This window comes from Hoplias malabaricus, chromosome 5 (assembly GCF_029633855.1).
Source record: "Hoplias malabaricus isolate fHopMal1 chromosome 5, fHopMal1.hap1, whole genome shotgun sequence".
NCBI lineage: Eukaryota > Metazoa > Chordata > Actinopteri > Characiformes > Erythrinidae > Hoplias > Hoplias malabaricus.
Window position 1 is genome coordinate 48,366,478 of NC_089804.1, and position 144,179 is coordinate 48,510,656.

At 38.8% G+C, this 144,179-nt stretch overlaps 1 protein-coding gene across 12 annotated transcripts; it reads left to right on the forward strand.

Moving 5' to 3' along the window:
- The first annotated feature begins 2,874 nt into the window (after nt 1-2,874).
- Nucleotides 2,875-106,682, forward strand: rap1gapa (RAP1 GTPase activating protein a). Of its 12 annotated transcripts, XM_066671581.1 has the most exons (27): nt 2,875-2,951; nt 26,026-26,061; nt 56,927-57,017; nt 71,756-71,791; nt 74,879-74,926; nt 75,432-75,470; nt 76,314-76,499; nt 77,443-77,546; nt 78,075-78,153; nt 78,397-78,450; nt 78,854-78,937; nt 80,742-80,842; nt 81,175-81,304; nt 83,457-83,612; nt 84,817-84,888; nt 85,036-85,122; nt 85,762-85,902; nt 87,926-88,075; nt 91,228-91,305; nt 93,689-93,798; nt 99,907-100,002; nt 101,083-101,202; nt 101,307-101,442; nt 101,940-102,045; nt 102,187-102,290; nt 103,329-103,376; nt 103,794-106,682. In XM_066671581.1, the coding sequence occupies exons 1-26, from the start codon at nt 2,908-2,910 to the stop codon at nt 103,335-103,337; spliced, it is 2,397 nt and encodes a 798-aa protein (XP_066527678.1). In that variant the 5' UTR covers nt 2,875-2,907; the 3' UTR covers nt 103,338-103,376; nt 103,794-106,682. The 12 variants fall into 12 exon arrangements, with proteins under 12 accessions (XP_066527678.1, XP_066527668.1, XP_066527674.1 ...); XM_066671571.1 differs by lacking the exon at nt 99,907-100,002 and having other exon boundaries at nt 101,325-101,442; XM_066671569.1 differs by lacking the exon at nt 99,907-100,002 and having other exon boundaries at nt 2,876-2,951.
- Nucleotides 106,683-144,179: the final 37,497 nt, after the last annotated feature.

The following is a 144,179-nucleotide window of genomic DNA, read 5'->3' on the forward strand; positions in this document are numbered from 1 at the left end:
TATATATATATGAATAATATTAAAGGCTACTTTCATTACCATGTTTTATTGTACATCTGATATTTTGTAACCAAACCACCTCCATAACCCACTCCACTTTTTTGGAGAAAATACGTCCACCTCACAGCCACTTTCCACCATACTTCACTGTGGCTAAATTACTCATGTAAAGAACGTATGCCGTATTACGCGTAACTGCATGATGTCATCACGTAAACAAGTCTGAATATCACTCATATCACGATATAGATTTTTTAAATTGTTTTAAAAAATTATGAAGATATTATTACAAACGATATGATATGGCACAGCCCTAAAATATATATTTAGTGTGCCCTTTCATTCTGGGGAACTACTTTTCTTACAGCAAAATAAAACTACCCCTCCCATTTGTGTTCATTCAGAATCCCCACATCTTTTAAGGTGGAACTTTGTGTTTGAGTAAGAAGCCAACTGTAGCTTGTTGATGTTTATTAAAGTTAAAGGTCCTGAATTTAGAGTCAGTTTCTCCTTATTTAATGCATCTGTGGCAGCAACAATAAGATAATGTTACCTACTTATGGAGAAGGAATAGAGCAAAATCTGCATCTTTTTTTGTTTAGGCTTTTCAACTTTCAGAATTCTCTCCACCTGAGAAGGCAGCACAGAGATAGAGATCCTGACAAACATTTTTTGTTTGCTGTTTAAAGAGCCAGGGCTGCGTACAAACACCAGACCTCATCAGGCGCATAAAGAACAAATGGCGAAGAAACATTCACTGAATTTTATAAAAAAGTGTGTTGGATTAAAATCATGAACATTGGCATTAAAATATTTTCATTTTTTTCAGCAGACTTTGTTTCAGTTTCAAAGGAAATTGCAGTATATTCTTGCCAAAGTTCTGTCTTGGAAAATGGTTGCGTTTCTGCATTTCATAATCCAAATGATCCCCAACTCATTTAATGACGCTGAGTTCCCCTGAAGCTTTTCTCGTTTCTGAATATTTTTCTCAGACACAGCTTTTTGACAGTTCCATATCCTTTCAGTGCATTGCATAGAGATGTTTTCCTCACTGTTTTTCAGGTCTGAGGCAAGAGTGAAGCTTAATTTTCTTGGATTGTTTGTTTGAAGACAAAGGTACCTTTCAGAATTCAGAAATTATTTTGCCAAATATATTCCGTAACATTTTTCCTTCTTTATTAATGACCTCCATTAATGGTGATTTTGCAAATTGGTTCATGAAAATTGCACAGGGTATTACATATTGCTTTGTATTAATATTGCATTGTGTATATCTTTACCTTATTACTCAACATTAAGGAGTAGTGTTGGGCTCGAACTTTGGCACAAAAACAGATCAGAATCACAGAGATGAGAATCAGGCATTTCATGCTGTGAAAACCTGAATGTCGTGTCAGGCAGAAGCGTAGTTTAAGCTGTCAGTATTCCACTCCAGTCAGAGAATGTTTACAGCTGGACACTAACACCATTCACCATCCCATCTGTACACTACACTCCACATGTTTTTGTCTTTCTTTCTGAAGCTAAAATAAGATCCCTTACAACCAAGTGCACAGAGTCACTTCCACTTTCCCGTGTCCCTGGCTGATTTATCATAAGTGTCCGGCAGTGAAGGAGAGTAACCTCTAGTGGTCACCTCACTGTCCTCTGTGATTTGTGAAGTTTGGTTTGTTGAGTAGTGAGTGTATAAAATGAGACAGTACATTTTCCTCACTATAATTGTCCCTCCCTTTGGTTTGGCCGGCTGCTTTAACGTGCAGGCTTCATGCAGATAACGCCTTTTGAGCCATTCTATCACCTTAACCTTTCTTTTCTATTAAATTGCAATTTTACTGCTTAAATATCATTCCTCTCAGGAGAATTAGCATCAGACAAAAAGGAGATGTGAGATACTTCAGTTCCAGATAAAATGATAAGAGTTATTTACAGAATCAAAACTGAAAATGTTCTTAGTGTTTGGTCAGAAATGGTTGAGTTCCTGTATTAAGTTCAGTCGCAGATAAAGATGAGTTTTATTATCAGCAAAGGCAGAGATCCCTGGGCTCTTGTTCTGAGGAGAAAGAGACCGGAGCCCCTGAAGTCTGAATGTTTCCATGTCATTGTATTTTTGCCTAGGAGAAATGACAGGGATATTAAGGAGATCTTTGGTTTTTCATGAACGTGGGCTGTATCTCTCTGTCCCATGTCAGGTTCTCCCAAGAAAGCCACTCTGGATTTTCGGTGTGTTCTGCTGGCAGCTCTCTTGCCTCCTGGCACTGACCTTGTTATCGCATGAATCACCTCCATAGTGCATTTCTCATTTGCCCAATTTTACTAGAGCTTTCAAGGGACACTGGGTGCTGTTCCTTTTTGGCTTGTTTACAGAATGCCTGAAAGAAAGGAAGTGTGTTAAGTGGGCACCTATTGGTTACCGGGGCGACTGGAAGTGGTCAGCACCAACCTCCCAGCCCACCCCATTAGTTGGCAGTGGAGAGAGGGTATAGAGAGAGAGGGTATAGAGAGAGAGAGAGAGAGAGAGAGAGAGAGAGAGAGAGAATAGGAGAAAGGGACAGTCAGAAAAACAGACAGCGAGTGGTGAGAGAGAGAGAGAGAGAGAGAGAGAGAGAGAGAGAGAGAGAGAGAAAGAGAGAGAGAGAGATAGGCAGACAGGGAGGGAGGGAGAGAGTCAGGGGAGTGGAAGAGAAAAGACACACACACACACACAAACACTCTCTCTCTCTCTCTCTCACAGGCTTGGCCACTCTCTGTCAACCCAGTGAGACGTAGGAAGTGCCTCTCCCTCTCTCTCTCTCTCTCTCTCTCTCTCTCTCTCTCACACACACACACACACACACACACACACATTTCTCTCCCTTTCTCTCTCTCTCTGTCAGTCTCTAATGCTGAGCTCTCCACTCACTTCACAAGATGCCACAGAGAAAAAGGAGTTTCACTTTTGGAGCGTATGGAGGGTAAGGGAAAAAGAACCTTTTGCCAAATATTTGATTTCTCATTCACTCGTGCTCTTGTCTCCTCACGCTTTGTGTGCTGTGAAGTCTGATTATAGCTGTCACCTTACTGTCACTCTATAGTGGTTATGGGCTTAGCTAAAGGAATAGTGTGTTGACAGCAGAGACAGCTAATGCACTGTTGAGAGTAAGAGACTAATGCCGGTCTTATGACGTCACCAATGTCAAACAAGTATGACTTGATACAGAGCACTTCTAACACTGCGCTGTGTTAACACTTGACTGTGTTGATGGGTCCATTCTGAAACAAAGAACCTTATTAAAACCCATCAGCACCGAGAGGATCATTGAGTTTGTATTAAATTAGTGCATGCAGCTGTCTGCAGCAGACTCTCACATCCAGACAGAGAGCCTGTGTCTGCTGATCAGTCAGAGAACATAACACAATCACAAGCTGCTTACCTTATCAATCAGTCCATCTGGATTTGATTAGGTCCACCTTAAGTTACTTATCATTGTGCCAGAAAAAAAAGGTGCAGTCTGTTGGGATTGTGATTAAGTGGACTCCTGGAGTATCCAGAGGGGTGCAACTAAGTGCAGGTCCTGGATGTCCGGGATGGTTCCCTCATAAACCAGCTATATGCCTCCCAATGTGGTTAATGCCAGACAGTTTTGTTTACACACTGACTGATTGAGTGTAAGGCTGGACAGTTATTACATATGAATATATATTGCAATATATAATGTTTCAATAACAATGGTATGATTTTTAAACCCACTTTCAATATTTCAATATACATCATTTACACTTTCACTGACTTACAATCACTGCCCTCAATTTTGAAGTATTATTATTGTCAAAGCCAAGGGGTTTATGTTTGTTGATGTCATATTTCTTGTTTATTCTGGGCAGATTTTATGTGGGTTTTAAATTGTTTATATTGATATCGGAATTATATCGTATTGATTAAAATTTTAAAATATATCGTGATATAAATTTTGGCCATATCGTCCAGCCCTAATTGAGTGACTGAAACGCACATGCAGGAGAACTAGTGAAGCTCAGGTTGGCCTAAGACATGTCATTTTATGTATTGTTACTTGAAATATTCTTGTTAAGGGAAGTAATGTGAAGATATAAAATGGTGTGAATAATTTTGTCATGCTCAACTCTTTTGGTGCAAAACCCCCTTTTTTTTTGAGTGTATTTAAGATATGGTACTGTTAACTTGGTGCTAATTTAAAAACCCCAGCTTTAGTCCATGGGTCGGCAAACTCTTATAAATACACACATTACTTGGGTCCTAACGAAGTTGAAATAAGGCTCACGACCACAATCCAACAGCCCCAGTATTGAAAATTTTTGTGGAAAAGAGGATTTAGCTGGGACATGCTAATTTTTTTTCTTTAGGATCTTGCTAGCAGGACGTAGCTGTGCCACCTTAAATGGTCAAAACAAAACTAAAGCTAAAACGTTTAGCCAAAGATATGCCTTGTCACTCTTTGTCAGTCTCAGCTGTCTTATTTTTAAGTAGATTGTTACACTGAATAAATTAATAATTGTGATTTCTCTGTCTTCAAAACACCTAGAATTATTTTTTACATTAAATGAACAAAGACAAAACTTGGGTCTCTGTCATGAATATGTTTCAATCCTGCTGAATTCTTAAAAAACGAATTGCCTTACTAATATTACAAACTATTTAACTATAAATCACACAAAACCTTTTATAACTGTGTGATTCTACAGTTACTAGCCCTGTGTTTGTGTTCTTTTCCAAGTGTGCTGAGCTGGCAGCTTGAAAACAAGCAGTGCCTGGTTTAATATGTTTTGAATGCAGGATGTGCTGGTCTTCATCCTTCCAGTTCGGTAGCCTTGTGTGAAAGTGCAGTCCTAGCTCAGAGGTGGACTTAGAGGAATTATGACATGAAAATTGGGTAAAAATAGAAAAAAAAAAACAGCCTACAGCTGGGTGGAATTTCAGCTCCACACGTTCACAGACAGTAGTGTTGCCAGAGGCTCCAGAAGTCCCTGAGGGGTGAAATTCTTCCGTCTGTTGGTCTGTGGAGGAGGACCCTCTCGAGTCAACAGGTGCAAGGCTGCACACTCTGAATGCCAACTTGTCAAGGACAAGTGTTGCTCCTTTTGCCTGTGACTGCTTAGTCAGCCCCTAAATGATCACAGAAGTGCTGAAGAAAAAAAATGTAAAAGCTGCTCCTGTGGAATACCGCAGAGATACAATCTGTAAAAGGCCAAGTGTGGTTTTCCCTGATCAGGCATTTGCGTGTGAGAGGGAAAATCAGCGTATCGATTCGTTTGTTGACTTTTCTCAGTTAAGTGTCTGTCTGTCGGTCCTCTGACATTTCCTCTTGTGTTTGTGATTACAAATCTCAGTGGATGACATCTAAATGTCATCTCTGAAAATTGCTGCTGTAGATAAAGGGGAAAACACTTCCACTGTTGTGCAACTGCCATTGACCTTTTGCAGTACACAATATCTCAGTTTCTAAAGAGTCACTGCACTTCGCTTGATAAAACGTAGTCGAGTCATGTTTGGTCCACAGAGGCTCAGTGAGGTGGATTAGGGCCGACACTATGGTGTTAAGGCGCCTCAACAGCAGAAGTAAAGCCATTCTCTCAGAGTGGCAGAGCTCAGCACGGCCAGTCAACTCTCATCCCTGTCTGGATCTGTACATGCCACAGTAGACAAGTTTCAGACCTTTATCTTATTGTCCTTTTGTAGTTCATAGTGGTGTTACTATATATAGTTGTGTACAAAAGTATGAATCACATTTTCAAACACTACACGTTATCTGCCAGGAACAAACTTATAAAAGTGTCATAACCCAAAAAGTTTCAGAACCCAAAATGCTAACGAGCAAAAAAAAATGCTATGCAGCAGTGTGTTCTCTGTAGGGTTTATGTGTTTTCTTTGAGTTCAAGTAAACTGTAATTTGTCCCGGAGTGCCTTACTTTTGCATGCTATACAGGTTTATACTTATTTTCACGTCTAGGTTTGATTTCCAATGTTTTTATGTGCTGACCATGTCCTGATTCTATAGAGCTGTAAATATATAATATACACATTGATTTGGTGGGTTCAATGTACTTGAAAACCTCTAATAGAATTTTTTCACATCTCACCCCAGCGCTCTAGCAAAATATTTATAAGCAAATTTTTATATTTAATGTAAGATACTTTATATATATTATTTATACTTTATTGACATTGGTAGGGTCTCAGAGCAGAGGTTTGTCCGAATGACTGAATATTATATGGGAAGCTTGTCATTTTCTAAATTAAGCTTAGTTTTGCTTTGTAAATCAATCCTCTGTGCAAATTGTACCAGGTCTCATTAATTCTTAAAGGCGTCATGAAATAAACAGTTCATTTATGCTTTGCCCCAGATCTCTCTCTCTCTCTCTCTCTCTCTCTCTCTCTCTCTCTCGCTCTACATATATACACACACTACATTTTTTGTTAGGCCTTAGCAGTCCATATATTCTGGTCACGCAGTTGGTGACAGCATGCAAGTGTCAGTCCAGTTTAAATGATATACTGTGTGCTATGAGCATCCTGACAAATCTGAGTTGCAGATGACAGTTGTTGAAGTTATTTTGGTCTTCCCATTAAAATGAATCAGCCTTTATGAAAATAATGCAAGGCATATGATAATTGCAAATGGAAATATATTTGACATGGCTAACTTTGGTAACATTCTGTAATTTTGGAACATCTCATTTGCTCCAATTATCATTAAATGTAAACACAATGGAATTGACACCTGTTCTTCTCAAACAATGTAGAGATCTTATGTTGTAATTTGTTGTTGTGAATACAGACTGTATTTGCAATGCTAGTACATTGTCTTTGTACTTTGTTGCATGGCACCTAGGCTGGGCACAGACAGCCTGGGGCGCAAATGGACTGATTGCCTCATACCGAGTCTTTGTCTGCTCTCATTGCCACTCTGCCAGCTGTAAAAATCCTGGCTCTGTGTTGAGCTTGTTCAGAAACAGCCATGTGGAAAAAGACCTGTGTTGTTTTGAATTGAGAGCAGCCAGTCAGTTATTCTTAGAAGTCAGCAGATTCTTTATTTATTTGCTCATTTCAAATGTGTCTGATTCAGCACTATGACATACACACAACACTATTGAGGAAGAGAGAAGTAGTGGTATCAAATCCTCACTTGACTGTTGAATTTCCTTAATCCATCTTCTTTCCTTACAGAAATGTGGTTTATGACAGAAATCCAATATTTGATTAATATTAGAATATGTGGATTTCTCTTATCTCCAACTTATATAACCACTTTATATTTATCACATATATGCCGACTTATTTGAAACCAGCCATCTTTAAATAAGGGACATATACTTTAGCGATATAATCCACATATACAAATATATGAGTTTAACATTTATATTCAACCTAATTTTTATGTTTTTTCTTAATTATCAAATTCAGTAAAGCTACAATTTAATTGATTACGCAGTATACACAAGTGTGGACAATCTTGCAAAGCCAGTTGATCTCAAATTACCCAGAACACACCAAACCCCTCACTGAGAGTGACCTGAGGCAAGGATTGAACCCAGGACCCCAAGGCCCTGAAGGTTTGTGTCAGCATTACTTGTTCACTCAGATTCCAAAATATTTAGAAATATCCCAAAATGCTCTTAGACAAAGCGTGCGACTGATCTCTTTTGCACATCAGTCTATTTGCTCATTACTCTATTACACAAATGTGTATTTGCACGTTACTTTAGCACATGCAAAAATCTTATAGCTCTTTACAGCTCTGCACTGGAGAGAAAACACACAGCAGCATGATCCCACACTAGTTAAAACCGTGTTTTCAAAAAGCTGTTCATGTATTTCTTCTCATTGGATAGCAGTGTCTTTAAGTAGGTTCTTTGGGATTCTGAAATTCGTGAGGTATATTTTCTCATTCTGTTGTATCAGTGTTGGTATTAGCCAGTATTCAGGGTTGGAATTGTAAAAGTAGTGTCCTGTCATTCCTAAGCATAACCACAACAGTCACATTTTAGTACTTCTGATCTGCAATGTATGTCTTGTTGTCATGCAGAAGAGTGTAGACTATTTCTGATGCACAGCTGTAAAAACACAACTCAGGTTTCTTTTAAGAACATAACTCAACAATGACGAGTATATTTCAGCTATTCTAAAAATGATATCAGACTCATCACTCAGTGTTTAATGTTATCTGGACAGTGGCAGTAGAGACGCATGGTATCCTGGCCTTGTGTGTGACACGACAGGTGGCTGAGTGTCTCAGAGTCACACTCATCATTGCACAACTGGAGGCTACGAGGTGCGAGGGCTCAGTGATGGGGTCAAACACGAGGGCAGGCATTTGGGCCTGTATGGCAGTGAAACACAAACTCTGGTGTCATTTGGATACTTGGTTGATGTTAATGTATGTGTGTGTGGGTGTTAGTACAGTGCTGCATAACTGTGTCCACTGTACTTTATCACTAAGTGCATTCAACGTCCTCCCTCGTATTCACTGACCACATTCAGAGCGTGCTGACAATGTGAACTCTGTGGTCACGCTGCACATTATGACTCAAACATGAAATGGAAGGTTGTCTGCTTGACAGAGTCACACTCGTGCTAAATATTTGGTGGCAGTGCTCAAATAACACATTTGGTTGAATTTTGAAAGTCAGACAGTACGTTCTCTACAGGGGACAAACTGCATCATGGCATTTTACTGCAAACTGTTCACAGAACAGGTTCCCCACATGCGCATAACCATGTCTTAAACTCTCATAAACTCATAATATTAACAGTAATCATTCATTAAAATAAATATGTATGTTCATGTAGATTCATTTTCTAATAAAGAATATCAAACATACTTTACATCACTGAACCCAGAGCACCCAAACTTTTGAATAGAACTGTGCATGAAGTTCATTACTCCATATTGTGCATATCTGGACATGCACAAACCTTTAAACAGTTTTATTACAGTGTTTACTGCTTTCGCACAGCATGGAAATTTGATCAGTTTACCATTATTTTCTCTCTGTAAATTAGCCACTATTTTATGAAGAACCACTGGCCTGTGCTGTGATACTGATTAATTTAGATATGGGATAAACAACATTCATTATTAACTAAAGAAATGAAACTCATCAGAGAGGAACACAAAGAGTAAGAGAAGCTCCTTTTATTTTCTTACACAATCTTGTGTCAGTCTTTCCTGGTGTTTGTGTCTGAATTATGAAAAATTGATGGGGCATTTTGATGTATTCACATTATGACACACTGTGTACCTAGAGTAAACATGCAGTCTATTCTCTAGACAGATCAATTTCTGTAGAACGCACACATGAGCCCAGAGTTATCTTGTGTCCTTTCCTCATTATGAGCCATATATTTGTTTTTAGTTTGATTCTGAGCAGTGAATATTTATCCACGGCACATACAGCACACACTTTCATTTGCAAAGAATAATAATAAAAAAAAACAGTTTGTTGGATAGAAATGTGAAGAATGTGTCATATATGTACAGCACTGACTGATCTCTCATATTGTGTCTTATCTAGCGTAAGACACATGATGAAACACCTCACATTCTCAGAGATTCAAATGATCTGGATTAACTAAGGCCATGTACATTAGGTAGTGCACATAGGCCAACACTTGTTACAGGATGTCAACAAGCAAGAATGCTGTTTCAGTTTCATGTGTCATGACCACAGATGTGAATAAATTCCATGCACAGACTTATTTTGTTGGATTTAAATAGGCAATTTTGTTATAATCGTTATTAAAATATTGAGCTATATTTCTTATACTTTATATTAGACCATTCATTCATTATCTGTAACTGCTTATCCAGTTCAGGGTCACAGTGGGTCCAGAACCTACCTGGAATCATTAGGCGAGCAAGGCGGGAATACACCCTGGAGGGGGCGCCAGTCCTTCACAGGGCAACACAGACACACACACACCTACGGAAAATTTTGAGTCGCCAATCCACCTACCAACGTGTGTTTTTGGACTGTGGGAGGAAACTGGAGCAAACCCACACGGACACAGAGAGAACACACAAACTCCTCACAAACAGTCACCCGGAGCGGGAGTCGAACCCACAACCTCCAGGTTCCTGGAGCTGTGTGACACTACCTGCTGCGCCACCGTGCCGCCAATATTAGACCACTAAAGATTTAAAAAACAAAAAAACAAAGACAGGATCTAACCAGAAAACCTAATTATTTTTTCTCATATATTACCTTGATTAAATCGCATGAAATCCTCACTGAAATGTCCAATGCTTTTCAAACCTGTTATTGCAATATACGCCTAATAATACACCATCATTTCAGGAGAAATGTTGGTTGAGCAATTGTCCAAAACATTTTTGGTTATATAATGTATACTATTTTGGTGGATTATCATGAAATATTATTTTCCATATCGTGTCAAATGAATATATTTCAACAAAGGAGTTAGTTCTGTTAATGGCATAACAATAGTCTGCTTCTCTTGTTATTCTGAATAGCAGTAATAGCTCTGACTAAATTTCCCACCTGTTTACAGCATGCGTGACATGTAGCATAATCTCTTCATCTTTAAATCCCAAGTGAAAAACATTCAGATCTCTCTTAAATTTGTTCCCCTGAGAGGCAATGAAGCTCACTACTTAATTCATTTAATTAATGTCAGTGCAGAAGCCCAAGTAGGGCACTGCTTTCCTAATGAATCCATTATGTAGGCACAAAGAGCCCAGTCTGCTGGCCTGCAGAAACCAGGCTAAGGGCTTTCTGAAGGCTATACATCTCTGCGTTGTTCCTCTTCTTGACCAAGGCCAGTTCTGGGCACTAATGGCCATTTAATCTGTAGTCTCCACTGATAACGGAGTGTAGGTTGTAGGTCAGGGTAGCTTTTGTGGCTTTAAATAATGAAAGCTGAAGGGAAAGACATCATTTAAAAACAACATTTGGAAGCATTTTTTTGAAGTGGAATGGAAGGCTCTGGAGCAGTTGCACATGAGCATAAGACCATTGGCTAGCAGGGTGTAAACTACTCAGAAGGATGGAGCTAAATTTAACTGGCTTTTGTGATCTAGAACTAAATTTCCAACATCAGTACCTGGTCGCACCTACGTACATGTGCCTGAATTGCATCAAACCTTCATGGAAATAATCTGACATCTAATGTAAAGTTCTCCCCAGAAGAGTAGAAGCTGTCTTTGCAGCAAGGATTGGAGAAAACCCCTATATTATGCTGCATTTTCAGAAGTTTCATATGTTACATTCTGTTGGCCATATAGTGAATCCTGCCCAGTTTCCTCTCTCTCTCTCTCTCTCTCTCTCTCTCTCTCTCTCTCTCTCTCTCTCTCTCTCTCTCTCTCTCTCTGAAAAGGCTATTCTTAACACAGTTATGGGAAAGCCATAACATGCTCGTGAGAGGGAGTCTCTAAATTATTGATGGACTGACTCTCATATGCACAGAGGCTACAGTACTCAGAGCTGAGTGATGCTGCTGAAGTGTGACAAACATGGTCTGGGCTTGTTTTTGATTGTGCACATCTTCACTAGAGACACTGTAATTGTAAATGGAGGTGTTGAAGCAACATCTCAGTGCCCAGATGCATGATGCCATTCGTGAAACCTTTCAAATAACTTGTCACAATATCAAATACTGACATCTCTGACTCTACAAAAAAGCCGTATATTGATAATAATAAAAATACGTAATTTATATTATTTTTATTATTAAAGTTAATAAATATAAAAGAGTCAGTGAGAGCTGAGGAGAAAAGGTAGAGAGAGAAAGAGACTGACTCTGTAGATATAATACTGAGACAGTTTATGTTTTAAATGGAGTATTCTTAGCCACAAACCAACATTAAGCAGAATTTAAAGCTAACGAGTACAAATTAAAATATAGATTTTAACCATGTTTTAATCATCCAAGAGCCTCTTTTCATTTATGATAATAAGAAAGAGCAGCACATACTGTAGAGGCATAATAGAGGCATATAGAGGCATGATTCCAATGTTTAATATTTTACATATTTCATATATTTTATACACTTTTTATGTACACTATTGGCCTTTTAAGAAAAGCCAGAGGCTGAAAGTCAGAGGCACATCTACATTCAACATTTGTAATTGTACAAAATGTACCAAGTGTACAGAGTGTCTTCCCTCTGGGGAGTTTTCACATGGTCTCTTCCATCTGGGGTTGATTTGGTCCAGAGCCTTATAGAGAGAGAGTTGCGTCAACTCCGTTGACCGCAATGGACCAGTTTTTTTACAGCAATGGCAGATCATGGAGGCTCCCAATAGACACCAGCAGCACCATGGAATTACAGACACGAGTATAATGCGCATTTAAAGTTTAAGACGTTTAAAGAATGATATTTTATATTATCGCCATATATATATATATATATATATATATATATATATATATATATATATATATATATATCCAAATAACAAGTGTGCTAAAGCATGCTAGCGAATGTTAGCAGTTAATTAGATTATAGGACTTTGAGTAAAGTATAACAACATACAGCCTGAAAATGACCTTCTCATAATAAAATTTTATGATTTATTTCAAATATTAAAGAAAAATTGCTCTAGCATGATGTTTGTCTGGGGCAGTATTTGTTAAATGTAACTGGGCGAGTGATTGTAGAGTTGGGAGTGGAGAATAATGTGAAATGAGGATTTATTTTGCAATAGAATCTAAGCTAAAATTACACAACAGTAAGGAACTGAATTATTTTTGTGATTAGATAGAATATGATGTAATGTGTATCTGAGACTTTTAAACAAAGAAAGAGCACCTTCATCCTGCACTTCATAACTTTTTAATAAAGAAAATAATCTTCCCAACGGTGTGTTCTTTGTGTGAAGTGTGTAGGTGTTTGAACATTACTTAACATTTTATTTGTTGTTGTAATCTTTAGTAATGTAACAGAGCTTCACTATACTGAATTGAAACAGACATATAAATTCTGTTAGTGGTTTTTCCTTTATTTCTTTTACTCTTTAGAGATTTATCAATTGTGGGAATAAGTGCATGGTAAAAAAAAACTTTTGTGTTCAAACAAATGTGATTTAATGTTCCGGCTAGATGTGATATTTTAATGTACCATTTTTAGAATTATACACAAAGGTTCCACCTTCTGTTCAATCTAATATCATAGTTTTATTTTATATATTTAATATTAATATTTACTAATATTTAATTTTATATTAGTCTTTAAGATTAGGTCCATATAGGATTACTGAAACCACCATGATGTGTTAGAAAACTAATCTTAACTGATTTAAGAACATCTCTTCACCTTACTCTAATCAGAAACCACAGGGTAGATTTCAACCATACAAGTTTAAAAAGCACTAATTGTTATTGAATTTTTTTTTTAATGCAATCAACAGCATGATTATACATATGTACATATGAGGCAAGTATCGCCAGATTTTTGCACGAATCCTGAAATAATGGCACATTTGTTTCTTTTTCTATTTTAAACATATATGTAACAACATACACAGGGCGATGTGCTGTAGAAATATTGCAAATCAATGCCTATATTGAAGACTAATGGCCAAAAGTACAGTTTCTCTCCCTGACTCCCTTGATCCCCTGATGCATTTCAAGTGGCCCCCTAGAGCTTCCCGGAACTATTTGGAGCCTGCATGAGTCATGTGTCCACCAAGCATTTTGGAGTTCTGTTGGTGCAACTCTCCCTCTATAGGGCTCTGGTTTGGCCCTGCTCTGACTCCACCCATTTATAATCACAGCTGCATTTGATTTGGGCCTCATCAGCACTTATACACCTTTGTGGTTTTGAAGTTTCTGTTTGGAAGAGTTCTAAGCTGCGGGCTGTTGGACCTGTTTTTTTTTTGTTTTGTTTTTTTAAATTAAGGGGGTAGATTTAACTAAGAATTGGATGTTCATGGCATTGAATATTGGACTCTCTTGAAAAGCTGCACTTGTGTCCTGGGAAACATGGAAAACTGAGAATCGCACTTGGGACGCAAGTACAAGTACACTGCAGAAGGCACGTGCAGCACTTTATAAAATTACACAGAAAACACATGTATGTACATTGATGCACTGCAGACTTACTGGCATTAACTCACTTTTAAACTGTAAGGGACAGAGCAAATATATATTAAAAAACAGACATTTTTAACTTATCCATTATGGAGATGAAAAGTTTTTTGGACCGTCATGATCTACTGGCCTCATTCAGAGACCCTGACCCACTGCTCTAAAGCTTGAACTAATATGTTTGCAGACTGAATGCACTGTGGGTGCAGTGTGTAGAGTAGTAAATCCAGCTGGTCTTATGTAAGGGGAGTGTCCAGGAGACTGACCCCTCCCAAGTTAAATCACTCACCCTCATGAGTCAGCTAATGAACACTGCGGCCTTTGTCCACCACAGTGTAAACACACACACTCCAGAAGTAAAGCAGGCATTCAAAAGTTGCTTGTTGATGGCACAGTTTAATGGAGGTTTAATGCTGATTCTTTTAAACTACCTGAGGAGCAATAGCATCTGAGTAAAGGGAAATGTGAGATACTTTGTGTCCAGATAAAAATGATTACAGTTGTTTAAAGAATCAAAACTGAAAAACATCTTAGTGTTGGATGAGAAATTGTTGTGTTCGGTTTTTAGTTCAGTTGCAGGTAAATGGAGTATTATTGTTTCACCAATTCTGAGCCCAGGGTGTGACTTTACTGAGATATGCCCAAACACTCATGAGGCAATAAAGGAGTTATTTGGACTCCTTCTCAAGAGAAATACCTTAGCAGAATGAGACTTCAGCTAAAGACCGCTTTGTGTTTATTTATTTGTTTTACTTTTAACTATTATGTAGAAGAATATACTGAAATGTTATTTATTTTATGGGCTGATTCAGGAATCTCACAAGAAATTCATATAATTTCAAGGATATAAATGGGTTATTCATGGACAGGGCCCGCTGGAGTTTAATTTACTCTGTCGTTTTATCATGATGTGGATATAATTGGAGTCTGTGAAGCTAATTAACCTGCATAAAACAAATTAACTGCACGTATAAAGGTTCAGACCTTTTTCTTCATCTGTTTTAATGTTAGCTCTCAAGAGAGCCAGCATTTTGGACAAATGAGGACCTTTTACACATGCAAATATTTAATGAAGTCTATATTAGAATGGTTAATCACACATCATAGTGCGGTGTAGTTTATTCTTTGATGATTTCTTGCTAATATTTTTTTTTCTTTGGAATGGCCTGACCTAGGATAGTAGCTAACTCATGATTTGGAACTGTAAATTCCTGTTGGAGTTATGGTGCAAGTCTTGTTTACATGTCTCACCACACCTAAGATCAGTCTCACTAGATGTTTATGGTAATGTGAGGAAGGACAGTAGTCAGATTGTAAAAATGTGGAAGTAATGTTTGTAATGTCTGTGGTCTGCTACCATTTATAAAATATTGCAGTAGGTTGTTTTAATGGGCAAAAGTAGCAAACAATATGCAAGTATTATTATATATATATATATATATATATATATATACACATACATACTCTTGGGCATCTTGAATACAGTCAAGTCTCTAGGTGTCTGTATAACAGCCTGTCCCTAATGTGAAGAAGAATCATTGGGGAATCAATGATTGTTCCATTTTGTCATGAACATGAACAGTATTTAATCAAACAAATGGGCAACAGGGTGATATGCTATCAGTGTCGTCATAAATAAAGCCACAGTGGACCAATACTTTACAACACTGAACAGCTGTAATAAAGACTTAGAGTGATTATACAGAGCCTGTAAAAATAGCAACCAGGTGCTAGTAGCATAGAAACAAGTAGCTAATTGGATGGTTGTGTTTACTTCATGCGGTTACTTCAGAAGGGGATTATTTTATTTTATTTTTTTTGCAAGTATCAAATTGTAAATAATTCCAATAAATATCAATATTGCTTTTAAAGGGACATAAAAGTTAATGCTTACTGAAATGTCTGTAAATTGCTAAGAATAAAAGGATACAACACAGCAATGTTTTCCCCGTTTAGAGAGCCCAGGTGTGAGAAGCGAGGAGCATAAACCCTGGTTGCGGTTACAGATGAATGAATGAATGAATGAATGATAAATCCCCCAGCATAATTTGGCACTGAAAGTAAACCTAAGAAGAAGAATGGTTTTCAAGCAAATTTCCTTCCTTGAAATGTATGTCTTTTATACATAATGACTTGCTCCATCTTCTACATTATGTCTTGTAATGATATGTATTTTAAAATGTAATGTGACTTTCTGTTCTGGCAAAAAATAAGATATGATTTTAGACAATCATATCTATAAACTCTATAAACTGTCCTCTTAAATTCATAACTTTAGAAGAAGCCATTTGAGCATAAGCAACATGTATAGCATAAACCCCACCATATACACACACACTTTACTGTGATAGAGTGGACCCAGATTTCTTGTTGTGACAAGAACAGCTGACACCTAATAGAACACTATCATTGTGTTGCTGCTTAATACAGCTGAAAGGAAAAGAATGTTACTTAAATGCGACTTTGACAGTTCTGGAGATTTACTGTTATCACAGCAAACCAAATTCCCCCTAGTGTTTGTTCTTATTCCAAAAATGCATCTTTTAAGGTGGAACAGTATATTGGAATAAGAAGCTGAGTATAGCTTTTTCATGTTTGAGGTTTAACTTACTTTAAGTTCAGAAGCTCATTTGTAATTCGAGCTGTAAATTCTGTAGCCCTTTTTGAATGTATTTACTTTCTTGGGAAGTCTTTGAATCAGTTCCACTTTAAGTAATACATCAGAAACAGCAAAAATAGTCCTCATCACAGTTCGTGCTTTTTGACATTCAGAGGCCTCTCCACTGTCCAGAAGCCTCCAGATATGGTTTTTCGGCCATGGCTTAGCCAGCAATACACAGAGAATGCCTGAGCCAGTTTGGCCCAAGACATGTTGTTCCTTTCTCTTTTATGAAGTCATTACAGTTTACAGACACGGGAACTTTTTTGCAGTGTACAAACAAACTGGAGAGCTAGTAAACGGTGCCAAAACATTCTCTGAATTTTATTAAAAAAAGTTAATTGCGTGATAAATGTGAACATAAAGTCCTTTTTATATCTTTTCCACTAGTTTAGACACTAGTTTTATTTATATAGATTAACACTCTTAATAAAACCGCATGAATCAAGCACATCATGTTTTTACCCTGTCTAAACGGCCCTGTTTAAAACCACTGGTTTCAGCCACTGTTTAGAATAAGCCTCTGTTTACTTTCAAGTGCGAGAGCCTCGGAGTGTGGTGTGAGGAGCAGTAACACTGGATTTTACTCACTTTACCTTTGTTCTAGTTCTTTACATCTCAAATACATCTGGTGTAAATCAGAATGACTGGTTATATCCCATGTCCTCAAATCACAATCAGGTCACAAATAAACTGACTGGGGTGTTTTATTTCACTATTTGTCTTAGTAGGAGCTACAGATCCCAAATTAATGTGCTAATGCACATTAAATTGTCTCCTTTTGTAATCTTGAATGCCACTGAAACATTCCTAAGATATTGTATTTATATATTGTAACTGTATTTAAGTTATACCCTGAAGGGTCAATGCATTGGCCCTGCTTTCTAATGTATCTTAGGTTTTTTTTTTTCTTTAAAAGCAGAGACCTGCTGCAATATTGTAGAAACGCTGAAAACTCTGTTTACAGACCACCCTCAAGGTGGTCCGGACCAAAGTGGCTTTTTCAATTTGATTCTGACTGACTGAGTTACTGAAATGCACTGAGGGAATTTGGCCAGTGTGGGTTGAGGCATTCAAACCAGGATTAGGTCACAAAATTGTTTAAATTGTCTCAGGGAGCTTTCAGAGTGGGCCTGTGTATTTTTATCCCTCTGTGATTCATAAATGTATTTTATTTATTTACTTTTTTTTTGTAAAACTGATGCTTTGCCATGAGTGAATGTGTCGCCCTGTGAAGGACTGGCGCCCCCTCCACGGCGTGATCCTGCCTTGTGCCCAGTGATTCTGTGTAGGCTCTGGACCCACTGCAACCCACCTGTTTATTAGGTTTACATGAAATGTTTTATGAAATATAATAGATACATTATACATAGTAGGTTTTATGCCATATTTGAAACACAGGACATTACCCACGGGTCTAAATTACTCTCAGGGGAAGAAGTTTTAATCTGATAAGGAGTATATATATTTCAGACTGGCAGGTATCACTGTCTCTCCATTACTGAAATACCTGTTACGCTTGTGTAACAAATGCAATGCAGCCAATGGTGCTCTGGAAAACTAGGCTTGTCTGGTTGTGTTTGTAGCTGAACTACTTGGTTGTATAAAGAAAAATAAAAGGCAAACTTAACTGTAAGTGACAGAGCAGCGAATGAAATCAGAACCTGCATTATCCTTTGAAAGCCTCGCTCCATAGTGAAGGATCACTTTGGAGACACTTGTCACTCACTTTGTTTCTTGACCATTCTGTCTTGTGACTAGCTGTATTGTTTGGCAGAAATAGCAAGGCCTTAAGGTTAATGGACAACACATTAACAGCTCTTTATGTTCTAGAGCCTCAGTGTTTCCAAATGCTATATACACTGAATACATTTTGTATTTACAGTAGCAGCCTTTTGTTCCCATTTTGCTCTGGCCCCATAAGGCTGTCTAATGTTTTATTTATTTTATTTTTAATAGCTAATGGAATGAGTAGACTAGAATACAGAAAGTGTTATTAATACCCAGATGAATAGCAGTATAGTCTTGTAATTATAGGCTTTGGTTCAGGTTGAGATGAGTGCTTATTTACTTGAGCTTAAGTGGCACTGAAGTCTTTAGTGTAGCTGAGAACATGTTGCCTTCAGCTGAGGATCCACACCTGTGTCCTCTGCACTGGACCCTAGCAAACTGAGCTTGCTTGATTATATTCACCGGAAACAAATAGACGTTTAAGAATGGATACATTTTATCATTTAACTTATTTTTCGACTATAAATTTAATACTATATTCTCATTTTTATATCTTCAAAATGGAGTCTTTTCAAGAGCAGAGGAAAAAAAAGATGATAATCAAGTCCCTAAGTAATTCTATTTTATTCTTATTATTTATTTGTTTATTTCAGAAAATATCAACTACAAAAAAATAATGTCAAAATGGCACTTAAACATAATATATAATACTTTATACATATTCTGTTTGCTCCAGTGTATAGTAGTGATATGATGGTGTGTAAGGTTTTGAACTTTACAGTTCAGACGTTATGAACAATTCACTGTGATTTAATGGTAAAGCCATAAAATATTCAGGAATATTCAGCTAAAGACCCTACATGGTTTTTGGTTTTTAATCAAGGTAAATGTCTTCACCAAAATATTAGACCATCGTACAACAGTTCTGTGTCTCTGAAAGTTAAGGCAAAGAATGTGTATCTAAAAAAACTCAATTACTTTGGTCACAGCCCAGGATCACCAGACAAACTGTTTACTGCTTTGCATATATTTTTTACTTGATTCTTAGATATTTGTTTGCAGATTTTATAGTTTTGTTTAAAACACAAAATAAACTGTACTTTCACCTAAAAAAAAAGTTATTTAATCATGTAACGACATTGATCGGGATTGATTAAACTCAAATACTGTGCATCAGATAATATTTGAGTAGAATAAACCCACTTCATTTTTACTACATAAAATAATCATTTGAGGTTGTACAGGTGAACAGTAGTTTACAGTACACATGATTTTGTTTACTGCATTTATATCTAAAATCTGTTTTATATTTCAGTTGTGTGGGTCTTTTTTGTGATGTTCTACACAACAGAAAATAATATTAATTTTAGATTCCCACCAGTTTTAGATTTTTATTGAACCAAAAGGCAACTCACATTTTCAGCACTGATTAAGAATGATAAAACCTCCCAGCACTGGGCTGTGCAATGGTGGAACTGCATTATCTGGAGTGACTGAACACTATTCAGTACATTTAGGATGTGATGTAATGGTGTTTCCAATCCAAAACTAAATATCCAAAAGTAATAGCTGATCTCACTAATGGTCTAATAGTTTAATGCGATCAGATCCTTCCTGAAATGTTTTAAAGGGACACTATGTAACATTTTTATCTCCAAATTACAGAAACATTGTGATGCTCCACTGACCACTAATAGGGAGAACAGGACCTCTATCGTTGCTATTCTGGGCTCAGCGCTGCAGAAACTACACTGTGTATGTTTTGGAAGAGGATATGAAACCACGCCCTCCCCTTTGCTTTCATGCTATACATACGAAATACACTAGGGGGGCCCCAGGAGCAAAAACCCCAAATGTTACCTATTGTTCCTTCAACTTCTGGTCTACAGCTTTCCCAGCAGAAGCAGTTACTATAGCAAGAGATACACAGTTCCTACTGATTACCTTGATTTAAGAAGGTATGCTGGATGGGCAGGTGGTCAGGAAACCTGGGCAGTAGTGTAAATGAGCACTGTCTCTGTAAGAACACATGCAGAGTAAGCAAAAAACGTCAGACAACCTCCACAGCCTTAATTATACAGCAATGGTTTAATATTCGTGACACATTAAAACCCCCTCTCTATTTCCAGCTCGGAAATAAGGATTCCAGAGCTGTTGTCAGATGGTGGGTGAATCCAGAGAATATGCAGCTTAATCCAGGACAGACGTGTTCCTGGAAACATGAGAAAGGAGACAGGATTCCTAAAGCAGCATACTCACCAGAGGACAGGGGACTGTGTGTTTAAAGCTAAATACACAAGACATGAGAGGGGAATTAAAAACTAAAAAGTGCTCAGCAGTGAAGAACTGCAGAGAAGCTGTATCCCTCTGTCCAGAAGCCTTCGGAATTGTCATACCTTCTATATCAAAGTTTCAAGTATTCAAATACGGATTAAAAAAGAGTGCCAGCATGAGATTTCTCACAATGTCTGTGTCTTTACTAAATACAGCATAATTGTAATGCTGTTTTAACCTGCATTTTCCAACTAAGGCTGAGTGACAGGGAAACAAGGACACAGTGTCATTGATGTAAAGCACAGCAGCACCCTGTTGTGGGGCTGTTCCTAAATATTGTTTAATATGTGAGAAATATTGGCCCTTGTGGTTTAGTTAGGAACAGTATGTATGTGACTGAGTGAGTTACAAAGAGAATTCCAAGAGGTTATTCCCATCTTTAAAAACAATAAAATAAAATTAGAAATGTACAATATCTTTGATGATTAGCCTATCAGTGTTTACATTTTGCAAACAAGTAATGGACAAAATGTAACCATCGAAATAGTGTAGAGCTTCACATTTTCTATTGTCCTTTTAAAACATCTACAAATTCTTCAGTGATTTTTATTCATATTATAAACATTATACTGACACCTAATTATCTGAAGGGGTCAGAGAGAATCAGAGATTCTCCTTTTTTAAACATGACTGCTTCCATGTGGGAGACCCATTCTGTGGATTAAAAGTTGGTTTATTTTGGAATAAAATAGCAGTTTTCATTCATTGTCTGAAACCACTTATCCAGTTCAGGGTGGCAGTGGGTCCGGAGCCCTCCAGGAACCACTGGGCGCAAGTGGGAACACATCCCAGAGGGGGCGCAAACCTCCCGCAGGGTGGCACACACTCACGCCTATGGGCGCTTTTGAGTCGCCAATCCACCTACCAATGTGTGTTTTTGGACCGTGGGAGGAAACCGGAGCAGCAGGAGGAAACCCACACGGACACAGGGAGAACACACCAAACTCCTCACAGACAGTCACCCGGAGGGGGACTCAAATCCATAACCTCCAGGTCCCTGCCAGGTACACTACCTGCTGCTCCACCGTGCCGCCTTGATTGACTAATCAGAGTTTAGCAATTACAAAATGTACGTTTAATAAATAATCACTTCCATCACTGTTTGCTGCTCCTTTAACTGTAAATCTTAGATACTTCTTGAGAAGAAGATTATTAGTACGCAGTTAGTTTGTACTCTTTTGGCAGATTATATATGATAACCCTACCTGTATCTGCAGAGTGAGAAGGAAAGACATTTTTTGGTACTAATCAAATGCATCTTGATTTCAATCTTGACCATGTGACATAAACCTGTGTTTCCCAACTCCATACCTGGAGCTCCACCCTACACTGCATAGTTTTTTGTTTTCTCTGCTCTAACACACCTCATCCAGATCAAGATAGAGTTGATAATTAAGAGATATGACTCAGGTGACTTGTTGGTAAAACAAAAACTGTGCTGGGCATGACTGGAGTCGTGGAGCTAGCACTATCCACCTCTTAAAGTGAAAACTTTTAATTAGTTTCTTACTGTTTGTTATGTTTAAGAGATCAACAAGCATCTTTTGCAGAGATATCTCTCTGTCTCTCCATCTACACAGATTTTAGACCCTAGGTGCTTAAATGTATAAAATATTAGAACTGGGACTGAATCTACAAACCCCATTTCCTTCCAAAAATGAAATAAATAAATAAAAAATGGGGAGCTGTGCAAAATGTAAATAAAAACATAATAATAAAATGATGTCTGGGATGCCAGCAAGAAGTGAGCTGCTCTGATCCAGTGGTGATGAATGAAAGTATGAACCACATGAAAGCACGAATCCCTTGGTGGGCATGGGCCGAATACGAGTGGCGTTATGGATGTAGAATAAATGATTTTAAGTAGAGCACTAATGTGTATTTGAAGTGAAAGTAGAAGTTAAAAACATGCCAATTTTACAAAGAGTTTCTGAAGATTTAACAGTGGTATCACCAAGGTTGAGAGTGATGTATGGAATAATAGAGACTATGGAATGTGGGCTGTAGAAATTCACCTTTTAATGCTTGTGTTTGAAGAGGGGTATTAATAAGGAGTTTGTCTTAGCAACCCCCACACAAGTGTTACTGAGACCCGGTGTTGGTGTTGGTTGTGTATCCATGTTTGATAAAGATGCTTTCTCAGACTTACTTTGTGCCTGTGAATACTTCTGTGTTCCTCATTGCTGTTTGAACAATGACCCATCATGAAATACAAATGGGAAATGTATTCAAATCTGACAGTAGTTGACTGATGTTTGTGTTCACAATGTACGTTCTATTGCGATTGCACATTTATGAGTGTTGTATCACAGCTCCATCTACTGGCCTGATTAGAGGATTATGGGAGAGGACAAGCAGCTTCCTCTACAAATAATGCTTGGCAGGCAGGGTCCCAGCATATGGTGGGAAGGGATCTATTCAGATCCCTGTACTCTGTACATTTGCAGCCTTGTGTGATGTGTTTATGTTACTGAGATGTTTATGTAACTAATGCATTCAAGTAGGATTTGCCCGGCTTAAGAAAGGGGATGTTATAAATCCATTCTGAATATACAGTCATAAATATCAATGCGTACATATGTCGTTCCGGGACATGAAAAATGTAAAGTGGAAACACTGATGTTTCTTCATGAACTGATGATGTTTATGGGATATTCTCACTGTGTCGATTTGTAAGATCTGTGCATATTTTCTGAATGTTCTTTTAATTTCTATTGTGTAATCTGCTCACTGTGCAGGTCTCGTCGCTCTTTTCTATTTGAATGGCAATATTAAGGTTTTTTTTTTCTTTCTTTCTTTCTGTCTTCTTTCATCTAATATCCACTTCATGCATTTTTGCATAACCATCTCTCTGGATTTGATTCATTATTAAATTATATGTATTTATTTGTTTCTGTGTATTTAACACAGATGTATTTAAAATGAAGCCATGCTAAAAAGGCCTCTCTGTATGTATTTAACTTCTAGACAAAACTTATTTTTCAAGAAATATTTTCTGAGATTGTATTCCTTGTGTAAGGTAATCCTCTTCCATGATATAATAATGCCAAAGGAAACCACTCTTGCTAAGATCTGGAACGTTTGTATGTGGACAAGTCTATCAGACCATGGATACCAGTAAAAATTGCTGTGCACATGTGTCAGGGGACACTATGTGGATTCTTAGTTCTTTTTTGCCCCTTTTAAATGGGCACCATGGCAACCTGCCTCCCCTGCTCGGTGGCCGGGGGGAGCAAAAAGTTAATGAATGGCGGTCAGGGCTGGTGAGCTGAACCCCACTGGGTGGACACAACACATTTATACACATTACTCACTTTATGGGCCTCACAGAACACTGGGGACTCTGGCACTAAGCCATTTATCCTGGTCTTCAGCTGACAAACGTTCCTGACCATGCATTTGCTGTTAAAGTGCGTCAGCTGTAGAAAAGTTTTTGCATTAGGTGCAGAATTTAGCAAAAGAGAATTCTACTCGGTCTCGTTGAAGCTTACAGCTGGAGTTTTTCTTTTTAATAGAGAGAAATATAGATCTTTTACCAAAATAAAATCAAAAGCAAACCAACAAATTATTAAACTAAATAAATAAAAGCTGGTAAAATACACTATATTGCCAAAAGTATCACCCTTCCAAATCATTGAATTCAGATGTTCCAATCACCGCAGGGGTATAAAACCAAGCACCTAGGCATGCAGACTGCTTCTACAAACATTTGTGAAATAATGGGTTGCTCTCAGGAGCTCAGTGAATTTCAACACGGTATCGTGATAAGATTACAAAATGGAAGAGATTGGGAACGACAGCAACTCGGCCACATGGTAGTCCAGTAAAATGGCAGAGCAGGGCCAGCGGATGCTGAGGAGCATTGTGAGCAGAGGTGACCAACTCAAGAACAGTGTGTTGAGAGCTTCATGGAATGGGTCTCTATGGCCAAGCAGCTGAATCCAGGCCTTAAATCATCAAATGTCGTTCAAAGCATCTGATTCAGTGGTGTAAAACATGCGGCCACTGGACTCTAGAGTAGTGGATGCATGTTTTCTGGAGTGACAAATCATGCTTCTTCCTCTGGCAATCCAATGGATGAATCTGGGTTTGGAGGTTGCCAGGAGAATGGTACTTGCTTCAGCATACCAAGATACAGTACTGGTCAGAGGTTTGGACACATCTTCATTAGTCCTTGGTTGAATAGGGCTATACACTGTATAGAACTGTGTACCAGCCCTACCACTGCACAACCCAAGTTATGGTCTCAACGCATTAAGGCGAGCAGTTCTACAAATTAACTCTTGATGAGGCCATAGCTATTCACTGAAAACCATTCCAGGTGATGACCTTATGAAGCTGATTTAAGTAAACTTTTTTTGTTTACTGAATAATTCCATATGTTCATATATAATTTTAACGTCTTCAGTAATAATTTATAATGTAGAAAATAATAAACAAAGAAAAACCATTGAATGAGAAGATGTCCAAACCTTTGATTGGTACTGTACATTAACAATATATGGAAAATGGCCTAAAATAAAGAATTGCCTGAGTGGGCGTGTCCAAACATTTGACTGGACAATTTCATGCTCCTAACTTTGAGGGAACATGACTGTGCACCAGTGCACAAAGCAAGGTCAATAAACACATGGATAAGTGAGTTAGATGTGGAAGAACTTGACTTCTCTGTATAACCCAGGAATGAACACATTCCTAAACCTTGTGGAAAGCCTTCCCAGACGAGCTGAAGCTGCTATAGATGCAAAGGGTGGGCGACACTACATTAAACTTTACGGATTAAGAATGGGATGCCACTAAAGTTCATATGTGTGTAAAGACAGACTACTTTTGGCAATATAGTGTATCTAGACTACAGTGTGTGCTTCAAGATCAAATCTCTACTGCTACAGAGAATATTTGGTCATTTAGAGCAATAAAAGCTTTTAATTATTAATTAAATTTTACATTTTGGCATTGTGATTGATTGTTTTTATGTGAAACACCTCACGGATCTCACTCAAACTACTCCAACAGAGATAGTATTGTATATGACATTTTCCGGTTACTGTATCCTGTTTAATGCATAACGGTTTGGGTCATAAATTCATCCCATATTTATATGATTTAAACATATATTTGCAAAAAAGTAATGGTCTGAAATGTTTTGAATAGATTAAGATAAGTACATTTTGTTTGATGATGTGGAAAGAGCAGTAAATGTCAGAAGGGCTGACTTAAATTTCTCCTTGTGTTTCAGAGTTGACAAGACCTTCTCCAAAGCTAGAAGCTTATGGTGAGTCTTCATTCAATAAAAGCTCTTTGCTGTTTATTTTCTTTCACCCATTTGGTACTAATACACATCTATGGATTAATCAAAGCTTTGTTGCAAGGATTTTATTTGAACTATCCAGTGTGACCCATACGCTCCGTGAGACTAAACATTTTTAATGATTGTACAGTTTAGAGCTCTTCTTTCGAGATGGTGTAGAGATCGTCAGAGTGAAAAATTAGTTATCATCTTTCCTGTTAGAAACGGGTCCATCTAAATAAATGTTAAGGTGCCAGTTGTTTTCACATTGCTTGGCTCATTGTGCCTGAAGCTGCTCTGATAGCAAATCTGTTTATGAATTTCCACTGCATTGTGCAATTTCTGATGGCAAGGTCTTGAACTGTCCACTGTTTTCCATGTTATTCTCGCCTCTCATTCTTTACTCTGTTTGCATAAAGGGGTCCAGCCTTATGGCACTGGTATTTGTTCAATAAAAGTCTATAAAATAATTATCCATTTTGCTTTAAAGGTTTCTATTACAAAGCAGGCATAGAGGTTAGATGCAAAGTGCAAGATGGTTTTAATGGTTTTAATTAGTACACAGACACAAAGAATTGGACCAAAAATACCAAAGAAATCGAATAATGAAAAAAAAGAAATACATGGCAAAGACAAAGGGGCAGTCACACAGACTAGGAATGCCTTTGAGAGATAATGAGAAGTTGGGGATACAGAGTGGACACATGGATGTGATAAATGGGCTGGAATCGGTGAGAGATAAGAAGCAAACAATAACAAAAGAACATGTACTAGGGGGAAAAAGCAAATCAGGATGTTGGAGTTCCTGCTGTGTATAAGGAGCAGCTGCTTGCTCCCACCACCATGCACTGTTCTTATCAGCAATTATATGACTGTTGTCTTTAGATTGGTGTATTCATTCTGTGGGCACTTTTTGTTATTGGAACTGTCAAACTCTGTAGCTTTTACATAGTTGTTTTTTTTTTTTTAATTATCCATCTACAATTAACAGTGAGTTTATTAGCAAGAAGAAAAAGGTCATTTGCATGTAGTAGATACTGTCTCTTTCAATCATCTGGTCAGGTTAAAAAAAGTGGTCTTATCTTCCTGATATGCCTTAAATCAATGAAACAACAGTACACTTGAATGTGATTAATGTTTTTTGTTCCTTTCCCTCAAATGGACGTATAATATATTTTTATCCTATGGGCATTTGTTACATTTGATAGCATTTTTTTTTTGCTCTCCCACACTTCATGAATAATGATCACGACTAGTAGAACTCTGTCAAAATACACCTTTCCAACCATTTATCTTTTAGCCCATAATTCTGATCACGACTATTGGAAATGGGAGTAAATCCCTTGTCCCTCCCGCAATGTGATCACCACCAACCATGTCTGAAAGCAGAGGCAGTGGTGCTTGTTTACTGAGTAAGTTGGCATGGGGGTGTGCGTGTGTGTGCATGCTCACACAGTAGTCTGGCAGTAGCTTAGGGAGGTGAAGGTAGACAGGAAGTCAGAGAGTGGTCCCAGGCCGGGAGGACAGTGTCCGGTTGCCACGGTAACCATCGGCAGCTCTGCAGCGTTGGCAGGGCAGTGAGGCTGAGGTGCAGATGAGACACTCCCTCCTCCACGCCACATTCTAACACAGTGTGTGTGGGAGTGTGTGGCTGTGATGGCAGCAAGTATGTGAAGGCCTTGCTCCAGAGCCCAGAAGCAGATGGACAGCAGGTTCGTCCAGCCCTTGAAGGTCAGCGTGTTGGAGCCTCTCTCTCTTTCTCTCTCTCTCTCTATCTCTCTCTCTCTATCTCTCTATCTCTCTCAGGTTTCCCCTGATCTAACTGCTGGCATCCTGCTGCTACTGCAGCACTTTGTGCCCGGCGTCCAGGGAGAGGAGAGTCTACTGACTGTGTGTTCTGCAGAGGACCAGGATCTATGACTATGTCACCTAACATAGTTATTCCATAGCTGTAGTAGGCGATGGTTGTTAGTTTTAGCTTTAAGAGCTTGCAGCGTTTGGTATAGGCATGCTTGCAGCGTAATGGTAGTAGAACAGAGGGAACTGAATGTCGTAGAAAATGTCATAATTAAAATGTATCTCCTTTTTGCAAAGAAAGAACAGATCTCTGGCTTTTCAGTGGTGAGTTTAAGGACACATTGTGAGAGTATCTACACTAGAACAGAGGATATTTCGTTGGACAGCTAAGGACAAGCAAAGTGGCATGTCATTTATCAGTATTTTGCAGTTGGAGCTTGCAGACTTGTTTTACAACTATGCAGGCAGGGTAATGCTGGAAGAACAGTAGCACAGTCTGTATGGGAAAGTGTAGTTTTCTTTTTAAATTAAGGATGTGGAAGTATTTTAAGTATCTACTTTAGAACTGAAGGCATTTCTTGGTATAATTAACTCTGACTCTGGTCATATATACAAAACTTTTATATGTTTAGTTTTTGTCGTATATTGATATTTTGCTTTTAGGACGTGCAGAGGTTCTACAGCTGAACAGACAGAACAGTGTTGGCATTTTTATAATATACAAGGCCTTTTTTGTCCAAAAAAACAGATGTATAAAATAAATATGAATTTTCTGTGATATTATCTGAAATGATCTGTAATAGATCTGGGCACGAACAAAGTCTTTTCCAAGGTTTTATTCTGATTAATGCTAATATCTGACAAGATCCATGTAGAACCATTTTATGACTGGCATTTATCAGTATTGTGCTAGTAGCACCTTTAGACATTTTCACAGATAGTTAGTTAGTAAGGTGTTGATTGAACAGTTGCATGATTAAAATGTGTCTTATTTTTACCAAAAAAAGAAAGTGGTTAAAGCTGGTCTGGAACTGTCTACTTTAGAACCAGTGCAGCTATTTTGAACTATAAGTTTTCATTCTGAAGGACATTGTTTGCTCCTGAGACTCAGAGCCTATGAAACAAGAAGCATTAGCAAACTGCCATTAGCCTGTCAATAAGAAACAGCATCCCACAGCAACAGACAAGAGACAAACCACAATCTGCACCTTAAGGCTGTCTTCCGTTTCCCTGACTTCTGAAGAACTTTGCTGACATTTCGAACTGTGGACAGCTGAAAAATCTTGAGTTAACACTACAAAACTCAGACTTCACCTTAAAGGACCCAACATGCCTTGCTCGCCGTTCCGAATTGGGAAGCCCAGGAAGTTCTGGTGAGTCTTGAATGTTGCAGTGCTGTGTAAATGTTGTTAGATTTGAAATTCAAAAGAAGGCAATTTATTCCTGAATGCAGGGCATCTTTCTGTGTTTGACTGCTGGTTATAATGTGTGAACTCTGCTTACAGAGAGAGCATGCATCAACTTGATGTGAAATCGATTCAGCTGGGGTTCCTTAATGAAGGCACAGTGTTTAATATCACAAAGCAGTAGGAGTGCAGAACAAAAATGATTTTTACTCTTATATAATGGTGGAACACAAACAGAACTTGGTGTAGAATAGAAATCTGTATATATGGAGGTGCAGAGTACTGTGGAAAATTCAGAGACCAATTTATTCAATTTATTGAATTTCCTGTCAAAAAAAAACAAAAACATTATGTTCTTTCTTCATTTCTCATTGTCAGGGCAAGCCATGAACTTACTTAATTACTCAACATATAAATAAAATATAATATAACAGGAGCAAAGAGAAACTAGGCAAGCCTAGTTTTGCTGGACTGCCATTAGCCATATAGCCATTGTCACAGAGGTGTTTCTGTCATTTCAAAAACAGGAAAGCCCAAAATACATGCCCTTGTCATTAGAAGGTCTGGAGAAGCTTTACATGTGGTTTTTATTATGTGATTATGTTGAACAGAGCAGGAAGAGCAGGATTTATAAATGCAGAAATGAAAAAAGGAGAACAACGTTTTGATTAAAGGAGAACACCGGCATCAGTGTTTTTCTTGTTCATTTTTTTTTTTTAAATAAATGCTTGATGATCTACCACTAAAGAACAAAGAAGACCAAGAACATTTTGTTGATTTTAAGAATTACAATTACTTATTTATTCAGTGTAACAGGTTAAAGCATTTGAAGTTTAAGGAGGGTGTGTGCAGCTATATGGAGTTTTATAAACACATTGACGACACAAAATGTCTCTCCACCACTTCCCTTTACAATATTTCAGTCAAAGGCACACACTCGCATGAAATAAGACAAATTCAGCTGTCTTCCTCTCTCTGTGAGATATAATACCTGTGTAAATGTTGCAGAGTTCTGAGCCGTCCTGCTGAGCTTGTGAACTAACCAACGCTGAGCCGAGGCTCTGGCTAACATGCATGGTGTCCCGCTAAACACAGCCCCAGAAACACACACAAACTGAGCACTTTCCTGTGTTATATCCTATTATTCAGCCATGGTTTGCTCTGAAGAAACTACTATACTTTGGTTCCAGCTGGGAACAATTTTTTTCTGGTTCTCGAACCAGTTTATGTTGGAGGAAATGCGAACGGTTCCAAATTTAGTTCAAGAACTGAAATGTGAAATATGGCTGAACTAACAACAGTAGCACCATCGTAAGTTGTCTCTGCGAAATATGGCTGAACTAACAGTTCCTACTTGTGCATGCGCGTTTCAACATTAGGAGTCAGTCAGCCAGTCATTCGGTCAATAAGCAAAAATGCCTCTTCTAGGCCGGCCTGGTAGGCAGTCCAGCCAAAATAAATATACTCATTCTCAGTGTTCAAACAAAACAAAAAACAAAAACAAACAAATTTAAACTTTAGTTTTTTGTATCATCTGCTTTTTACAGTTCAGAGTAATCCCATGTAAATTCACTTATGTTGTGGTTTGGGCTCTGGGGCGAACAGTTCATTGTTCTGAGACCAGGAGCTTCTTGTTGACTTATTTTTACAAAAATTGTACAGCTCCACATCCTCTCAGAAAGAGTTTTGCTTTTCTACCAGGTAATATGTGGTTAAGTGTCCCATTTTTCTCTCTTTTAATAATGCTTAAGCACATCTTAAAAAGTCTTGTTTTTTTCTCACTTCTTACTTGACTATCCCCACCCAGTATTCCCTCAGATATCAGTATGACCACATCACAATGACTGCTTTGACCCATGCCCCACTACATCAATATGAGCATCCTTCATATGAAGCACTGCACAGAGGATGGACTTCAGTATGGATTTTCATGTTCTAGACCCATTAAAATTAGTAACAGAATTCAAATACGAGCTATTTCCATCCCGCAGGTGTTAGGAATTACTTTAAAGCCAATTGGACTTGAATAATGATCACTTAATCCATACCCTTGAAACCGCTGCCCAGATTTAGAACTTGTTTTGACACTAGAACAATATTTGTTTCAGCTCGAAGCCGCTTTTGTGCCTTCCTAGATTGTCTCTCATTGTCCAGTTTGAATCTAAAAACAGATCAGTGACAATAGTGAGGATGATTTAGTGGGGGAAGTAATTACACTTCGCAATGTTTTAACTAGACAGGATAATAAATGCAGTTGTTCAGACAAAGAGGAACAAATGCAGCTTTTTTTTATTGTACAAGTAACTACACCATATTGTGAATTTATTTTGTTGTTTAATCATTAATCTACATGTCACTTACATAAGCCTTTTAGAACAACTGACATGATCTATGATTATTTATAAATGCTCATAACAAGCAGTTTCTATAAAACATATGGGAATTTTTGTGACAGCTGCCACTGTTTGGATTAACACTTTATAGATGTTTAAATAGGTTTGTGTTACTTATACGGTTTATGTAAATGTCATGTAACCATACGGATGATGAAATTAAGTTTTTTTTTTATTTTTTTTATTTATTTTTTTTTTATATTAAATATTTATTGGAGGATTGGGGAAATAATTGCATTGGGTTTTCTGCCCAGTCTCTTTATCTTTTCTTGTCTAAGTTGAAGGATCTCTATATTAAGCCTAGTCTGTGTGGTTTCAGACAGAAAGTGAGAGTGAGCATATAATTAATGTCCCTTGGCACTGTTGGACAGTCATTAGCTTTGAGCCATGCCATTCTGTAGGCTGAGGCTCGACAGCGGTAATCCTTCACCTCTTAAAGCATTTGTACATATGCTGTAGCTGTGTCTTGCCAAAAAGAAATAAAACCAAAGAGTGTAAACCAGTCACTGGGTGAAACAGGAGTTACTAATAACATAGTGTCTGTTTGGAGAGGGATGTCTTGCCCATCACTAAAAACAACCAGCTTGTGCTGTCCCGCTGTGGAGCTATTGTATCTATATGTAATATTCTGAATAAGCTGAAAACCTTTAATTATTACATTTGTTTTTAAAAGACATGAAGCCTGGAGGCTGGCCCATTTCGCTGGGAGCTATGGGATCACAGTTGGTTCTCCCATGGTGAAAAGATCTGGAGTGAAGACCCAGGCAAACATAGTCTAAGAAGCACCCTTATGAACACAAAAAAAGAGAAAAATGCATACCCTGCCTGAGAAAGGGTTACTGACAAGCACCTGGTGACTGGGCAACTCTCATTCCACAGCTCCACCCACCACCTGCAAGATTCAGAATAAGTGTATGGTGCAGTGCCCATCAGGCACAGGGCAGGGGTGATGGGGTCCCTGCTAGAATGGAACTTGGCAGCGTAAACTGGTTCTTGGCATGTGGCCTCCTCACTGTAGGGAAGGAGCTGGAAGGAGCAAGAGCATAGTGAGCTCTGGAACCAGATTCCTTGATGGGGAATGGTTTTGCTCCTACTCAGTGTGAGAGGCTCATGGGGATACTTACCAGTCCCAGTCTGGTGGCTGTTACTGTTGGAGAGTGTCTCAGTAAATGAGATCCATTGTTTTGCCGAAATTAAATGCTTGTGTTGGCAATGACTAAGCAACCTTGAGAGGAGTAATTGCAAGGAAGGGTCTGCCTGATCTGTAATGGGGTGGTGGGATGTTATTTGACACCTATGGTTTGTCCAATACGAACGCCATGTTTGAAAACAAGGTTGCTTCAAAGCGTACAAGATCAGTTTGGGCCAAAAGTCCATTATCGACTTTACAGTTGTGTCTTCTGATCTGAGAGCACATATTTTGAACACTTGAGTAAAGAGAGGTGCTGAGCTGTCACCTGATCACCATCTGGTGATGGGTTGGTTCAGATGGTGGGGACAAAAGCCAGAGAATCCTAGTAGACCCAAATGTATAATTAGAGTTTGCTGAGAAAATATGGCAGAGATCTCTTTCCAGACTGATTTCAACTTTCACTGCCAAGATAATTTTTCACACATTCCGTAGGAGGCAAGGGAATTGGATTCTGAATTCACCTTGAATAAAACCTCCATTGTGGATTTTGTGCATATTGCTGTGGTCAAATTTTGTTGGTGCGTGTTACAGCGACAGCCTTATAACACAGTGGTGGATGCCAGTTTTGAGGGAAGCTGTCCTTTGGAAGAATGAGGCTTTTCCAATTTGGCTGCAGGGAACTCCTGATTCAGCAGATGGATACCAGCAGACAAAAAAGACTGTGGCTTTGGCAGTTTCAGAAGCAAACACTGGAGTGTGGGATTAGTTTGTAGAGGCCATGGCATCCGGGTGGCCTTAAAGAGGCTCTGAAAAACACTCCGACAACGTAAGTGGGGAAGTGGGGACGCTGTCTAGCTGTGCTCAGCAAGGATGGAGAACTCGACTGAGGTTATTGTCAGGCATTGGAAAGAGCCCTTTGAGAAACTCATTCACCTGAGACACATGCCTGCTATTCAGACAGAAGGGCCATAGGTGTCTGGGGTGTCAGATTCCATTTGCTTAGCCAAAGTCACTGAGGTAGTTTGAAAGCTCTGCAGTGGCAAGGTCCATGAAGTGGATTCACCTGGAATTGCTGAAGGGCCTAGATGTTCAGTGGCTGACATGGACATTGGGAACGCCACAGGATGCACAAGCTAGAGCCAAGACTACTGGAGGGACTATCTCCTGACTGGCAGATAACACCTGAAAATCTCCCAAGATGTGCTGGTGGAAGTTAAGGACAGAGATGTCTTGGCTTCTATGCTTGCCCTATTCCATGTTTGTGACCCTGAAATGTTACAAAGTTCTTATGTGGTATTTCTCAGATTTTAAATCATTGCCCCTCATATTTTTTTGAGTTGATTGAACTTGTATCTCTGTGATTGGGAAGACTTCTGTCTTGTACATGTGGAAATAACTAAGCAAGGGGGTTACAGAGTTGGACTTAGCGTGGACAGATAATTCTACAAGGACTTTGGTAACGCCCATAGTATGTCCCACTAATGTCATAGCTCACACTAAGTACAGAAGCACTCAGCCAACAACATAGAGCAGAGATTAAAGACTGCTGGTCTTGGACTCTATCTTCTCTGATCTTTCTTGAGAAGCAGGTGATGACAGCCTTAGAAGCGAGAGATACTACATCCTGACCCTTTTTTTCCCCCTGCACCTTTTCCATTAACTCTGCGGTCTTCAGCAGCGGGGACTCTCATTTTTGAACCAGACTCTGACTATGAAAAAGCAACCATGACATTCGGAAGTGATATTTGCAAGCAATCAAGTGTCTCTCCTGTTGCTTTATTGCTTCCCCAACATCAAAGAGACATACTCTGCTTTGATACAGCGGCTGTGAACGCCACCAAAATACACCCGGCTAGGGCTGTGAGGGGTGATACTGGTTGTTCATTACCACTTTAAAAGAAATAGGCTCATGACAAAATGCAGGTGATACTTTGATGTGAACATTGTTTCTTTTATTTATATATTGGGCCTTTCTTCCTGTCAGTGAATCAACAGGGACTGATTTATGCCTCAAAAGAAAACAAACAAGAATTTAATTACACATAATGCAGACCAATTGGTATATAACGGAAGAGGAGTTTTATTATAACTTATTGCAACTCTTAAGAAAGGCATTGGTGTTTCTTTGCAATATTTTTTATTATTATTATTGTTTTTTGTTTTAATGGGGGTTTTAATAATGACATTCTCTTTGACAAGTTCCAACACCACACTACAGCACTGGCCTATAAATTAAAAATAAGAATATTTTGTTAATACCAGATTGATGACATTTGGTAGTATTTGAAATTCACATTAATCCTTAGGTTTTTAAGTCTTACTGGTTTAGAAAATGCCGTCCCCATAAATGATTTCAGCTCTTGAGCTTGGTTGTCATGGGTAACAATTTACACTGTCTGAGCTTTGTGTTCTGATGTGTCATGTCACTACTGAACAGATGCGGGAGATTTTCTTTATTGTTGAATACACAATTATTTTTTATTTACTTATTCTCCGTGTTGGTAACTTATTTAGAGACGGATTCACACAGATTTTATTGTTTTACGTGATAAAATGCTACTGATATTTTGTGTAACCCATATTCATGTTTGTGTTGTTCTTTAAAAAAAAAACAAAGTAATTATTGCACAGGCTAAATTACAATCACAGCTACATTTTCAGTGGTTTGATTATATGCTTCACATTTCAAGAAAGTGGAACAACAGTGTTAAGGAATGAAAGTTTAATTATCAGAGAAGAGCAGTTTCAATGGCAGAAAAGGACATGTTTTTGTGTCAGCCTCCAAAGATTTTATTTATTTATTTATTTGACAGTCTTACTTGTAGAGGGGTTTGATAATTATGCTAATATAATTTATTGTCCTCATGAAAGGAAACTGTTATTATAGCAAAATAAAAATTCAACAATATAATAAATAAAAAGACAACAGTTAAGGACAGGCTGAAGTTTCTGAACAAGCCTGAGATGAATGAGAAAGCCTCTAAGTAAGACAGAGTGAGCCATTAAGGAGAAAACCTGTTCTCCCAGATGTCCATTTGTGGAACCAGTGAAGTCTGACTGGACAGGTCAGGGTGAAAGATGCTTAGAGTGGCTGCTGACCACAATAGGACAATTTTCTAGGTTAAATGATCAGATGTACCTTTAGTTATGCATTTGTTACCTTTAATTTGTTACCCTTGGTTTCTTAAAGCTTTGCGTTATAAGCATGTCACCTTTTGTTAGAGTTTTGGGTAAAACTACAATTATTTAAGATTTGTCAAAATGATGGCTTTACACGAGAATGCAAAAACATAAAGCATGAATGTACAGAGAATTAATTCCAGGTCATTTCTGGACCATTTACATTGGTCATTCCAAAAATGCAATGTGTCCCTGGTATTTTGGTGAGTGATGCATGCTTTTTGATGACCTGCATACCAGTACCCATTCTTTCTTAGTCCTTGAAATTATGAAAATGTGTCTTTACTAAGGTCTGGCTGATATTTTTATTTACATATAAATGATAATATACATTTTTTTTTTATTTTATTTATAGTTCTGCTAACAACTAACCAATAATCAAGATTAAATATTAATTTATTTATTTGTACATATTGGAGATAAGAGACTTATCCACTGAATATACTTGTCTTGTCATGTCAAATTTAATATGGAACAATGGAAATGTATAAACGGTAGTGAATCCAACTGGATTATCTTTACAGAAAATTAAAAACAATCTTCTGTAGTTTGTAGATTCACATGCAGTGAACTAATCATTTTAATGCATACATAAATAATACATGTTAATTTGAATATCACATTACCCATAGATATTTGACTGGGTCTATTTTAAACAATTTCAACATTAATTTGTATTATAATTTTAATATACAGGCCACTTTTTAACTATTGCTCTAGAATGTGACCATATTAAATTATATATAAATATTGAATTTTCCTTGATTAATTGTATGCTTACATACATGTCTGTTCTAAAATATTGGAAACAGCTGGGCCCTGTTGTATGTGTGCAGGTACAAGTGTTTGAGAAAGAGAGAGTGTGTGTGTGACTGTGTTGAGTACGAAGAGTTTAGCGTAGAGAGCAGAGGGCTGTCATATTGCATCAGTGCAGACTGACTGTGTATGTCTCCTGCATGCCACTGCCTGACTAAATATAGCTCTTAAGTGACAAGCTAGTGCCTAAAGCTCACATACAACCCCCCCCCCCCCACACACACACACACAATCATACACAAAATCACAGCCATAAGCACATGATACCAAAGCAACAAGTCGAGCCTTACAGGAAATAAACACACAAATGCTGCAGAGAGATTATTCCCCTTTTAGATCAGCCACACCATTTCAAACGGAGCACGAAATGACATTAAACAGCAACTCCATCTCTTCATCTCTTTATTTCCATAGGGTTGTTAAAGTGCTCTTGTTTCAGAGGGATTAGACTGCTTCCATAATTCAGCTTTATCTGCCTGCCTTGATGGTTATCTAATGCAGTGAGTGGAGACAGTAAGGGAGTACTGCTAACATCATACACAAACACAGTTGAGTTTAGGGGGATTTAAGGATGCAGCTTCAGGCTCATGTCCGGTTCTGCTTTGTTTTCTATTGATTCTGTGTAGATTTTTCTGGCTCTGTAAGAGATGGAAGAGTATTAATTTTTAAGCTGGTCAGACACTGTTCTGAGGCCAAAAATGTTATGCTTGGATGAATACTCAAACTACAGACTTGAAGTATCAATTGAGTCTGGCCAATGCCCCTGAGTCATATTCTCACACAGCAGGAAAGTATTCGGTCTGAATGCCGTTACGCAATTTGGGCATCCGCGCTGTGCGTGAAACACAACCCCAGACATTTCTGTTGATTGGCAAGCTCTCCATTCAGTGTTTTTGCTCACTGTGTATTGAAATGTGGGAGCCAAGTCAAGTGGGAAATGTGGACAATACAGATTTTTCAATGAGAAATAGGGGACTGTTAGGTTTTGACTGCACTTTTATTTTTATGACAGATATACAGCTGTGTCAAATCATGATATCATCCACTGGCTTGTTAAGCTCACCCAAAATGTTTCTGCCAGTAGAGTAGAGGTGCAGTGTGGCTAATGTTTATTAAAAGCTGTGCTTGCAATGGAATCAAAATATTTTTGGAATATCTTGAAATTTTAAATTTGTATTGGTGTTATATAGGACAATATAGAGAGTATAGGAGAGTATAGAAGGTAGTGTATTGAGGCAGTTTGTGTCAGTGTTCTGAAAATTTGAGAAAACAGTGCCTGAATAATCACAGCTCTTCTTACATACCTCAAAATAAACTGGATATTTGAATAAAGACTTTTAAAATGTATTAACCTGCCTCTGACTTTTTGAGTGTGAAATATTGTGACACTGCTGAGCTGAGAGCGATTGGAGATTAATCATCTTTTTCTCTGTGCTTACAAAAAAAATCAGATTTTGTTCAAATTTGCATACCCCACTTTTTCTCTGTCTCTGATTTATGCTGTTACTTTGGTGGCCCATTTTGCTGTCACTGTGGTGCTATCCTCAAAGGTACATTCGTTGTCTGTAACCACTCATCCAATTAAGGGTCGGAGTAGGTCCGGAGCCAACCCGGAATCACTGGGCACAAGGCAGAAACACACCCTCCACAGGGCTCCACACACTCCCACATTCACACATATAGGACACATATATGGACACTTTTTTGTTTTATTGGACTAAGAAACCAGAGCACTTGGAGGAAACTCACAAAATAAAGGTGTTATAAAGTGTTCTCTGAGCAATGACATAGAAGAACCACTTTTGGTTTCACATAGGACCATGTTTGTTAAGAAAATGAGTATGAATACGCTTTTATAAGTTTCACATCAAACATTCACTTGATGTAAAGGTTCTTTCCAAATTAAAATTATTACCAAACATAGTTCTTTAAAGAAGCAAAAGTGATCCTTCTGTGGCATCACTCGTAGTACCCCTAGTAGCATCTTTATTTTTGAGTGTTCTAGATTTATCCTTTAGCTTCTTTTCAATCCCTGTGCACATCTCCAACACACAAAGACACACCCACACACGCCAACACATGCACACATTCACGATCATGTGCACACATCTCCTACACACACACACTCATGCAGTGATTTCCCATGCTAATACACTTGCACAGTAACAAGTGGGCCATCTCCAGGAGGAACAGTGTGAACTGAGAGCAAACGGGTGTAGGGCAAAACAGATGTTACTTTATTCAGTAGGAGCATCTGCATTTGCTAATGCATAATGAAATCTAATGACAGCTGGTGCACACAGCACTGTGAAAAGGAGAGCTTTAGAACTAATTCAGTCACTGCAGCAAATCATTTTTTTTTCTCTCTGGGTAATATTGCACTTCTGTTGGTATCGAAATATTCCATAGTAGTGTTATGAAGACATGAAAACATGAGTTTTGATTTGTAGATAATATGTGATCATTTATGAAGTGTTAGTTTGTATGGTGTTGTTTATCCAGGCATCTTGGTGCAGCATCTAGTGGCCATTCTACTCTTGAACAGGAAAAGCTTTTAAAGGAAATTAATGAATGGATGAATGAAAATCAAATAAATAATTATCATCTGTTTTCAGGCTAGTTGGGTCACTGTCGGATTTCTGTGTGACATCACACTGTATTGAGCAGCTAGTGAGCAACGAGGGGTGGAAGTGGATGGGTAATAACATGTTACTGTCAAATTAGTAAACTCCTCTCCACAAAGATGGACATGCAAAGATGAAATGAGAAACACAACTGCTGTAATTTTCTGAATTACTGAATATATTGCTCACTTTTGGGGAAAAAATACAGTTTGTTTCCCGTTTTGAAAAACAGGAACAAATATCTTCTAATAACTTTTATTATAGAAAAAATAATTGTGGTTCAACTGAGAGAATTTACTCAAATTTGGCAGAAATAGCAAGTTATTTCTACTGTGAAAAGCCATTTCTGCTTTAAAGTGTATAGAAATCCACTCAGGCAACTTTTGCTGCCGTTGAATGTTGACCGGTTGCTTTCTTCCCAAAGCCTTGTGTTCTTTTGTGTTGTCCTGAGTGCACTAAAGCTCAAGGTGGATTTTAGCGTTCAGGCAGTGAGTGCAGACGGTCCTCCAGTGCTCATGGCAGAGGACATAGGGCTTTAAATGATGCTCCCTGAGTCTAATGTACAACATCTATCATTTGTGCCCTCGAGCTCAGCTCTGCTGTACAGCCAGTGATGGACGAGAGAGATGCGTCTCTGTTCATGCCTGTCTTTTTGTGTGTGTGTGTGTGTGTGTGTTTCCATAGTGGTTTCATGTTCTATAAACCAAGGCTTCAGTCTCAGTGGACATGTGCCAGTGCCAAGATAACTATAAAGGCTATAAAGTTGTGATGTGTGAAGAATAACAAATTGCAAGCTCCAAAGTGATATGCAGTGATGAGGGCCTGGGGAAACACAGCCAGTGAACCAGCACAGACGCCTTCCACACACAGCAAAGCAATCAGTCAAGCCTTAACTGTCCTCTTGCTGTAAGCCACTGCTTCTGATAATGGTCAATATCAGTCTCATCTCAGATCACCCATTTGGGTTTATTCTATCAGAACACCTCCAGGCCCAAAACAGCCGAAGTTTCGCAGCTCCACAAACATGAGCAGATTACAGTCTCCTGGTGTTATTGATTGGAAAAAGCATCCTTCATGGGAGAATGGGCTGATTCTGGTGAAGAAACACTGGAAAGGAGTTCAGAAGGATGTGCACTCATAAAAATAAGGCATCTCAAATCTGATTTTTGGGCATATGTCATTTGAGCAGAGCTAGTCTTCCAAAATCTGATTTGCAAAAATGTAGAATATAAATGAATCTAATTCTAGCTACATTTTTAGGTGATTCCAAATCTGACTCAAATCCCACTGAGACCTTTACACTAATGGCACTTTTCCACTGCAAAGTACCTACTCTACTCAACTCTACTTGATTTTTAGTGCCTGGTACTAGCTATGGGCTGTATCCAATTTTACCTTCATAATGTGGAGTGTTTGTGCTGAGCTTTGCTGCTCAGTTTAGCTTGGGCCAGCCTGACAGCACACACTGATGCACGTGTTGACAATGAAAATGTGTCAGAGTGAATTCAGGTGCAGGAACAGTTTGAAAATAAGCCAAATAAGACTTAGTAGCTTAGCTGGCCAGCTAAGTGAGCAGGATAAAGACCACATCACAGACTGTTCCAACAAACTGAGGCTCAAATCACACACATTTAAAGGGTAAAGCCTTATCTGTCAGTCCAGTGAAGTGTCTTCAGACTACTTTATCTTTTTTCAGCTTTCTTCCTCTCTCTTTTAGCCGAACTCTACGCTAAACTCAGAACTGCAATGGGATGCTGGGTTTGTGTTTTTCCCCACCTATTTTCAGAGTGTGACATCACAAATCAGTGAGCTCCCACAGGGTCCCCTGCCTGTGGCTCTCTTAAATGCACACAAATGATCTCTTTGTGCCTTGTACCTAACTTAGTCAGACACAAAAGACTGAATAAGTATAATTTGTTGTTCGTTACACCGTGCAGTTCTTGCTGGATTCTTTTATCAACCACCAATCCAAAAAATGTTTGTATGTCTTTAAAAGGCTACACTGTAATTTTACAGGCTGCCTTTGTGAGTTAAAAAAAATAATAAATGTAATCTTTACTTTAGCCTGGAGAGTTTAAAAATGGCTAATTTGCGGAGAAGGTGGCGTGGTGGTGCAACAGGTAGTGTCGCTGCCACACTGCTATAAGGTCCTTGGGTTGTGGGTTTGGGCCCCCTCTCAAAGTTTGATGTGTTGTCCACATGTCCGTGTGTGTTTCCTCCTGGTGATTGTCTGTGAAGAGATTGGTGTGTTCTCCCGTATCGGCGTGTGTTTCCGCACACCGAGTACAGCTAAGTCAAGCAGAGTATGTACCATGCTGTGGAAAGATCGTGTTAGAATACTGTAACTTGTTTTGTTTTGTGAGAACAACTTGGTTGTTTTGTGAGAAAACAAGTAAATTAAAAATTTTTTCTAAAATATTTTGGCCTGGATGGTGTTTTATAGCACTCTTTCAGCCATAGACACTCCTATACTGTGCACCTCTTTACTACGCTTTTCCTGTTCCCAAGTGCTCCTTCCCTATCCCAGGCCCAGAGTGTGAAAGGTCTCGGAACGTCGCCTCTCTTTGTCTTTGTCTCAGTCCCTGCTATTGGTTTACAGAGGTGTCAATCACTTCTGACACGCCTGCTGAGAGCTCTGAGCGATCCCTGTGGAGAGCGGCGTCCAGCAGCGCATTTTTCAGCTCATAGGCAACCCAATCTGACCAGGGACTTGTAATACACTATCCCTGTCCATCTGTCTCTGTCTCTCTCCTTCTCTCTCTCTCTCTCCCCACTCTGGGGTGGGTCATCTGGGTTCTCTCTCTCTTTGAGAGTGGGCGGTCAGTTCAGCGTGAGAGGTGGATGAGCTCCAACTCCTGCCGGGCAGTAAGTGTTGGTTTGGTCTGGATCTCACAGGAGGTTTTCTCTGCTGGAGACCAGCTCTGGCTCTTGCTCATTAGTCCACAGCTGATAATGAGTTGCACTTTGCTTCAAACAGAAAAGGAAAGTGGAATATGCTGGCTGTTCATTTCCTTAGCTGGATCTAAATGAGCAGGTGTTATATATTTTTTTTATATTATATCCACGCCATATTTGTTTTATTGTCTGCTCAGAACTTTACAGAGATTTTATGACGGTTTTAAGGTGAAAATATGTTAACACGTCCACTACATGAAACTTTTATGGGATTTTTCTGCTAATTTTAGCAGAGAGTTTCTATTTATACATTAAACTTGACATAATGGGGTGAAAAAAAAATAAAATTAAATATTTGCCAAATATGTACATTTATTCCGGTTTCATAAATTCAGAAATAAAAGTTATGCATTACATTGTGTAAAAGTTTATTTATAGATGTATATTTATTGTCATAGTAAAAGCTGGCCATGTTTTTTTGTTTATACATGGCATTTTATACTGATATTAAACAAGGCTTCAGAGTCCATATCATTCATCCTCCAAAGACACACACATTTTTCTTAGTGTTTCGTTTTTTTTTTGTTTTTTTTTGTTTTTTTTTTAAACTTACTTGGCTGACAATGATATGGTACATTGTTGTTGGGAATCTTTGACAACCAATAGATCCTTCAGTATGCTCTTGGAGCTTAGCGTTGATAGGTGGATTGGTGACTCAAAAGTGTCCGTAGGTGTGAACACACCAAACTCCTAACAGTCAGCTGAAGCGGGACTTGAACCCACCACCTCCAGGTCCCTGGAGCTGTGTGATTGCGACACTCGTATGAAATCAACACTTAATATAGAATATGGTACAATTTTCATCCCTAACTAACAGTACTGAAAATATACCCTTAGGGGTACCACCACAAAGACAATTTTTCTGACAGTGTAGAATGGGGTAGTCCTACTTCTTTGCTGTCAGTGAGACGTATCATCAGACCTGTGTAAGGTTAAACTGCTGGGGTTTGTCATTTCTTGGCAGTGTGTGTGGCTCAGTCCCCACAGGGGAAGAGGTCAGTGGGATCATTTTGGTCTGGATCCATCGGCTCAGTGTTTTAGGCATGACTCAGTGTGTGGCTCAGAGGATTAGTCTGGACTGTCTAATGCCCTGTTTGGGACTACAGGACACGGACCCAAGGAGTAGGAGATAGAGGAGATGATGGAAAGAGAAGAGAGTGTGCTCTGAAGTCAGGTGGAATTTCCGTGCCCACTAGGGGGCTGTTAAATTTGTGTGTCTAAGGACCGTGTGCTTTAACAGACAGAAGAAAGAACCTAATCACTGAACTACTCTCAGATTAGCCGTCCCTCCTGCTCCGTCGGTGCTGTGCTTAAGTTTGACGTGTCACATTATTATTCATGTATTCACAGCCGGTTGGATGTATAATTTGAATTCAGTATTGCACCTGGATCTGTGCAGAAGCCCTCTGTGGGTGGGGGGGGACCTCAGCAATTCCTGCACTGTCATATCATTAGAGGAAATAATATCACACTGAACGATGGCCATTCCAGCCAAAGCCCAGTTAAAGAAAGGAAGAAAAGCCTGTACGTTTTGGGCTGTCATTCCATTATTGGTGTCTCCATAAAGCTGAGGTCTTTCTTTTCTTTGGAGATGTGCACTATATACATTTGTCCGTATCATTCACAAATATATGTAAAATGTAAAGACATTTGGATAACACGTAATAATGTGTTGAAAATACATGTAATCTAGTGCTGTCTATTTAATTAAAAAATAATAATATTAATAATCACACTATTTGCTGTAATTTATCGTGAGTAATCCCATTTACCTTTCTTAATACGTAAACTTTTAATAATAGTTATTTAAAGGCAAAATTTCAAGATTGTAATCAGAAAACACTTTTTCGCAATTCAGCCGACGTTTCACCATTTGCTGCTCTCCGGTCTATTTGCATGCTCGAAACTGATCTAATGTGTTTAGGAAGCCCAGTGTCTATATATGAGTAAAAAAAATAACTGTCACGTTCGTATTTTAGTCTCTCTCTCTCTCTCTCTCTCTACTCATGGCACAGGCATCTGGAGTTTTTTTAGACAATGGGGAAAACTCCAAACGTTGAATAGCACAAACTGAAATGAGGATATTGCTCTATTCCCGCTCCATAGTTGGGTAATATAGATGTATTTTAGCTGTTTCGGATCACTTAAGATAGAATATTCTCTAAATTCGGGAGACGTATCCCCACAGTCGTAGATGTTTCCCTTGTACGTCAAATAAAGGGCTGAGTTTACGATCAACACAATGGAATTATATTTATTTACATTAGAAGTGTCTACTGTTTAAAAACTGTAATCACAACAATAAAGATATAATGTATGTTATAGTTCTACATTTGTTTGGGAGGGAGATAAATGTGTGGTGTGTTACTTTGTTATAACATCTTGATGATATCTGAATTAGAATCTCTTAATTTGCAGGGAGGTCTCTTAAAGTTTCAAGGAGAGCTAGCTTTGGACACAGAAGCTTTACTTTAGAAAAATAATGCTACAGCACAGTTCATGGCTCAGACATGGGGGGGGAGAGAGAGAATTTAATATATATTTACTCATAAGTAAAACTTATTCCACCCTCTGAAATCAACGCTTGGTTTACATCTGCTAACGTCACTAGGCTCTGTAAAAAGAGTGAATTATGGAGGGAAGTTGTTACCAAATTTGGTGATATTATTAATTTTGAAAAAAAAAAAAGTTAACATTTTAAATTCCCATATGCTGTATCTAGTTATTCGTTGTATTTTCTCTTCCATTTGGCATTCTTGGTGAGAAGCAAAAGAAAGAATTTCATTGTACATGGAACCTGTTCCTTACTGTGCAAATGACAATAAACTCTTTGAACTTAAACTAACACTCGGATTTTCAAAGACAAAGGAAAATATCAAAAAGCTATTTGGGTAATCTAATTACTCACTTCAACACTCATCACTGTGATCTATGTAGCCGGAAAACATGAGGCAGCATTAACAAGGAGCATCTTCAATGTTTTAGAAGCTAGTAAACCAATTACCAAATGTTATTATGGGGGTACCCTGTGTGTTGAGTTTTCTCCATGCAAATTAACACATACTCAATTTACAATTAACACATGACCAACAGGGGCTTCCATTTTCTCTGGCTGTTATCTCTGAGAAACCACAGTTGTTTTAACACCACAATATTCAAATGAGGTTTTTGGGCTTTTGTAAAGAAAGAGCACCAAGGTATTGATGACTTTTTGCCACTGGTACATGTCTGCCTGAAGTTACAGTACTCATAACATTACAGTTAGTCTGCTTTTGTGACCACATCTTTGTACTCTGAAAATGTAAGCAGCTGCATTTTCTGTGAGAATAAAACCTCCACCTACCCATAGTTTTTGGGTCTTGTGTACTTTGTTACTGAACTTGTCTGAGGCACTTCAGCCTCCTTCGCAACAAGTTTCTGTTGGCATCAAAACTGTTAATACATCCGACACTTTCAGTCTGTGTCCCTCTATCCTTCTGGCTGGTGAGAAAGATGACACTCAAAATGAAATGACACATTTTCACTGGACTTCAAAACCCGTTCTGTCCCATTTGAATGGTCAGGTTTGTCGTTCAGACACTACAGTATACACTGCCTATAATCTCCACTACTTCCCAATTTATTCTTTACACATTTGTACATTTTACACTGTAATACACGGTTAATAATCATTCATTTTATGCTGTTTTTACTCTGAAATACATTATACATTTACTAATCTCTTATGGGTACTTTGATCTGGAACTCTCTTACCTGCTCTATGTTCACTCTCTTTTCATGTTCCTGTCTTGTTAGTTCAGTATGTTACAGGTCGTATGAGTACACTAAGGCAAATTCCTTGAATATGCAAAATACCTGGTAAATTGAAATGATTCAAATTCTGAAAAGTTATTGAGGATGACATCACTGAGAAAGCACTGCACTCTACAAAAGTTGTGCGAGGCCTGTTTTGGCATCTGTCAAAAGTGAAGCGTGTGAACATATTCAAAGTTTAAAATCTTACTGACTAGGCACTTTTTTTAAAAAAAAGGAACAGAAGCTTTCCTAACTGAGCTGAGTTCTCTGAACTATATTTGGTCAGACAGAAGGTGTTTTTTGTTCTGTCTCTGCAAATTTGGAATAGACTTGTGTGGGAATTAAAAGTTCAAAGAGCAGTTATTTTCTACAGTGATTATTGTTCTGGATCTGAAATGCCCATTACACTGACACTTCCTGAACTTCAGATATTCTGTATTAAACCTATTTTCAACATGGCTTTTCATTGTCTCATGTGAGCTGCACATGTTAGTGTACCCCTCTGGTCATTAATGAAACCCTATATGATTCTTTTCATCTCGCCGTGTTCTCCCCTTGTCTGCGTGGGTTTCCCCCGGGTGCTCCGGTTTCCTCCCACAGTCCAAAAACTCGCGTTGGTAGGTGGATTGGTGACTCAAATGTGTCCAAAGGATTGAATGTGTGTGTTTGTGTCACCCTGTGAAGGTCTGGCGCCCTCCCTAGGGTGTGTTCCTGCCTTGCACCCAGTGATTCCGGAGAGACTCTGGACCCACCTCAACCCTGAACTGGATAAGCGCTTATAGATAAAGAATGAATGAATTAATTATTTTCCATAAAAATTGACCTCCACCGTTAACCTTCAGCTTGAAAACCCATTCACAAAAATACCTTCTAAAGTGTTTATCTGTGTATCAGTGTTTATACTTTTGTTACAGCCATAGTCTTCAGCTGCAACTTCAGAGTGAGGGTAAAGATGAATGTGGGACATCCGTCAGCGGCTTTACAGACACAGGAGATTAGTTTTTAGCGATTGCACTGAAGATTGTCTAGTAATCCTGTGTTATCTTAGTGAATGTGCTGTATATAGCTCTAACTCCTTGTTCATTGCTCTGGCTTTGTTTGCCTTGAAAAAGCCAACAGAATTTACATGGTTATTTTTCCATTCTTCTTGTTGGTGTGTGCTTCAGGGGCAAGGCACAATTTGCAAGGCAAAAACACTTTGAATAGCTGGTTGGCCATAGCCTTTCATTTGTTCCTAAACAGTCTGAATGAATATAAGGATGGTAGACTCATCTCTGTGCACAGAAAACGACGTCTCTATTATTATTTGAGTCCATACACTGTGTGTGAAAACAGAGAACAGAATCGCTCCAGACTGCTTGAAATATAATGTCTTTACATTAACTTTTATTAGAGGGCACAGACATTCTTGAATTTTAAAGCTACCATTTTGGGAATGTATTTTTGGAGCATGAACAAACAACTCTGCACTAAGTTATCTGAAGAAATTGATAGCTGCTAGTTCACACACATGAGCTTAATGTGCTCTCTTGGTGTTTTACATCCATTAAGTAAAACAATTCTGAGTCACGGTGCTCCTTCTGAAAGGAAATAAACTGAAGTGCTTCCCTTAGTGTGGCACTGACCAAGAATCATATCAATTCTATTGGCAGCAATGCTGTCTTCTTAAAAACAGATCAGACATTGATCAGGAGTTACAAATTCGCAAGCATAATGAAAACAAAAATAATATCTGTCAATTAATATTTGGCAGATTTTCCTGAGCAGTTGTTCTCTGATATCAAAATTAATCTGAATCTTTGCAACATAAAAATCATATTCCAAAATGTTGTTGCTGTCCAAAAAATAACCAATCTCCAAAACAAGAAAACCTTCTTTCTTTCATTGGATGATTTTAATCCAAGTAATTTTTGGAGCTCATCAGGCTGTGTAGCTGCTGTGTTCAAATGTTATAGTAAATTAAAAATGGAGATTTGTTTTTCCTTGGACAGTGACAGTAAGTTGTTACACTGCCAAAAAGAAATCAGCAGGCAATTCAGAAAAGGATGTTGGTGTATATCTGCTGCTGTATATTCTTAACTATGTATCTGCGTTCTTTACAAATACAAAACATGAATGACAAATTGTGAATAAATAAAGTGTCTAATAGACTACTCCAAACCAACGGTTTCTTCAGTTCAAGATATTATGCTTTCCCATTCTTCTATATTTGGCATATCCTTAAACCTACAGAGAGATATAATGTATTGCTATGGCATTACTGTATAGAGTGTAATCCACTGTAGAGTGCTGTGGGAGCCGTATGAGTGAACGATGAAACACTCTGAATAAGAAGAGGTGTTTGGAGATTTGTAGCTTTTTATAAAAAAAAAAAAAAAAAAAAAAAAAACGGTGGGGGCTTCGTTTTCAGGAGTGATTTTTGGTTGCCTGAGCAACCGTCCCTGATAGGGAGACGTGTTTAATTAAGGCGGCACGTAATGAATGCAAAATACGGCTCCTTCAAACGGCTCGGATGGGCAGCCCTCGGTCTCTTGTGGCGTTCAGGGAGGAGGAGGAGGGGCGAGCTGTCACGAGGAGAGAGAACGAGGGAGGGGGGCTGGAGGAGGGGCTGGGAGAGGGGGTAAGTAGTGACTGGAGGATGAGTGTGGAACAGCTAGCAGGTGTGTGGCAGAGTTGAAAGCAGTAGTGATGAGAGAGGAGAGCTGAGAGCTTGCACTGCTTTAGCTGAGGAACACACGGCTCCTACAGCTGGACGGTGAGTAACTTCACATTGGGCTTTTATGGACTTTCACAGATGGATTGACTGTGATGATAGAAGATTAAATTGGCTCTGGTTTTGTCTGTGTTCTATTTATTTTTAAACAGCCAGTGTACCAGGCAGATTCTGTAACAAAAAATAAAGCTATTGTAAAGGTGATGCCAAGCGTACTCTCATATAAAAATAAATAAATCACTGTATTGTTATGTTGACTTGATTCAGTAATACTAGACAAACAGAGATAAAATTAGACAAACAGAGTAGAGTCAGGCTCTGCATCAGAACTGTGAGAGTATACTCTCAAAACAAATCCTGAAGCTTTCAAGACAAGGCAAACATATTTACCTTTACTGCATGTGAATTTGGTTCCCCAAAATATATGGAGATTTCTGTAGGCCAACCACAACATAAATCAAAAATGGTTCAAAATTCCAAAATGCTACATTGATATACAGGGATCCCATGAGGATGAACTCTTGTTTCATCTACTTAACGTATAAAGTACTGATTTTTATTTTGGCCATGAACTAACGCTAACCCGCAATTTATAAATCAAGTTATAACATCCTCCTTTGTTTCCCCGTTTCCACTGTAGTTGAATGATCTTCTCAGCTGTACTCTGTGGGCGGCACATGAACACTCACTTGTCGTAAATACAGTTGTTATTCCGCTTCATTATGTTTTAGTGATGGATTCCGAGGGAGGAGATTTATTCCACTAGCATGACCACAAACACACAATCTGGCACCTGGTGTGTGACCAAATGAGGGCACTATTCTGTGTTGTGCTCGGTGACCCCGGACGACTCAGTTGATTTCCATGCTGTGCTGTTTTGTTATGAAATCTTCATTGATGCTGCTCACACATGTAGGTATATATGTCCCTATATAGAAGAAAGCTTGAGAATTTTCCAAAGCAGAGCAGCTAGGAGCAGCTCTGTCTCCGGTGGGACAGAGTGGGGCTGGGATATAAGCAATAACAAGCTTCCCGTTCATGCCTCGTTGCTTGTAATTAAGACCTAGAGTGATATCTGGCCGTTTACTTTGGACACAACCTGAGTTGTGTGTTGTTCAGGACTTTCTCATTGCTCTGAGCTGCTAAAGGCTTCTCATTTCCAGAGCTGCCATTTCACATGCTTCTGAGCTGTAACTGACTTTTAAATCCTTTCCTGCATATCCACCTGCATCAAGTGCAGACAGACAGTTTTACCACGTGTGGCACAGAGGGAGATGCAGAACGTTTGGCGGAGGCTAAATAAAAACGCTGTTTGGAAGAAGTGAAGATGAAAAAGAAGCGAATGATGTAGAACGTTCCAAATGTGACTCACTCCATCTCCTCTGATTTCTCATACCACTGCGAAGAGCTTTTAATATCTCATTACTCTCAGCTCAACTTTCCTCCAGGAGAGGAGGCTTTTCACTCGGGGTGGGGGGGTTAAGAGAAAGGAAGTAAAAGGACAGAGGGATAGAGACCATATATATTTTATATGGACGAGTAGATAATCTCCAAACTGGCTTCAAATGAAGTCTGTGTACATTCCCTCACATTAGAAATGAAGAAGGGTTCTGTCTTCTCTGGAAAGCTGCCATTTTAGGGGTAGATGTCTATAGATATTCTGAAGACATTTGATTATACAACCATCATAGCCAGACACACAATGCTCTCTTGCTGTCTCCAGGAGAAGTAAATTGCTCACTACCATGCCCTCTGAATCCATTTAAACGAAAAAGGAGAAGCAGATTGAATTCAACAAGCTGCTGCATCTTTGTCTCTTTTTGCAGTGCATCCGTCTGTATAAGTGTACATAAGCAAACCGTGACCCTGTAAAACACAGGTTACAACAGATTTCCACCCATTTTTGCAAATTTCCGCATCAGAAAATGGTCCGGATATAAACAGAGTCATTCAGAGTGGTTTGATGTGAACTGTAATTGATCACAGAGGACTTGAATTTGTTAGGAATACCCTGCCTGAGGCCTGAAGCTTGTTTTGCAATAACGTTTTGGTCGAAAACATGTATTATTGGCAGAGAAATGTGTTATAAGGCAAACGTAATGATCTTAAAATGTTCAATGATGATTTAAGTGTAAAAAAAAAAAAATACATTATATACAATATGTAAACAAACTTAATTAACATTATAGATGTTATACCTCCTGGTCCATATCCCCATAATTATAAAGAAATATGAATCAGTCAATAAGCTTCTCATAAAATGCCTCATTTCACATTAAACCACTTGAATGACTTTGTTTACGTCCCCAGCACTGAATTATGCAAAATGTTGAAATGTTGATGTGAAGATCATTTAATCTAGTCATCAGTATTCAGTGTTGATGCCAACTTGATGGCTGTGAAAAGTAGACTGAGTGCATGAAAGGTCTGCTCATTTCATTGTTCTGCCTTTAACAGTTAGGCGCTCCCTTTTCATTTAGAGCAATTACGATTAATGTTCAGCTGTTTTCTAAATATTCTAAACGAGATTTTATTTTTTGTCCCACTTTAATACCCGTGTTGTTGAAGTATTTTAAATGTTTTTTTAATGCGTGTATGCCCAATTCCATGGACCAATGAGGCTAAAATTTAAGTCAAAAGGGTGTTTATTTATTAAGCAGCTAAATGTGATTCCTCTTTTTCTATTGGTCCAATGCTACTGAAATTTTGAAGGAGTCGGAACAGCAACTGGTCGTTTCAAATTCAAACAAATAAGCAATACAGCATGTAAGAAAGCTTGAATAAAGCGTGTAAATTGTCACCTGGGATCCTCACTAGACCCCTGAGATGGTTCGCATGTTTGTGCCGGTCCTGAACCATGGCACCTAAATCTTTGCTCTTAGCCAGGTTTAGCTCAGTTGTTTCTGTGAAGTCTAGTATTTGTGTAGTCTACGAACTCTGGCATGATTCCTTTGAAGTATGAACACAAATGGACCAAAGACATCTGAACAGGCCAGACATAGAACTTACTGAACTGTCTCCTGAACCCCTCATGAACCTGTCTCTGCAGACCAGCTTTGATATGTGCAATCGATGAATTTCTGATGCTAGTTGGTATTTATAGAACAGCTTCAGGTTTTAAAGCAGGCTGAGTTTGGGATTTATCACACATTTTTAATACTCAGGATTAACACATATAACCACTTTTAGTTTCCTTAGACAGGTAAAACAAGACACACATAAACCCCACCAGCTTACTGTAGTACAACAGTGTCCAGAGAAGACATTTTCCTGGTTATTGCCACTAGATTCATATCTTAAAATTGACTCAGTCAGTCATAACTTTATCCTTTTGACATATTTACATTTTGGCTTGATGTCCAGTATGTCAGGGTGAGCAGTAATGAACCTGGAATACAACACAACAGTGTGTCAATGTCTGCTTTCGTCTCGATCAGCTTCATATGACAGCGCACACACTACACTGTGTGAAAGATTCACAAGAAAGCATCATGCATTCAGCACCTTGACAAAACCCTCATTTGTATGTGAGATGTTCCACTGCAGTAGAAAAATAATGAGATTTCAGTCTAGATAAATCTGACGATAATAGTGAATCCTGGAAGGCATTTTTGAGAGGAGTAAAGCGTAGAGGAAGCCAGACTCTAACCAACAGGGAGCAGAGCAGCTGATGTCATTGTTCAGTAATTACATTGCCTTTGGACTGTGTGATACAGTGACACCTTTCTCAATCCCACAGCATGGCATTATGAGGTTGTAGGGAAGCAGATTGAGACGGAGGACAGGTTTTGAATGCTCTCTGCTCTCTCAGGAGCCTAATGGGAATGTTGACCGTAAGCTGATGAGCAGGAGGGGAACACTAATGTTTGGCTGTTATAGTGAAAGCACCATCCCATGTGTGTTTTTTGTGGCACAGTGACTGAAAGGAGCCCATGACATGGAATGTTCCAGAGTTTTGATGGTTATATAAGGCTCCAAAAACATTCATGTTTAAGAAGCCTAACTTTCATCATGCTCAGTACACACAAGGCTGTAAATTGACTGGCTCCTTATATTTCTGATTGACTTCGCACCTATAAGCCTCTTCGGGTCTGTTCTGCAGACTCTGATCTTCTTACTCTTCCACGCACTAATTATATAGTTTTATTTATTTTTAATTAATTAATTTTTGTTGTTGTATTTTAAGTGTCAGTGGGTGTATAGAAAAGTGCTTGAAATAAAATGTATTATTATTATTATTATTATTACTGACATGGGGTAGTCGGACTATTAGGAAAAAAAGGTACTGTACAGGTACATTATTGTCGCTAAAGGTACAAACAGTGTAAACATACATTTAAAGGTACAACAGTGGTTTGAAAAGTGCATTTTTGTTCCCTACAGGTGCATTACAGAATCCCCAGAATGTTCATTATAGAACTGTATAAAAAATACAAGTCCCAGAGATGAAGTGGGGCATATGAAATCAGCAAAACTTTAAAATCTACAATTAATATATAATATGTTACAGTTATGTTCCCTAAATAAAGGTGTCTAATATGTGCCCTAGAGGCTACCACCACTGATGGCTTTTCTGAATGTGTATAAAGCCCTCCAATGCTTTTACTTTAGTTTGTTTTGGTGGTTCATCTGCAGATACACCAGTGTACCTGCATGCTGCTGTTACCATTAGTGAAGTTGGAGAAGATCCGTGCTTAATAAATGAGGATGGTCCATTTGGCAGGCAGAGCTCTGTGATTAAGACTCTCAGATTGTACATGGGGAGAACTCCCAGTACTGCTGGTGTGCTCGCCAAGAATAGAGGCAGCCTGGAGGGCTTTTGTTTTACGGTTTGTTTTGGCTCCTGGATGGGGTTCACTTGAGGTCTGTTTTCAACCACTTTGCTTCTCACCAATTTAATCCAAAAATCAGCCCCAAAATGTAACAGACACTTCTAAACAGACTATACACATAAAGAACTGGTGTCTCCTCTCTACAGACCTGCTTTGATTTGTGGAATTGATCGAGGTCCGATGCTGTTTTGCCTCTTGAATCGATTTTAACTTCTCAGAAGCTCTGCTGTGGTATTTATAGAAACAGTTTTTGTTTTTTACCACAGTCAAGGTATGTTCAATGGCACTTTGAAATGCTCTGAATTTGTACTTGTTCTGATGCACAAATCAGCCAGAACATTATAATTACCTTCTGGTTTCTTAGGTTATTGTCCTTTTTAACAGCTCCGTTGAAAATATAGCTGCACTTTGTTGTTCTACGTTAACAGATTGTAATCAGAACCCTTATAATTTTGTAACCGCCTTTCATCCTGTCTGTGCCTTGACATTGATGAAAGTCTACAGATGACTAATACTAATAGTGCAGCAACAGATAAGCTACTGTGGATGGTGAATGGACACTATTTATAAGTCCTAGCAACTCTGCTGTGTCTGATCCACTTGTACCATGCCAACACACCACCATCACGTCAGAATGTCACTGCAGCAGAGAACGATCCGCCAGCCCAATAACCCTCTCCACAAGATGTTTATTTAACGTCTCCTGCCACAGAGGACGAAAAGACATTATTGTTGTACAGAAAGTCTTCTTACCAGGCAGTTTGAAGGTTAATGAAACCTGCTTGCACTCCGGCTGGCATTTCCACTGCAATTTATGATAATGCATTCATGAGGGTAAAAGCCAAAGGGGCATATCTTGAGAATAATCACATTTCACTTTAAAGCAGATGTCTGCTCCATGATGAATGGTGTTTTCAGGGAGGAGCAGAGCACTGAAAGATCTTATAGAGCAGACACAGAAAGAGGAGCTGCTGAAGCGCAGCCCACAGCGAGGCCTTGTTCCTCAGAGACTTCCCCCTAATGAGCGTTCCTGAGGTAGACGCCAGTTCTGCCGAGTGGAGCATGCTCTGTGAAGTTTCTGCAGCAGCAATTCCCTCCTCCACCACTCCTTTAGTGAGCCTGATGTTCCGAAATAGAGCATGACATCACCTCTCCTACCAAGATTTGAATTTTGTCACAAGCTTATGGACAGGGATCACACTGAAAGAATGAATTTGCATTTGATGGCTTTGTCCACAACATAGTGTTCTCAACAGCCCTTTACTCCATGGCTACATTCACATTGTAACCCTCCTTATTGAATTCAGGGTTTAGGTCCAGACCAGACCAGATTTAGCCAATTTAATGGTTCACATTCATAAAGGTAAGTGACTTGTATCTGTCTGTAATGTGAACAAATCTGTTCCTGAATCAGTGTGCATGCCCCCCGTAGTGTAATTCATTCACACAGCACTGTACTGAAATCAGTGGGGAGGGAGAGGGAGCGGAAAAAAGATACATAGTGCAGCTTCTGCAGTGCTGAGTCCAGAGTAGCAACTACAGAGGCTCTGTTCTCCCTATTACCGGGCAGTGAAGCATTAAAAGCATTTTGAAGCTGTAGTATTCCATAACAGCTCCTTCACCCAAACTCATATAACACATCAAAACTAATCTAAGTCCAACACAAATCTATTTACATTCAGCTATCCCCTGTCTGTTTGCATTATTTTGTAGCAGAAACTGCGGTTTCATCACCCAAACTGTGACCTATAGGAAGCATTGAGCCGTTTGAGAGACGGTCTGTGTGCCGCTGCCAGTGCTGGCTAAGTTCCACAGCAATAAGCCCATGCATACACATGAAATTCAATCTGACCATTCACATTCATGCCACATGCCCACGAATCAGATACACATCCAAATCGCGTCTAGTACAGCATATGAAAGTGACTCAGATTTGATTTGAAAAGATGGGATTTCATGTGTTCACGCAGCCATAATAAATCAACTCCGTTTCACATTAAGGCAATAAAATCAGATTTGAGTCACTTCAGCCTAGTCATGTGAATGCAGCCCTTCACTCTTAAAGATGCTACAGAGGGTTGTTCAAGAGGTGACATAGAAAAGACATTTGGTTCCATAAAGAACCATGTGTATTTAAGAGATGTTTGAGTGTGATGAGACTTTTTAAATGTTTAAAAATCCATCACTAATGAGGTTCTTTTCTCACTTAAATGTATTAGCAATTATTTTTTTTAAATGGGACCAAAAGTGGTTCTCCTCAAGGAATCTTTTGTAGAACCTTTATTTTTAAGAGTGTTGTTACATTATAATCATATATATTAAGTATATGAACTAAGCTGTTCAAACCTTCATATTTAATTTAATTTAGTTTTCTATATTGTTTGAAATGTAGGTTATGATTTTGATAATAATTTGGTTGCATGCCACCACGGGCTGTATTGGGGTCTGGTACTGATGACGTAAGATTAGGTCTGCATCACAAACACTACTCCAGCTCATTCCAAAAGTACGGAATGGAATTACCCCTTAAGTCCACTCTTGACATTGGGGAATAGTGGCCTTAGTCTTGTGTGTTGCTGCTCCAGAGCGTCCCATTATTGGCAGTGCCTTTCTACAGGGAATATACAAAATATATGTACAAGTGAATGTCTGTATTTTCAATTGATTCTCCTTATAATGTCTTTGTGCAAATCCTTGGGCATTTTGGTGGTTTGATGTGTAGTATAGAGACATGGCTGTTTTTATCAGGGAGAATTGAATGTCATACCTCAGCTTGCTCACTTTGCTCCCAATCACGTTTTAGCCTGCGATGTAATACAATCTGTTTTTCCTCACAGAATAATGGCAAATCTAATAATAGCCTCCTGTCAAAAAGTCCGAAAAGGCAGGAATGGAATTGAATTACTCATTGCCCCCCTTCAGTGGACTTACACCGCTCATTAAATTGCCCCTTCCCAATCCTGCCCCACCCTCAAGCTTATGGAATATGCTCAGTTTTGTGCAGACCCAGGAAATGGAAAATACAAAGATGGAAGGAAGGTGCTCCCTACCCAGCTGTGCAGAATGCTACAAATGTCAGCCTCTAGACCTCCACATTGATAATGCCTTCTCTCATGTGCCCTTATGGCCGTGCGTGTGTGTGTGTGTGTGAGAAATGATGCAGTGCTGAACTCTGAACCCTGTGTGTGTATCTGTTTGTCTTTGCAGGAAACAGGATGGAGGAGAGCGTATCTCTAGCACTCTAGAGGCTTCACTGTTCCAGGCTCCACTGCCCTACACTCCCCCTGCCTTCCTCAAGGTACTCCATCCCTCTCTCTCTCTGTCTCTCTCTCTCTCTGTCTGTCATGCACACAAATTCACACACGGCTGCCTCTAACCCTGAGCTTTTTTGCCTTTTCTTAACTCACCTTTGCCTTTTGTGCTGCTGTCTGCTGAGCAATTGAAGGGGTGTAAATATTAGACCTATTTATGATTCAGATGATTTAGTCTCACGCTATTAAGTTAAAGTTTAATCTTTGGCAATTAAACAGATGCAATGGAGCAGTTCAGTAAAGGCTGCAGTTTATTGTGGTCTTTAAAGCAACACTAAAAAGCAAGGGGGGTGAAGTATGTATTTTCCTGCCCGCTTCCAAAAGTACCGTAGTGCAGTTTCTACACTGCTGAGCCCAGACACAGCTCAACAGCTGTATTATAGGTAAAATATTAGGATATCAAATGAACCAACCTGTTTGAAATTTCATGAGGGAATATTAGTGTCCTACTATACTTTCAACCTGTCACCGTGGTGGTATTTTTTTTTTGACGTCAATGTAGTTGTACCCTCAAGCATAGCCTACATATTCATAATTTTTACTTAAGGAACATAATTAAACCATATTCTATATTAACTGTAGACGTTAAAGTTGAGTTCATATGCCCCATTTAATTCCCACGACTCATTATGTTCTTTTTAATTTTACAGAGTTCTGTAATGAAAATGTACAAATATGCGCCTGTCTTTCTGGAGAAGAGAACGTAATATATCTTTAGGGAGCAAAAATGAACTCTTAAACCTCTGTTGTACCTTTAAAGGTGTTTGTACTTTAGTGACAATAATGTACCTGTACAGTATGTTTTTTATTTTTTCAGAGACTGTACGAAATACATCAGTGCTCATTTTTTTTAAATCCTCACCACAGCACCTTGATTAACTGTCACAGATTGCAGGCCTAGCATCCATCATGATTCAGTTCATAATGGAGTCTCAGACATTGTGACTGGATGAACTACAAATGCACTGGTGGAATATAGACAACAAAACACCCAGTATAAGCACATAATTAATATTTGAGTTTATTATTATTAAATATGATGATAATGGATTTTAATACTCTATGCAGCTGACCCCCTGCTAACAACAATGCTAAGATTCGCTCAGCTGATACAGTAGCCTGGTGAAGACAGCTTTACCCTTGGATTTAATATTATTGGACAGCCTTTGTTTGTTTGTGTGGCGGATGTTATTGGGATGACTGACACAGCATACAGTTAAGAGAGCGGATTAATTAAAAGCCGGATGATTTTAATTAATAAACGCTTGATCCAGTAATACTGTTTCTCAGTCACATGGTTCATTCCTGGAAATAAACAAAAGCTTGTCAAAATAATGGACATTATTCAGCTTGTTTTTTTCCACCGAGTGCCGGCCAGTAGCTCAGAGCTCTAGGGAACGAGCTCTCATATATAACATACTTTGGCTTCTCAAAACTCTAACGGCTTCCAAACACATGGCCCTTGGAGATATCCAGTAATTATTTTACTTGATACTGTGCAGTGCTTTTGTGTCAAAAGCCTGTTTACACATTGTGACAAGGAGGCAAAACACAGTTTTGTTTTGTTTGTTTTTTTCTCCACAGTCACAGAGGTGAGAATCTGCATTTGTGTCTTCTGATCAGCCACAAGATTAAAAACACTCACAGGAGAAGTGAATTACACTGAGCGCTTGACGTTGATGTGCTTGTGGTGTACGGATCTGAGTGAATTTGGCCAGAGCCAGATTCTGATGGCTATATTTTAGTCAGATCCAAAAAGGCAGGACTTGTGTTCACAGAGAAGCTAACGCAAGTCAAATCAAATGTGTTAGTTATTTATTTGTATAGCACTTTTAACAACTGATGTTGATAAAGTTAAAGAAGAAGTTAATGCAGGTTATGATAGAACGTTGTTAGAACATGGAGTGTGCCCATGCTGAGCCCTTTGTTACCTCCCTCATCACAGTGCCTTAATAATCCACAGACAGTGACTGAGCCCCCAGTTATCAACATTAGTAGCATACGCTGAAAAGAAAGCAGAAAGAAAGAAAATGAATTACACGAATACAATTTTGTATTAATTTACTTTTGTATAATTCATGAAGTAAAATGAATAACATAAATGAATAAATAAAAATGATCAATGATCAAATTGATCGTTAAATGTAATTTTACATGAACGTACATCATTTTTGCTTCCTTTTTGGAGATAAGAGTTTTGTCAGTGTCTTTCATGATGTACGTGAATTGACTGAAGTGTGTGTGTGTGTGTGTGTGTGTGTGGTCTGAGGGACTCATATAGAATGAGTTAAGTTAGTTTGAAGATTAAAGGGATAGAATACAGGTGATGTCAGAGAGCTTTAATAAGGCTCATGAAACAAGAGATTATATGGGTAATCTGACTCAGAGAGAGAGAGACAGTGAGAGAGAGTGAGATAAGAGACAAAGAGAGGACAGAAAATGAGAGGGGAAAAAAAAGAAAAAGTGATGTGTCATGTCTATGTAATGAGTAATTTGCATTAGGCAGCTGTTAATCTCTCATCATCTTCAAGCTATAGACTGTGATGCTTAGTGTCACCATTCACACAAACCAGAGCCTATGGGTTTGCTCCATTTTGTTGCTTAACATTGCTGTCAGAAAGGGGAAAAAACAAACCAAAAAACACTCATATCTAAAAATAACAGAAAACTTACAGGACAAGGAAAAGCATTTATAATTTTCAGTGGATCTAAATATAACAAGATTGAATTCTAAGTAGTTTTGGTGCAGCTCTGTTAGTCCATCTAGCATAACATTTCCACACAGTGAAATTTAGAGTTTCAAAAATAGAGTTTTTTTCTAATGGTTATAGCAAAATGGAGATACAAGATTTGGTTCTGTTAGCAACGACACTGCACATTTTGCAGACGTGAACAAGCCAAGCCTCTGATTGTAACTGAAGTCAAGTTTAATGTGATTCACATAAGGACAGCTGCCATTAAGCTCTTTCTCACCAAAGAGGATTTGAGAGTCATGTTCTCTTTCTAATTCTGGGTCGGAAGTGTGATGTAAGTGTGTGTTCCGCTGCGAGGCTGAGATGCCTGTCTGGGAGATGCCACCGTTGTTCCAAACCTGAAGGGAATATCTTGCTTATTATTTTAATTTCGCTCTGGAAGAATAGCCGGAATCGCCTGGGCCTCAAAAGACAGTGACATTACCCTAGAGCTACAGCCTCCACAGTCAGAGCCAATCTACTGCATGAACATTCTGTGACCAATTCTCATACCTATTTTAAGAAGCTAAGATGTTGGATACCGCATAGGATATGTGATATAATTAAATAAAGCCACTGTAATATGGTATGTGGTGATAGCAAACAAAAAATGGTGAATGAAGACATGTTTGACAGGTGACGTACTGAACAAACAAGACAAATACACATTATTTACAGTATTCAAAGACAAGATGATGAACCACATGGAAAAAATACAAAAAGAATAGAACATAAGAGAAGACAACAGATATAAATGATTCAGTGTAGTCATTGTAGTCAAAATCGTGCATTTGTGAACCATAATCTATATTACACTACATTACAAAATGATACGAACATTTGTACAGCTGTGCAAATATGCATCGCAGCACAAAGTGTAGTGGTAGGCCAAAGTAAAGAAGATGTACAGAGTGCAGGGTGTCTGCTGTGGTTAATTAGCTTTAATTTTCTGAGGAAAAAAAAGAAAGCTGTTGCATAAGTGGTTGTGCTAGATTTGATGGACCCCTTTTTACCAGATGTTCAACATTTTCACATTTCTCCAACAAACTCAATCAAACGGCAGAAACTTAAATCAAATGATACAAAAAAGAAAGGTCAATTCATGACAGTTTCACAAAGAGATGTTTGAAACATTTATATCTTTTTGTTGTTGTGTTTTGTGTCCAACTAAACCAGTTCTGTCTGTACTGCATTAAAAGGAGAGAGCAGGTGGTGTATTTAAGCTTTCCATAAAATCTGGCATTTGAGCAAGAGCTTTAATCAGGCCTTAGATGTTTGTCTAAACCCATCTAATATAAAACACTTTTTACAAAATTCAGAAGATGTTTTCTCACCATTTGCTAGCTCTCAGTTCTCTCTGCATGCAAAAACAAAAAAAAGTGTCTGTCCTATCTGCTCATGGAAGTGAAGAGGCATCTGGAGCTTTTTTAGATACCTGAGAGAACTCCAAACTTTAATGAACCGAGATTAGTATAGTTCTCTATTTCTGCTCCATAGGTGGGTAATATTGACTAAGATTATTTATTTCAGATGTGGAAATATCACCACAATTGGGAGGACGGCTAACTGTATGAAAGTAAACAGACCAAATTTACTAAAAAATAAACAACTTAAGTTACAAATGGGTTTCTGTGGAAGTTAAACATCAGCCTTATACAAACAAGAGCTGAACATACTGTTCCACCTTGTGAACATAAACAAATCAGAGAGAACTGCAGTTCCCCACAATCGTAGATGTTCCCTTTTAAGCAAAATAATGTTTGCTTGGTATTGGTACAGATTAGTGCTCAGCTGATCTACTTCTTACCACATGAGATATGAATGGAAACAGATGCAAGTTTTAAAAAGATTATAGGGCTGAACCAAACCAGCCCATCACACACAAATTGCTGAATATACATATGTATAATAATTGTCTGTTTATTTAATGTGTATTGTACAAACCTGATTTGTGTGTGTGTGTGTGTGTGAATATTAACACGAACATTAACACAAAATCTGAACACAGCCTGAATCTGAGACAGAATCTGAAAAATGACATGGCATTTTAGTGAAAAATTTCTACATACACTTCTACATTTCACATCTCCAAAATAGTAGCTTTATATGAGATTGGAAAAACTTTTCAATTTTCAATGGAAGTCAATGTAAAAAGATTTTATTCTAAGTTTATTTGGAGCATTTCTATTGGTCCATTTATCGTTATATTTTCACAAAATATGAAGCACAGCTGCTGTGGTCAAATGTTGTAAACTAAACATTGAAAAAAATAGATATATATTTTTCTTTGGACATCAATGATGTTAGGAATTTTGTAGGAAATATGGCACAACATTAGTATATGGAATAAAATTTTTATCGGAAGTTTCCCTTTTTCCGATCAATCAAATAATGAATCATTTCCGGGCTGTGTTTATGGCTCTAATGAGAATATTTATTTGTTCTTACTTAGAAAATCAGTAAGGAGACATAGTGCTATTGATGCAAAGCAATGAATAGCACCCCATTGAGCACTCTAAAACCTGAGTGATTTAGACAATTCCATGAGCATAAAAATGGTCTCCAAATACTTGTATAGGAATGTGACATAAAACAAGCCACTAATTACCAGACATGAATTGTTCAAGAATATTTTCACCAAGAACATTTAATGTACAAGAAATCAATATCAGATGATATTATCAGAAAATAAATATATGGGTTGTGCTGTAGACAGCAGCAGCCTGCCGCACATGAGAAGAATTAATGTGTTATATTCATAAACCAGTAGCAAGATCAACCTGTATACACTTTAATGAACAGTCTTTGTGCTGAGACGCTGGTTGCGGAGCACTGTGCCCATGAGCCGATCTGTGTTATAGAGTGAAATGGACTATGGAGGACTCCAGTTTAAACCCTGACTCAGTTCTCAGGCTTCACACTCCAACACACACTTTAGCCATGATCAGGAGAGAGCAGCGTCCAAGAACATCTCTCCGTTATCACTGTCTGCTAACGCTGATTTAATTAGAGCCGAGTTGGGGACGGCCGTGGTCGAGTGAGATGGAGGAGAGAGAGAGAGAGAGGGAGGGTGAGAGGGTGACTGGCTGTTAGAGAGGGCACTGATGAGCTTATTGGAGTGTATAGGGATGAGAGAAGCATAATCTCCAGTGTGAAATCAGGTCAATCCTTAATTAATGATTCTCCACATGTGATTCTTTAGTCCCAGGCCTTCCTCCCTTTCACTTTATACACAAGAGGCTTGTTACTTTTCTCCTGCTCTTTCTTTCTCTCTCACTCTGACACACAAACACACACACTTTCATTTCACTCCTGTTCCCTTTCACACCTGAAACTGACAGAAATGTTGGTACAGCTTTTAAAAACAGAATTTCAAAATATGTAACTCTTATACCCTCCTGGCCTACACTTGGCACTGAGAACACTGGTCTTGAACTCATTAGCAGTTGCTCCAGTGGGACCTTCTTGAGGAACATTCTCCTCATAATTTGGACATGAAGTGCGTTTCCTTGTAAAACCCTTACATCATGTGTCATGCAAAGGGACAGCTCTTATATTGCAGTCAAGGAGGATAGCGGATAATTCGTGGCATCCCATAGAGTCATGAATATGGAGCAGGTTATAAGTTATTCTGCTGGAGATCATGTGTAAAACTAGTGCTTTATCATTCCACCGGAAATTTGAAAGTTCTCTCTGTTCTTGTGCAGCTAAACAGATTTACTGTGTCATACACGGGTACCCAGCCCTGAGGATACTTCATCTATCAACTCAGCACTTTTAAGCTTTTTTGTAACAAAGTGCTTCCAAGCTTCAAACGCATCACGTTGAAGTTACTGTACGTTCTGCACACTTCCAAATGCTCAGACCATGAAGGCATGTAGAACTTGGGAGGACTTCTGGAAGTCGTGATAGCATATCGCCATATGTTTGCCCACTTCACCTGGCTTAGAGATGTTACCATTAATCACAGCATTCTTGAAGGATGATATTTCTCTCTATGTTTTTTTTCATTCCCTTTTATCTATCTCGATAACGCCAGCCAGGTTCATTATCGCTAATAGTGTTCATGGCTGTCCTGTTCATTGATTCGTTCCACTGATACTCAACACTTAGCAGTGTCTGAACTACTAAGCGCAGCAGCAATCAGATAATGGTGCTCATTATCATCAATAAAGAGTTTAATTAGACAGAAAAAGACATTGCAAAAAGAGATTAAAAAAAAAGAACAAGGTGGGTATGTTTCTTAGGAACGATACTAGACAAATAAAGTCCAAATATTTATGGAGAGTCTTTCTAATGAGCAGATTCGCTAAACATTGCTGGCAAAGGGACACCCACACTTTGAGTTGAGTTGGAGGGGACTGTTATTAGAGAAGCCAGTTCACCTAACATGCATGTTTTTGGAGGAAACCCACATAGAAACAGGGAGAACATGGAAACTCCACCCAAGATCCCAGCGTGCTAACCACTAAGCTACCGTGCCACCCGAATGAATGAATTTGTTACCAGAATGTTAAACTCCGAACCAGTGATGTTTTGCACGGATAAATTCCTCATACCGGAAAAGCAACGTAAGATGCAACTTAAATGTTTAAACATTTGAACATGGCTGTATTTGCATGCCATGGACCAGTGACTTGATCTAGACTATTCAAGTCAAGCCAAGTGAACTCAACTGGCCTTTGTTGTCATTCCTCAGTGTAACTTGTACACACTGGAACGGAATGTTGTTCTTCAGGCTTATGGTGCAACATTTAACTGCAGGATATTACACAGGATCTAAATACAGTACAGACACCTGACACTGTGAAATGAGCTTATAGTATACAATGTATTTAACAGACATGACCCATGACTGGACAGGACAGCTTTACAATTATGTAGGTTTCAAAGTAGGAATTGATGATTTAGTGCATACTATCAATGTCACCTATAACATACCAATAGATCAGGATGAAAGCTATAGAATAGGAAAAGTGTCACATAGCAACTTCTAGTGCGTAGTGATGATGTTAAGGGTGCCTGGTGTTTGGGATTCGTGATCAAGCTTGTGCTTTTAGATAGTTGTTAGGCGACAAGGGCACATCTTATAGCAACTGTATTCAGTCTCTCTGGACCATTAGTGCCCAGTCAGTCAGGTGTATTTCAGCAGAGACTGCTATTGGACAAAGGGCTGGCCTTCTACCAGGCAATTGTGCTTAGAACATCTCTCTTGAAAAGTGTTCAAGTCTGCTAGGATCAGGGGTAATCACCTCTGGGCCTGGAGATCTACAGTCATTAAACTGTGCTGGACAACAGTCCTCCATTGCCAGCATTAATGACCACTGATCTGCTGGATACTTCAGTGCTCCTGGTCACACTGTAGGTTCATTATTTGCCTAATTCCCATTAGGACAGCACCAAGCACTGGAAAGTCTTCAGAAGATTATCATAGATGATGTATGGCTCAGGGCGCGGGTACGAACTCGTGTTACCTCACACACATCATCTTGTTTTCCTTAGAGCAGGGTATATATACACTGCCAGGATAAAGGAGTTGTTTCATTGTAAAGGAAATGCAATAAATTAATAAAGTGTCTGTCTGGTTCCTGGTCAGTAGATCTTGCCACAATCTACCCTGATTTACACAATCCCTATAAGTTAATAGAGTTTTAAACCTATATTTAGGAAACCAATATATAAAAGGTGTTTGACAGGAAAGCATTAGTTTATTAACTAACCTCTAGTAATTCAATATTATTTTAAATATTAACACTGATATTTTTCACAGTACTGTGCAAAATCCAGAGAACACACTTCACATATTTAACTTTCAGAAGATTAAATATTCTACACCAAATGTGACTCCTAGCGATAGTTCAAATCCTGGTGTACCATCAGAAAGGTAAACAGCATAGATATCTTTCATCTGTGAGAGAAAATCAAGCCTAAGATCTGAACAAAACATCTGCTAGTGTTTCAAATTGTCCTTCCACTGTAAGATTAAGATCTGAAAGGTCAAAAGATGTTTACTGAGAAAAGTTGTTGTCTGAACATCAGTAAAGGAATTCAACAATATGTGAAGTTATGAAAATGTGTGGTATTTTATCCAACACTGACCATGATTGGTGAGGGAAGGAGTAAACTGCTTACTGCAAAGATCTGTTTTGCCTTTTTTCTTGTGTGTTGTTATCAACTGAGTGTGGTTTTCATGACTGCAGTTTACCAGTGATGAGGCTGATATTGAGCTGTACTGAGCCATTAAATTTGGACTGTGTGTGTGCATTTGTGTGAGTGTGTGTCTTCTTGTTGACCATAACTTCCAGCACCAGCTATACTGACTTCTTTTTATGAGATGATTGCAGTTCCTTGTTTCCATGGAACCAGGTGGCCCACAAAAGCTGTCAATATTATGTTTGCTTTGGTCTTATAAAAAAAAAAAATGCATGACTGAAATTTGGAGCTGATGTTGGAACATTTTCTTTTTATGGATAATCAGTTAGCAGACAGCAGGTTCTATGGTTGCAATGAGGCACAAATATCACAATAAAATATATATTACTGTTTTTGCTTCACGATACAATGCATTTTCGATGCAACATGGAAAAAGAACATGATTTTAATTTCCCCTTGGTCAAAGAGGCCAAAACAAACACAACAGTATATTTGGAAAGACGAGAAATTTTCATAGAAAATATAAATATTTAAAAAATGGGCACATTTTTTATAACATAAGTTCTATCTAAAAGCAGAGCCTTAAGTTCCCAGTTTTTCAGCACTGACCTGTTGCTCTTGGCGCCGCAGCAAAACAACCCCCTGTAGGAGGGACTGTTACTCCATTGGCTGCAGATTGGCTAAATAATGGCGACGATCAATGAGAAGCGCGTTTTCTGTTTAGATCTGCGTGCTGTTGTTTTTTTTTGGTCTTAAACATCTGCCCTAAATGTAAATAAACCCTTAATGTATTTGATTCAAAGCTAGTATCGTACCGAAACCCCCGTATGGAAAAAAAATATTACTATGTGCATTGTTACACCCCTAGCAGGTCCTCTTCTGTCCTCAAGTTTTTCTCAGTGGTTTTTTTTGCTCTGCATTTTATTTGCATTTCTGTTTAGGGAAAAAAAAAGAAAAAGAATTACAGGGGTAGGCCCAGGCAAAACTGTAGCCAAGGAAAAAAAATGTTTTGATTTTACTTTTCTGTATGGAAAATACATGTGTAGGTCTAGCTGTGTTTTCCAAAAGCAGCTTAAAAACATTGTATTTGATGTTCTGTTTTGTTAATAAACTCATTCCAAATGTCCAGCAAATAAACTAATTTATCATTGTTGATCATTGTATAATACTCAATAATAATATGGGAATTAAATATACAGTTTGATACAGTTTTGAAAGTGGAGAAATGGGAAACATCTAGACTGCAAGTATTCATGTGCTCTGATTACATGGCTATGATGTTGAAACACATTCAAAAAACAAGGTTTTCCGTGGAAAAGATGTCAAACGTGTGGTGTGTTTTGTGTGTGTGTGTGTGTGTGTTCCCACTTTTAATCTATTTTATTGTCTTCTCAGATTTAAATAAAAAGGACATATGAACTGAAGAAAAGGTCACATTTCAGACACAGACATAAATCATAGTGTGTGAAGAAGTTAATGTGCAGAAAAATGCCATGTCTAACTAAAGATTAAGATCACCGCACATTCTTGTTAATAGAGATTAGCTCTGTCAGGTGACAGCTTCTGAACTCTCCTCTGTTTGTACTAAAAGCGATATATCATTGTGCACTCTTTAGAAGCTGACAAACTTTACCCAGTATCAAGGACTGATAAAATGCCCTGCATCTGTTGGTAAGACATTCATAGAGTTTTACCAGCTGTGTACTTGTATGTGTCATTGGATGGGCTGTGCTCAGGCTTGTCGGGCGAAGAGAGCAGATAACTCCACCTCTCTACTTCTACCAGAGAAAGAGAACATGTGGGAGAGGAGCTGCTAACTCAGTGGGAGAGGAATGCAGGAGTTTTCGTGCCAGTTCCCACTACATCCGTCCAGGGAGAGGGAAAGATATTGAGACATTATTAGCCTTCAGTACAGAAACTGGAGAACTTCGTGCTTAAAAACACAAACACACGCCTACGTACACACATTTCAATTTGCTCTCCTCATCTCAGACGTTCTTACGGTAATGTGATGGACCACTCTGCTGAACTCCAATCTGGACTTTCTGAACTTTTCTTCTCACTCTTATGGGAAACAGAAGGCATTCTTGGAGATCCTTGAAAAGTTGTTGTGGGTAGCAGACTGATCTGATTTGGATTGGAAGAAAAAGGATCATTTTATATGCTGGACTCCACTTCAAAATGGGCACAAAAGGTCACCAGATTTATCCAAGTCCAGTCCATGTGACAGTGGGCCACTGGAAAAGGCCTCAAAGTGTAAGTAGATATTTTGAAGCTTTAGAAAAGTCATAGAGTTCTAGAAGTGTAAAGCGTGGAATGAGAATTGATCTGAAGGTTGCATTAAAGTGCATCCATTTCAAGTATAGAAGCAGTTTCACAGCTGTTGGACACAGCTCAATCTGTCTGACCACCACAGGCTAAAGATCAATTCTGAACTTCTAAAGATCAGTCATCCGCATTAAAATGAATTTTACCACACCGTGTCTTAACTATTTAAGGCAGTAGAAAAACGTTTAGGAGAGTGTGCAATCTATAAGGGTGGGTGATTATAATATGAACATTGCAATGAAAGGCTGATAAAGCTTTTCTGAATGACTATCAGCACTCTGACCAGCTACATGAGGGCATAACAGATGCAGTGATAAATAAGACAAAAAAAGCTAAAAGAAATGTGTACTCAAATACTTTTTATGCATTTTAATAAATTTGTTTTTATTTTAAATGTATATTTTTTAAATTTAATTATAAATTTATTTTGGAATTGTGACAACAGCATGCATCACCATGTTGTGACAATGGAATTGTGACAATGCCCAATCTTCAACCTGGCATCATGGATTTAATCAAACTGCCTTGCTTTGAAAAGTGCTGGCTACAAGGATACAGACCAGTTGACTCTCAATTTCTCTTTTCATGTAAGAAATCAAGTCCTTTTGCACGGGTGAAAAGGAATCAGGGCAGAGAAAGAAAGGTAGAGGTTCATGGCAGGTTTCAAATATATTATTTTTTATTTATTATGATTCATTTGTTGAGTTTCATGTAACGTCAGCTGTGCCACATTTCTGACTTTGTCATTAAGTGACACGAGCAACGTTTACTGGTTCTTTGACTAGGAACAGAATATATTTTGTTTTATTGATTAAATCAAGCAGAGGCAGCTTGTAGAGGAAACACTCCATCGGCACTAATCAATATGTTAGAAACGTGGGCTGACCAAATACATCTTGCCCTAGGTTTTTCTACCATTTTCACAGACTGTTTGAAGAAGTACATGTAGCAAACTGCTGTAACTTATTTACAATTTACACTTTGAAAATATGGTGAGGACAAAATCAGCCATTTCAGAAAGTCAGGACAATTCCATAACATCCCCAGTGTAAATTAGCCTAGCATATGGTTACAGTCCTTCCTGGGGTGCCATGTTATTGTTGTTGTTATTTTCTGTCTACAGAAAATGTATAGTTTTGCTGAAACAGTTTTATATTGTAAAATGTGGAGTAGCCTGCAGCTTTTGTGTCATTTTAAAGCAGTGAGCATTTATGATTGTGGCAGTGTTTGCTGAAGGAGGACACACTGAGTTGTGCATCATGAGCAACACATGGTGTGGAGTTGAGACTTTTACGTTTTCATAAAAGCCTAGCTGCCTGCTGTTTTATTCTGTTGTCTGATAAACCAGAGGTGTGTGAAGGCTCAATACTGAAATCCAATAAAGTGGGTCATCAACTACAAAAAACACACACACTGTCCCAATGTTTGGGCTATAGGCATCTTGCTTGGCATGGCAAATTTTTTTCTAGTGTTTGTTTTCAAGGCAGGAATAGGATCTGTTTGCACATGGTGGAGTACTCAAACAATGTAGCACAGTAAACAATCTGTTTGCTCACGACTGCGAGAAGAAATTCATTTAAGCTTCGCTCTACAAACAACATCAGTGCCCTTGTTCTTTTGTGTCATGTCTGGGTCTCTTTTAGGTCCTGGATTGAACTCTGTTGCATGAATTATGTATGGAGGTAAAAGTAGTTTTTAAGAATTACAAAGAGACTATGTTCCAAAGAATTAAACTACATTATAATGTTTATTGTGAACACAAATGTTCAGTTTACAGTTTATATAGTGGGAGGCTCTGGAGCAGCTTCACATGATCTTATGGTTGCCATCCTCAATGCCAAGTGCTTGCTCAAACTGTAATAAGCTTGGGTCATTGAGCAGTGGAACAGCGCTCTGTTCATGGTCTATATTTCTGAAATAATCATCCACCTAAGTTTTTCAGTTCACTAATACTCCATCAAATCCTCACAGAAATATTCAGGCAGCTAGTCTAAGATCTTCCCAGCAGAATAGAAGCTGTCACTGCAGCAAAGAGGGCCAGACTACTTAATAACACCTTTAATTTTTGTTTCTGTCTGCTTTGCAGATGTTAAAAATAAGTTTAGTTAGTAAACTGCACAGGTTCAGGGTTGTCTTCATGTGTACACTGCTGTGAAATAAGGTAAAGGCATAAGTGTCTGTAAAAGTCTGATGCTGCAAGATATGGAAGATTTTGCTTAAAGGAGCTTACAGCAGTAATTCCCATCATTTACCATAAGGAAGTAAATTCCACCTAAAGCCACTAAGTCAGATTGAAATGTCAGGGTAAATGTACTGACCTTACGACACACTCTACTGCAGTGCAGAGCTAATGCTGCACAGCTCCACAACTCATTTAGATCATACAGTTATCATTATTAAATTCAGTACCACATAATGTATTTTATTGTATTTTAATATTAATGTTGTCACACTCAGTTATTTAAAAACATTAGAGAGAGTCTGCGGAAACTGAGTGTATTTAAATTAAACAAATGAATTTGAATAAAATAACAATTATAAGGAAGCAGTTCTCTCAATATTTGATATAGATCTCATTTTGTTTGCTTTTCCTTATTTTTCATTTGTTTAAACTTTTTAATTAATTCTGTGACATCCTAAACATCATCTGAGGAAAAACTACTGGTGTCTACAGTCTCTAGTGTGTTAAGAAGAGGTGTTTCATGTTCGTCTGACTACAGACCAGTCACAGTTGTTGTGTTCTCTGTCGACATGAGGCATAGTTACATTAGACTAAGGCATAGGATACGGTACATGGTTTGTGTCAACACAGGACCTACACGTTACCTTACGGCTGCAGAAGCACAAATTGGCCTTAACACTTGATTCCTGTCAATAATAATGTTATTCTGATTGAATCAGAGCTTTACTAAAGGACATTGAACATTCTGCCTTCTAGGAATTGTGTTTAATGCCCATCGATCTCTCTGCTAACTTGTGTTCTTTTCTTCATATTAAGGAATTGTTTTTCTTCCCCTAGTGGTCTGGATATTTAGAAAACTAAACGTGTTTTAAAAATGGCTTCTCCATGTTGGAGACCCACTCGATGGAGCATAAATTGTTTCATTGAGGAACTACAAAGCAGTCTGATTTTCCATTTCATGTGTCTTGTATGTAAAAGACAAACAATGTAAGTATAATGTAGTGGAAAAATGACTGGTTTCTCTTTTTAAAACAATGTTCTGAAGTAGGTCTGCTAAGATAGACCCAAAGCCATATTTTTACCGATGGAAATCATGCAAATGAGGGTCACAAAAGTTGAAACTGAGGTATATTGGTATTATAAAGTGAAAGGGATGAATTCTATGGAGACATTGAATAGATCCAAGAGCCGCAGTGACTTCCCCGTCCTCGGCTTTGCCGTGCTTAGAACCTGTAATATAATCTAGGCTCAGCTCTCAGCTCACATCTCATTTTTAATCATTTGTCATCTCAACTCATCTCATCTCATCTCTCCTCTCCCCTTTTTTCAGACCACTGATTTATTTGAAATGATTGAGAAAATGCAGGTAAAGTATTTGTGTTCTTTTTTTTAATCTTTTCTGTTCTCTTTTTAATCCCCAACATCTTGCACTAACACTGGAAACCGGCTCTCTCGGCTGGTTACTTAGAGGCGTTTGTTTGCTTTTTACTTTCTTCTGAAGGTCAGTGAGGTAGATATAATGAAAACACTGTTTCATTATTTAGTGCTTTGCCTTCGAATGTACAGTGCATCATTGTGCTGCAAAGTTCATCTATTAACCCAGAGGAAAGGCAGCGTCATTCCAGTGATAAGAATTGATGTCTTTATTTAGCACGACACAGTAATGAAATGTAGATTAAAACAGGTTCTCTATCAACCACTTGCTGATATTATTCATCTCGCATGAGGTGACGGAGAAAACGTTCCATAGACTTTAATTTGAATATGACACAGCTTGAAACTCATAGATTTACACATAGATTTGACCTATATATTTAAAAAGTTCAGATCTGTGACAGTTAACAAAGTTGCAATACTTTAATAAAGTTTTCTGGCTTAATACGTAATTAAACATAACAACAGCAGCATTTACTGATCTGTGAATATATAACATTCTTTTATTTGACCAAGGTTAAACTCCATCTCACTCTAGCCCCTATGTCCATTTCATATTTTAGAGTGACCCTTGGTGTTCCATTGTGCTGGACTGCAAATGTAGTCTTCAATAAACTGGGCCTACCACTCCGGTATTACAGTGGTATCTATTGAAATAACCTAGATCTGAGGATATCATAGTGGACCAGCTTGGCAAGGGGAACCACCCTGGTCACCCTGAAATACTACTCTTAGCTTCAGCATGTGGGAACCTTGATTTTTAAGATTGTGTCATAGTCGATTGAAGATCCAGGACAGAATATACTTTAGAAAACTAACAGAAAAGAAATTGTAATCACTGAAGAAAGATGCCTGGGATTATGAGATCATCCAGAAAATTCCTCTCTGTTTCTGAGACAGTATTACCATATTTCAACCAAACAGACAACAGCGATCTGTAGCACCAGAGCTCTCCAGAACCCATGTGAGTCCACAAATAACATTGTGAGGGTCACTCTAAGCCTGTGGGCTTCTGCTGACCTCTGTGAACCCTGCAAGGCTGCAATCTGTGTCAGTGACCCTGGGTCACCTCCTGTCAAACTGCTGAACTGTCACATGAAAGATTTAATTTCTGCACTCTGACATTTCAATCAGAATGGACTATTAGCTCTTAACATGCTGCCGTCACTATGAGTTATTGACGTATATCGAAGTTGACATTCCCTGTGGTTGAGGACTCTTTTCTTGCATTACTCTGTGCATATATTTCTATCAAATTCATGTTTATTGCTTCTGCTTAGGCTTATTGTTGGTGGAAATTTTATATGTATTTCAATCTATTTTATTATTCCACAATAATGTTTAAAATATTCTCATTCTCTTTAAACTTTCTTCTCTCTGAATTCTTTTCTTCATTTATGCCCATGACATGCAGTGTATAATGTGCACCTATTTGATCTATGTATAATTTTCACTCTCATTATATACCTCATATCCAGAAATGTTAGGATGCTTAAAAAATTAAATAAAAATTGCAAATTATAATTTGTTAAATCACTTAAACATATTTGACAAATAAATGTAAAAGAAAACCAGAAATCTGACAAAACAAATGTTACATCTGTAGCATGCTCAAAAAAGTAGTAGCAAAATAAGACTGAAAATGTAACTGTTCTGGAAGGTTGCACACATCAGTTTGACTGTAACACATGAGGTCATAAAGATTAAGTAAAAAAGGAGTGCATACTTTGCAAACAATGATGGGCTGACGGTCATCACTTCATGCCAAACTTCATGAGAAATTTCTCCATGAAGAAGAGAATCAGACAATGCAGACTACAGACTGTTGAGCAAATCTTGTATATAGAAAGAATGGGTCAAACATTGACTTGAAAACTGCAACAATTAGTATCCTCAGATCCCAAACAATTACAGTTTAATGTACAGGTACAGTTTAAAAAAAGGTGATAGGAGCCAGTGGTAAACATGCCTCAGTCACAGCTTTTTTGAGTGTGCTGCAAACATCAATTTATTATCGTGTTTATATTTAACACATACATTTAAGTTGGTTATTGAAAACACTTAAAATCTGTTCTTTGTCCCTCTATCTGTTAAATGTTCAAGTGAATTAACAAATTACAAATTTCAGTTTTTGCATTTTTAAAGTTTCCCAAATTGAAAATAGTGTTTGTATTTAGGCTGTATTTCTGAATATTTGTTTTTAATGTTATCAGAGAAAATAACTTATTGATTATAGCTTTTGTTACATTTGTATTGGTTAGTTTATTTTACCTTTTCAAATATACTACTTAAATATGCATTGTTTTATTGATATTTGTAGTTGATTGACTGTAAAGTCAGAGAGCACCCTTCATTTATCTAATTTTGAATTAAAATTTTAATTGAAAGAGGAGATTTTTTTTTTTTTAAGATAAAACAACTCCACCAGACATGGCAATGCCAAAGCAATAAAAAAGTGGGCCAAAAAAGATTAAGTTAAACATATCAATTGATAACAACAGATAAAAGGCATTTAAGCACCACTCATTCCATTGTTGCTGTCATTAGCCTTTTTTAAGAAAAGGAAACAGGAAAAATATAAGAACTTTTGCAAAGCAAACAAAACAGCTGATGATAACAATGTGCTGCTCACCCCAGAGCCTAGACCTTGTATTGTTAACTGGATTACAACCTCGAAGATTGACCATTTGAGGTGTAAAAAAAGTATAGTTGCATATTTCTCCTGAAATTATCAGAAATAGTAATAAAGCAAAGATTGGACACACAATATATTGAGTTATATTGGTATATTGGAGTCTTTTTCTTTTAAATATATGTTCTCTAAATCAATAACTTATATTTTAAGGCCTTGTTGACTGGAAATAAATAGCTGAAGGGTTTGAACTGTACTGTATCTCTTTTTCATTAATGAGACACCGGTAAGTTCTTTAATTCTCATTAAATGTGGCATTCAGTGAAGCAGTGAAAGCTGAAGAGCATACTGACAGCTCATTACTTCTTCTTTATCTTTATGTTTCAGAGCAACAGAATGGATGAACAGCGGTGTACCCTCCCTCCCCCTCTCAAAGTATGTTCACATCGTCCATCTTCGTGCCCTTATAACTCACACGCCTAAGCTTACACACCACAACTCATACACATAACCCCTTCATTGTCTGGGCCTGGAGGTCTTATCTGCATGCAGACAGCTTCAAATGGAAGGTTCAGTTATCAGACTGGCCAATAAGTCCCATGTCCAGAGATGGCAATAACCCTTCCCTCCAACACACACTAATAGGGATCCAATCAAAGCAGATGAATTGTTGCTGAGCAATATATTAGGCCATTCTGTGTGTAATGAATCAAAATGAGCCATGGAGAGTATTCTAAAGTGCACTAAGTGTGGAACAAAAAGATATTTCAGTGCTCAGACTAATGCTTCCCAAAATGCATCTGGGCACTTAACATAAAATATTCACTATTCCAAGCTTTGTAAATCGGAATGCAGTCTTAATCCCATCGTGTTTCTTAATTTTTAATGCTAAGAGAGAAAGAATAAAGGCAATAATAAGTGTGTTTGATGCTCTTTGTAGACCGAGGAGGACTACATCCCATACCCCAGCGTCCATGAGGTAAGACACAATACACTTCTAACAGCCTTCATCACTTTCTTTTTCTTTTAGATTTATTTCTACTCTTGCATGAAAATTGTAGGGCACCTCTGGTTCAGTGTCATGACTTGGCTATTTTCTATATAATCCCTTTAGATCAGGAGTCTTCAAATGCCGAACTTGGAACTAGGTTCAAGGGCTGAATTTTAAAATGACCAGCCATTATAACACTAACCTGGCAAGTCAGGTGCATTAGCAGTTGCAGCTATTGTGTCATATATGTGCCATTTTTAAAATCCCACCCTGGGACCTGGTTCCAAAGTCTAGCTTTGAAGACCTCTATAGATGATATTGTAGTGTACAAAGTAAGTTTAACATATCGGAAAGTATATAATGTACTATAACATTTGCCCATGCCATTTCTTGTTAGGTTTCCCCAGTTTTGTTTTTTTAACCAGCAGATACAAAATCGATTTTCTTTTTAGGTAATGTGTTCTTGTTTTCATTTTCACAATTTATGAAGAACCTCACCAGGAGTGCCCAAACTAAATAAAAGTGTAAGATGTTCCAATAAAAATGCATGATGTTATGTGTTGTATTATAAAACATGGGTGAATTCTTGATGTAACTTGGTTAATGATGTGTTTCACTAAATTATTAATATTTGTTGGATCATGTAAAAGCTTTCCATTAAAGATTCATCAAAATGGCCCCAGAAGCTCATCTAGATCACTATTTGTTAGAGGGCTCGTTAACATATTGATTCCTTCAGTAATCTCAGTAAACCAGACACATGTAACATGAACAGTGTAAGTTGTACTGCCCCACTTGCTCCATTAGTGTGTGTGTGTGTGTGTCTGTCAGGTTTTGGGCAGAAAGAGCCCCTTCCCCCTGATTCTTCTGCCCCAGTTTGGAGGCTACTGGATTGAAGGCACCAATCATGAGCTGAGTAACGGAAATGACCCTGAGCAGCTCTTATCTCCCACGTCCCGCGTCAAACTGGAGTGCAACACCACAGCCAAGATCTACAGGAAACATTTCCTGGGCAAGGTGAGACAAGCCTCCACATTTCACTACACATTACAGCAGTGAAATATTTCTAACCACTCTAGGCTGGATTATAGAGTATAACACATTCATTCAGCTACCTTCTTTCATATCTAATTTTTTTTAAATACATGATTCATTTTCAGTATGTATTAACAGTATATTTAGCAGAAATTAAAACACATGCCTTATTATGAATAATTTTCTATATATAGCAAGTCCATATTTTGTTTTATGACATCTGACCCTCCTTTTCCAAACATCTGCTTTCAGATTTCCAGAGTTTCAGACTTAGAATGTAGTTATATTCTCATGTAGCACAAGTAAATCCAGCTACAAACTCACCTATCCGTAAAAATCCTTTTTGTCTTCTAGAGTAAAGTTTCAGGGGGAAAAAACGTACATCTCACCATGATGATTAAACGGGCATTACAAGCTTATTATAAGTGATTACAGGGGCATTACAAGACTAGCTTTTAAGTTGCTTTCATTTTATGTAGGAACATATTTACATTTTACACAAAAAACATGTTCTATTCAGGACACGAAAACGCATTTTAATGAGTAAAGACTGACGTCTGTAGCCTAACTACAGAATGATCGCGTATGGCCCTGTATTGTGTGGGCATCCATTTCTTTTACTTAACACAAAACACATTCAAGCCCATGTGCCCCAGTCACGTGTCTGAGTGTCATCTTAATAATGATGTATTAGATTTGCCTTTAGATTAGCTTAAAACTCTGAAATGTAACACAATTTACATAATGGATTTGGCCCTGTGTGTGAATAGAAGCAGTGGGTCAGTCCCTGGATCAGAGGGGGAGGTTTAATGTAATGTGTGCATGTGCTGAAGGGACTGTGTGTGAGTGTGTGTGAACTGTTATTGTCTGTGTCTGAAAAGATGAATGTGTTGTCACACTTTTGCCGTCTGTTCTGTCACATTAGGAGCACTTTAATTACTACACTGTGGACAGTGCCCTGGGCCACCTGGTCTTCTCTGTTAAATATGAAGTTATTGGGGACCAGGAACACCTCCGTTTGATGCTAAGGTATGTTTTATTGCCCCTCTATAATCACCCCCACCCCTCCCAATGAAAAATCTACAGCTTTTCTTCTTTCTGAGAGCCATTCAAACATGGAGCTGGCTCAACTTCAGTTACTCTTCTAGCAGCATCTCCCCTGAAAACCCTGAGTCATATCCAGACACAATACTTCCCCACTGTCAATCATATACTTTTCCCATGAGATTACAAGGACAGTTCGTCCACAGCCCCCTCATTTCCGAATTAGACACCAGATGGACAATATAGGCCAGTGTGTGGGTGGAGAGAAAACTGCAGGACATTGCTGTCATCGTACCCGTGTGACACAGTTACAGCAGCTGACAGCGCACTGACACCAAATATAACTGAATGACAGAAAAAAATATCCATTACAACTCTGTAATTGCATCCATTTGCTGTTAGTTTATTTTCCCTTATTTGTTCATTGTAAGAGAAAAAGAGAAAAACGCAAATAAAGCCCTTGAGCTACAGTTTCCATCTTGTTTACCAATGCCTCCCTTTTCTTTATTCCAGAAACAAATTGAAAACCTACCATGATGTGATCCCCATCTCATGTCTGACTGAATTCCCCAACATTGTCCAGATGGCCAAGGTGAGAGACTCAGCACTGGACCGGGTGCAGCGGTCAGCGCTATTGTTTTTCTGGTTTTCTGCCCTTGTAATTTATCATGATTCTCTCTGAAAGACGTGACTGATAGATTTCGCTCCCTTTGAGCCCCCACATTCTCAGCATCTTGGACAAAAGAGCTCTCTGAACTGTGTTCTCTTTCACTACAAACAGTCAGAACAAAAGAGAAAAATCAATCAGCGTTTGCTCTTTTCTTCTCATTCCCAGCTGGTCTGTGAGGAGGTGAATGTGGACCGTTTCTTTCCCGTGCTTTACCCGAAGGTAAGTCATGCAGTTTTGTTCTTGCAATCAATATTCTGGCTTTGCATCACTTCTCTACAATGAAATGACAGGCATAATTGAGAAATTGCTAATCCAAGCCTCAATGATAACTTGTCCTTATTAATTAAGCTGTGACATTGAAGTCATCCAGCGGGGGAGTGGAATTCTCTCTTCACTCAGCACCCTGTATCTCTCTCGCATTTTTTTTTCTGCCTCTTGCTGTTTTCCCTCTCTTTCTCCTTTTTCTCCCTCTTGATGTTTTTTCTCTTTCTCTTTTTCCCCTCTCTTGTTCTCTCTTTCTCTTTTTTTCACCTCTCTTTCTGTCTCTCTCAGCATGCTACAGCTTTGCACTAATAAGGTGTCTATAATAGCTGAATTAAAGTTCTTATTTTTTCCCCCACAGGCTTCAAGGCTGATTGTCACATTTGATGAGCATGTCATCAGCAACAACTTCAAGTTTGGGGTAATATATCAGAAGTTTGGACAGGTGGGTCCCACATGAGAGTCTGTATTATTATCTTATGTGTATTTGTGCACTGTTATTTAATCTGCAAAGATTATCTGTGAATATGTGTTTTCACTGCCAACATGGCAGGGCAGCGCACTGGCACAACAAGTAATGTCGCTGTCTCACAGCTCCAGGGTTCTGGGGGTTCAAACCCATCTTGGGTCACTGTATGAGTTTGGATTGTTCTTCCTGTGTCTGCGTGGGGATCCTCTGGGTGCTCAAGTTTCCTGCCACAGTCCAAAAAAAAGTTACGTGCTTGTAGATCAGTTGGCTATTCCAAAGTATTCTTAGGTGAGTGTGAGATGCACTGGCGTGGACTGGCCAAGGTGCCTAATTGCCCTTTTTCCACCAATGTGGAAAAAAACAGTTTGTTCCCAAGATAGTTAAAGCCCAGTTAAAAATCAAGAAATAGTAGGTCCTTCAGCTACAAATTATGAAATCTGTAGGCATGACAAGCTAAAGAAGCTCCAGAAAGTGCACAGAGCCTTAAATAAAGTAACATTGCACTATGTGTTTTCTGTGGCTGTGGTCAGCATGACTCAAGGCTCATTGTCTACTTTTCTCTGATTTTCTCACTGTTCACAGTCTCAGCAGGAGAGCTCAGAACTCTGCTTCATTTATACACGGTTCATATATCACTATGATCTATAATGGATTTTGCTGTGTATTTGTGTAAAATCTTTGGTGTTGCTGCTGTTCTTGGGCAGGTCTTCCCTGTAAGAGATCTATGATCTTGGGCATTAACCTGATTAAATACATTTTAAATTGAAATCATAATAAATCAATCTGTTTTTTAGTCTGTTTTAGTAGTCTCTGCTTAAAATAAAGCCTCCTTCAAACACCACCCATGTTTCTCATCCACCTACAAACAGGCTTTCTGAGCAGATAACCTGCATGTTAAAAAAAAAAATCCTCTCTTTTGGTAATGTCTCTCTGAGTGAACATGACCAGAGCCAGAAACATCACTCCTGCTTCGCCTTTATTAAAATCATAACTCTATTGTTGGCTGAGGGCTTGATTGAGAGGCTTCATGGCATAGGCCCAAATGCTTGACCTTTAAGGTGGAAGGCAAGAGTAGCAGTGGGCAGAGGAATAGAGCACTGGTGAGGGCTCTTAAGACCACCGCTAGTGGTATTAGCATGGTAGAGTACAGGTCCCTGATATGGACCCTGATATGGACATCGCATAAAAAGTCTCTTTCCTTTATGTCTATGTTTGACATCAAACACACACACACACACACACACACATGCACAGGACTCCCGAATCCATAAAAGGACAAACACAAATGCATGTCCAACACCTTATCAAGCCTGCAAAACATGCCCCTTTGTGTCTTTGTCCATCCTCCCTTCCCACCCCCTCCAAGGTCTCTAAATTAGAGACTATGTTTATTCAGGAAATCAATTAGCATTTTCATCAGGCTAATTTTCTCATGGGGAATCATAATGAAGCAGCCTGTAGGTTTGCTAATATCCGAGTGGGTCAAGGCTTTTGTCTTGGTCAAATTGTTTGCCAATGGTCTTTTAGAAAGGTTCATTTCATTTAGCTTCTGTTGAATATGCCATTGTGCTCTCTTGTTATTGTAATTCATCTTCTTGAGAAGCAGTAAAACCCTATATTTGTTCAGAGATTCGCATAAAGTAGTATAATGACTTCTTGTGTAGTCTCTGTTGTCCTTCAGAAACAATCTTGTGTGTATCATGTAAAGTCCCTCAAATTCATCTGTTGAATTTTTGCCCTGATTTGTTCGTATTTTTGTGATGTATTTTTGTCATTACAGACTTCAGAGGAGGAGCTGTTTGGGAACAATGAGGAGAGTCCTGCTTTTGTCGAGTTTTTAGAGTTTCTTGGGCAGAGGATTGAGCTCCATGACTTCAAAGGGTATGATACTGAATTCACTCCTACCGTGGTCTTGTCCATTGGGTAGTGGATCAAAAGTTCTTCAACAGTAGTCAATGGATGCGGTCCACGGGACACTGCTGGTTGGTTAATTTTATTTAGTGGACTATTCTCAGTCCAGCCATGACACTGAGGGATTAAAAAGCTCCAGCAGACATTGTAGAATTTCAAAGTGCTCCTGGAGCTAAGAATGGATAATGAGTGTAGATACAAGGTAGGTGTTTCTAATCCAGTGATTGTTCAGTTTATACACGTGTGTGTGTGTGTGTATGTGTGTGTGACTTTATACACTAATGATAATCCTCTTTTTGTAGTTTCCGAGGGGGTTTGGATGTAACTCATGGACAGACAGGCACAGAGTCGATCTACCACAACTTTCACAATAAAGAGATTATGTTCCATGTGTCTACCATGCTTCCCTACACGGAGGGAGACACACAGCAGGTATGCTTATTTTTAAACCCTTCATTAAGAAGCAGACAATGTGGCATGATTTTATCATTGTCTTTTCATTGTTATAAACTTTATTTTTATAATAAACAATGTTTGTCTCAGAGCATTCCTTTGACTGATGCACAAAAAGATCATAATTAGTCCTGTTTAATATAATTATGGCACTACATTGTGTGGAAATTTACACAGAAATCATTGTATTCCAAGTTTTTAATAGCTATATATTTTTTTTTAAATATGACATTGCTAGTTTACTGTGTACCGTTCTCCTCTAAGCTGTGAGGTCATTTGTTTGAGCTGGTCAGACGAGGCAGTGTTGAGTGATGGTCATCTTGGCCCAGTTTCCTGCCTCCAGATACACTAGAGCACTGGCAGATGATTTTTGATGTGCAACAAAAAGTGACTTTTATCCTCCTCCATGTCTCTCAGAGCCAAAAACAGCCTCTAAGGAGCTGTATTTTTATAGAACACACTCCCCAGGGAATCAGGCATTTTTACACACACACACACACACACACACACACACACACACACACACAAATCATTTAGAAGTTACAAGGCTGCTCTGCATGTCCTGACTAATTTAAACATTTTTACCATGACAAATATCAACCAATATTTATGAAAGTGTTATTATTATTTATTTGCATTTGTTTCTGCAAAGGGATTGCTTTATAGACCCAGAATGAACCGGTTTATGCTCTTCATAAACAGCAGAATCACAAAAAGTCCTTTGTGATCAGCATACTTCAGGCATGGTTTTTGCAAATACACATATATTGATACCCTGAATTCCCCTGAGTGATAGACACTTTTATCCACTTTTGCAGTTCAAACTCCACAGTTGGCATTTCCCATTGCCAGCCATCTGCTGTATTACTGGGAAAGACTGCCAGAACATCAGTAGTCTCACAGCTGCATGAACGCACACACACACACACACCTCACAAGTGTTATATCAGGACCATATGACACACTTCACCAATCTGGGCCATATCCGATGCATAAATGCAGTGGATACATACCACTAAATTATGGAGTCATCTGTACAATAAACAAATAACTACCACCCACTACCCACCCCTCTGACCTCTAATTACTTGTTTTGTTGATTTTCTGTGAGAAAATATGTACAAATGTACCACAAATTAGCACACATTTCTGAATCTTTAAAATGCACAATTATTCTGATTTGCTGAATTTAGCCCTATTCGGACGAGGCGGTTCACTGGAAAGAGCCAAGGTTCCAAGGATCAGGAATGGAACCGGTTCAAGAACCAGAGTTCATTTGGTGGAAAAGCGCTATGGTTGACAGCAACAAATCAGTGTTCCGATTGGTTAAACAAACCTCACGATCTGATTGGTCCAGCTAAAGCTTTCCTTACAGTAGGTAAAAGGCTAAAAAAAATCTTTCCTGAAACGGGAGCGTGCACTCCGGAAAAATCATTGACATGGTCTGTACGGAGGGGATTAAATACTACTGAGATACTCCGGTAATAATTAGTTTACCCCCACGTCCACAGGTAAAACAAATCCCGTCCGATTAGGGCTTTTAATAGTATAAAAATAAAAAATAAAAAATTCATTCAGTACCTGTAAGCGCTTATCCAGTTCAGGGTCGCAGTGGGTCCAGAGCCTACCTGGAATCATTGGGCACAAGGCAGGAGTACACCCTGGAGGGGGCGCCAGTCCTTCACAGGGCAACACAGACACACACATTCACTCACACACACGGACACTTTTGAGTCACCAATCCACCTACCAACGTTTGTTTTTGGACTGTGGGAGGAAACCGGAGCACCCGGAGGAAACCCACGCGAACACGGGGAGAACACAAAATATAAATTTGTTTATATATTTTTATTTTTTGCCAACAGAATCTTACTTTATTGGATCTGAGCCAGTGGCAGCATGTGTTTAGTCTGACATAAAAATGATAAATGTTGCATTTCATATGTGAACATCTGGTCTGTGAGTTAATCCAAGTAAATGTTGAAAAAATTATGGGCAGAACATTTTGTGGGTCATGTATTTTATTATATGAGTAAATCATATAAGCAAGTCTAGCTAGAGGGATAAAAACATAAAAGAAATGGAGAAATGTGACTGATATATCTCTGTCTCTCTATCTCTCTCTATCTAGCTCCAGAGGAAAAGGCATATAGGAAATGACATTGTAGCCATCGTGTTCCAAGAAGAAAACACCCCCTTTGTGCCAGACATGATTGCTTCCAACTTCCTACATGCATACATAGTAGTGCAAGTGGAGAACACCTGCTCTGACAATGTCCTGTACAAGGTGGGCCATTCACAAACAAACTGCCTTTCATCTCATTATTTAGAGTGGGGGCATCATCTCCCTAAAGGTTTCTCAGTTTCCTGAATGTTCTTTCTGGCTGAAGAGCTAAGTAATGACAGTAGAAATATTTAAAGAAAGCAGTGGAAGCTCTTATATGACATGCGTCATCAGTGGAGCGTTAACATTCATAACCATAACATTGCAGGTTAAATTCGCCTAATGGAGCAGCACAAAAATAGTTCAAATAATCAAGGCTATTCTTTTCACCTTGTTCTGTCATTGTGCCCTCTAATGTAACATTAAGTTCCATGTTTTCTCTTGAACCTCTAAACCTTTCAGACTTTATTTTAGGGTTATGTTCCAGAATTGCTTGCCACACAAATGGCTGCTCAATACACTCTCGAGGAAGGAAATTTACTTAACTGTCACTGGGGATGTCCTCTCACATCACTGAGTGTCCCCACAAGGGTACATCATCTGTATTTTTAGATAAGAAGCATAATTGTACCCTATAGCCTTACAGTTGTTTTTACGTTGCACTGACTTCCAACACTGTGTCTTGAGTCCAGCCTTTAATTGTGTTTCTATTTTTAAAAGTTAGGGTATGAAATGGCCTGCCTTTTTCTTAGGGAAGTCAAAGTAATGTACCCTCAAAACATTATTAAAAGAGCTGTCTTTTTCTCCAGCAATTCTTCTTCATCTTATTCATCTTTGCCACTTTTTATTCTGAAACCTAGTGACTTGGAGGTGTGAGACTCTGTATTTAGCTGATATTAAATATGGCAGCCCATATTTGAGATTCAAATATCTGCATTTTTGCATAATATGTGTCTGTCGATAAAGGAAACACACTCCTCCTCCTGTATTCAGGATCTACTGCTGTAAAAAAATAAAAAAAACACTGCTCCCCAACACTAGACATTTGCTTTGCTTTGTCAATATAAAAGTCCTGAATGAAACCTCACACAGCCTAACACACAGTCCCCCCCCACCCACTGAATATAAGAATATATGCCCAATATTACGACTGAGGCTCCAAAGCCAAAACACTGTATTTCATGTAGGTTAAATGAATTATGAATGAGTTAATACATTTATCATCAAATGTTCATTAAATATACAGTGTATATTTGAATTTTTGTTAAAATAATAGTACAAAAGTGTCATTATGGTAGTGACAATATATGCAACTGAAATCCTGCAGGTGTCTGTAACAGCGAGAGATGATGTTCCATTCTTTGGACCAGCTCTGCCTGACCCTGCCATATTCCGAAAAGTAAGTGTTTCATGCAGTATTTTTAGTTTTAATAGAGAGCATCATCTTTTTTTTTTTAGTTCATTTTTCATGTTGCATTTGCAGAGCTCAGTTTTAAAACAAAGTACACTCTCTCAGCTTCTGTGTTTGTTTTTCTCTCTCCCCTAGGGACCAGAGTTCCATGAGTTCCTCTTCACTAAGCTGATCAATGCTGAGTATGCCTGCTGCAAAGCTGAGAAGTTCGCCAGACTGGAAGTGAGTTACAACACCCGTTTTTAATGCTCATATTAACCATTTAATGCAGAAGATAAAATGACTTATTTCTAGGAGCTACTCTTCTCTTGTAACATGATTTTCAGAATTATTATCCCACATATTTTGATATTTAAAGTTGGCAGAAGGGCAGCACAGTGGCACAACGGGTAGTGTCGTTGTAACAAAGTTCCAGATATCCAGTAGTCGTGGTTTCAAGTCCTGCCTAAGGTTGCTGTCTGTGAGGAGTTTTCTGTGTTTTTCTTGTGTTTGCGTGGGTTTCCTCCGAGTTTACGGGTTTCCTCCCACAGCCCAGAAACACATGTCGATAGATGTATTTGCCATTCAAAAGTTTCCTGTGAGTGTGTGGTGGACTGGTGCCCCTTCCAGGGTGTGTGACCAGTGACTCCAGGTAGACTCTGTAGCCAACGTGACCCTAAACAGGATAAAGGATTACAGAGATTTTTTGGCCTTCTCCAGAAACAGATTTTAGTGATTTAAAGGGCACAAAGCCAAAGTTTCCTGAATGAAATGCTATGTCAGTAACAAAGTTAATTTCAACGGTATGTATAAGACACTTCACTGTAATGTGTTAATAATCCTATTGAATGACCTGTTTGTTTTGTGTGTGTGTGAGATTAGGAGCGTACCCGCTCAGCGCTTCTGGAAACCTTATATGAGGAATTACACATCAACAGCCAAGCTATGATGGGGCTTGTTGGAGACGAAGACAAGTTGGAGAACGGAGGAGGCGGCAGTGGGGGCTTCTTCGAGTCATTTAAGGTAAACCCAGCTCCTTCAAGGTCATGCCACTTCCCTCCTTCGATTGCTCCTGATAATAATATGGAGTATGGGTTCTGTCTTATGGGTGGCTGGACTTTTCTAAGTGCTCTTAATCATAATCATGATATGGTTAGTGTACTGTGCTGCTATTGTGTTGGCTCTCTGTGAACTACATTAATGAGGTGTGTGTGCTTGCTGGAGTGTGTACTTGCTTGGCGCGGGGTTCTATTTTTAAGCACTATGTCTGTAAGAGTATTTTCTCATTAGTTAGGCTGATGCTGTACTTTATTCATTACCCAATCTCACTCTCAGGCAGCTTTGCAAGTCCATCTTTTTTTGTGAAATGTGTAAATGCCAAGTGCTGTTGTCCTCCTCGTTAGCAATGCATCCTCATCCAGGATGGAGATGCCAAGCCAGGATCCGGTATTCCACCAACTGTTCAGCAATGTATCAGCACTCAAACAGATCCTACAGCAGCCTAATGAAACCACTCGTTATCTTAATTAGCACTAATTACCCCTGTTGGCACATTGGGAAATCAGCTGATGATTACAGTTGTACATCTTTATGAGTGAGATCTCCACTGGGGGTATTTACAGTTAATGTAAACCATATGAAAATTCCAGCTGCCCTTCACATCATATGAACGTTTCTTTTAATGAATGGACAAAGGTCCAAAATGACTTGTTACATTAACTTACCTTAAGGTAAACATTAAGAATCAGCCTTCTCCTGAAATCTACCATTTTTAAACTAGTAAGATTTATTCTAATTGGTGCAGTATTTATACAGAATGCTATTCCAATAGTGAGGTTAACCTTGATGTCCATCTAACAATGGATGCTAAACAATAAGTAATGGCATATCCTTAAGTATGGATCAGAGGCCAATAATCTGTACAGAAGCTAACTAAAATGCGCCAAATATATCTCATAACCAGTTGTGTAGATGTGTGTTTGTGTTTATGAAAGCATTGCGTAACATAAACATGTCATATCAAACAGATTTTCTTTTATCTTCCCAATTAGTTTCATAACAGACCATATCTCACTAATTAAACCCTTATGTAAAGGTTTCTATGTACAGTTTTATGTCATCCCTGTCATTTCAAAACTTTAGCTTCCCTTTTATGTTGCGTAAACACACACATATATAATTTTTTTTCTGATTGGCTGCATAGACCATAATATCTTTAGATGTAGCAACTCACTGAATTGTTTTTCTTTAACTCAGTCACTCACATGTATACTCACCAACATCACACAGGGTGCTATTTAGTGCTTTGCAGCGATTCACATTGTGTCCCCTTGTTTACTCAAAATTAAATCAGCTCTTGTTATGTAAAGTTAGTATTTCAGAGAGTTGTTTTTCTTGTGAAGTTATGAGCAAGGATGAAACAAAGATTATATCATAATAAAGAGAAGATATTTCCTCAGACATAACCTAAGAGCGAAATGCTTCATAATTAAGGACTTCGGCAAGCCTGCAGCACCGGGTATAATGTAGTGAATGATACTGCTAATGAGTTTGGATATTCTCATAGCAGACCAGCATTCGATTCCCTGTGGTGATGGATACACACTTTTAACTAAAGAGAGTGCTTAGGCAAGAATCTTACTCCTGTAACATGTAAACAATTGTAAGTTACACTGGATAAGCAAGTCTACTAAATGCTATATATGTAAAGTAAATGTAACATATTCTCATCTGTCCTCTCCCAGTGACAGCTTCAGTAATGGCTCACACACCTCTGAAGGACTTTCTGGGTTCCTTTGCTACTTAATTGCACTGTTTTCACTTTTAATCCAGTTTCTCTGCAGTGGTGGAACTTTCAATCTGCTTCTCTCTTCAACACTGAATTCACTGCCTACATTCTCCACATCTGTCATGTTGGGTCCTCACTCCGGGTCTTGCCTTTCTGTCAGCCATTCAGATCAGGGTTATTTTCTCCCTTTGCCTCGTTATCCATGGCCCCCGCACCCAGGCTCACAGTATGTCCTTCCCATCTCTTTCTGACCCTTAGCGGGTGATCCGCAGCAGGAGCCAGTCACTGGATGCCATGGGCTTCAATATCAGGAAGCAAACAGTCTCCAATAGTCACAGCGGCAGTTTCACCCACAACAACAACAACCAACCCCTGCACTCACCAGAGACCCCCAAAATACCTGGGATAGTAAGTAACCCCACAAAGGCAAATGATGCCCCTCACCTCCACCCTAAGTTCCCCTCACTCCCACCATGCCCCACCCCACCCCCACCAACCCTTACAAACCTCACACAACTGCAGCCTCTGGACATATATTTATCAGCCTAAACAAACACCCATAATCACTCTAAATATGTTCTTTAACAAATTAAATAAGGCAGAGTTGTTGTTTTTTTGTACTAATTATGTGCAATTTCATAGAAGTTACACAAATGGCTTATAAGTTAAATTCTTTTGAGCAGGCTGTCAGTTATGTCTATTGCGTTTCTTTTTGAGGTCAGTGACAAGAATCTAGTGAAAGATAATTGACCAGGTGAAACGAGTGGGTAAATATAAATCAGTTATTCTCATATTCTGATCTTAATTTTAAAAATACGTATTTTCACTTTAATCACTTGTGATGGGTCAGGCATCCGAAGGCAGGACAGCCACCTTGTCCCTTTTTCACAAACACAGTGATGACCAGTGTGAGGGGTCTGCTAAAAGGCATAGCACTTCTGTTTAATATATATATGTATTAGTCTGTGTTATTTCAGTCAATGTAATTTAAGTTGTGAAATAATTATATATTTTTTAAGTGGAAATGCAAATTTAAATAAAATATCTTCACATCTACTTACACATTCAGATGTGATTTTAGTTTCCAGACTGATGTTCTCATCTTGAGCTACAAGTGAGATGTAATTTAAATCAAATAACATATCGTGATTGTATGTTGTGCAATGTGATGAAGTAAATGCAACTTCTGATTCATGATGATTTCAGTATAAAAATGATACAAAAAAATGCAAATAAATGAATACATTTATATACACATACATTAAATATTTTAGTTAATTCTATTAGGCTTTTTGTGGCATCTAGTATTAGATTTTTCCCTTCTCTTAATTATGACACACTGCCTCAAGCAATTTCTTGCAAATCGTTCTCTAGACCTCTCTGTCCGAAATGCTCATGTCTAATAGTAATCTAGTCAAACAGCTCATCCACTCTATTCTGTGCATGTTGTGTGAGTCTGAGAAGCTGAGAGGAGGGTTTTCCCATCATGGTCGAATATGAATGTTTTTCTGAAATCTGCTGTTGGCAGGGGTGTGCTATCCACTGTGTGTTGTGACAGTTGCACTGTCCAACAGTCAGCAATGAGCTCTAATGAGCATGTTACCTGCGAATGACTTTTGAAAGACTTTTTGTTCCTGATCTCACCCAGCTTTTACAGGTAATCACTTTACTGAGCTAGCCACGCTGTACACACATGAAGTCTTTATTAGCAAGTGCTGCCACATCAGGCAAGTTTGGCAATGCTAAAGTCCAAATTTAATTTAAACAGGCTTTGTTTGTTTGCGCTGGCAGTAACAGTGACATATAAGAGTTATGTTAATAATAAAATGAAATCAAGTGCAAAAATTCTGCCATTTTAATATTCTCTGTCAATACTACTACTGTTGTACTTAAGTGATATTTTCATTAGTTTGTGTGTTTTTGAACAAAAACACCCATTAATTGTACTCTGATAAAACAAAACAGTGTGTTCTGAATGGAAAAAAAATGTGTATCCTACAATAAACGAGGCTTTTTCCAGTCCCAAGCATAAATATTTATATGCCATAAATAAAGTGGTATTGCAAACTTCTGAGATTGGATTACTGCTAATATGCTTGGTTTTTTCCACACACTGTAGAGGTTATAATGTCTGTTATAATAGAAGGCAGTGGGGGGCAAAGTATATGCAGGGTTTCATATGACTTTACCTCTTACAGTGTGTCCATGTCCTGTTTTACTTCGTAGCATTTTTTCTAAGGAGTTGTGAGATGGATTTGGAGGTTTGTCAAAATGAAGGTGGATGTCAATTTGGTTGCCTCAGTGCATTCCCATGATGCGTCAGGCTTTTGTGTGTGGGTGTGTGTGTGTGTGTGTGTGTGTGTAACATGCTGAGTGAGCTGTGAATGTTGTGTCTTGAGTGAGCGATGACCGGATTTTCGCTGCTCCGCTGTTTTGTCCACAGGCAAGCTGATGAGCTGTATTTTGCTGTGTATGGTGAGTATATACAGGTTAGGGATTTTGCTGCTCTAATGGCGCTTCTACCTGCCATAGGGATTGATTCAGCGGTCAGAAGCAAGGCCAGTACCCTTTCGGAACAGGTGCTTGGAGACATCCATGCACCAGTTATATCCCCAGGGAAACATCCTGGATTACATTACGGTGTTTCTCTCATTTCTGTCACTGGCTTCACTGTGTTTTCCAGTCAACAAGTTAGGTTTTTATACACCATGTCAGTCATATGGATGCTCTGACCTTGGTAAAGGTAGAAGATTTTCATGGGGTTTCATTGCCTGCAGTTCTGTCACTAAATGTTTTGGTCTATCCATCTCATGAAAAAATTGTTGGAAGAAACAGCAATTTGGTAAAATGGTCTTTTTACGTTTGGTTTTAGTGGAAAAGCTGGTGTATGGAAGAAAAAAGAAATGCAAGAAACAGTAGTAGTCCTTGAGTAACTTAGCCCTTGAATTGGTTTTGACATATTGGGGGCAAAAACCATGTGTTTGAAAAGCTATGTTCCATTAACACTGAATCTTGGATTTTTAAGTTGAATCTTTAAACTGTCATAAAACATTTAGCAGAGGAAATTCTGCTGTATATACTTTCCAAGAAAACACTATATACGTGGTAATAGGGTATATTGGAAATGAAGGATAATCCCACAAGGTCCAGTAAATTAAAATGTGATGTGGTTAAACCCAGTCTTTGTCTAAAACTAACCTGTATTGGTTATCATAACCAATGACTGTGCTAATCTGTGTGTAAGTGCGTGCACACATCCTATGTATGTCAAATAAAACCTTGTCTGCAGTGTAATGTTGTATTTAATAATGTGCTGTGTCTGTGTCTCCTCTCTTCAGCTCTGCTCTCTTGTCCCACACAGGCTTCCTTAGACACCTCAGGCCCCCTCTTCTCATTTAGCTGCTATGTTGTGCTCATGACAGCCTTTTAACTGTTTAATGTGCTTAAGAATGAATAATCCCACCAGCTAGCCTATGTGGTTATATAACATAACCTGCTGCATGACAACTCATGGTCTCTCTCTCTCTCTCTCTCTCTCTCTCTGTGTGGCCCCTCTGCAGTCATTGCTTGTCCCAGGGAAAAGTCCCAGTAAATACGGACGTCGCGGCAGTGCCATAGGGATAGGAACAATAGAAGAGGTTCATGTATAACTCTCCCTATCTCTTGCCTCACTGTGTATCTCCCGCCTTCACTGCATGACCTACACTATCACTGCTGTGTATGGACAGATGCTTCATCCACCTTCTTGAAATTACTAATACTATAGCAGACTAGACTAGAACTAGAGTTTAATTTGGCTTTAAGTAGTTTTAGTGTGGAATTTGTGATTGAGTTAGTCTCTAACTATGGATGGGATGTTTACCAGTTTTATTGATATCCTGCAATGTAATTGTAAAGTTAATATAATGTAAAGCGAGTAGCCTACTGCTAAACACAAAGCACCATCCAGGACAACACATTTACAGTGGGACATTCTCAGAATGAAAGGTACGGTAGAGGTACATTATTGGTCACTAAAGGTACAAACAGTAAATATACCTTTAAAAGTGCCACTGTTTGTTTCCTAAATGTATATTACATTCTCTTCTCCAAAAAGAGAGGTGAATATTTGTAATCCTTAATTCTAATACTATTTAAAATAAGACAATATAAGTCTTGGAGGTAAATTTGAAATCAACACAATTTTAAAATGTACAAATTATGACAGAATAAGGAACAATTGTTTGCAAATATGTACCATTCAGGGTACCACAACAGTGATGTTTTTTGACAGTGTACAAACAGTGAACAGTAATAAAAACACAGTGCCTTCAGCAACAGAGAAGCATTTTAATTATTTTACAGTATTGCGGTCATACTGAGAACTGCTCATTTCATGATTTGTCCTATCTGCCTTTGTGATGATGATGGACTGCCGCCCCATCCAGGGTGTGTTCCTCACTTGCGCTCAGTGGTTCTGGGTAGGCCCTAGACCCACCGCCAAACTGAACTGAATAAACCAATTACAGGCACTGAATGAATGAATTGTCCCATCACTATAATATATTAAGCTTACTCTTCTGCTTTTTAAAACTGGATTCTGCCTATGTGTACCATCTATGGCCTGCAGTTGTCATGTTAATGATAAGCCTTAAGTCACTCAGACTGCCATTAACTGCTCATTCCTATTCACTCTTGCACTCATGGAGCAGATCAATTCAAGGTCATTAGATGTTTGTTATAATTTATCATAACTCAGAGGAAGGTCATTGGGTTACATTTCACTTCTCTTTAACACGTCACCCCTCATGTTGCTTTTCATTATCTTTCCAATCATTGTCCTTTATTAATTTGCTGTATTCCTAACGCCTTTGCTGTGGTTTGTACAGTTAAATGTATTTTTTTTTTGCTCCTGTCTGTTGTGTTATATTTACAGTACGATAGCATAGAAATTTCATCTGGAGTAAAGGGAAACAGAAAAAATTCTAACTCAGTTCTCCACAAAGCTTTTGAAGCCATTAGAGATTAAAAAAAAGGCTTTTTCAAGTCGTATTTTTGTAGCATTAAAGTAGAAGTAAAGCCCCTGGTGCACAGACAGAAAGAACAAAGGTGTCCACACTGAAGGCTCAGCTCATTGAAGCCCACCAGTCCAGCCCCTATGTTTCATCTCATAGAGATACATGAGATCTGGTGCAGCAGTTGGAGCCCGTGGCCCCAGAGTATACAATTTAGAGATAACCGTGCTGATCTTTTCTTCCTTTAATAATTGTAATAATTCTTTGATCATGTAACAATTCCAAATAAGTATTTTGTTTATTTATGGCGGCACGGTGGCGCAGCAGGTTAGTGTCGCAGTCACACAGCTCCAGGGACCTGGAGGTTGTGGGTTCAAGTCCAGCTCCAGGTGACTGTGAGGAGTTTGGTGTGTTCTCCCTGTGTCCGCGTGGGTTTTCCTTCGGGTGCTCCGATTCCCTCCCACGGACCAAAAACAGACGTTGGCAGGTGGATTGGTGACTCAAAAGTGTCCCTATGTGTGAGTGTGTGTCACCCTATGAAGGACTGGCGCCCCCTCCAGGGTGTGTTCCCACCTTGCACCCAGTGATTCCGGGCAGGCTCCAGATCCACCGTGACCCTGAACTAGATAAGCGGTTACAGACAATGAATGAATTTATTTTGTTTGGTTTTTTTATATATTTTGTACAACCAGACATATTTGAATAGAAAAATACTTCACACCAAAGCTGCTTAACACAGCAACTCTCATAGAGCATCCAGTACTAACAGCAGCATCATGCTTTTTTCATTTGTAGTCACAGAAAATGCAGAAGTTCACAGAGAACTCCATTGTATGGAGACAATACATTTAATGTGCTCAAATTCGACATGTACACATCACTCAGACAGAAGTGCCTAAAATGAATAGTGAAAGCACTAAAATGTTTGGGAGCTCACTTCAGCTTTAGTGCTATGGGATGTGAAAAGGTGCTAAATGACATGATGATTTATGATCTTAAGCTCACCGATCCTGTCTTTCTCCTGCAGTCTCTGATCATTCCTGGGAAAAGTCCGACCAGGAAAAAGTCTGGCCCCTTCAGCTCTCGCAGGAGCAGCGCCATTGGCATTGAGAACATCCAGGAGGTGCAGGAAAAGAGGTAAGCTGCCGAGTTGACCCTGGGGAGGCTGAGACACAGAACGGTACAATTCGAAATGTCACAGGTTGTGGCCTTATTGAAGATCTACCGGCTTTAAGATGGATGTCAGCCTTCTATTTGTGGGAGTAAGACCTTGTACAAACTTTTTCAATGGCTTTATTATATTTATGCAGGGCTATGAATCTTTTTTTGTACAGTTACAGGACAGTTGTAATGCCCTGACTTTGGAAAACAACATAGAAATGCGTCACCTTTGTCTCAAACAACAAAAGCAAGAAAATCCTTAAATCAAATCAAATCAAATCAAATTTATTTATATAGCGCTTTTCACAACTGATGTTGTCACAAAGCAGCTTCACAGAATTCCAGTAAGACAAGATTTGACATGAAATGTAAAGACAAATGTAAAACCCTCAAGTGAGCAAGCCAGGGGCGACAGTGGCAAGGAAAAACTCCCCCAGCTGAGGAAGAAACCTTGGGAGGAACCAAGGCTCACAAGGGGTGACCCATCCTCCTCTGGTCAATCTACTGGTGATGATAGTTAGTAGTCCATGAGAACTTCAGTGTAGGGACAGCTTCAAGGCACTTGGTGGTTGCTGGAGCGTGGGCAGCTGGTCTGAAGCGTGGAGGAGGATCTCGACAGTCATCCATCAGTGTCCAGACAGACAGGTGGGCAGTCGTTTACTCGGAAAGATGTAAAGGGATGGAATTAGTTTTGAACTGTTTTGTGTTTGTAAAGTAGAAAATATGAAAATTTCCAGAGTGTGGCTAATGACTCCGGCAGATCTGACTATGACAGCATTAACTAAAAGGAGAGAACCAGAAGGACACACAGACACGGGAGCATCCTGAAACACTGGCATCCCTCCGCTCCACCGTCAACAAACCTGAGTGATCGCGAGAAGCGGCGGGACGACAGCACCAGCGTCTCAGTATACTATAATTCCCTGTGTCCATGGACCCCCCGGATCTGCCGCCTTTATCTATGGGGGAGCATTAGCTACCAAATGATAAACTAAACAAATGAGTTTTTAGCCTACATTTGAAGATTGCGACTGTGTCTGAGTCCCGAACATTTTCTGGAAGATCATTCCAGAGTTTGGGGGCTTTATAAGAAAAGGCTCTTCCCCCAGCTGAGGCCTTCTGAATTCTGGGAACATTTAAAAATCCAGTATTCTGTGATCTGAGTGAACGTGGAGGCTCATAATAGGAAATTGTATCTTGAAGATATTCAGGAGCAAGCCCATGTAGAGCTTTATATGTTAATAACAAAATTTTGTAGTCAATGCGGAATTTAACAGGCAGCCAATGAAGTGATGATAAAACTGGGCTGATATGTTCAAATTTTCTAGTTTTAGTGAGGACCCTAGCTGCAGCATTTTGAACTAGTTGAAGTTTTCTTAAATTGCTGCTGGTGCATCCTGACAGTAGTGCGTTACAGTAGTCAAGCCTTGAAGTAATAAAGGCATGTACTAATGTTTCTGCGTCCTGGAGGGATAAGGCATTTCTAATCTTAGCAATATTGCGAAGATGTAAAAAAGCTGTCCTAGTGATACTACCTATGTGTTGATCAAATGATAAATCCGGGTCAATTATGACACCAAGATTTTTTGCTGCTGAACCAGGTTTAACTGGAAAGTTAGCTAGATCTAAAATTAAATCTGATAATTTATTTTTTGTCACTTTTGGACCCAAAAGCAGGATGTTTTGTTGCTGTTTAGAAGGAGGAAGTTACGCAACATCCAGCCTTTCACGTCTTTTACACAGTCCTCTATTTTCTTTAATCTGTGTTTGTCATCGGGCTTGGCTGAAATATACAATTGTGTGTCGTCTGCGTAACAGTGAAAGTTAATGTCATGGTTTCTTATAACTGTGCCTAGCGGTAACATGTATAATGTAAATAATAATGGTCCTAAAATAGAGCCTTGTGGAATTCCAAATCTTACTTTAGAATAATTTGAATTTAGATTGTTTACTTTTACGAATTGATAACGTTCCGTTAAGTAAGATTTGAACCATAATAGGGCTGTCCCTGTGATTCCAACCATGTTTTCTAACCTTTCTATGAGAATATTGTGGTCTATTGTATCGAAGGCTGCGCTTAGGTCAAGAAGCACCAACAGGGATACGTGGCCTTGATCAGAGGCAAGAAGAAGATCATTTGTTATCTTGACTAGAGCTGTCTCTGTACTATGATGTTGCCTGAATCCAGATTGGAATTTTTCATATATATGATTCTTATGTAGATATGAACTAAGTTGTTGGGCCACAGCTCTTTCTAAGATCTTAGACAGAAATGGCAAATTAGAAATAGGCCTGTAATTAGACAGTGTACTAGCATCAAGATTTGGTTTCTTGATCATAGGTTTAATAACTGCTAGTTTAAAAGCTTTGGGTACATGGCCCAGACTAAGCGATGAGTTTACTATAGTTAAAAGAGGATCAATAATAGCTGGTAGTACTTCTTTGAGCAACTTTGTGGGAATTGCGTCAAGTGTGCAAGTTGTACAGTTTGCGGAGGTGATAATCTTCTCTAGTTCTAATTGTGGGAGTGGGTAAAAGGTTTCAAGTCTTTCTTTTACAGTTATATTATGTTTTATTTCATTCACATCAGGTGGCAGCCAGGATGGATTTGATCCTGTGGCTAGAGTTTGTTGTCTAATATTCTCAATTTTATTATTAAAAAAGTCCATAAAATCTTTACTGGTGAGAGTTGCTGGAATTAGTTGTTCAGAACCTGCTTGATTTTTTGTAATTCTAGAAAACACACTAAACAGTGCTCTCGGATTATTTTTATTATTGGAGATCAGCGAGGCCAGATATGCTGAGCGAGCTTTAGTGAGGGCATTTCTATACTCTATAAGGCTGTCCTTCCAGGCAGAATGAAACACTTCAAGCTTGGTTGATCGCCATTTCCGCTCTAGTTTTCGTAATGTTTGTTTTAAAGTACGGGTCTTATCGTTATACCATGGTGCGAGCTTTTTCTGTCTTATACTTTTATGTTTAAGTGGTGCTACCTTTTCTAAAGTAGATCGACAGGTATTTTCTAGGTAGTCAGTTAGTACATCTAGGTCCATTGGGTCTGATGGAGTTGGAACTGGGGTCGATAGTTCTGGTAGGTTTTCTATAAATTGTAGGGCGGTAGATGGTTTTATTATACGCCTTGTAGAATAGCGAGGGTTCTTACATAGATTATGGATAAAACGTAGCTCATATGAAATTAAGTAATGATCGGAGATTGCTGAGGATTGCGGTAAGATATTAATTTTGTCAATGTTAAGACCTAGTGTCAGAACTAAGTCTAAAGTGTGGCTGCAGTAGTGTGTAGGCCCTGTTACATTTTGAGTAATACCAATAGAGTCTAAGATTGAGGTAAATGCCTTTTTTAGTGGGTCACTTTCCTTCTCGAAATGGATATTGAAATCTCCTACAATTATAACTTTATGATTGCACACCGCTAGGTTTGTAGCAAAATCGCTGAATTCTTTCAGAAATTCTAAGTAAGGCCCTGGTGGTCTGTAAATGTTGCATAATAAAAATGCGTCCTTTTTTGTGACCGGATTTGTAATAATAGTGGAGAGAACCTCAAAAGAAGAAAAGGTGTCACATTGTTTAAGACTAATTTCTAGGGTATTTTGGTAAATTACACATACTCCACCTCCTTTGCCTGATATTCTTGGGCTATGTGCATAATTATAGCCTAGGGGGGTGGCTTCATTTAGTGCTAAATATTCATTTGGTTTAACCCACGTTTCCGTGAGACAGAAAACATTGAATTTATGATCACTTATAATATCATTTACGATGAGTGCTTTTGAGTTTAGCGATCTTATGTTGAGTAACCCAAATTTTAGTTCTGAGGTGTTGCTGCTAGGTGTTGTGTATGATTTAATATTGATTAGGTTGCTGAAACAGGCTGATTTTGTTTTTCTACTTTTACATTTAGTTCGGGGGAAAGACACAGTCTCAATACAGTTGAACCTGGGTGACACCTCAAGACAGTTCGCAGACGGTCGGTTTAGCCTGTCTGTCTGCGGCCTGGTCCCGGCTCTGGATTGTCAGCAGCTATCTACGCTACTCTGCTGACTAACTAAAAGACTATGTGCTATACTGCAAGAAAGTAAGGCAGCACCCTCCCGCGTGGGGTGGATACCATCCCTACCTATAAGACCAGGCTTGCCCTCAAAACGTAACCAATTGTCTATAAAGCCCACTTGATTTTCGGAACACCACTTGGACATCCAGCAGTTTAACGCCCAAAGTCTGCTGTAAGCTTCGTCGCCACGCCGCATTGGTATGGGACCAGAGCAGATTACGGCATCGGACATCGTCTGGGCCAGTTTAATCACCTCTGTAATATTACCCTTAGTTACCTCAGACTGCCGCAGACGAATATCATTGGCCCCTACATGAATGACTACCCTCGAGTATCTCCTATTAGCTAACAGTCTAAGGTTGCCACTAATATCCGGCGCTCTGGCTCCCGATAAACAGCTAACTGTTACTGCCGGCGCCCCTAAAGGAGTAGCTAATTTCACGTGCCGAACAATAGAGTCTCCTATAACCAGAGCACTCTTAACAGGCTCCTCAGCGGGTGCTTCGCTGAGCGGGGCAAACCTGTTTGACACGCGAATCGGAGGAGCGTGGTGTCCCGGTGGGCTAGCTTTGGCCTCAGCGTTAGCATCAGCCTTAGCTTTCCGGCTATGACGCCGAGACGTCACCCATTCACCCCGCTGTGAGGGCTCTAACGCCGGAGTCGTGGGGGTGCTAACTCTCCCTAAGGCACCCGGAGTTGCTAACACTGAATCTCGCTGTTTATCCCTCAACAATAATAAGCTCCGGATGCGCACTTCTAGCTGGTCCACTTTATCCACCAGAGAGCTAACTAGCTGACACTTACTACAAATACAACCACTATATTTATCGCTAGAGGTGGAAAAGGGCGTTAAACTAAACATGCCACACTCTGAACAGGCAAAACAGCCAGTAGTAGCCATGGAATTGCAGGTACTTACCACTTTTAGTGAATTTTAGTAACTTACACCAAGAACGTTACTCCAGGGTCCGGTGGCAGTTTTAGTGCCTCTGTAATGAATATTCCTGCGGAGACAATCTAAAAGATAGATCTATGGATGGTTAGTAGGTTATAAAAACAGATATAAATATAGAAATAACAATGGAAACGATTAAACAGGAAAACCCGAGCGATCAAAACAGCTTCCAAACGGGTACAGAAACAGCCAAACGGGTTAAACCACATGTGTAATACATACTCTATGACCACGGAGTACAGGCTAAAAGAATATTACCCAAAAGCATTCAACAGTGTTTTTAGTGTGCCCATATTTTGTATTAAGGTGTTAAATATTAAGTGAAGCTGCCGTACATATCTTGCTTTTCTCAGAAAACACCTCATAGTTCAGAAATTGGTTGCGTTTTCTGCTTCTGATCCAAGTCATCCAACAAATTCAGTGATGTTCAAGTCTCTTTTGCTTTTCTCAGTGTAGCTTCTCACAACTATACATCCTTTCAGACCCATAGTGAAAAGATGGACAAAATCACTTTTTTTGTTCAAGTGCATTATATTTAACATGATCTTTTCTGAAAATATGTCTTTTTATGTTGGAAATACAGTAAAGAAGTGAGGTCTCTGATTTTAGTTCAGTATTCAAATATAGGGCAGCACGGTGGCACAGCAAGGAGTGTCACAGTCACACAGCTCTAAGGACCTGGAGGTTGTGGGTTCAAGTCCCGCTCCGGGTGACTGTCTGTGTTCTCCCCGTGTCTGTTTTGGTTTCCACCCAAGGTCCAAAAACACACATTGGTAGGTTGATTGGCTACACCAGAGTGTCCATAGGTGAGTGAATATATCTCCCTGTAAAGGACTGGCGCCACCTTCAGGGTGTGATCCCGCCTTGTGCCCATTGATTCCGGGTAGGCTCTGGACCCACCGTGACCCTGAACTGGATAAGCGCTTACAGATAATGAATGAATGAATGTACATATATGTGTATTTATATATACATTACAAACTGGGGCAAAGACAAAGGGACAAAAATGTCTGATTGTGTGTCATTTCATTTGTGTGTGTTCGTGTGGGTGGTGAAGGATTGCAGCGCTCTTGTCAGAGGACAGGACAGTACTGTGTGTGTCTTTTCCCAGCATCAGTCTCAGGAACGTCAAGCTCATCGTGGATTCCTCCAAGTATAGATCCCAGCATAGATTGTGTTTTCTCTAACTGTAGAAGAGCCTGGCCCATAATATTACACAGTAATGCATCTATAGACAAAGACTAGAATTATAAAGTGTTTGGGCACATGACAAATTTTGTGGTTCATCAGTACACTATATGGCAAGCAGTTTGTAGACCCAACATCTGATCTGAAAGTAAGGATATTAATACAATGCTTTTCCTCAATTGCTGCAGAACCAACTTCTTGAAAGACTTTAAATTAGATGTTTGAACATTTCTGAAAGAATGTGATGGAATTCAGCCACAAGAATGGTTAGTCTTGGATCACAAAAGCCACTTCTGTTTTGTTGATAAAGGTTGTGTTCATAAGCTGTATCTACACAACCGAACATCTGTTTCTACAATAGGTGTACCCTAAATGTAAACAGTACATTTTAAGAGGTGTCTACAAACTTTTGTACATGTATATAGTGTACGTATATGATTTTAGTTAATCAGCCACTCTTAATGTGTTGAAAGCTTCAGTAACACTCACGCTTAGTGTTTGCCCTGCTGAAATTACCCAAGAACTAAACAGCAGATGAAATGTTGTTGAAAGGCAATATTTCTAATAAGGAGAATTTCAAAAATGACACTCACTTGTAAACGTTGTGTCTGTGACTGTGGTTTATGTTAAACATAAATCTAAGCTTTCACATGCACTGATATGCCATTGTGGAATTCTTTTCACTCTGCAGAGATACAGCATGCTAATTTTAAACAGATTAATGCTCACAGAGGTGGGTAGAGGCCTAAATCCATACTGAAAATATTGTTACTGAAGAGTGGAGAGAAACATACCTTTTCAAGAAATAACTAGATGAAGCAAAGAAAAATAAAACACCATTACTTAAGTATTAAGAGTTTACTTAATATGTGTAACCGAGTGAATGCAGAGTAAATGCAACTAGTTACTACCCACCTCTGATTTAGTTCTGCTCTACTAACCAGGAATATTCCACAGCTTGGTTTTCACTGAGCCTAATTCTAGTAGCCAAGTGTAAAGGAGAATATTGTTGCTGCCCTCTAATGGTCAGTCTGTCTCTGTGCAGCAGTAGAGAGTGCTCTCCCAGCACGCAGAAGACTCCAGACAGTGGCCATGCCTCCCAAGACCCTAAATCAGAAAACTCCTCCAATCAGAGCTCACCTGAGGTCCTCGTTACAAAGAACAGGTACCCTATTAACTTATTAGGATTTACAGTGAATGGGTTTTAATGGTTTACTAGGTGATATGCAAAGCTCCCATAAACACAATAATATATGTGTGTATGTTTAGCTCTGCCATGTGCTGCAGGGCTCCCTCCATCCCTGAAGCTCATGACCTGTCACGCTCCTCTTCAAATGCCAGTAGTTTTGCGAGTGTGGTAGAGGAGAATGAGACCGAGGCCACAGAAGACTATGACACAGGCATGGTGAGAGTCTCAGCTCGTAAACGTCTACTCAAAGCACTACATAAAGTAAAATAGGAGTGATAACTTTTGACTGAGATGGACATATTTGAGACCTCAACATAATGATATCTCTGACACAGTTAAGCCTGTTTTAAAGGTTCTTAAAGATCGGCAATCACATTAATACTAAATTACAGGTGAAGTGGTTAAATGTAATGATTTAATCAATGTTATGCATGTCATTAGTCAGTGGTGTTAATCTTGTGCCTGATCAGTGTATTTATACTTTTCACCCCTGTATCAAAAACCCTCTCTCCCCCAAGGCCTCAATTAATGACACCAGGTGTATAGGTTAGGATTTGAATCAAACTACAGACTGGGTTTAATCTAAATCTGAGTGAAAACCTGAAAATGCCATGTTTATGGTTTAGGTAAAACATTTTGTGGTTGTACAGTGTATAATGGCAATGTTGGATTAATTTCTTCATAACGCTGTCTGTATGTGCTTCTCTCTGTAGGAAAGTTTGTCATCATCAGGCACGCCACACAAGCGAGACTCTTTCACCTATAGCAGCTGGCTGGAGGACAACATGAATAGCACCACCAGCAGGGGCAGCTCTCCTGGTGAGTGCAGCAGTGCAGTGCAGCAGCTAATGTCATACACACACACACACTCACACACTTGTATTCAGCTTATTGATGTAACATGAGTTATCATGACTAAACAAAATGACTCCCTAATAGTTCCTTTCTATTTTATTCCAGCTACAGGCAGACCCCTGCAGCCAGAGTGTGGAAAGAACCAAGAGCAGAACCGGACAGATATCCGCATTAAACTGGAGCGACCATATGATCACCAATCTGCATCAGTAAGACACACCCAAAAGAGACAGTTCTTCAGAATGATCTAATTACACGATGTTGTGAATCCTCTGAATACATTTAATCTGTGTAAACCTTAATATAAACCAGTTATTGTAAATATACTGACACATATCATCTCACAGAGCTCAGCACCAGTTGTCAAAAGGCTACTGAAGTCTATAGAGAAAAGATACCTCACATTTACCAAGGAATTTTTAAATATTCAGACAATAAGACATGTATAAAAAACAAGCATACAAAAAAAGACACACGTATAGTGATTATCTGAACAGCTTTGGAAGGCCGCTTGCTTTAAACCACAGCAGATTTTAGTTCATTAGTACTTTCACCAGTATTTATACATTGATAGAATGTTGCCATCTACTGGAATTGTCTTGAACTGCAGTCAGAAACACACTTAAAATAATGAATAAAAATGTATTTCTTATGTTCTGTAACCACTTTGTCCTAATCTCAATGGGCTCAAGGCAGGAACACTCTGAGCAGGGCACCAGTCTATGGATAATTATAAAAAATAAATTGGGAATGGGGGCGGCACAGTGGCGCAGCAGGTAATGTCGCAGTCACACAGCTCCAGGGGCCTGGAGGTTGTGGGTTTGATTCCTGCTCCGGGGGACTGTCTGTGAGGAGTTGGTGTGTTCTCCCCGTGTCCGCGTGGGTTTCCTCCACGTGCTCTGGTTTCCTGCCACAGTCCAAAAACACATGTTGGTAGGTGGATTGACGACTCAAAAGTGTCCGTAGGTGTGAGTGAATGTGTGTGTGTGTGTTGCCAGGGTGTGTTCCTGCCTTGCGCCCAATGATTCCAGGTAGGTTCTGGACCCACCATGACCCTGAACTGGATAAGCGCTTACAGATAATGAATGAATGAAATTGGGAATGGGAATTTGGGTTCAATGTGTATTCAAAGCCTGAGAAAATGTGTTCAGGCCAACACTACACATCATGTTGTAACATATGTGTGTTCATATACAAATAGATCTTTTTGCCTTGTGTGCACATTCTAACCTTTGCCTTCTGTGCAGAACTGCTAGCCTCTCCTGTCAGATCACTTCATGGATTTCCATCAAAAGGTCAGTTTTCCACCATTAAAAGAGCCTCCCTCAAACTTTATTAAACATTCTTCAATGGAAAGTGCTGAACAACTTCAAAACAAAGTCAATATAGTTTTTTAGATATTTGTTCAGTTTAAGCGCTAACTCATTTCTCAAACCATCATCACATGCACACTAGAGTCTAATATCAAATCAGGATATTTACTACACATGAAAATGAGGGGAAAAAAAGAAAAAGAAATGTTGTATTGTATAATTAGTATTTTATTTAAAGACATTTTACATTTTTATACACTGTTTTTCCAAAATTATCACTGTCCAATTGTATCATTGAGAACATAAAATATTTATTCATTTACCACTTTTATTGTGTTTAATATGCTTTAGTCATTTTTAGTCCTGATGTACCTTATTTTTATACCCGTCATGTCACAGCATTCCCATAAATACACACCCCTCAGAGAGTTGAGGCTGCTTGGGTTTATACCATTACTATGATGATGATGATAATGAAGAGGATGATTCCAGCCTGCCACTCGAGAAACAGATGTCAGGACAATGATCATGTGACCAGGCTATCTCCGGTGGATTCCAGCAATAGAGGTGGAGAGAGAGAGAGAGAGAGAGAGAGAGAGAGGGTACAGGCTGTGTGAAAAAAACCTCATTTGCACTTGCACCACTTTCCTTTTCATCATCAGTTCTCTCTCGGTGTGGGATCTTTTCTCTTCTGTTGTCTGACGCGCTTTTAGTCCATGCTGTAAATCACTGTGGGCTTTGTGTCCATGTAGGAAAGATTTGCTACCTGTGTATTGTCTTGGTGAATGGCTTTGATCAAGGATTGTGCATGGTCCTAAAGTCCTATCTCCAAACAATGAAACATTTCCACTGTGTCGAGTAGGAGCCCTTTCACTTCTCCCACAAGGACCAAGAAGGAAAAAACTGCCTGAGATGTTTCGGCATGGGCATGTTTGTTTTCTTTTATTTCGTTTTTCCTTTGTTTGACTCTTGCCTGTGGGTAATCACTATCGAGAATGACGTTGAAATCATGTGTTGCTTACAGCTCAAGACAAATGTGGAATTTTCTACTTCAGTAAATGGATAAATGAAGTATTAGTGTAGTGATGGATGAAGGAAATTCAAATGCATCATTCCTGCAGAAATAAAGAAATCTAATAGATGTCCAACAAAGAGTTATGTTCAGCTGCTAGAAACACAAAGTTATTATTCTTTCAATGGAAATTCTTAATGAGACTTCTTCACTTTCAAATGCCTTGTCTTAACCCACAATGTTTGTATTGCAGAAAGATCTAATTCAAATATGTGTCATGAGCTGGTAATGTTGCTCTGTGTTTTTAAAAATAAATTTAAATTAAAATATGTCAATGAGATGACTGTAAACAGCATTTTGTAAACAATGTGTCAGAGACAAATCATTTTATTTAACTATTTAAATATGAACAATATTAAAATAGATAACCAGACTCTCATTTCCAAACTGTAATTTTTTTTATTTATTTATTTTTTTTTGGCCCTTATTCTGATACCATTGTCATGAATTGTCCTTTATTTGAGTCACTTTTTTTGTGTGTGAATGAAGATCTTTTAATTATGTACAACAGACACCTTACTGTGAGAGCTTCCTCAGACTCGGCATTGTGTTCACTTGAGTCTGAACTGTTGTCTTTGTTACTTTCTCTATTCGGACATACGTCCAGTAGATCAGTGAAGATTGTAACTTTAACATCATCTGGAGTTTGAATGTATGCTTAAATATGTTTATCTTCAGACTCTCCCCTCCACTGCAGAAATGGTCAGGAATTGTGAATATATTTACAGTTGCAGCTTAAGATAAAGTGTTCCAAAATACATTTCTGTATCCATTTGTGGGGGTATAAAATCTTAACCTCATTATGTGTGTGAGCTTAAGGCTAGACTCAGATTTACACTGTAAATAGGGATGATTTTTCCAGTCAAAATTTATATTTAAATGGTTTCATAGTCAAGGACTTCTTATCATTCTATTCAAGGAAGAAAATGAATGGCCCTAGCTTTTAAACCTCAGTAAATGCCAAAATCAGTCATCATGTGCCCTTATTGAAGTGAAGAGAAGTAGCTCACTCCGGCTGACCAGCAAATGCGGCTCTGTTTGTGGTTTTAAGAGTTGCCTTACTGTAAGAAATGTCACTGATCAGTGAAGGTGTAAATTAGGTGTAGGTATGAATGTGAATGTTGAGTCCACGTTATAATATGTATGTTCATTTGTGGCTTAACTTAAATGCCTTTGAACTGTTTTCAGTTAACGTTATAGCTCACTACACTCAGAATAAGGTACTAAATGGCTGAGATTGCAGAGAACTGGCCTCGCTCTATATTGGTGTGTAGAATGGCTCTACGTTTCTTAATCAATCAACGTCCTCTGGTCAATTGCAGGCGCCCTGTTAGCTAGCGTAAAATGCGAGCAGTTAGCATTCTCCCCGAAGCACATTCAGCTAGCTGTCTTAGTCTTGCGTTGTTTTGTTAGCAGCAGCCTACCTTCACTCTCCTAGCATGTTAGCATGGTGTGAACAGGGATCCTAGGTAGCTAATGGTTGGAAGTGTAAATCACTAAATTAGGGAGAAAAACTGGGAGAAAATCACATTAAATCCAAAATATATTTACAGTTTAATTTTTGTTTTTCCATGGGACAATAAATGTAATGTACATTTAAAGTACACTAAGGAATCCTAAGACTATTTGTTTGCTCTTACATCACTTTTCTGACAATGTACATGGACAGGACTTTCTGAAATATCTTCGGTTTCTTTAATTTTAACATTTAATTATGCAGAAACACAGGTGACAGTTTGATGGCTTGAATGAATTCTGGTATACTATCTCTTATAAGAGATATTTGTATGACTCTAAGGAATGAAGGGTAATACAGGATTTTAATTTTGATTACTCTGTGCAAATAGCAAACTCAACTGAAATCAAACTGTATAAAGAGACCGACATCTTGATTTACATTGTTGTTTTTTGGCCCCTGCTTAGCACTTGTGTGCCCCTCTGTGGTGAGTTGTGTTCTTCTTACTCCTACAAGCGTCCATATTGTATGTGTATGAGTGATCTATTGCCAAAAAAAAAATCAATCAATAAAAATAAATGAATAAAGCACAGAATGTGTGCTGCTCTAAACAGGGTATGAGTCAAGCATCGCTACATGCTCCTCTCCAGCAACTGTACATGTGACCTGTCCATGCTTTTGTGAGGTCATCCTTGTAAATACAGCTGTTTTGTACATAGGCCTAATGTCCAGGGAAAAAAAGAGATTCATTAAAGAGACTTGGGTGTAATGTTTCTTTGAGTCTTGGTTGTCTGATTTCCTGGTTTTTGTGCATGTGATTTCTAAATTGTGCGTCTGAGCTACACTTTTAGGATTAATATGTTAGCAATGGGCTTATTTTAAACCATAAACCATTAAGGAGAGAGTCTAATAATGTCTTCAAATATTTAAAGGACCAAATGTAACGTTAGCAAAAGGAATAAAGTGCAGCACATACCAGCTTCATAATTTACTTTCCAGCTCCACCTTAAATATTTCACTAGATGAGGCTGATGTTATCTTCCTTCTTGATTTTTCCCATCCATATTAAAAGTCATTTTATGTGTCTAACAGCAACAAATGTTATCTTCATTTGCTGGTTTCCATGGATGTAGCACACTGTGTTTGTCTGCTATTGTGTTTCATACCTTGCAACTCAGGATGTGGAAACTGTACCCCTGTGTGCAAAATCACTACTCAGAATGGTTCTGGAGCCAGCACTGCATTACCAGCCAAATGTGGGGATGAACATGATTGGTTAGATTTTCAGACACTGCCCTACAAACAAGTAAAGCTCTACACCTAGAGCCTGGTGGTTTCCCTACTTTGACTCTGCCAGAAAAGACTTTGGCATAAACAAATATGCAATAAAATTTGCTTTTTTTAAACTGCTGCCTCAGAGGAAGCTGCAAAATGTTATACAATGCAGTTCTGCTGCCTCTGTGCTTTTTTTTTTAAGATTTTCTGGTGGCATTTTTTATCCTTTTTTTAACCTTTATTAATCAGACAAGTCATAAAGTACAGCTTATTTAAATTGGCAGCAGTGGTCTCACATGAGGATGTAATATCTTGTAATTACTATCAATATATCTCTGTTATGTTAGTACAATCTGAATGCACAATAATTTTTACAGCATGTGCACTTCTGCCTGTAAATAATCTGGCTCCTTTTACTAATATAAAACAAGTTAAAGTAATAGTAATATGTTTAAAATACGGATTGATTGTTATTTTCCTTATGGAACCTATTTGTAATTGAAGGGACCTCATGGGGGCCCTGACCCCTAGAACAGGAACCGCTGGATTTATGAGAAATATAGTTTTGGGATTTGTAAAATATCCTGATGTATTACTTTAAAAGCTTTTTCCAAAAGGTCTTGCTTTTCTCAGACACAATTCCAACATTATGAATTATGGAGTGTTATGAAAAAAACACACAGGCCGAGCAGTTAAATATTTAGTAGTGCTATGTGTATTTAAACTGCTTGGACAGCAGAGGGAGTAGGAAGTATAGTGTATGAGTCTCTTCAGAGATTTCTTCACTGAGGTGGATTTCTAATAAGTCAAGGCTGCATACAGCAGTGGATGAACGTTTTGAACAAATCTCTAATACAGAGACACAAATAATTATCGACAAAAGGTATGTTTTGGATATATAATCCTTCATCTAATGTGGGCCAAGGATCTACGCTGATTTCAAATATAGGATTGTGACAATCAGCCGCGAAGAGCAGTGAGAGGTAACACTGCTCCAAGACCGTGGAAAAAAGAAGTACTTAGTGAATGAGTGTCGAGTTAAACACAGTGTCTCTTACTGTAGAGTCGTGTTCAGGGAAGATGTAGGTCAGATTCAGGTCATGTGACCACTCCCCTCCAGACTGACCCAGTATAGAGCCCTGCAGTAATATGAGTTCAACACCAGGTTTGTGTGTAAAAATACAGCGGCAGCACAGTCCCAAATGCTGTAAAATATCATTATGGTCGAGACACAACCTTGTATCTGCATTTTTGGCACGTCAGACCTATTGACCTTTTGCGCACCTCGCCAGCCTTCATAAATGTGTCTTTATCGTCTTAATACAGACCAAAAAAAAGTTTGAAAATCAATTAAAATAAGTTTTTGGACTGTAGGACAAAACCAGAACGCTTAAAGTAAACCTACATGTCGCCATTGGACTCAATTACTTTTCTTTAAGTAGGGTGACCAGATCTGAGATGGTGAAAAAGAGGACACGTCTCGGGGGCGGGGGTGGGGAGGGGTAGGTTTCGGCATGACCTTTGTTTACAGAGGTTATCGACCAATAACGGTAGCGCTACAGTCAGACCGCCCAATCAGAAGATTTTAGGCTACTTCACCACGCCCCCTTCTCACTCAAGCGAACCAAACGGAGTAGGGGAGGGCGGGACTAGTTTGTGAACGAAACTTCTCGAAGTTCTACGTAAGCTCTAGAAAAACAAAATCCCGGACGTTTGTGAAATTCCGCCCCGACATTTAGTCTAAAAAAGAGGACATGTCCGGGTAAAAGAGGATGTCTGGTCACCCTACTTTAAGGAATGTAATATCTCAAAATATACTGTTTGTTTTGTTTATTATGTTAATTCTAAATTGTGTGAAAGATTTTAAATTATAAAAGTGCACCCAGTAGACAGTGTATGAGTGTTGAGAAATATTGTCAATATGCAGTAAGAGGGCTGGGGGAAGTATATGAGAAAAGGTATATTTGCTTTGCCCTGGGCACAACTGGGCAGGTGTGAGAGTGAACAACAGCATAAACCAGTTTTGTAGCCAAGTGTATGGAACTAGCTCTAAGCTCTGTGTTTAAAGACGGTGCCCAGTTTCCAGGCACTGAGTTATAAGAGCAGACTGACTGATGACGAGAGCTGCACTGCTGACGAGAGCTGATGACAGTTCACTGCGTGAACAGAGAAAGAATGAAGCTGTGTCTGATTTTTATAGAGCTCTGTGGGGTTAACAAGCACAGTCTCGCTGCAGAGAGAGTAAGGCCTTTGAAGTGCAAGTGTTATACTAAAGTGCACCACAACACTTCTGCTTTATTGTGAGGGTGATGTAAATTAGGTTTCTGTGGTAACTGCAGATCAAAGTGCAGGTTAGAATCTCACTTTTTACGTTGTCCATATAGTCAGGTTTATAAGAAGCTATATCCTAGTGAATCCTGTGTGTGTGTGTGTGTGTGATTTTATTACACTGAGTCTACAAAGTAGTGTTTGTTGTTCAGAGTGTGTTTGGAGGTGAGTGTAAAGGGACTTTTAGCTTTAGCTCCTGATTTCACACTCCGTCCCATAATGTGATGAATAATTCACACTCCTCTCATCAGCTCCCATTTAGCAGCTCATTTATCGCCTCCCACCAACCTCTCACACTCATCACACACTCTTCATCACCTCAGCTGGTTTCGGGGGGCTACCCGAGCTCATTAAGTGTTTTACACATTCATTTTGATGTCTCATAATGAGGTTGCTTTTGATTCAGGGTCTTTAAAAAGAGGTCAGCCGCTATTACTGGGCTTCTCTGCTTTTCCTGCAGGTGCAAACACATCGTATTCATCAGTTCAAACAATGAGCTGCAAATTTACAGAAATAGAACAGCATTTTAAGCCTAATCTCCATCTCCACACTGTGAACTATGTTGGGTCAGTGGAAGGCCTTATAATATTTTGGACGCCATGACAGCCACAAAAACATAGGAATATGTTATAGTGTTATTGCCATACATTAACAATACTGAGAATACACTAACAACAACTGCCTCAGTACGCTTTTCAGGAAGCACACATTTCTTTGATTTTGTTTGGACTTCCTGCCCTGTCTTGCCCTAGTCTCTGTTTTGCTTTCTTGATTTCCTTTTGTTTGTATTGCTTTCTTGCTACTCCCTTGCTCCTCTTTTGCTCTGCCCTGGTCATACTATGCATGAACCTACAGGAAACAGTCTGTCCCCACGCTGACCTATTGTTCCCAGGTGTCCTTGTTTGCTACCATTTATATATTTTCCCTTTGTCTCAGTTCTGTCATCAGCCTTATATTAGGCTGTATTAGGAGTTGTTAATGATGTGTGTCAGGTTTGACGTGTTTTCCTACTCTGTAATGTCTTCACCAGCCTTAGTCTATGAAAGGAGGAGGAGGAGCAGCTTTGTACATCCAGACATGGTCTGGTTTGTATTTCATATCAAACGAATTAATGAATGATTTATTATAACTGGTTTTTACTTTTGTGTACATGACGACTATATAATTACCCCAGTGTTTTAGCTTCTCGACTGCTTTATATTCTGCCATTTCTTCATGTTTCATATCTTAAATAAATAGAAAAACACATTTAACACGAGCACAAATGGCTGTAAAAATGTCATTCTGAGAAAACAAAACCTATGTAAACATTTCGTCCTGACCACTGAAGGCTAAACGTGTGATGTCATGAAGACCTCTTTTACATTCGTAATGGAACATCCTGATTATGCGTGTGCCAGACTTGTGGCCTTGTGAAGATTGCCTCGTTCTGACCCACATTGGTGTTGTGATGCACTAGAACAGAGAGGACAGCGGCGCTTCAGACAGATAAACCACTCAGCAAAAGATTTGTGTCTGATTATCTGTGCATTGAGTAAAAAATCAGTCCAAGGCCAGATAACTTAGAATGGAGTTCCTGACTTGGATGACAAACATCTGCGTATAACAAGCTCAAAGCCCACCCAAGTGCGAGGACTCATCTGTCAAAAGTGTCACTTAACGACAAACGGCCAACTCAGTGGAAAATATCATAACACAAAATTTGCTCTTTGATAGCTCTTGCTGATTCTGCTAGTATTCATTTGGAGGAATAGCATCCGACAACAAGGACTTTTCTAGCCCTTATAAAAAATGAGTTATTTACAGAATCAAATCAAAGTTTCTAAGTGTTGGATGAGAAATAGTAGAGTGCTGTGAGAGATGTCTGGGCTATTTTTCTCCAGAGAAAGAGCTGATAATCTGCAGCTAAAACCTCATTTGTCTTTCAATATGATCTTGTTTGTTGTGTAGGAGAAAGTACTGATATATTTAATAGACTTCTTCTTTGATTTCTCCCTACTGTGGGATGTATGACTTATGAATAACAAGCTTAAAGCCCACCCAAGTCTGAAGGTCCATTTGTCAAAAGCGTGGCTTTCTCATAAGAGCCCGACTCAGACACTGGTATCAGAGCCAAGAAGATTAGACACACCCATATCGTCTGAGACATTAAATCAGCATGCTATTGTGTTCTTTTAATATTCACTCGCAACCTCGCTCACAAAAGCCACTTTTATGACATCTGGCTGGTCTCCTGGCCTCGTTCTTGCTTTTGGGCGGCAGTGAGAAACGTCTGCTTGGGTCAAGGCACCAGTTTCCCTCTCAGACACGTGTTCTTACTGCAGTGTCTAGACTCCATACTGAAAGCATGACAGGCAGGAAAAGTGGGCAATTTACAGAGTGGAGAGTAAGTGATGCAGTCAGGAGGTGGGGGGTGGAGAGGCATGGTTTGTGTGCCACTGAGGGCACCGTAAGGGTCTGGCTGACTGGAGGTTACACAAGGTCCTCTGTTCTCTCAACATAACTGAACACTACATCATTCTCCACACTAGCAGTCTAAATAGTAGAAGTTTACCATGATACTTCAAGCAACTGCAACCATTTTAGAGCCTTAAATGTGTAGAAAAATCAGAGTAACACAGCTTTGAATTGCTCTTACTGTTTTTTATAAAAATGCAATAAAATATGAAATACAGCATTATATGTCATCTTTATTCTGAGACGGCTCCTAAGCAGATGGGGGAGTAAAGAATGATAGAACTGAAGTGTAAACTTTGGCTGGTTGTAACATATTTTCCTCTTTAATTTTGCCATGAAAGATAGATCAATCTTACAAGAGAGAATAGCACTGCGAATGTCGAATGAAATTAATATTCCAATGCTGTGGTGTCTGCAGCCACTTAGCTTAGCCTGCCTGTAAGACAGCTGAGACATGACTGTGTTTTTCCTTCACAATGTTTTGTCTGATGTCTGAAACCAGACACTGGGTCTGAGGATACACAAAAGTGTAAAACTGTAGACATGATATCTTCAGCGATGCTAAGTACATTCAACCAGCTGGGCTCAACAGCTGCAGTTGAAGGAAATAAATCAATAAATGTAGGACATTTTTAAAGCATTGGAAAATGTATTTGTGTTTTTTTATTTCTAAATTTATTTATTTATTTACTTATTTATTTTTACTGCATCTCGAGGTGATACAATTGTAGCTCACTTAACCATCACTGGACACAGCCCTACACTGGACCTGCTTTTCTTTCGACCAAGTGAGAATTCCCCGTCCTCTCCGTGCACTTCCCATGTTCCTCATTCTCCAGGAATATCAGGTTAGCTGTTGGAGAGCGAGGAGCTGCAGTGGAATATGAAAAACATGCCCCTTAACATCATACGGTAAACTATGCAGACTAGACTCACTGCCAAAGTCCCGACCCCTAACAGGAAAATACATCATATTTTTACAACTGCTGAGGTCTCTTTGAAGTAAATGAACCTTGTGTTACAGAGGGAAGAGGAGATGGCTCCAGCTCACTTGTTAAAAACATGCACCTTGTATCTATTATGAAATGGCATAAAAAGAAATATGACACCAGTCTTTGAGGTGTAGAATGCCCTTCCTGACACAATCCTCCCTATTTATCTGGGCTTGGGGATGGGCACTCCAGTGCGATGCATTCCAGTGGCTAGGTACACACACACACACACCTATGGACAATCTTCCGAGTCGCCAATCCACCTACCAACGTGTGTTTTTGAACCTTCGGACAAAACCGGAGCATCCGGAGGAAACCCACACGGACACAGGGAGAACACACCAAACTCACAGACAGTCACCCGGAGCGGGACTCAAACCCAATAATCCAGGTCCCTGGAGCTGTGTGACAGCGACACTACCTGCTGCGCCACTGTACCACCCACTAACTGTGTAATTATTGTCAATAAAAAAATAAAACACAATTTTAACGTACTTTTTAATTTTAACAGGCACAATTTTAACGTACTTCTCATAATGGTGTAAGTGTAGTTGGATTTTGTCCCATAACAACAACAAATACTGCTACTAGATTTAAGTAGACATATACTCTTCATGGCCTTTAAAGGAACCAAGCATGTCTCTTGTTCATTCCTATAAGTTGTGAACTACATATAAATCAGCCTGAATAGACACAGATGTACCTCTCCGCTCGTGTATCTTAAAAATCAGCACCGTTGCCTAGGAGCAGTATGTTAACTCTAGGGCTGATTTATTCACCTTAAAGACTGCCAGGGTAGCGGAGCTGCTAGCATAACTCACACTTGACAATAAGTTGAAGATGTGTGCCTGCCTCGTCTCCTTGGCTGCTCTAGGCCCTGATTTATCACACTGCATTCCCCAATCTCTGCACTGAATTCCAATGAGGGGCTTCACTTTGGCCCCTATAGTATGCCATACTCTCGGGGGCGGGAACGCATAGCATTCTGTATTTATGAATGAAACTAATTCAACCACAGCTGCTTAGAAATGAAAACTTTGGGTTCCTGTGTGGCTTAACTGTGTGGAAAACCTAGATTCCAGGAGAACACAAATGGCCTTACTCTCTCTGAGTGGATAGAATGGCCTTCCTTCTCCCCCCATCACTCAATGTTATGCTAAATCCAGGCATTTGACATGAACTGGAAATTTTGTTCTCTCCTCCAGGTGCTGTGGGGTCTGGTAGCAGTGGGCATACAAAACAGTTTGATTCATATGTACTAGAGGAAGTATGTTTTAGTTGGTGTGCTAGAGGTAACTTGGTAGCAGTGACTGGGGAAGACCTTGCTATTGGGTGGGATCTGTGAAAACTATTGGGTATGTGCGCAACTTCGTAAATGTCTTTGAAAATTAATTTCCTGTCAATTCACAGCTTTCTATGTGAGAGTTAAACTTAAAAAGAATGAAGTCTCACAGCCACAAAAATGAAATTCAACTCACACAAAAATAAAGTCAAAACGAAAGAGAGAATGAAAGAGACAGTGCATAAAAGATCTTTGAGGAAAAGTCTGTGGTCACCGTTCAAAAACAGCAGCGGGTGAACTCTGTCTGCAAGCTCCAAGTATTAGATCATGAGAACCTGGAGAGTCAGCCTCATTATAGCAAGAGAAAACAAAAGTGAGCAGCTGGAGAGAGAGAGAGAGAGAGAGAGAGAGAGAGAGAGAGAGAGAGAGAGAGAGAGAGAGAGAGAGAGAGAGACAGACCGTAGCCAGACAGCAGTGGCTTTTTTGTCCGCTAATTACCTCCTCAGCCTGGATCACGACCCCACAACCTCTTGTACTTTGGATAGGCTCACATACTCATAGCTTCTCCTACCAGACTGGAGTGTGGCCCACACAGCGGCCTGGTGTTTTTGGCATGTGTGAGTGTGTGATGTACTTCATTTTGTTCTCTAGCCTGTGATAAAGAGGCCCGGGTTTCACTTTCACAGATGAACCACGTGGCCTCAATTATGAACTGAAGAACTCTAATTTAGTGCTGGAGAGGGTTGTGTTTATTAACAGAGTGTAAGTACAGTTCTTACCTCAGGGCTAAACCTTCAGACACACACACAAGATTTTTACAACAAGCCAAATCAGGATAATGATGTTCTGTTTGAATTTTGAATGTAAGTCAAATGCCTCCAAATATCTGCTTATTTTGACAGCTGAGTTAAGCTATCACATGACCATTTGAGCTGAGTCTGGGGTAAATGCTAATGATTCTAATAACAAACTAATAGTGATATTTATAACTATGTAAATTGTATTCAATTTATTGTTAGCATGTTTGTGCAAGCTATTTAAGCTCATTAATTGTGTGCATAAGTCGTGGTGAAGGCCAACAATAACAAAAGATCATTTTGTGTTGACTTTCAAATGTAGCCCACTGAAACAAGCAGAGAATTTCAATGAAGTGAGTAGAGTCTCCAGATTCGGTCCATGCCACGTGATTTTGGCCTGCTTTTCTTAATTTCTGCTCACATTTTCTTAATAGAATAGCACGGTGGTGCAACAGGTAGTGTCGCAGTCACACAGCTCCAGGGACCTGGAGGTTGTGGGTTCGATTCCCGCTCCGGGTAACTGTCACACGTTGGTAGGTGGATTGGCGACTCACAAGTGTCCGTGGATGTGTGTGTGTGTTGCCCTGTGAAGGACTGGTGCCCCCTCCAGGGTGTATTCCCGCCTTACACCCAATGATTCCAGGTAGGCTCTGGAATCACCTTGACCCACCGCGACCCTGAATTGGATAAGCGGTTACAGATAATGAATGAATGAATTAATTTTCTTAATTAAGTCACACAATTTACAATTTGTTCTTTCTTTATCTTTAAAGAAACAATAGGTAGCACTGTTATCTTCAGATTTCAGCTGCAAATTCTTTGTGATGCCTCACAGACCTGTAAAAGGGAGGGCAGAGCCCTTGTTTGTTGTTACGTCAGGCCCAGCACTGCAGAATCTGCACTATGTAGGAGGAGGAGGGTAGGAAATCACACATCTTATGCCACCCCTGCCCCTTCGTTTTAGGAGAATGCTGTAAAAGTGAACTACACTCTCCAACTGTGGGGGGAGCCCAGGACCAAAAATACTAGCTCTTACCTAGGGTTCCTTTAAAATGTATATATATATATATATATATAATTATATATAATTATCCAAACAACTTTACATGTGTTGTCTTGAACGGCTTTTAGAAAGCACCTCTGAAATTACACTACAATCACAGACATGACACTTTATGTACACTCTGGGGAGAAAGGGTATTAAATGAACCACTGAAGCTCCTTAGTTCACTTACGCCATGACCTCACCATCTTTTCAAGTGTCGTAATGAGCTCCTATGAAACACAAGGGCTTCTAATATATTTATTCATTGAAGTATTTGAGCATTAGGCTTCTTGGCTGCTTGGTTGCCAGGAGACAGCTAGTGGGGAAGAGTCAAACACAGACAGAGGGTTGAGGGGGTCTTTTTGGACAGCAGGACCCCAGCACCTGCTTGTTAAACACAGTCGGTTTCACAGCCCTCTAGAGCACTTACTCTGGACAGACTAACATTTTCCAGCCAGCAATGGGGCATGGCATGACAATGACGACCACAGGCCAGAGACTGATCTCCCAAGTAAGGTTCAGCAACACATTCTGCATTGCACTCAGCACACAGAGGACAACTCTGAACACACCGCACATGACCCATATTTGTAACAGTATCTTTATATATTAGGTCCCTATTAATATGTTATTACATCCTTACAATTAGCATAGTTTTAGGAAAAGGGGAACAAACTCTCCAATACCTTTCATTTAAGAAGAAATGTTGGATGAGAGAGAGAGAGGGGGTGGAATAGAGGGAATAGGGAGACAGAGGAAAGTCCAGCTGTTTCTCACAGCTAGCCGCCAACCCACAGCAGGAGTACGGGGGAAAAAAAATAAAATGCTCCCAAAAGAAAGCTCTTGCTCCTCATAAATATCCCCATAACATTCGAAGAATCAGTCTAGCATTTGTACTGAAAAAGTATGCTGGCTTTATCAACCATCTTTTAAAGGATTTGACTTAATTACAATAAAGAAAAAACAGTACATTTAGAAGATATGTATTGAGGAATATACATTAACACTACACCCCACTTAAGAAAAGTTAGGATGGATAAATGAGCATGGAAAAAACAGGGAAAGAGGCCAAAACTGCTGTTCAAACTGCTCAGAGGTCAAAGTGCTTTCATGTATTTTTGAATTATTTGTCCCATCTAAGGCAGAATGAACTCCATTCTGTATTCCATACTGTAAATTGTGCAGTTATGATAGTGGCCTCTAGCTCATGGCCCTTGATTTTAGGAGAATTCTCCTACAGCGATGTGTGTTTTATGTCTTACCGGAGACACTTTCTGAGGTAAATCTCTATTACTTGACGTACAGAGGGGAGCCCAGCTGTGTGATGGTTTTACCATTCTCACTCACTCATACTTCAACCTTGACACACGCAGGACACTCAAGTACGCAGCCTTACTTTTAATGAGCCTGACTGTACAAAATAAATGACTGAATTCATATTTTTCCTGAGCTTTTTTACATGACAGTAATGAAATAAAAGAATATTAAGCACCATCCCTCCCTCTGGAGATTGTGAGTTCCCTTGGTCGGCTCTGTAGGTGGATAGGACGGCCCTCCTCTCTGAACATCTCAAGCTGGGGTGGGATGGGCAACTTTTAGCTGGTATAATCCAGATATGCATTTTCATTCAAGGGCGCTTCAAGAGCTGTTTAATGGCAGTGTTAAAGTGAAAGTGTTAAAAGTCTACGATTATGGGGATATGTAGTTCTCTCTGGTTTGTTTACATTCAGAAGCTGTTAAGGTGAAATGGTATGTTTGTGAGTGGCTGAACTTTAACTTATCTGTAAGTTTTTATTCATTGTTTGAATTACCACAGAAAACCGTTTGTAACTAGAGCTGTTTAGTTTTATACAGAGCCATGTAGAGAAGAGCGTCACATCAACGGAGGTCCAAAATATTTGATCACATGACTCTTACAGGCTTCAAATAGTTCCAGAAAGGTCTAGGTGGCAACTCTGAATTCATAGAGACAGAGAGACAAGCTGCACATTTTTGATCATTAGTTTTCACTATTTCAGGATTAGTTCAGGATTAGCAAGTGTTACTTGTACCATAGGCATATTTTAAACCATGAGATCTCAGTTACAGATATGTTCCTTTTTGCTGATTGCTTTTAAAATATTTTTTAAATTATAATTACTGCTTTTAAAACTTTTTTAAGATAGTCCATATCAAATATATCATTTGGTTCCTGATAGGTTTAGAGGGATGTGTTGGGTTAAGTCTTTGTTATTTCTGTGTAAAGCATCATTTTAACACAGGTCAAAACTTGAGAAAATCCTGTGAAAGAAAACAGCCACATTGTTAATGTGACTGACTTGCGACAAACAAACAATTGGTGTTGGTTCATTGTTAAAGTGGCATTCCACCAGTTTTTAGCAACAATAAGCTTGACTTGCTATGGTGTGGTAAGTGTCTATACTCATCTACAACAGTTTTAGACTAGATAGTGGAACACTGCTATGAGGATTTGACTGTATTCTGCCACACAGCATAAGTGAGGTCAGGTACTGGTGTTGTATGAGAAGTTCTGGATCACACAATGCAATCCCAACTCCTCCCTGAGTATTTGGATGGTGCATCATCATTTCAAGGGACACAGTACCACTGCAACACAGCCCAGTTTCTGTGTCTGTGCTCACAGCGTGTGCAACTTAAATAGGCTTCACTTCATTAATTATATGGGGCGTTTAAAACTTGCAACATACAGTATAATGTAGCGTAAAGCTTAATAAATTCTTGGTGGCAGTCATTTGATTAGATTACATAATATTAGATTAAATGTATCTTTTCTGAATTCCAGGACATTTCTGGCAGAACAGGACATACCACATTTAGCTAAGAATGGTATTGAACCATCTGCTGTTTTGAAGCAACATGTCTTAGCCATGTTTAGAAAAACTTAAGTTCACAATGAACTGATACAGTCACATAGTTTGTCTTTTACATGCCCAGCTGTACTTGGTATAATAATAATTTGGATATCATTGCACGTCTTTCTTTACTGCATATTTAAACAACTTTATTCATTATCATATATTCATGTATTTACAAATTATCATTCTCTTTTGTTTTTGCATATTTCTTTTTGTATGTACAGCTATGATTTGTATAGTATGTGTAGTGTATGCACACAGTTTTCATGCATAGTTTATGTATTGCATATATTTACAGTCTACAATTTTTTTGAAGTCTGTTAATTTCTTTCTCTAGAACATTACTGCATCCTGGGCTGTGGTGAACTGATCTTATCGTGTTAATTCTTATTGTGCTGTGGTTGCATTTTTGCTGCTTGCTGCAAAAATCAATAAAGTATATCTATCTATCTATCTATCTATCTATCTATCTATCTATATATCTATCTATCTATATATATATCTATATATCTATATATCTATCTATCTATCTATCTAAATTGTTTTTTTGTTGTTGTTGTTTTTTTTTTGTTTCACTATTCAGTTAAACAGGGATTGCTTTAGTGTAGTTGGAAACACTGTTACTATCTACACAATGCATCAGCCTGACAGTGCACACGGACTATTTTTGAGAGCACATTTCAATGACTGGTACTGGAGAAACAGAGACGTTTGATAAAAATAAGTGAAATAGGACAGGCTCTACACTGTTTAGAAGCACATCTGGTCAGCTAACTGCCACTTGTGTTTTTGCACACCACAGCAGATAGTTTTACAGTAAATTCCAGCTCAACATTTATATTTTTATTTAGAGGATTAAGCCTGATACCTGTGAGCACAAAGTCCAGTGAAGGGTCTTCTAAGTGTTTTGTTTGTTTTCAGCTTCCTTCCTCTCTCTTTTAACCCAAAACTCACAACTCCATTTTCACACTGTGACATCCCCCATCATTGAGTTCCCACAGCGCCCCCTCACTGTGGCTTTCTTAAATGCATAAAAATGAACTCTGGCTTTGTGCTTAATTAAGAACAGAAATTTGACACCCTACACATATAATAATTTTGAAATAACACCCTCATTTTGAGATATGTCCACATTTTTAAATACTGTGGTATACAGTATTACCATTATACTGCCCAACCCTTTTTTGAATGCCTCATTACATCATACATCTATTTTTTGCTTATCACTCATATCAACATATTCTTTGTCTAATTTTGTACACCTAATCCTTTCTGATAACAAAAAAAAAGCAATGGGGCTGACTGTTCCATTTTGCAGTACTTAGTACAAATTAAATGTGTGCTTCCATGGACCCACAACTTTCAGCTGCAGCCTAGTTTTTAGTATACTGCTGCTGTGCATTATTATAAAACACCTAAAAATATCTTCAACAGAACATTAGAGCAGAACATTCAATATAACATTGGAGGATGTTGTGAAGATGACCTTGTTTAGTCATATAGCATTATGTGCTGTATGTTGTGGGATGAAAAATTAATTATGGTGATTTGCTAAAATTGTGCCGGCGCTGATTTTGTTGATTCACTCCTAATGTTAAAACAAACAAACAAACAAAAAAAATTCAAGACCACAATTGGAAAGTCTCTAAGCAAAACCCCTTCTTGGTTGTTGTTTGAAAGAATGCACATATCTTAAAGTAGTTCCTTTTAACCCTGAATATGGCCTTCCCACCACAGAAAAGATGATCATGTCTCGACCACATATGCGCTGACGAATCACTGGCACAATGGCCTCCATTCACAAATGTTTTGCCTCTTCCTGTAAATAATATACTGATCTATATTTCTTTCCACCCTTTAATAAAGCAGCTTTTGTCCATTTTGTGTATGAACTCATGGCCCTGCAGACAGATCCATGTGGCTATGACCACAAACAAATGCCTATTGTGTGGATAAAGCAGTGCTTCACCAGGAGGGAAGAGTGCCCTGTACACTTGCCCAATTTAAATCTTTAACTGCTGCCAGTAAAACATCTCCAAATTGTTTATCGAAAACTATTCTTTGCCACAGAGTTTTTCACATCCACTGTGGCTTTCTGCAGAGACAGTGTTTGTGAATGTGCTCATGATTGTGTTTCCTGGCTCATGCTAATAATTGCTGATTAAGTTAAGTTGTTTTCTCTGCTGTTATCATGCACCACACAGAGGAACTCTTCTTCTTGTCTTCTTCATCTCGAGAGCGTTACTAAGAAGATAACTTGTTTACTATCACTCTACCGATACAACACATGAGATCCCTGTTTTTCTGTGCCATATGATATTTCGTCACTTGTTTTTAGCTGAACCATTCGAGACAAGAGGAAAATAAACTACAGTTCTGACACTCCATTGAAGTCCAGTCACGGCTAATGCATCTAAAACATTAAGCTGTTAACAGATTTAGGTCAAAAGTCTGAAAACACATGATATAGGTTAGAATACAACAAGGTCTTCCTCGTAATGAATGACTAATCAATCAGTATATATCACTTGGAAGAAGTTAAAATATAGTTTTTTTTTTTACAGATATTATTGAGAAGATTAGATTAAGTAAAATATAAGAAACCAATGAATAGCAAACTCAGCGAAAACAATCCTTGGCTGAAAAAACTCCAATGGTGTTTCTGTAGCATCTTTTGGCTGTGACAAGACAAATCAACACTATGGGTTTAAAAGGATATGTTTCTGAAGAAGGTGTGACTCAGAAAAGAACATTTGCAAGTCAAACAAAGCTGTCCTGCTGTTCTCACAACAATGGACTTACCACCCCAGAGCCCTGACTTTAAAATCACTACATGTGTTTGGACTGTGTTTTGATGGTAAGACGTTTGGAGCCATGGAAAATTCTCTACAGATTTCTTTATTAAACTGAAAGCTCCTTGAATGGAATAGAAACTGCAATAAATGCAAAGGATGAACACTCTCTGTACTGAAACAAATTATGTTACATTTACTTGTTGAGGATTTCTGTTACTGACTGAACCAAAAAATCAATAAACTATTGCCTTTTTTTAATTTGAAAAGAGTACATTATGAATAAATAACTTTTTACGGTGTATTTGCATATTCATTTTGGGATCTTGAGCTTACCAACCCTCAAACTGTGAAACAAAACCATGCAGACCATTCTTGGTCACATGCTTTGATAGAAAAATCCCGCAGGATAAAATGAGTCATTCTGATTTAGCTGTATTTCTGACTTTAGACTTTAGAACTGCACTGCCACCTCACGTGAGTAACTCCAATCACAGAACTGGACACGCTTTTATGTGAGAGGGCAATGGTAGGGTTATAACATGTAAAACAGACAAAGTCATTTTGAACAGAGCTGTTTAGATGAAAGGAGGAATGGTGCTGTGTTGTTTAATCCTTGTGATATTTTGACTCATGCATATTCAAAACATGTTAATAAGACTCTAGGGGAGCTGTATATAATATTTCTGCAGTTTAATGCATGATTTTAATTTATTTGATGTGATTTTTAAAAATTGAAAAAATCTGTTCTATGAAGAAAATGTGAACTAATTTTCACACATAAAATACATTTAAACCATTTTACTGTGAAGGTCAAAGACTGACACAAGTCTAGTGAGCCTCATGATTGTGTGAATAGTGTTGTATAAGAAAGGAATGTTTACCCGAGATGATATAAAAGATGATGTAGTAAAGGCGTAGATTACTCTTTAGGGTAGGGCATGATGGAAAAACATTAGTGACCCAAGGTGGAGGTTACGCAGCTCTGTATGATGGCAGGTTACTGTAGGACAAGCGTAAAGATGACAGGGAGCAGCTCTGCAATCCGTCCTTGCTTGCTTTTGCCTTGATGCCACGTATTAACTTGATTGAATTAGACTGAAATTGCTCAAGACTTTATTGCTTGGTGTTTGCTCCTTTGTGCTTTCTTTCATCACATAGCCCTGGGTTTTTGCAGTATGTCACTGCACAATGTTTTGTTTTGTTTTGTTTTTCTGACTGATTGGCCTCAAAAAAGTAGTCTGAAGTTTACTTCCAGGAACTTCCCGTAAATGTCATTCCATGAAGAGCACATTTATACTGAAGAAGTCCTCTTTTTTTTGCAACAGAGCATGACAAATTCCAAATATTATTCACAGTCCTGGCCATTTCCATGAATTCCTTGGGAAAAAAGGACAAAAGGGGGATTTCTGATAAACTATATGGCCAAATGTTTCAACATTTTTCTTCAGAAGTAAAGAGTATTAATAGGCAGTGTGTCCCTGTCTCTACCTTTTGAGCTAAATGTTGCCGTATATATTCAGTGGCATTCAGCCGCACAGACGGGTGCATGTTAAAATTGCTGAATTCACTAATTATTTGGACTCATAGATAAAACTGGTAGATGAACAGCTGTATAAGAAAAGGTGAGTTGGTGCCAATTCTAAAACATTTAGAAACAAGACAATCATGGCTCAGTAACATTTTATTATCTTATTTATTTATGTATTTATTTTGTGCAAGAAAATGATGTAGTAAAATAAATAAATTCTCATGCAGATTAGGTTCCTATGGTTCTCCAGAACATTGTCCAACACTGTGTGCTTACAGAGCATTATCAATTCTCACTTTCCACTGGGAACACAGTTCTCTGAAAGGCACTGAGAAGATTTTAAGGTTCACTGAACAGGAAAAGCCTCAAGACGGCCAGAGTTACGTAATAATCTGAGAGCTTTATGGCTGTGAGCACTGCCTGACACAGCTACCATATTTTACAAGCAATGCTATCATCATTATATGAACGAGAACCTGAAAAACACTGCACGGTTATTGAAGGGAATGGTTGCATGATTACATTCAAGCGTATAACACACAGCCACAACTTTAGGAGCCCTAGCTGTAAAATTGAATCTTTATTGACTACCTTCATATAACAAACGTCTAATTTTGTGCATCTGAGGGATGAGTAGAGCTTTGGTTTATGGTTCATTTGAAGTTCAGGGTTAACATTCTTCCAACATGAGTATGATAAAATGATTTTCATACACAGTCCCATGCCTATATCCATCTATCTGAACATGACCGAGTGGTTTAAAATTTGTGATTATCAACTTTTCTTTATATATTAAACACTGACATAAATTTTAACAGTGGGATTGTAGGGACACAATAATGAACATTATGTTGGTCTACATATGTTTTGCTGAGTTTCTCTGTGAACACACGTCTTTACATTTTAATGTACAGCCTATGTGTATATTTTACATGTTCTGTGCAAGTTTTGGTTCACATTAACAGAAAGTGTGAACTAAAATTGAATGAACATTCACATGCTACTGCACATGCTAACTATACAAATGCAGTAAAATGCAGCAAGATTTACTGATGATTTACTGATGAACTACTGGTCTTGGATAATTGTAAATACTGAATCCTTGAACATGCTTCCTTGACGTGAGCTTTGGAAAATTCAACACATTTAAACTATTCTGTCTAATGAATTTCTTAATGATTTGCAGTTGCTGTATATTTCCAAAACCTCCCTAGTGAAAGAGCAGTGTTTACAGTAACTATCCAGTTTCTAGTTTAAATAATCAATATATTTATTAAATTACATCAGATGCTGCTGATTAAAATTTACAAATGCAGGAAATATCTAAAGTGCACCAAGAGATCAGTAACCAAACCTGGGTTCCTATAAAACTGTTATTTATAACTTACCAAAAATATATATTTTTAGAGTCCCGCTCCAGGTCACTGTCAGTGAGGACTTTGGTGTGTTCTCCAAGTGTCTGTGTGGGTTATTCCTCCCACGGTCCAAAAACACACGCTTGTAGGTGGAATGGCACTCAAAAAGTGTTGGTAGATGTGAGTGTGTGAATGTGGGAGTGTGTGTCGCCCTGTAAAAGACTGGTGCCCCCTCCAGGGTGTGATCCTGCTTCACGCCCAATGATTCTGGGTAGGCTCTGGACCCACCGCAGCCATGAACTGGATGAGTGGTTACAGACAATGAATAAATGATATATTTATAAAGTTTTTCAGTATTTATGGTACGTTGCATATATATTTCTCTTTTTGCAAAAATCCATCCATCCATTACCTGTAACCGCTTATCCAGTTCAGGGTCACGGTGGGTCCAGAGCCAACCTGGAATCATTGGGAGCAAGGCAGGAACACACCCTGGAGGGGGCGCCAGTCCTTCACAGGGCAACACACACATTCACACTTTTGAGTCGCCAATCCACCTACCAACGTGTGTTTTTGGACTGTGGGAGGAAACCCACGCAGACACAGGGAGAACACACCAACTCCTCACAGACAGTCACCTGGAGTGGAGTCCCTGAAGCTGTGTGACTGTGACAATACCTGCTGTGCCCCCATGCTGCCCTTTCTTTTTTGCAAAAATGCATGGTTTAATTAATCAAATCTTTCAAAATCAAAACTATTTTAACCAATTTTATTTTTTCCACCATTCTCTCTGTTAAACTGTAAACATCACAGGGTGACTGCCAGCTTTAACACAATGTAACCCCTTTTACAACCCATTAAAATGTAGACAGGATTTATGGTATCTGTGCAGATTGAGCTTTATCTTTTTACTGTTATCTAGCAGTTACACCATAATGACACACTGTACTGTTATCTGTGGCTTCAGCTTCCACCTTTTCACCAGCAGATTTTCACAAGGCTAGTAGTCTCATTTCACATCACTATACAACATATTTACTCTCTGACCACTGCTTTAAGGCTGTCGCTTTAATTTGCTTTAAATTCCTGTGATTTTTCGTAAGTGAAGCCAAGGTTCACTTCACTGCTTTAAGCCAAAAAGGTGTGTTTAAAGATAACAGTGAGCTAAATGCTAGAATATATTGGACATTTTTCATATATAAATTAAACACAGAATGCAATGATGTGCCAATGATTTAAGTCATTAAAATATTGAAACATTACATAGACAAACTTTCAGATTTTTAAACTTAAATTTTTAAATATGAAACCAGTTTCTGTGAAGTAAAGACCAAAGATGAAGACAAACACACCTCTTCTTTTGGGTAAGCCCCCCCCCCCCCCCCCTTCTCACAGAGCTCAGAGTATCTCAGACCGTCATTGGACAAGTGACATGGAGTGACATTCTGTAACAAGATTTATTAACCCCTTTAGTACTTGTTTCAAGAAGCAATACTAGTTAAATGTCAGCTAGCATCTCAATTAATTTATAAATCAGGATTACTAGGAGGTGTTTCCATTCTTCTCCTCTGACTCTCTCTCTCTCTCTCTCTCTCTCTCTCTCTCTTTCTCTCTCTCTCTCTGAACGAGTTCCTCCACTGCATTCCTGGAGGATTTTGCAGGATTTACAAGCATAACCATTTTTCTTAGAATCTGTGCTTTGTCCACTGTGTGTAACACAGAAAACAGCAAACAGAAGGAGGTTTAAAAATGAATACCAACAACTTTCTACTTAATTAAATAGTTAAGTGTAACAAAGTCAATGCAAGTGGTTGTATATAAAATGTTGTATATATCTGAATCTTACAAATTTGTCACAGAGTTGGTGATATCTGTAATTTGTTGTGCTCCCCGGTGTGGACCAGAGGATAGGTCTTGGTTCCTTGGTTCCTTCCAAGGAATCACCCCTATGAGTCTTGGTTCCTTCCAAGGTTTTACCTTTTCCACTGAGGGAGTTTTTCCTTGCCACTGTCACCCTTGTCTTGCTCATATGAGGCTTGGACCTGGATCTCTGAAAATCTGTTTTGTGACGATTTCTGTTGCGAAAAGCGCTGTATAAATAAATTTTGATTGATAGATTGATTGATAGGGGCCAGATGTCAGAAGCCTCTAAAATCTACTGCATAAAAATGTTTTACATGAGCTTTGGAATACACTGCCTTATCCCTCAGACATTGTTTTAAGTTTTAAAATAGCTTTGGCATGAAATATTTAATTGCTGTGGGATGTTAAACCTCATGTATTCATAAAAGTAGCTTTTTTTCAAAAGAAAAGAAAAAAAAAACACATAAAATAGCCAGATTTATGAGTTCATCATATTTATGGACTTATGTGTCCCTTCTAGAAGCTCCTCTACATTAGAATGTGTACTAGTTGTTTTGTATAGTGCATAATATTCTCTCTACACATCATAACCCCTGCAAATTTAATTAAAGACAGTCTCTTGTACCTCCGTGTAAATTTTACATCAAACCACTGTGAATGTCTGACTTCTACAGAACCTTTAAAAATAATGTGTGGAATTCCCATTTAAACATGCATTAATCTGTGTGCTCATATTAAATGTCACCTGCCACCTGTGCACAGTATTTTTCACATTACTCACATCTCTCCATTCGTACATAATGGCCTAAAAATGAGTGCACGGTTTTCACTCCCACAGTCTGGGGCTATATTTCTATTCTCATCGCTCAGCTGTAAATCAAGAGCTTGGCTGGGTTTTAAGCAGTCCTGTTCAAAGACTTGGGTTCAGAGAGATAGAGAACTGGGTTCAGATTTCATCAGAGATAGGGTCTAAACCATGAAAGTCTAAAAAGAAACATTTTGTCCCAAACTTAAAGATCTGCAGACTGATATCTCCATTTGTAGCCAATTCCGAGTTTGCTTCATTGCATTTGGAGAACAGAAACTAGCTCCATATCTCATAAACTGGGCTGTGTGTAATTCACTGAGATCATATTTTCTGCTCTTGGGTCATAAACAGGAACCTCTGGCCACTGTGACCTATCACAACTGGTCAAATGTCAGCACGAATCTGATGTTCAGACAGTTAAGTGCCTATTGTTTTAAAATCCATCACTCGATCTAGAGATTCTTTACTCCTTTAAATATTATTGGCAAAATGGTTCTATATGGAACCAAAAATGGTTCTTCAGTGGAATCACTCAAAGAACCTTTTGTAGCACCTTCATTTTTAAGAGTGTACTGTGTTAAATTAACATGATTCAAATGAACATACGAAACATTAAGAACTGCAGCAACCGCTGACTGACAACTGTGTTCCACTTATAAATGTATTTTTTAAATTACATTTATTAGCACTTCTAAATTAAAGTATAATGTGAACATTCTACAAAAAAGTCAGAAAAACGTTGTATTGTTGTGTCTAGCAGGGGGCTTGTCATGTCTTGTCAGCAGAGAGGGCTGTGAAGTGCAGAGGGCTGGGAATCATTTCTCTACAGGAAGTCTGTCTTCTCATATGGACTCTTACCTCACATTCTCATCCACATGTTTCTAATCACCTTCCACAAACACAGACCTAAAGTACAATTAAGAATTGCTTGTGAAGAGCATTCCAACGAGATTTTCTCAACTTTGCTTGCTCACATGCTTTAATCAGACAGGAGGTGTGCAGTGCACGAGGACGTCCACAGCTAAGCACATTGCTATGCTAACGCACACACAGAGAGAGAGAGAGAGAGAGAGAGAGAGAGAGAGAGAGAGAGAGAGAGAGAGAGAGAGAGAGAGAGAGAGAGAGAGAGAGAGAGAGAGTTTTGCCTGTATTAGCGTTGGGGCTTTTTGTATTTTCTGTTCTGTTTGGTTTTTTTTAGTACCCTGTTAGGACCAGTTGATGTGTCATCCTTAATCTCATAACTGCATACAATATTTGGCCAAATCTATATGCACCCCTGCCCAATCAACATATCTGCTAAAATCTAAAATCTACATGAACTTAACATAAGTTTTTCCCTCTTTGCTGAAGCACCAACTTCTACTCCTCTGGAAAGTCTTAGATGTTGGAACTTTTCTATGAGATTTTAATTGCATTCCACCACAAGAATATGAGTGAGGTCATGTTCTGATGTGGATCACAAACACCACTCCAAGTCATTTGAAAGGTACTGAATTGGGCTCCAACATTCCAGAGAACAGTTCCACTGCTCCAAGGCTTAACACTGGCGGATTATTACTCCTCTACGTGACAAGTGGCATTGAGCATAGTGACCTTATGCTCTTGGGTAGCTGCTTCAGAAAGAGCTTTATTGTTTCATGTTTCTACTTACCACTTCAACATAATATTGACTTTATTCATTATATCAATCTTTCTTTTAAATCCCCCACTGTATGTTCATGTGCTGTCACCTTAAAACCATACTACCAGGCACATTGTCACATGATTCTGCCCCATCCGATCTGATATCCAATCTCCAATTCACATGGAATTAACATGGAGGAGAACATAAACACAGAGGCCAACTGAACAAATCAAGCAACTTGTACAAAAGAAAAATGCAGTGTCTCTTTTGGACATGTTTTGACGTTAATGAAGAGGACACTGAACTATTCAGCAATCAATGTTAATACCACAAGCCAGTTTCAACACTTGAAACACAATAACATCACCAAATATTAACAGTGCATGCTTTAATAAAAAAAAAACCTCCCAGGAACATTAGAAAATAGTATCTCAGATTTAATACTATTTATAGTACAAGCCTTGTCAGTGAACTATGAGGGCAAGAAAACTACAACAACAACAAATTGTTCATGAATCATAATCGTGGTTAATTTTCAATTCATCATGATACTGATTTGTGATCATATCACCCAGCACTTGATGTAGCCACGATTACATTTTTTATTGTGTCTGTAAAATTAATATCTGAATACTAAGCCTAAAGTTACTTGGTCAAAGTCAGCTGATGTCATCTGTAGCTGATGTAAATGTGTCTAATTGTAGAACTGACGTTCACCAGCCTTTGCAGTATGACATAATTCATTTCACTTGCACAACAGCGTGGTTTTTGCAGTCACAAGGCTGAGGTCTGATGTGTATCCAAAAAATAAATAAAAAAATTCCCTTGATTTTGGACACTTTCACAATTTCTTACAGAGCTGCACCAGTTTAGAAGAATTGTAAATGTTTTTTGACAATGCCAAGGGAGTATCCTATAATGATAATGGTGAGCTATGGAAGTATGAGAGATCCTAAATAATGAGGTTAAAAGTTACTTTTTTAAAGTGCTTAATCACCATACTCCTGTTAAAATGTATTTTCCCCCTCAAATTGCCACCGACAGACAGACAGACAAGATGAGGTATTAACACACACAACCAACCACATTTACTATGAGACAGTAACGTGAGTAGGAGTTAGTGCAGATGTAGACTGGAGAGTTACTGTACTCAGAGACTGAGTCAGTTGCTTTGCCTTAGTGAGTCAGAGGAGGAGTGTGGTTTCTTTTTGGTGTCTAGACCACAACCTCTCCACCTGCTTTAGCCTTCAGTGACCCACACTGACCTCAAATAGCCCTGTCCTCTTCTCTCTTCCCCTTTCCTCCACTCCATTAGTGTTGCCAGGTGGCCTTTTGAACTGGACTGGCCAGATTTGAACTCAGTTGTATGGCATAATTTTAGTGACAGGGACATAAAGCTACATGCATTACGATATGACATTTTTTACAAACTCAGATTCTGCATTTCCTTATCATACCCTAGCATTCATAGCAGTAACCAGAGGGTAATAGCTATGTGTTTTTATTCACTGAGAGATATGGTATGACAGCCTGTCGCAGTTCTGCCATAGCTAAAATCTGGCAACCCTGCCCTCTGCCTGATGGAGGACTGAAGTAATTACTGCTGCTTACTATGATAAATTGCCTGTCTAATTAAATGGGACACTCAAACAAACTGCTTGTTCATTATTCAGTCTTGTTCACCCTTTTTTCCGCTTTCAAGTGGGCTCTGGAAGCCATTTGTAGTAATTATGCATCTTTCCATGACCAGCCTTAGCCACTTACAGCTCAGAAGAGCATGAGTGAGTGGGCTGACCCTCCTTCTTCCTGCCCTCTCTTGGGTGGTAACGCCAGAGATGCCCTCGAGTTGGGCACGGCCATATGGGCGGAATTATCCCACACACTGGAGCATGGCGTTAAAGAGGCAAAAGTGTACACAGCGAACATTCACAGCAGAGTCGCTTACCAGAGTGAAATAAATAAAGAATCTGAAGTATGTTTACTTGTAAACCGCACATAGCAAAACAGACACTTGTACTATGTGAATTCTAGATACTTTAATTTGTACATGATGCAATGTTTGCAAGTTCATAAACGGAAAAGGAAAAAAACCTAGACAAGTACCTATTTAAACTACACAGAAGCCTCAGAAACTAAACATAACTTTATTTTTTATTTTAGCATGTGTATTTCAGAGTGTTTCCACTCTTTGTCTTCATACAGCTTCCATAATTTGCTAGAGAACTGCTTCTCATTTTCCAAAGAAATCTGCAGGGATATTCTTTCACAACTCCAAAGAACTGTCTTAGAGATCAGTCACATTTTCTTCTTCCCATGACCCAATCTCAGACACATTCAGTGCTGTTGAGGTCTGAGCCCTGGGGTGGTTAACCTATTTGACAGACAACAGCAGCAGCCTCTTATTTTGGTTTGCCAATGTTTTACTCTTCTGCCAGTCATTTTCTCATTCACAGCTTCTTCAGACAGACACTCTTGTATGCACAAAGTGCTGTGTTGTCTTTTCACAATGGGGAGACGAACAGAAACATCAGTGGATTTTATTATTATTATTATTTTATTTGAATTTGATTTCCTCTTGTCTGATAGGCTTTGCATGGTTGTCTCTAAACTAAATCCCACTTTCTCAACATATTCTAATACTATTTTGTGGATATAATATATATATATATATATTTATTTATTTGTCTCTTAAAAATCTTTTGAAATATGAGTAACTTGTACTTAGTGGTATTTTAGTGGTTATTATGAAACTTTGCATTTCATAATGCTGTGGCACAGAAGCATTTTCCTTGGCCTGTATGTTTATGAATATTACTTTAGGCTTATGTTGCATTTGGTGGAGGTGATGATGTATTTGTGGCAAAGAACTGGGCCGAAAATACAGTCTGCTTTTATTCCAGCATTTGTAATAGCTACTTACACCCACAGTTATATATTCAGGATTAATAAAACCATTTGCAACTATATTGTTTTATGGAGCTTGGTTGTACCCTGCCTTTATTTATGGCTAAGAACACTCTATCAAGGTTAATGGCTTCTTCTACGTAGCGTAATCTGTGTGAATAACAGTGGGAGAGTCCCCTGTGATAGAAGCAGAAATAAAATGTGACTAATGCTGCATGGAAAGCGGGCGGTTTCTATCATTAGAAGCTGTTAGAGTTCAAAGCTAATGCTGTGTTTTTGTTGTTCTTCTTCTCTTACCGGCATGATTCAAAGATTACACATGATGAACTCCGCTCAGAGCTCAGAAAGAGCCCTGACTTGTGCCAAAGGCAGCAAATTGTCAAGAGGGCCTTCACTGGTCACAGGTTTAAAGCAGGTAATTTACCATTGGTAACCGGGCAGCTTGTTGCTTCAGGAAGACATATGGACATGAGCAGATGGTGATAAGGCCTTACTGACATAAGAGTTGTGTCACGCTTCCCTTCTGGCATCAGACACACACACACACACACACACACACACACACACACACACACACACACACCGAGAGTGCTGTAAGTATTCTAACTCTCTGTTTCCAGCTCAGCCCTCAGCCAGGGGCTTTCACACTGCCTTCTTCCACACAGCCCAATCTCTGCCCCACTCACAGCTTTTTCAGAGAACAATAAATGTGCCAAACAGCTCTTAGTGGGGCAAAGAACCAAGAAGAATCTACAAGAGCCTATTCTGGTTGCCCCCAGAACTTTTCAATATTTTTACAAGAAAGAATTGATTTCTTGTAAATGAGGTGTGCAATGGAAGACACTTTTTGGAATGTAAAGAAACTTCAGCATAATGTATCTCAGTCAAACATTAGCCATGAGATCTATATCCGGATGTCAGGATTTGAAGAGAGCAGTTATTTTTAGAAGGTATTGGGCAAATTTAAAAGGATTTGAGGCTGGGTATGTTAAGAAGTTTTAATTCAGGCCTCAATTTCTACTTCTACTCAAGTTGTTTTATGAGAAGGTATTTTAACTGCACTCAGTTTTATTCGTTTAAAAGTACATTTACTAAAGTGTGGATTTTTGCCACTCTACTCAAATATTTGTAATAAATATTGACATCTCCATTTTAAAGAAGTATTCAATCATTTTTTTCTAAGATTTTTCTTCAGAATATGAAATGGCACACTGGATGCATCATAAATTCTGTATTAAACATGGCTGCCTTCATATAAGGTACCCACTCTACTGAACATAAACTACATCTGTCAGGGACAACATAGCAGTTTGATCTTTATCTCATGGTTATTCATGAAAAAACAAGTGATGTTCCCACAACACAGCTTCAGGTTTCTAGGTCCAAACCTCTCATCCAGATGACTGTGTGTTATTCCCTGCTGTGGACTGACACCCTTTCCATGGTGGGTTCTTGCCTCCAGGTAGAATCTGGACACACTGTGATCTGGATCAAGGTTGCAGATGAAGGAATAAATACAAAATCAAAATACAAAATTTCCCTTTGGTGGTAAAAATGAGGGATCCCTACGGATTTTCATTCTTTTAGAAGGTACTTCTCCTTGAGGTGTCATAAGTAATGGTAATTTCAGAGTCGTGCTGATTTACAGCTCCTTTCTAAAGCTCAGGTAGGATTTCCAATGGTGCAAAATATAGGAAAATAGTACTTTGAGACAACAGAATACTCCATGTCAGACTGTCAAGGTCTAGAGTCATTGCTGTTCTGTAGAAGGCTAGAATGCATCAAACCACAAATGACAGGCTCCAGTGTATTTATAGTCAAGTGTGTGTTAGCATTACACTCAGATAAGGGTTACAGTGGTCAGACAGTCTTGCATGTTCTTGATGATGAAATGGTTTTACAAAATGAAGCAGCCATGTTTAAGGAGATCAGACATGTTGTGTCTAGTCACCCCCTCATCTGCATCAAAAGGAAGATAAAGATCCAGAGCAGTTTCACTGAAATTTACAAACTAAGAAATATCTCTTGTCACTTCTTCCAGATAAATATGTAGAGGGAAAAAAAACGCCTGGACATTCATCAGTCTGGAGACTCTGGTGAAATATGGTATAGAGTAATCCCTGTTTTATCCAGTGCACCAAAAATAGTCTCTCAAACCGACTGTAACGTGTTGTCTAGACACAGCAAAGGTAGGCGATAATCTGACCAAACCCAGGCTACATCTGCTGTGAAGGAAAAGCATCTCAGACACATTTCTCTTGTCTGGACTGTGGTGGCGGTGGACAAATCCTGGAGGTGAGGTGAAGTGCTCTGGATTCCTCCCAGTTTCCAACAGGATCTGTTTATATGCTGTGGTTATGGGAATATTACAAAGAGGACACATTCTCCACATAAAATCTTTCTCTTTAGCCTCTCATAGAGCACTGCAGGAGCAGTCCAAGTGTTACTCAGCAGAATACTCAAATTTTAGCACCTTTCCATAGTTTCAACAATTGATAGCAGTTCAACATTTGGACGTCACCAGACACAAGAATATAACTTTCCAAAGTTGTGTCATATTACCATTCTTCATTATCTGGTCATTACCTGGTTGCTTTTTAGCTATTGCTAATTTGCAAGTGTTAATTATAACGAGGGTGGCATGATGGTGCAGCAGGTAGTGTCACAGTCACAGAGCTCCAGGGACCTGGAGGTTCAAGGACACCCATGCGGACACGGGGATGACACACAAACTGGTTGGGTGTGTTCTCCCTGTGTCCGCGTGGGTTTCCTCCGGGTGCTCCGGTTTTCTCCCACGGTCCAAAAACACATGTTGATAGGTGGATTGGTGACTCAAAAGTGTCCATGGGGAGTGGCGCCCTCCAGGGTCAGTTCCTGCCTTCCGGGTACACTCTGGACACACCACAACAACAATGAATGAATAATAATAATAACAAAATGATGCATTAAGAATATGTTGTCATATTGCACACTATTTGCAGTCATATGGTAATAGTTGAAACTATTTAAATTTTGAAAATATCTGCTGTACTTTATATTGTATCTATTCACAGTTAATGGAAAAATAGAGGCAGTTAATGAATTAAGATACTGGAAAAATTTTCCCCCTGGCTGGCCCACTTTGAGTCGATGGAGTTGTTTAAGGGTCTTTGGTCTTCAGAGGGATTTCCCTGTTTTGAAGTCTGAGGCCTAGTGAAGCACCATTGGCATTGCGCCTGAGGGACGCCAAGATAGTAGCTTAAACCTAAAGCCCTTCCCAGCCTCTATAACTACACCCACCCCATAAAGCACCAGGCAGTGATGGAAGAGAATGGCACTGGAAAAACAGGATGATTCATCCAAGCCAGAAACAGGGGGCTTATCTTTGACTTATCATTACTTGCATCACAAATACTGGACAGTTCTCACTCCAGGCTTGACCCGTGGACACTCTGTACTGGCCAGAGCTAACAGTAATCCACTGGATCAGGCACTAGTCAAGAGACATGATGGAAGGTTGCTTACCAAGGTCTCTGAATGTTTGGTGATTACAGACATTCAAACACGTATTAGCTTCATTTAAGCACCAAGGTGTTAGAATTGTGGCTTTTGAGCAATACATCATCAGTTGCTTTAAACCAACATGTCAACACAAGATAATGAGGTAATGCCTCAACAAAATTCCACTTAGATTTTCTTTGAGAGACAATGTGATCAACTTTTAGCAACATACACTGCCTTGATGTTTATTGTGTATGAGATTTACAGCAGAATATATAAAGGGGTTAAAATTCTTTAAATGTCATTTTTACCAAACATTGTACGTAGGTGGATGCAGGTAGGTGGGCTCTGCACTGGGCAGGACCTCAGGAGCTGAACGGAAGGCATACAATTTTGGATTAATATATATATATACACACATACAGGGTAGGCCATTTATATGGATACACCTTAATAAAATGAGAATGGTTGGTGATATTAACTTCCTGTTTGTGGCACATTAGTATATGGAAGGGGGAAAACTTTTCAAGATGGGTGGTGACCATGGCGGCCATTTTGAAGTCACATTCAATGAAGAAACATTTTGGATCCAACTTTTGTTTTTTCAATGGGAAGAGGGTCATGTGACACATCAAACTTTGAGACTACTGGGGATGTCACAAGAAAAACAATGATGTGCTTGGTTTTAACGTAACTTTATTCTTTCATGAGTTATTTACAAGTTTCTGACCACTTATAAAATATGTTCAAAGTGCTGCACATTGTGTTGGATTGTCAATGCAACCCTCTTCTACCACTCTTCACACACTGATAGTAACACTGCAGGAGAAATGCTAGCACAGGCTTCCAGTATCCTTAGTGTAGTATAGCAGTGGTTTATATATATATATATTTTAGTATTGTTTAGTGTTTATTAATTTTTTTTTTATGTAATTGCAACATGCTTGAAAACTTAGAATCTCTTAATTTGCCGAGTAAAAGTTTCAGGGTGCGTCTCAACATCAGACACAGAAAGTTTAATGGAGAAGATTAACTTTGCTCAATTATGACAAAATTATCATGACTCAAACACTGAGAGACAAAACATGGAGCTTGAGAAGACAGGGAAAGAAAGAGAGAGTAAGAGTTAGTTATTTCATACATAATTCATTCATTCATTGTCTGAAACCACTTTTCAGGTTGCGGTGGGCCCAGAGCATGAACACTCCCTGGGGGCACCAGTCCTTCACAGGGTGACACACACACACACACTCACACTTTTGAGTAGCCAATCCACCTTCCAACATGTTTTTTTGAGAACACACCGAACTCCTCACAGACAGTCACCCAGAGCAGGACTTGAACTTGGAGCTGTGTGACTGTGACACTACCTGCTGAGGTGAGAATACACCCTTGAGGGGGCACCAGTCCTTCACAGGGAAACACACACACTTACACGTTCACTCACACCTACGGACACTTTTGAGTCACCAATCCACCTACCAACGTGTGTTTTTGGACTGTGGGAGGAAACCAGAGCACACGGAGGAAACCCACGCGGACACAGGGAGAACACACCACACTCCTCACAGACAGTCACCACTTGGTGTCAGTATGATGGCTGTTTCACAATGAGAGAAAGATCAATGGAGAATATGACTTCTTGCTCCTTTAATGGACTATGATGGCTGTGGACCCTTGAATGCTCCCTAGCAGAGCAGTCTAGTGAGTGAGGAATCCTGGGTAAAGTATGACCCTTCATCCACTCACAGCATTCCAGCAGCAGTTACAGGTCAGCTGTGCCATTGTGTCTGCAGCTGTGCTTCACACACTCGACAAAGTCCTTTCCACATTCCCTCTTGTCTTTCCTTTCTCGCACACGTTGAGATCTCAGTCACTATATCATTGTTGTTTGGCAGTAACCTGAATAAAAATTCCGGTCTGCCAGTCTCAGTGTGTCCAGCTATTTCCTGATATACCTCATTCTCTTTTACTCAGGACTCCAAGGACTTTAAGGTTGTCTTCTTTTATATCTGTCCATTTCAGCTTCCACACGTCCACAGCCTCTATCTTACTTTCAGCTGATTGTTTTTTAATTAATCACTATTTAGTTGATATATTTTAGCATCAATTTTAAGAAACGGATTCATAGGAAAGTTGGAACATTTAGTAAAAAAATGTCTATGATTCACTCTTTTGAATCTTTATTTCCCTGAGAAAAGTTTTCAAAGGTTTTCTCCGACCAACTAGATTATATTTTGTAAATCTAAATAACTAGTTTCCTGCAAAAAGGGGTAGTTACTGTGCTCACTGGGCTTATGAAATTGAATAATTTTCATACATAAAATAATACTCATTCCATATATTACATCAGCCCTTAGTGCTAGAGTTCATTTCTTTCTTATGAGTGAAAGCATGTTTACCCACATGACCGCAGTACCCATCAGATCAGTGTCTGAAGTCACACCTCCGGTGTTCCCTCACAGTGAACTCATAAAGAGAATGACATATTCCTCTGCGCCATCACACTTCCCCGCCAGGTCAACAGAGTTAAACTTAGCTGTGATGTCAGATTTTAATACATAATACAGTGGTTTTATTTAAAAGGGACATATTATACACATTGCCACAAGTTAACACAGTTCCCTGAAATGTGGGTGTCATGCTTTGGTCAAAATACCACACGCATCAAACAACACAGCACTGTTCTCCCAGTCTAAACAGCCCTGTCCAGAACTGACTGTTGCAGCTCATGTTCTTTTTTTAAATGAGAATGAGCCACAGCTCAGTTCAGCGGGGAAGAGCCCAGGAGTGAAGAGTGAGGAGCACTCTGTTCTCGTTTTCACCGTTTTTAATCAGTATTCTTATTTCTCTGTGCTCACGGTGTGTTTTATTCCATTTAACGTCATCTTTACACTCTAAACAAGTAGCACAAAATAAGAATGGCTGGTTTTATTCCACAAATAAACACCAGGCAGAGTTTGTGGGTTGGTAGGAGCTCAGGGTCCCCAGATGAATGTGTTAATGCATTGGGAAAATGATTGAAATTGATTTTTTTTAATAATTTGCCCCTTTAAAGGTGGCATATTCTATTAACTCTGCATGTATCTCTATAAGATACAGAAGAAAATATTCATGACATTTAGTGTGACTTAGTGAATAAAGCTATTCTGTACAATTTGTACTATTTCTAATCGTTTGTGATGAAGTTATGACACGGAATAAAAGGCTGTTTTTCAAGAAGAAAAATGATGGAAATGGAGATTAAAGTTTTTGCTTCCACCCTGATGATATGTTATAGACTTTATTATGCACTGGAATGTTTGGGTTATGCTGTCCCATTGTGGGGATAAACCACTAAATGTCTCCATATAACATTTCTACTGACTTGACACATAGTTTGTATCTGTACAATTCCTGTATATGGCAGCTTAGAATTTTTTTATTTATTTTGTATTTCTTTAGGTCTCCGGGGTTAAGTTTACTGCTGTTTTTATGAGTTGGCCTTTGAGATGGCGAAAGCCAAAAATTTGCTTAAATAAAAACAAGATCCCACAGTGCACTGCTGCAGATAGATAGTCATGACATATATGTGTGAGGTCCAGGGTAGACCACATGTAAAGTGGCTCAGCTATGTTTGTCTTTGTACAAATATTTTTTGGGCTTATCCAGCTCGTCATACTCTGCAAATTGGTAATTGCTGGTGGTAAGGCCACTTAAGAGTCAGACGTTTAAACAGTTTTCATTTCGCCTCTGCAGACTAAACTGACAGGACACTAACTCTGTTAACATTACTACCTTCCCTCCATTTTTCTATATCTCTTTTTTTTCTGTTTTCCTTCGCCCTGTATTTAACTGTGCAATTGAAGCTAAACACATTCAAGTAGCTCAGAGCTACACTCAGAGGATTATGGACCAGTGCAGACAAGTGTGTATGCTTTATAAGTCTAGTCCTTGCTCTGTTGCTAATGAGTTTGATTCACTGTTAAAATATTATGAAAATTCTGTTCTTTTAGCAGTCAATAAAAGCCAATGCTGGAAAAACAGCCCATTTTGAAAGCATTGTTAATCCGATGATGTCACAAAAACCAGCGGTTACATTGGGACTGGTTACAACTAAAAGGAAAAACCTAAATAAATGAGCAGAGAATCATAATATGTGCAGATGTTTCCAGACAGGTTTACTGCATAAATTAAACTACACAATTCTCCATGCTCTGTGGCATGTTTAAAAAAGCTCAGCAGGTCCAGCTTCAGTTTTTATTTCAATTTTGGATCAAGATGGCAACAGGAAATGAATGAGATTTCAAATGGTTAGTTTCAAATGTGTCTAATGGTACAGATTTATCTGAGCAGTAAACACTGGCTCAGGAAAAACTAATATTACAATAATAATAATAATTTTAAATTTTAAAAAATACAGTAGTGATTTTCTGTATGTGAATGTGTTGGTTTAACTCTTCCCAAACCTCTCCTTAAAAAATCAAGGATAATATCAGGAAACAAACTTTATTTTTCACACTAGTACATAACACATCTATGACTTTATTTAAAAAAATAATCATATATGTGTTTATAAAACATTTATGTTTTTATGTTTCTTTAATTTTTCACAAGCCTCGTACATGATTTTACTTTTTAAATAATAAAAGTACATAATAAAACTACAGTTATAGTAGCTGTTCTTCATGCGACAGTAAATGTGAACGCAGTATGTGATCAGACGGTGTCAGCAAGAACGACCTGTCCACAACCACATGGAATGAGATATTTAAATATGGTCGAGCACGTCCAACCTTTATAGCAAGGGCACATGCAGTGATGCAGAAACCACAGAGACATGGAAACAATGTAATATAGTCAAATGATTTGTTCTTCATCACGTTCTCAACAGGTAGGTGAGTTTGTGCATTCTGCAGTTACAGAAAGGTACAGGTCTAAGTTCTTGAGACCTACACTGACAGGATCTGGATCTACTGGTCCAGGGGTCAGTGGGGAGGATTATTTATTTTATTAAGGGCCAAATTGTCCCCTTAGGGTCAGTGCAAATCAACACAATGAAGAAAGATTATCGAAGAGATGACTTATAAGCTGACAGCAGATATATGCTGTGGTCTTCACCATCAACAGATCTTAACCCATTTGAACACCTATGAGAGATTTAGGACCCACATGTTATACAGTGCTCTCCACCTCCTTCTTCAGAACAACAACTGAAGAAATACCTTTTGCAAGAATGGTGTTGCTTGCCTCAGTAAAGATGCCAAAACTACACATAGATTTAATATAGCAGTTGTGGATCACTTGTGGTGATCAAACACCTTAGACACTTGATTATGTTGGTGTCTCTTTGTCTGAAATTGTGAAAAGGAAGGTGACACTTCTTGCATACTAAACTATACAAAACTAACAAGTGAACTTGTATATGTAACAACAAATGTAGTATATAGGCACTGCATGTGCTATTCAAGAATGACTTCCAAAGTGTGGCTGAGTCGAGAGGAAGAATTCGCACCAAGTGTCAGGTTACAGAGAGGCTATATTTGTTTCCCTGAATATTATTTCTCATAAAGAGTCTACAAGAAAGACATCGCACATCACTCACAGACGAACACACATGCACACATCACTCCGTCCAGCTGGAATGATGCATTCAGACCTCTTTGCTTTTCTCACTCGGGATAAAAAGCAGAGGGAGATAGAAGAGTCTGATATGAAGAATGAAATACAGACTATTGGCCAGCTGCAAAAGCAACATCTCCGCTCTGCTGGCTTTGTATGGACCCACATCACAGCAAACACAGAGGCACCAGGCACTCCATGAAATCCTTAATTTTTACAGAGGAGCACATGGGATGGGAAGCTAGAGCAGGCAAAGTTTAGGATTTCAGCTGTTCATTTATTTCTGATGAACTTCATTAGAAAATGCAGCATCTGTTTAAATATGGCTCTAGTTACATCATCATGTTCTCAGGAGACCTCTAACAATTTGAAGAAGAAGAGTAAGTAATCTGCCTCATCAGTCCCCAAGAGCCAATAAACGTACTTCATGGAGATCTAATACAGAGGCTGTTGTCAATAGATTTGTCTCACATTCATCGTGTCACACTCAGATATCTCACGTTCTTTTACTGGAGAAAAATAGAATGTGTTTATTAAAACAGCCGCTCTGATGTCTAATCCAAAACCTCTCTTACCACTTCATGTCTAAAAATGTTGGGACAGCAAGTTCATTCCAAATTTGTTGTCTGAAAGTGTGTGTTTTTTTCCCCCAATGGTATGAACTCATTCATTTATTCGTTCATTTTCTGCAACCACTTCATCCTGTATTTGTTGTGGATTACAGGAGGGAACTGGAGCACATGGAGGAAACCCACAGAGATATACACAGGGAGTATATAGTGGCATGTGAACACAGCAGCTATCCTACAAATTGTGTGAACATTTCATGAGGAATGGACCAATAGAAACGCTCCAAAATTTCTCCAAATAAAGTCGTTTACATTGACTTTCATTAATAGTTAAGGTGGCTTTTTCCTTCTCCGGTAAAGTTCCTATTTTTGGGAGACGCATGTTTTTCATTGGACAGCGAAAATATCTCTTTTCTGTTTTTTTTTTCCCCCCAGGGTATTGCCATTATTCTGGTATTTCAAGATATTATGTGCCTTTTACAGTCACAAATGTCTGAAATTTTTGATAATATCACTGCAGAGAGTGAAAAACCCAAACACAGACATTGCATGTAAACTCCTGGATTGTACTCTGGTAAAATAGTGATATACTGTTGCGTATAAAAGAAAAGACCTTTTGTGGATTACGCATTTAAACCCAAGCATGATTAAATATTTTATATAAAACTGGTTTGGCTGCTTTCAAAACATTTCTATTCTAAAAGGAAAGCAATTCATTACAGGCGTGAATTTCAGGAGGAGAATATTTTTTTACAAAAACAAATTCAGTAAGGTACACTGGTAAACGGTCTTTAAAAGTGTCTATTTTCTCCTCTGATTTGTATTTTTCCCACTGTCCCCACCTGGAAGTCGGTTTCTAAATCAAAGTGAGCTCTGTAATGAACGACATTGTAATCTGTGCTTGTTAAAATGTGCAGAAACTTCTGGCCTTCAGTGCTCTGAGAGAATACTGCAGGCAGGAATGTGCTGTTCCAGACACCCAAACACAGCAGTGTTCCAGCCAAGCCGCATACTTGAGATGAGTGACCTCATACTGAAGCAGCAGCCCGCTCTGTGTATGCAAACACACTGCCATGGAAACCAGGCAGCCAGCATGACGTCAGGACGTCAGGAACAGCGATATGAAAACTATTCCCTGTGACCTGCAGCGTTTCATTTGCTTTAAGGGTCAGTGATGAGCTCAGCCAGGCGCTCCATTGCATCAGATCAGTCGTAAAACAAGTGTCGTGGCCAGTCAGATGTTACAAGGTGACTGGGGGTGGGGGACAGCAGCTGTCCAGCTCTTCTCGCTCTGCCTCTGAATTGTTATGTCTGGAGATAAAAGTTTCCACTGTGTATATTAGAGCAGTGAACGAAAAGGCTTCTGACAGCTCAAGTGCAAAATGTGAGGGTTAAGATTGCTACTTTCCACCAGACGAACAAGGCCTCAGACACTCGGCAGGAAAAGAACCAAGTGCTGCTTGCTATTAAAACTGCTATTAATCTGAAGAGGGACATAAATAGTGACAAGCTCATATTTTGGACTTTCCAGCAGCGTGACTCAGACACAGCGATGTTCCATTCGGGCTTTTCACATTTCAGATGCTGAATGAAAAAATAAATAAATAAAAAATACAAAGTTGAGCTTCCAAACTACCTCTGTTCTTCTCACTTGTTAAACAAAGATAGCACATGCACATACACTTATTGGGGTGGAGCAAACATCACTGTCGAGGGAGAGGAAAAAAAAATAAATAAATAAATTATACATCTCATAAAGCGTAACTTTACAGGAGAGAATCTCTCTCAGCCTCAAATGGGAGGCAAGTCAGTTTGGAACATCTCTGTGGAACATTCATAAAAGTTATACAAACCATAAAAAGGGCAAATATTTTCAAATTATGTGAAAAGATTAAACTAATCAATTTAAGGTACGTTTGTCAACAGTTATTTTTCTTCAAAAGCATTGTATTTGAAAAACAAACACAAAAAGAGACTTCTAGAAGAGTTTAAATGTTTTACACCGCAACGTTAGGTTTTTCATTACTCAGCTTATACCCACGCTTCCCTAAGAGCAATATCATCTCTAATTTTGTGTTTGGGGGGAGCCTAATTAATTAACAATTATTTAAAATACATTTTGTTCCTTCTACTGTAGTGGGTACTGTGAAAAATAAAAATGTAATCAAACCAAGCAGCAAAAATAGTACTTTGTTCCTGCCTTTTTGTCTTTTGGCTCTTTATTTTGTGTTTGGAGTAGGCTAGCAACACGTAGGCCTCAATATAAAGTGGTGTGCATTCTGAAGATTTCCAGAGTCTGTTAGTTTCAGTAGTGGTTTTATAAAAGGCAGGAACAGGACGCTGATGAGGAGTTTCTATTTGAAAAGAAACATCCATTACAGATACATTAATCACAGTGTTAAATTAGTGGAATTATGCTTAGGCTGTGCTTTCTCTTTTAATTCTCATGGCAAGTTGTTCACATACTTTTTTTATTATTATTATTAAGTGCGCTTTATTACACCACCATCAGGGTGAATAAAATAGAGACTGCAGAGGGACACCCCATTACCCAGTTTCTTTCATAAAGTGTATAGGGTCTACTGGGTGAATCTGAACTGTACATTGTTTAGATATAACAACTGCTACTTGCATGCACCTTCTCAGATTTTATAACTTGGGGTGTTTACAGCTTAGCT

Coding starts and splice junctions, on each gene's coding strand:
- rap1gapa (XM_066671581.1), top strand. CDS start 2,908: ATGCCACAGAGAAAAAGGAGTTTCACTTTTGGAGCGTATGGAGG. Junction 77,547..78,074: donor CACCTCCGTTTGATGCTAAG/GTATGTTTTATT, acceptor TCTTTATTCCAG/AAACAAATTGAAAACCTACC. Junction 100,003..101,082: donor CTCATCGTGGATTCCTCCAA/GTATAGATCCCA, acceptor GTCTCTGTGCAG/CAGTAGAGAGTGCTCTCCCA.